Source organism: Astatotilapia calliptera, chromosome 9 (genome assembly GCF_900246225.1).
Source record: "Astatotilapia calliptera chromosome 9, fAstCal1.2, whole genome shotgun sequence".
NCBI classification, from domain to species: Eukaryota; Metazoa; Chordata; class Actinopteri; order Cichliformes; family Cichlidae; genus Astatotilapia; species Astatotilapia calliptera.
Genome location: NC_039310.1, coordinates 13,060,865 through 13,205,043, shown reverse-complemented (window position 1 = coordinate 13,205,043; position 144,179 = coordinate 13,060,865). Strand labels below are relative to the sequence as shown.

Sequence of the window (144,179 nt, the reverse complement as noted above, 5' to 3'; positions counted from 1 at the left end):
AAATGAAATCCTGATTTTTTAAGAGTCCACTTAAAAAACTTAAACACTTGGCTTAACTATGAGTTTGGACCAAAAAATAGGTCATGGATATGTATCTGGCAGGTCCCCACCGGACAAAAGAAGCAATATATTTTAATGAGCCCCAGACCCATGATAAAAGATTAAGTTACTCATTTGTGTTCTGAAAAAAAGTTCAGCAACCTCTCCTCAGACTTGGGTCAAGTAGGATTGAGTTTTAGAGCACTGTTTTATTCTACTTGGCACGCTGAACTAAAAAGACCAAAGGTCCTGGCTCTAGCCAGAGAGAAAGAATCCAGATCCCTTTCCATTTGAGCTAAAACGAGCCATAAAATGATGTGAAAAATCAAATTTAGAAGAAAAATAGAGACGTACGATGCATATTTGTGAGGTGGAAAAGGTGCGCATAGATCGGGAAAGAGGAAATGCCCTCACAGCGAAGAGGAGGGCATGTTAATTCATTAAAATAATCTCAGTTTGGCTTGATTTCGGTTTGAGCCGTGACACACATCAAGGCATTGTTCAGGGAGGCCCAATAAAAGCAACACTGACTTAACAGGCAATTGTGTCTGTCTTGCTGCGAGCGCACTCTTAGTCACGGACAGTGAGTTTATTGGGCGGATCAGTGTCAGGAGCACATGCGCACACACTCACACACACACACACAAGCTTTAATAAGCCCACACTTTAATTTAGGCCCTGTCACTACAATGAGGCTTCCAACATCAGACAGCAAATTGTTCTTGTTCAATGAAAAGAAAAAAAGAAAAAAGAAAAAAAAAAACACATCCTGTCTTCTTGTCTGGACAGAAAGACTGGCGGACAAAACAAAAGGAGGAGGAAGAGGAGGGGGGAGGACAGTGAGTGTGCAGCCATGTGTGTGTATGCACGGGGGCATGGATTTGTGCATCTGTGTGTACAGGCCTGTCTTCAGTATCAGCGAAGGTGTCCTGTGTGTACATCCACCACCCCTGCACACCTGGTGCTTCTGCATAAAACCGTGTGGGGGGGTTTCTATGTGCATATCACATATGTGCATCAGGTGGTGCGATAGCATAAGTGTGGGTGTGTGGGGGGGTGGGGGGGTGTCTCTACAGCGTCTTGAATATGTTCAGTTAAATAAGCTGATTGTTCTTTAAAAGCTTAATCAAACCCTAATTAGCATAACTGTAATTGCACTTGCCTCATGGCTGTGGCCCATTGACATGGATTCCCATGTTAATTATTGTAATTGCCTCACTAATGCTATGAATACTTCAAAGTTATGCAAATTGTGATGATGAGTAATCCACCAAGTGTTTGAAATGGCTGTCATTATATACACAGGCACACACACACACCAAGGACACACAGACACGTACACACACACAGACTGTGGATAAACTGATTGTGAGTTGTTGTGAGTTGCCATTCGGCTGAGAGCGCGCACAGTGACACACAGGTTGGAGATGTAACACAGATATGCATTTATTCATAGAGGTTATTGTACACAAGCCTAATAGCACATGAGGCAAGCGAACACAAAGAGACTCGCACATCAACATTAACTAAGTTGGCTCCCACCCACACGCAATCAAACTCTGAGATCAAAGTGTTAAATCATAAAGATGAGAAGCTCTCTAAGAGTCTAACACTTCAAGCAGGGTGGTAGTTGTATTAGTACAAAGAATTAATGAGGGCACACAAATGCACTCACCCTCTGTCTCGCTCGCACAGCCACACACACGCACGGAAAACACAGTCTCCACGGCAAAGGCGCAGCATGTCGGACTATTCTGTGCGCTAATTACTCTTGGTTCATCTCTCTCATCTCTCTTACTCATTCACTCTCTCAAACACATGTGCACACACACACACACACACACACATTGATGAAGGCCTGTTGACTGCTGTAATCCCATGCTAATACTCCAGGGAGTCAAATCAATGTGACCCCACAGTCTTTGTGCATAAAGCGGTGCTATAATGAGGCTGGTATTGGAACGCCTGTGCGCACACACACACACACACACACACACACACACACACACACACACACACACGCAGACACTAATTTTAGTAAAAAAAAAATTTGTATAAAGGTTGATCTCTCTCAAAGTGAAGATTAATGAGTCAGTAAGTGAAGAGGCTATGAAAGTGTGTTGCAACAGTCGACATGAGTCTATTTGTTAAAAAATAACAATAGTTGTGAAGCAGCGCTCTTCGCACACAGATATTATCATGCATATTTAAGGACTGCTTCATCATCTGAAATCTTTTCTTAGGATCAAATGGTCACATTTTGAAGTAAAATTTCAAACTCGCTCTCACTCTTGCGACTGGTTGTAAAGTTACTAAATTAGCTCATTTTATCCGCACGTGCCGAGTGGAAACAAGATCGTACGGGAAATGGAAAGTTCACATATATATTGCTTTCATACCTGCAAATTTCAAGAGGAATGCATTCAACTGAGTATAAAGAAGTGTATTTGTATAATGTGGGCAGCTCGGTGCTGTAGTGTGTGCATTGGTTGGTGCAACAACCAGAGACGATTCAAGATAAATGCTTGTGTCAAAATGCAGTGTTTGATTATATTTGCATGAATGTAAATCTGAGTAGTGCTCGAGTCTATGATGACCAGATTCTGTAAGGGTCTCCCAGACAATGCATCAACTGTCTGACTATGACTATTCAGTAACTTTGAAGCTGATTTTAAGTCTTTTTTCTGACATTACAAAAAGGTTTATTTATATATTTATATAAGTTTTAAAAAATATTTTGTCATATGTGTAGGTAAATATATATGGATTATACCACGCTGCAATGATCACCGTAGAGCTGTTGTTTCTGGTGTGTAATAAATATAATAAATAGTGTGCTTCTGGCAGCTGATTTATTGTCTTTTCCATTTATAAAACTTATTTCTGTAATACTATAAAAGGAAAAAAACACAGTACACAATACTTGATTACACTTACTGCTACATACTGCTCTTATTTTAAGTTGCTGTTAATCTGAGCGAAAGCACTAGCAAATAATCAAAAATGTGCAAATGTGGTTCAGGGCGGATGGTCACTCTGGTGTCCACGGAGCCAGCAAGGCAAGAGGGCACACACATATATTGTATATCCACTGCCCACACAATCATACGCATACACAGACACATGCCTCACACCCACAAACACAGCGACACAGTCCTCGCGGACAGCTCCCAGGAGAGTGCCACTACAACTTCCACCACTTTATTATTGGTCAATTTGGAGGCTTCTTTCACAGGGGTGACATGGCTTAGGAGATGTCACAGCCCAACCAATCAATACCACTCTGAAAGCTCGGGATCCACAGCCACTGCATGTGTGGTTGTGCGTGCATGAGTGCATGCACTTGCGTGTATATGTGTGTGAGTTGCTGAAAGCTGCAGCAGCTGTGGCTGGACTCTACCCTTCTGACCTGTTTACCGGACAGTAATTACATGGGAAGAGACGTCCATCCAGATCCTGCTGACCAGCTCGACTAATGAAGTACAGCACAGACAGATAGGGGAAAGATGAGGGCAGATGGGAAGCAAAGATAGACGAATATACAGGCAAATATAGATGGTAACACAAATATCTGCGTGGGTATATCTGCGCCTTTGTGAAATTGATACTACGCATCGTATCGTTTGCATACGCGCATGCGGGCCTGCGTATTTTTCTATATGAATGTGGTGATTGGGTACATCTTGAATATACCGATGCGCTTGTTGTTGGCTTCTTCTTTTCTTTTTTTTTTTCCTTTTTTCGTTGCCTGTGGCAGGATAGGCCTGACTAGTAGATGAACAAGCCTCACAGCATGTAAGCAATCCCAGGCGTGAGTTTCCCTGACAAACCTATTGATTCTATGGATTTCCACCCAAAGTTGCGATAATGATACATCATGGGCGGATTTGGCAGGACAGACTGCTGGGGGAAGAGGTGGCAAAGCAATTTGCAGCTGTAAAGAACATGAGAGGGGAGCGGGGGGGGTGGGGGCTCTGATTGCTAATACTCCCAACGAAACCAAAAAAAAAAAAAAGGAGAAATATATCCCTCCATCTCTCTGTCCATAACTTTATCCCTCTCTCCTCAGGTGTCTTGTTTCCCGGTGCGTCGATATAGATGTATGAATTCGTTACAGAAGGATCGAGCGCAATGCATTGGCTTTGCTGCTTTGTTAAGGATAAGGGGTGTGCAGGCATCATAGACTTTGCCGTGTTTAGCGCGTGAGCAGCAAGAATGGAGCTCATAGATAAACCGATTGTACTTATGTGTGCCATTTTTCTGTTCAAGGCTCAGAGCATCTTATCTTAGTAGCTGAATCCTGAGGTGTTTTGTAATATTAAAACTATCTTTCACTTTCTGGCTGAGAGGTATTTTAAATAAATGTATGACTTCTTCGTTTTGACACTACACTGCTGTACAGTACCGAAACATCGGCGCTAAGATTTAACAGCACATACTTTTATGAGTTGTAGATTTCAGCGTGATGCAATAGGTTCAGCGTAGCAAAGTGCGCTCCTGCAGGATATTAAGATGAAGGTTTCCAGGTATTACACAATGTGAGCTTTGAGTTAAAGGTCCATGTCATGTATTTTATGTTTGTATCTCAGTTGGCTGGCATGTATGAAACAAGCAGTTGTGCTGAAGCAAGGGCAGGTTATTTCAAGTTTATAATGTAATTCGGGCAAAAACCTTACAGTATGGAACATAATCCCCACGAGTGAAAGTATACTCGAACGATTTTTAATTCAGAGCTCCTGCACAAAAATAACTATCTTTTAAGCCTCTTAAAAATGCTGAAAAATTAGATTTGTGATGCGCCGGTGCATAAACACAAGTTTGCATGAAAGGCAATAATTTATGGCCCATATTTCACTCTGATTAAAAACCTAAGCAGCGATTATAGTGACTACTCAGCAATCTTCTCTGACATCAAGGCATGTTTTTTTTCCACATTCTAATCCACTACATTATAATTATTCAGTCATTTCAACTTTCATAGGGGAAAATAATAATCTTTTGGTTATGCAAATGATTGGGAGGCTGAAAAGGCCCTCCTTGGCAGATGGCTGGTATTTAAAGGGAGGAATGTGGTCATTTGGGTATTTCTGTCAGGAGATCGATCTTTGATTTAATGAAATGGGGGCTTAGGCTCATTCTGAAAAATAGACAATGCAATTATTTTATAACCAGCATCTCTTATTAAGTTTGTCGCTGGATTGTATATGTATGCGCATGCCTGCTCGTGTCTTCGTGCGCATGGCTTTGTAGGCGTAAACTCTGCGTTTCAGTTTACACTCGGTGACCGACATTAATCACATTAATCCCAAATTGCTCAGTATCTGATTGCAGCTATTGATGTGTTTTGTTATTTATTAGTCAAAGTTTGTTCTGCAGTGTCAGCTGCAATTTATCATTAAACAGATCATGTAGAAAAAATGTAAACTGCAATATGTTTGAGCAGGGTGTCCAGAAAACTAAACTCTCATTTTTAAGCTGAGATTCTTTCAAATTCAGAAACGAAACAGTCAAAACAGATATTATTTTGGGATTAACTTAAATTCGAGCACTTGCTCTGTAACTCTCTGATACTCCTGTGTTTAGCTGGCTTTCTGCTCATTTATTTATCTCTCACCTCATAAAAGGACACAGTCTCCAGCCCCTTTGTCTTTAAAAGTGTCTAGCTGCCAGTCAGGTATCCAATCCCCTGCCGTTACGGCCAAATCAGGATAATAACACCTCCCTTTAAACCAAATGACCGCAGCGTGGGACTGCCAGCTAAAATTAATTCCACCTCTGACCAGAGGCAAGAATACCCCTCTGCTTAACCCCCTCTGCACACTCACACACCCATAAACACACACTTAAGCTCTTACATGCTCAAGCACATGCGCACACAAACACACGCAAACTCAAGTGGCTACATGGACACGCAGGCTGATGCTGAATTTGGAGTAGTCCTCATTCGGTCTCAGTGCGCACTACTCAGTCTTGATCAAAAGTCTAAGCAAACAGCAAAGCTGAAACATTCGGCAAAACTACTGCGCATTTAAGCAACGCATTTTCTTTTTCCTCGTTTGGTGCTCCAACCTGGCAGAGAGCACACGCATGAATTATATAACCTAAAAGCTACAAAGTAACAAAACACCATTCTGTGATGGCATGCTGTTTCTTTTTAGCACAAAGCTTGTTAAAATGTGGTTAAAAAATAAATAAATAAATAAATAAATAAAAGTTTTGAATGGAACACTTGATACCACAACATTAGTTCCCTCTATCCAGCAATATTGATTTACAACATCAATAAAGGCTGGCTCCCTCTTAATACATTTAACGTCTAAAAACAGCAATATGTCACAGCTACTTGACTGCGATGCCTCAAAATAAACACTTTGTTCCCAGAGCGCCGCACGACGCACGTCCGCTAAGATGCCTGAGTTTTGTTTTATTCGGGGCTTGTTGTTAAGTGACCTTTTGTTAACTCATATTTAAGTGACATTCATTCTCTTGTCTTGAGGCGCACTTTGTCTTTGTTACCGAGGTCTGTGCAGCTGTTCAACTTTCTGTGTTCTTCATGCTCGGCGCAATCATCAAACCGATAGAGGCTCTGGCGTTTTTTTGAGGCCTTTAGAATGTTTACGCGCAGACAGGTGTGGCAAATGATCAAGATTCATTGCTGTTCATTTGTCTTAGCAAAACCAGAGGAGGGGAAATCCAGCTGCTGCCAAATTCGATTCAAGGTTCAGTGATTTTCTGATGAAGATATAGAGGATGTGAGTGGAAGCAAGGGGATTTTTTTTAATGCAGACTTGCTCATAAATGAGTGCATATTTATATCTCTACACAGAAAACCACTAGCAGAATGAGTGCACATGTAAAGAAAACACTTAAATATGCGCTATTATCTCAGTCAGGTTGTGAAAATGAGTGCGCGTGTTTGTGTGTACACGTGTTGTTTCTAGGGCAAGTCTAAACTCTGTCATGTTGATTAGCTGTAGGTGTTAACACACTACATACTGCCTCATCTCATTCTCCTCCAGAGTGATCAATGTCACTCTCTGCCTCACTTCCTTTTCCTCTTCATCACTCCCTCTGTTCTCTCTTTGCCTCTAAAGCTTTCATTTTATACAATCTTTTTTTACAAGTCTAAGCCACGCTCGTGTGTAAACATTTTACAGCACCGATTTCAGCTTGTTGCTAATTGTTCCTGCTCTGCTGCCAGTGGGTTGTAACCATGCAGGCATCAACAGATTGGAGGCTCTCAGCTGCCAGCCTCCCACCAACTGCCTTTGTGCCTCTGCCACTTGACATCTCCATTCGCCGTGTGTGATGATGTAAATAATTACACTCAATTAGCACTTAATTAATGATGCTGAAACAAAAGGACAAGTCCCTGGGCGCAGCTCGTCTCCTCTCTCTGTCTCTCTGTACACAGGTCTCTCTCTCTCTCTCTCTCCACACACACACACACACACACACACACACACACACACACACACACACACACACATCAGGGAAAACAAAACATGTCAGCTTTTGACAATGTGCCATCTGTCCTCGAGCCAACAGATAGGCTTAGACACACGCACACACAGATACAGCCCCTCAGCGCCCATAAGACATGCAGAAACACTAATCGGGTCCTTAGGCGAACATAATTACAGCTTGCCATGTTAATTACCTAACAATTAGCAGCCATCTTTTCCAAGGGGCAATCAATGAATTAGCTTGCGATTCCCGTGTTGAGTTGCCAGCCGAGCCCTCCCGTTCACACTCCTCCTCACTCCTTCCCACTTGCTCTTCAGACACTTTTTCTGTTCCTGCCTAGCACATATAGAGCAAGTGCCTACATGGCACAGAAAACAGGAATTAATTCACACTTTGCCCAATTAGCTTATTTTATAACCCAAGGCAGACTGTAAAACCATTTTGCACCTTTAGTAAGCAAAGTGGTCAAGAATTTCATTTCTCCTCCGCTATGCACACCTAACGCCTGAGGGCAACAGTTTAAAATTCAATGTAAAACAGGCTGAGGAAAAAAAAACGTTAAAAAATAATCACAATGGAGGAAATTGGACAAATTGGGCGTCTTGTATTGCTCTTTGTCTTCGTAATTCCTGCTCGTTATTGAATGAATAATGAGAAAATTTTGCTGCTGTGATGCCAAATATGAATCTTAATGCCAATTCTGATTGGAAACAAATTGGTGAAGCAGGTGCAGACTCGAGACTAATGATCAATAAAAAAAACCCTCATATTTCATCTTTTTTTTTTCCCTTTTTGAGTACCCAAAAACCTATCAGTATGAAAAATGTGCAGCCCTTACCAGAGAAACCATCCATCACTGCTCCTATTGAATTTCCCATATTAAAACTCCAATATGGAAGTCATATAGGCTGATAACACAATCAGATTGAAAATTGAGAAAAATTCACCTCCTACCGATAAATGTATATCACGGATTAGTGCACTTGGATGGTTTGAATCTGTTGACCTCTCGGAAGGTGAACAAACCTTGGGCTTTCTCGTGTTGGGATCAAGCCCAGCAAGAAAGTAGCAACGAAAACACTGACAAAGCATCGCCACGTGCCTATATATATAGCATGTCCAAACCAGCAGCCCACTTATAGGAACGTGCACTATTTGATGTTTATAATTGAATTGCACCTCTTTCTCTCACCCTTATAGAAATTTTTATTCCTCTCATCACTCTTCATGTGGCAGTGGATATTACTGTGGATATTAGAGCGGTACAGATTGGCCTTTAGCTTCTTTTATTACTGAAATCCTGAGGCTGGCCACATGCGTGGGTAATTCATTCATCCTGATTGCCTTGTGTTATATTTACACATCTATGCGGCAGCCAGCCCGCTGTGGCAGCTGTTCATAACACATTATATAGCATGAAATCAAAAGATGAGTGGCATGTGCTTATTTATGTACATCCTGCTAAGAGGTGTAAAAAACATAATTAGACAGGCGCCCCCCAAGACGGGTACACATTCTTTCTTTCCCCTTCTTTTAGCATCGCCATCACAGACCACAACGGCCCTGCTAGGCCCTGCCACAGACAGATCTCTAATAGGCTTGGCTGTCTCCTTCTTAATTTGCTGAAATTGCAAAATCAATAGGTGTAGTCATAGCCGCCCGCTCCCTGTTTTAGTGGGAAAAGATAAAGTCTATGGGAAGGCAATCTTCACTTTCAATTTGCTCCCTGTTCAGTATTGAGGCCGAAGTGCTTATCACTCTACTTAAAGAGACCGTATGCCTGTCTCATAGTGCTGGTGGACATGTAAGGGTTTCATTCTGGAAACCTTAAAAGACACCTTCACTAGCATAAACGTAGTTTTTTAAAGCGCAAACCAAGTGATGTTAATAAAAAGTCTGCCTTTTTTTAACAGAACTGCTGGGAAAGTGAAAAAAATAGGTGTGCATTTTGTGTTTTTTTAAATCTGTTTTGTCTTAAAGTTGATGATTCTGCACTGCCCCACCTACAACTACTGCTCTCTGGATGTGAAAAGTTTCATGCCTAGTATCTTGAGTCTCTTCTCAGTGAGGGGGTCTTCTAATTCCAAGCTCACATGGATTATGTGACAACATCTTGGCTTAATCTTTCACTGTGGTATCTGTATGCCACAATGTGTCACTGGAAATGTAGTTTTCCATAAGACAGCAATCCTCGAATTCAGAGGCGCTCTCAACTTTGTATATATATTAGAGGACGCTTTGATGAATGCATTTGTAGATATGAGTTCCTGGATGCAAAAGTGTAAAAGTGTTCATTTATGTTTCTTGTTTTTTTGAAAAGAAGTGTGCGCTCCAAACAGCTCTTGTCGGCAGGATATTTTGTCTCAGCAAGCCTGTTCGTCCTTTCCTAATCTCCCCTTGATGCTGCCTTTACCCATAATCCTTTCTTTCATTAACTGCCCTCCTATATAGCGCCACCTTTATTGCAGTCTTTTACTTTCTAATTGCAAAGAGACAAGAGCAGGGGGAGGTGAGTGTCCGTGCTGCTGCGGGAGGCTGAGTGGGTGGTGGGTGCTTTCAGAGCATCTGCATAAGAAGTTGTGTTTTGTGGAGGACAGGCCACAATTGAGATCAAAGGGTACGGGTGGGGTTGGCTTTTGTGGTTGATTGCAGAAATAATTTCACATGTAGAAAAGAGCTTAAAGAAAAAATTTTAATCTGGATATTAAGAACATTATATGTTCAAGTTAAGGGGGTCAGCTCTTGGCATGGCTGCTCCTGGCAGGAAATCCATAGAAATTAGAAACAGGATTTTGATTATGAAGATGAGAGGGGACGAGAGAGGGAGGGCGAGCGAGAGGGGCAGTCAATGTATGTACTTGTAGTACACCACCGTTTTAAGCGCAATCGTACCAATTCATGGAATTTCCTAATTACTTTGTGACTTCCAAACATTTTTAAATCATCCCACATTATAATACAATAAGCAGATTTACCGGAAGAGAGGAGGAGGAGGTGGAGGAGGAGAGGGGGGCGAGGGGAGGGAAGAGGAAATGTTTCCAAAACATCCACTGGTGGGTTGCATTTTAAAAATGTTGTTTTCCTGTTGTTAGCACGAAAAAAGGGATGGAGGGAGGGATGGAAAAGAGAAAGGAGGAGGGAGGTTCAATTTTGAAAACACTCGTCCAGATGCATATTTATGACTGTGCGTCATAAATGCACTTTATGATAAGGCAAATAATTCACACGGCGCATCACAGACATCACTTTAACATATTCTATAAGCAGAGTTAAAGACCGCCTTGTTTGCCGTTTCCTATTTCACAATAACCCCCTCCAACAATACCCCCCCACCCGCCGCCCCCATCCTCCCCACCTGCTCCCCCTAGCCCGTCTCTCTCTCTCTCTCTCTCTCTCCCTCTCTCTCTTTCTCGTCCACCAATGAATCCGAGCCTCAGCAAAGCCCCATACTTGGTTACACACTGGCCCCTATTGGCAGTCTTACCACTTGAACAAATCTAAGTGATGCATGCAAATGAGGGGGTAAAAAAACTGCATTTTTTCCAAATGGTTCAGCGATTTATTTGTTTATTTTTTAATTATTTGTTTCAAAATTTTTGAAATGAGTCAACTTGTAGAGGCAGGATCGTGTGATCTGTTTTTATTATACACCACGGTCATGATATTGTCTTATATTTCCAAATAATTCATGCAAAGAATCGAAATATCACACTTAAATCACTGACTACGGATTATATGTGTGCACTTATTTCATTTGCAGGCATTTTTAAATATATTTAAAAAATACTAAATCATTTCATATTGATTCTTGTGTGTGTGTGTGTGTGTTTGTGTGTGTGTGTGTGTGTGTGTGTCATTTCCCTTATTTTGCACCCAGACATAAATATTTGCTCAGGTCTGAGGGAATGAGTATCTCTGTCAAAAAACGTGGAAATTGATCCCAACAGTAATATCCCTCAATTAATGTTGGGAGTTTTCTTTTTCCAGGGAGGAACAGTGTGTCAGTACATTTCTGCAGCTAAATACATGATTATACTTAAGCCTCTGCAGTTAGGTGTGCCCAATTTCCACACACTAACACAGAAGGAACACAAGGTCACACACTGAGAGAGTCAGGGAGAAACGGGCAGAAATGGAGGACAGTGTGGGATGAAGAAATGAAGACACAAGGAAGAGCACGTTTCTGTTACATTTGGGAAACTACAGACAGGGCGAAAGCTATTTTACAAGCTGCATGAAGCCTGTGTCAGTTATGCGTTCAACATGAATCGTGAACATGGTCATTTTTCTTCTAGGAAATGGACTTATGTGGCATGGCCCACGAGATGTGGGGCAAACATATTTTGTCACACACGTGTATTAAATTGAGAGATTTTCTGAAATATATAAGTATACGCGCAACTTAAACAGAATAAACACCAATATATGATTTTTATCTCAATTTAAGGAAATAAAATCAGAGGTTTCTGCTTCCTGTTTCAAAATGAAAAAGATTTTTGGCTTTTCTTTGACTATTTAAAAAAAATTCATCTGGATTTTTTGACTTTTGTTTGAACAAAGCGAAACAATTGAAGGCGTCACTTATTTCTTTGCCTAATTAATAGGTAAAGAATTAATAAAGAAATGACTATTAAATGAAGCAGTTGTAGATATAATAATACTTATAATAAAAAATCCAAGCGTTATTTATGTTTTATGGTCCATGCTTTTAAATCGTGATTCTCATCAGATGTTTCTCACATGATTTCCTAATTATATCCTCAAAAAAAAATCAACTACACCACATATGTTAAGAGATTATGTTGTGTCCCATTTAACTCACATTTTCCATTCATTCTTAAGTGTAAATTTTTGCCCCAAAAAAGGCAAAAAGCACCAAAAACATAGGCGTTTTTTTGCTGTTTTTCCTCGGCTTATCAAAAGAATATAAGGGGTCCTCATAACAATTACGTAGCATTAAACAGATCCCCCACTGATCCCACATAATATTTTGTTCTGTTTTTAGACTATATTCACGTTACTTTGTGGCATTTTAATTGTTTTTTTATTCTTTCTTTTCAAATTTCATTTATATGAAATCTAAAAAAGATCAGAAAACAATACAGTTCAGATTTTTCATTTTAGACTTTGGACCGTCTTTAAATTGCAATTTCAAAAATTCACGCTGTGGCGTCACAGAGCAGGTGTGTGGCAACCTAATGCAACAAAAGCCACTGGAGTTGTCAAAAAGACTTTTTTTAATGGATGGTAGTGGGTTTGCATCTGTCACCACATACACACGTATTCATTCCAAGCTTCTCACACTGAACAAAAACACCAAACGTGTACATCAACATAGACACACATTTTGTTGATCCCACAGCTTTGGAACAGTTACGCTTGCCTATGCAAATGAGCCGACTCTCTCCCACTCCCGATCGTGGTAAAGTGATATGAACTGCTGAATATAAATGATTGGGAATGATTGATAGACCCTCCCACTGACCACCCTCCACAGACAGATAGAAATCCAGACAGATATATGCATCTCTCTTTCTCCTTTCTCGCCTTTCCCTGTGTCTCACCCACTCACTCAAACAAGTAAAAACATATATATATGCTAGTTCATCAACAAGTTATAAACTATTAATAGTGCTTCAATTCAACACTAACACCCAAGAAACACTCCCTGAGCTTAGGTCTCATGCACAGCAGGCCTCAACTGGCCCTGGAAATATCCAAATATGTGCAATCTTCCCAATAATTAGTACATTATTAGAATACAGTCCCCATCCTAATTCATGACAGAAGTGCCAGAGCGGCCAAAGATATTTTGAAGACTAGCTTCCAGAGAAGTTGAACGTCAACTCCGTAGACTACAGGACATGGCCAGTATACATGAATAAATCAACTCAATGGACCATGAGAGTTTTCAATAAGTCACTGCAGCCAGTTTAAATCCCTCAAGGTGTCAACTTTCCTCCACTTCAAGCCTTAACGTGTGACAAGTAAGTGCTGAAAAATCCATCTAACTGCTTCTGCAACATCCCGATTGACAGCACAACTCACCTCACTGTTCAGTGCATTAAATTTAACTGCATCTCCGCCGTACCTCTGCATGTACTTACTGGGCTCTGTCCTGACAAAGCAGCACGCTATGAAGAAACAAGACCTGTGCTCAGGAGGGCCAAGCTCGCACAATGGCCTCTTTAAACACGCACAAGAATGAGAGCGAGTTTACAATGAGAAACTAACAAAAGCACACAGCTAAGACTGGAAATATATAATACTGTGTACAATGTAGAATGACGAGAAAAATAATAAGAAGCCTATGCGGTATAACGGCATGCCGGCGCAGACAAACACCAAATATCTACAAAAGAATGTATTTACCCGACTGTTTCCATCCGTTCCCTTTCCCCAATGCCCGACTGGCCAGGTGTGTGTATGTCAGTGTGTGAGCTACTGTTGGAGGGTCTGTGTGTGATTTCTTTCAGACAGGAGACTGGAAATGGGGTAGAAGCCATTACGCTGGGAGAATCACCCAGAGCACCCCGAAATGAGGGGCAGGGGCCTGTCAACACGCATGGTTATGTGTGTGCTTGTGTGTGTGTGTGCTGGCAGGGTCCAGCCGGTGACCTTCTTCAAATGAGCCCCCCATGATTTATTTACTGTGCCCTTATCCAACCTCTCCCAGCACACATGGACACATGATTTCTAGTATTTCAGTGATAAGGTAGAATCTGCAAATGTGGCTCTTTTTTTTTTCCTCGTTCAGGACAGGACAGGCAGGAGAAAATGGTGTTTGGTGCGAAGAGAACAGATCGGTCACCCTATCTCACACCGCAGTAGCATCTTATTTTCCTCTCCATTTCTCCGCTCTCCCTGTCCTCTTCTCATTTTAGCTCCTTCTCTAGAGCCAGCGTCTGCCTCTCACCCTTATTCTCCCATCCTCGCCCTCCCTGCGCCTTCCCCTCTCACATTTTGCACCGCCAAGACTAGCAAGTCTAGATGCCATCTCGTGCTTTCGCTCTCTCTGTTTCGCTCTTTCCTTCTTCTTTTTTTTTTCTCTCTTTCTCCTCCATTCATCCGTTTTCCCGTCGCCCTCGCTTTCTCCCTCTCTTGGTCTTTCTCACTCTCCCCCGCTCCCTGCGAGGGGGGTGGGGTTTCACTGTCGTGGAGCGAGATGAATTTCTGATTGCTGTCGGGCAGCGCGGAGCACTCTTATTGGTCAGAGTAAGCCAGGGAGGAGAGGCAAAGGCACGGAAAGGAAGAAAAGGGAAAAAAAAAAAAACTGAAAAAGGATAATTTTTTTTCATTGGGTGCATATGACCATAATTGCACCCCTTCCTTTTCCTCCCCCTCTCTTCCCCTCTCTCAGCAGAAGCAGCAACACGCTATAATTTGAACCACCGGAGCCAATTATGCAGATTAGCTTGCCCCAGGTTGACCAATGACCTCCCACGCCAACCCCCCACCCGTTTACATTTGTTTACAATATGCAAATTACCGCTGGGTTCCAAAACGTGCTGGAGGGTGTCAAAACACCTTTTGCGGCATTACAGTGTTAGTCTAAACTGCCCCCCCCCCCCCTCTCCACAAGCCCCCGCAATGCTCCCACATGTGAGTGAACATGTGCAAATGAAAGAGAAACAACTTAGCATGAGATTTTGTTTGATGAAGTGTTTGATGAAGTGTTTTGGAGGTTTTTGTGCGACAAAAACTTATTAATACTGCAGCGTTTTGCCCTTAACTTCTGACATGGAGTTAATGCTCTATAAAGTAATTTTTTTTCACTCTTTCTTCCCAGCATTTGTCCTTTTCTCCATCACTCTAGATTAACTCACCCGTCTTTCCCAAATCATCTAACCATCCCTCGGTACCCCTCCTTTTCCCTCTGTTCTTTCTCCCAGCCTTCTCTTTCCAAGTCCTTCCACCTATGTCTTCCTCTCTCGATTCACACTCCTGCTTCCCACCACCCCCTGCCTCCCCCACTGCTACAGAGATGGAAGCTAGTCTGTCTAATTAGCTGTATGGTTTACCTTGGCTCAGTGGGGCCTGGCTTCCTTAGCTGGGTTTAAACAGGGAGATGGACGGGCTGGAACGCTGAAACCCTAGACTGTAATTAGAGACAGGCTCACTGAGGGCACACCACTGCTGACACAGAGCCTCTGTTCCACTGTGCACACACACACACACACACACACACACACACACACACACACACACACACACACACACACACACACACACACACAGACGCTGTGGCAAACATAAAATGCATGAAAACAAAAGGTGTGGGCATTAAGTGCACCCAGCCATCCAAGCACGGTCACTGGCATGAAAACACACATACATGCAGAGTTGGCATTCGCTCCTGCCAACAAACACATGAGTCTCTAACACTGCTGTAGTCCGAAATATACACGAGTGCTCTCAATTTGGTTTTAGCCCGGCTTATTCCAACTCATATTTCTGTGGTTTATTTTACTGTATTGCAGCAAGATGTCCCCAAAACACAGTACCAATTATGTCTTTTCCCCTCACCTCATCTATTCTAGCCTCCTCACCGCCACTCGTTGCTGTTTTTAAAACACTGTCTCTCGCTATACCCCCCCCCCCGTCTCGTCCCATGATTTATTACTTCTTTCTTTCTGATTTGAATTCTCCCTCTCTCCGTTACAATTTTATGCTTTGTGGTGGGGCCCGTTTCTATTTTCTCCACTTGGACAGATTAAAAAGACACGCCAAAGACAACACACACAGCCAGTGCCACACACACACGTGCACGCAAACACACACACACACAGACATGAGCGCACGAGCACGTCCGCAGCTGGTCTGATTGCGCTGGAAGTGTTGTGTTTATTCCCCTCAAAGTTAACTTCATCAAAACAAGGAACAAAAGAGACAGAGCCAATCAATGAAATTCATTAATGAAAACTGAAATGCATTTTATTCTTTTCTAATTACACGCATTGTAGCTCATAATTGAGCGGGGTGTATCAGACTGGAGATTACTTCACACTTGTGCATGGGTCACCCTCCGTGTGTGCATGTATATTTATTGCATTGCTGCACGGTGTGCGCGCGCGCGTGCACAGCGAGAGGAAGACAGACATACAAAGAGAAGGAGATGAAACTGAATGCTGAGAAAAAAAACTGATATCAAGTGAGGAGCACTGAGGAAGGGGGCAAAATGAGAGACAGACAGAAATATGAAGCAACGGATTGTATAAATCAATTTTTCACCAGTATTATACTGCCCTCTGTTGTTCATGCAGAGAACAGCATTTGCTGACAGTCAGTCATACCTCTGTGTGGTGAGACCTTCTTTCCCACATCTTTGCAACGAATGCCACTCACACGAGCTAAACAAGGACCACGCATCTCATCAACTTGTATAACTTTGATAAAAGTTCATAGCTTGACAATATAAATCACATTTGGTTGAGTTTATTGACTTCCCAAAGGAAAGATCTTGGCAGCGAGCTGAACAGTGAAGGCAAGACATCGCCGAGGAAGAATGTGTGAAGCCAAAGCAAATTTGGTTTGATTTGATTTTTTCCTCTATGTTTCGATCCTTTTTATCTGTCTCAAAATGTGCTGTTTTGTCAGGAAGTCGTGTCACCGCCACATCCCCCCTTTTATATTTCATTGCTAAATGCTGATTGCTGTTCCTGAGATTAAAGTGGACCGTTACAAAGAGAACATGTACTCGCAGGTGTCATAGTATTTTAATGTGTTATGACAACAGCGAGACACTGTCAGGAACACTGTGTATACTAAAAGTACAGACACCTGGTATTCTTTTAGGCATTGTTCACCTCCAATCAAACAAAAATGATTAAAGAAAGGTGGATACTGTGCAAGTGTGTGTGTGTGTGTGTGTGTGTGTGTGTATGGTTTGTCATCTGGCCCTAACTGCCCTACAATAACAAATGTTCCAGCCTTCTGATTGGGCAATTAAAGGCAGCAGGGGCGCTGTGTTGACGGGTGAAAGTGTGACATCCATCATCTGAAACAATCAGCGCCTACCAAGCAGCATGTGCTAGTGTGTGTATGTTTGTAAGCTATAGGCTCCTCAAACTACATCAAGCCCCCTGTGTCTCTATAATAACTCCATGAAATCAAACACACACCTCCTTAATCCCAGGTGATGCACAGTAGCCAGTGGCATAAAAAAGAAGACCAAAAAAAAAAAAAAAATCAATAATGACCATGTGACCAAACCAGGAAATGCTTGAACAAAGGCCCAGGTAGGGAAACACTATAACAGCGTCTGCTAAAAAGCAAATTCAGCATAGCAAGGATATCTTTCCTTTCATTATGTAGTTTGCTTACCCTAATGCCAGCAAGAAAGATCACATGAAGGCGGTTTAAATTAACACAGGGTTTAACAATCTAGCTACAAGCGTGTTCATATGAAAGGGGAAGCGTTAGCATCATCACAAACCATCACATGGATCAGCCTACTGGCAGCAACTGATTTTACAAAGAAGAAAACAATATAATACCAGATTGGAAGCCCTTCTTTAAGACTGGAAAAGACCTACTATGTTAATAAAATTTTGCCTATTTCAAGGCAGGAAAGGTCTGCAAAAATGCTGAAGGTGTAAATTAACAACAATTTAAGAGAGATGAAGAACACCTTACAGTCTCTAAATGTACAAACAGATGGGAATAACATGCTATCAAATGAGCATAGTGCACAAATGTAAAGTTGGATTGGACTCAGCTTGTAGCCAACCCTTGTAGTAATGGTTTTCTATAAAAAGCCCGGCCTTCACCCTGTATAATCAAGAATGCACTCTAGTTTGAGGTGAGCTGCCATCATGTCTGACACCGGGCACCAAGAGGAACATCTGGGAAGAAAGGCTATGGTTGGGTATCTTTAGCTGAAATTTGCTCATTGATGAGGTTTAAAGGTAGTCTGATTTTTAAAGAGTAACACAAACAGTGTTTTATTGTCCTTTTTTATTTCAGATTTTCAAGTCTGTTTTTGATCTGATCATCCCCATCCTTATTAAAATGCCTGAATTTTTTTGGTTAGAAATGTTCTTTGTTGTACATGTAACCCAACCCAGCAGTGATGTCACAGAGCCTGGAGGCCACTTGTATATCACTGCAAGATAAGAATTTCACCAGCTGTAGGTTTTTTGGGGGGGGGATGTTTAATTAATAACTTATATTAAAGAAATTACAGATTCAGCTGGACTAAACTAAACATGGGTGATTGAAATAAAAATAATAACAAGTTTTGCTATGGCAGATATTTGTATCATTTTTAATTTCTTTTGTTTTGTAATCTCCATAATTATGACATATTTACTCCTTTTTCTCAGGCTGAGGTTACAGTTACAGTATAATTTGTAAGCTTGTTGCTTGACCTCCCCTTTTGCTTTTCTCCTGTCGAGTTTTATACAACTCTATAAAACTAGTTCAACCAGAAACACTGATGTCACAGTCTGGAGAAAAAAAAATAATGCCAACATGTTAAACATGTTTTTTGTTATAGTACCTTCTAAAGGTTGAGGGATTTGTAAAAATAAAGTCACATACCATTAGGTCCATTTGATTACTGCTGAAAGCTGATGTGTGCCTGAACAGTGGGTGTGGGGGGAAGTTCTTCCAGAAAAATAAAAATAAGTCACACAAGCTAATATTACTAATTTGACAAGTTTTATGTGTCTCTTTGGTATGCAAAAGAAGTACTATATTTAAAAACGCTGGTGTTTCAGCGCATATCCAAGAAGGACTTATACTTCCTGCAATGTAGAAATGAAGCTCAGTATCAAAGCAGAGCCTTAGTCTTAGCTGTTGATTGTCTAAGAGCATAATTAATGCAGCAACTAATCCAACATGCCATCTAGCCAACCCAGAAATGTCCAATCACATTTACCGTTTCAGCTCGGGTTTGAAGCTGCTCAAGAGTCCACAGCCACGGAGCTTTCAGACCACTGAGTGAGGCACTAATCATGACACTATTAACTGAGAAAACATTGGGAATTAGTCAGATGAGGAAAAGTTGCTTTTCCACTGAGGTTTTGTTTAGTTAATTCCCTGTTGACAGCCAAGTGTGCCACTTGCCTTGAGAAAACTTACTTGAGAGGGAAAGATTACTTTTTATCCCTAATTAATGCAGCTTATTTGCATAGCCAAGTCATAATATATGCTAATGTGCATTTACAGTGGCGAGTGCTGCATAGACAGTTAATGTGGCCTAAATACGTCATTAAAATTATTATGGTGCATCTACTACGTATATTTCTATTTCTGCACATGGGTTTCTCGGTCCCATACATTGACATATATACTTACAGCAATTAGAAACGTAAAACATGACTGAAATAATTTATGTTTTGGGGATGTGGTGGATGTGGTTGCGGAGAATGTAAATGCGGCTGACTGCCTGGGTGTGTGTTTGTGTGCGTGGTATTCAAGCCAATGATTTGCATTCGTGTGTGTGTGTGTGTGTGTGTGTGTGTGTGTGTGTGTGTGTGTGTGTGTGTGTGTGTGTGTGTGTGTATGTATCTTAGCTGGACATCCTGCAAAAACAATCAAGAACTGAATGAAAAAAAATTTAAATGACACCCGGGCATCAGCGAAAGAACAACATCTGTGCGTTTATTTCTGCATGAACTGCCAAAGACAAGGAAGGAATATTTGTTCTAATCAAATGCAACATATGAGTCATGAGCAGGATGACACATCTCACATCAGCAGTTATCCGCACTACCATGTGGTCTTAGGACAGATCAAAATCCCTAGCAGCTATCTACAGTAAAAGTTAATAATGTATTAACTGGACTTAATTTATTAATGATAAATAATTTAGCATAATATTAACTGTTAAAGGTGATGAAATACTAAACTTTAAATAAATGCTACTGGAAACTATCTATACATCAATACAAATGCAATCAACCCAAAGATAACACCAACGCTAACAGCAGCTACAGCTAACAAGCAACCATGTCCCGTTCCAGACAATTCTGGCGAATAAGCGGTATGAATGTTGTCACATGGTTTGTAATAATGCATTTTTGGTTTGCTTGGAGTTCACTTGGAGTCTTCTCTGTGTGAAAAGAAACCAAAGCATGAGTATAAGCTACAGATTGATAAACTCATTAGCTGATTTGGAGCAGAGTAAACGAACTGTAGGTGTAAAACGCCCTTAGGGAAAATGACACCAGTTGTTCAGTTTTTGTGGTTCAGTTGAGCCTCTAATTGCGCATTAAAATAAACATAGCCTCATTAGTGTCCACAGCAAGCTGTTATATGTAGGCTATCACTGTGGAACGGCTTGTCACAACTGAAAATGAGAGGACAATTGAGGAGTCCAGGAACACTGAGTGTAATTCTACTACTTGGATTCCCAAGTTTAAGCCTATCACAAAGTTCATGCATGACTGTCCTAAGAATTATGTAAACTGTGCAACCAAACTTGTGGAAAAGACTGAAAATTCATAAAAACAGACATAAAAGAAAAAGATGGAACACAGAATTGCGAGTTGTTGATACCAAATTACTCGCCCTATTCATTCGTGTGTCTCGAATCTGACTGAAATGAATCGGATGCAAGGACTATGATCTCTCCCTTTTCTCTGGTCATTTGCAAGCTTCACTTATCTTCCCCTGAGTGATTTCATTTGGCTTTGAGTGGCTTTGAGAGGAGAATAGCACCAGATGAGGCCGACTTAAAAACCAGGTTTCTCAAAATTTCCTTTCCCTCTTATGGATATTAAGTGCCGTGATCTCAAACAAGCGAGGCTCTCCCAAGTCACTGCAAATGGTGAAAAGCCGGAGCTTATATTTCTGTTTTACGCAAAGAAAGAAGAAAAGAAAGCGCTAGAGACAGGGAGAGCAGGAGATCCAGTATAAAAAACAATAAGCTCTTTCCTTTCAATCTGAGCTTTTCTGGTAATTAGGTTTGCCTAAAAGATGGGGAAACTGAATGGAAGATGATGGAGAGAGGAAAAGAACAGGCCTTTATTTTTAAGGGAGGGCGGTACAGCAGCTCAAGAATAACAGCCCGCCGTTTTCTCCTTAAGTGCTCTCTTGTTTGATTACCCCCTCCTCCACTTCTCTTCCTGGCTACAAGCAGGGTGTGCATTCCTGTAGCTTTTTGGTTTCGACAGAGGGTCTGAGCCACGGGGGGCAACGTGCATGCATCTGCGTACCTACAACCCAGAGTATATGCACACACTCATGCCTGTGCATGCTTACCCAAAAACGTGACCGTACGTCCATAAAGTTTTCTGTTTTCACCCATGCGGCCAAGTTACAGACTATATTCCATCTTCAAAACACACAGTGGCACCATCAAATGAGTCACCCCTTTCATCTGCTTCTACTGCTCTCAGTTACTGCAGCTTCCGCCTTGCCTAATGGATTTTCAAATGCAGGTACACGATTTCTTTCAAGACTTGACAGGCATTTTCCTTTGTGTTTAGAGATGAGGATCAGGCCCTGAGTGGTTCGCTGTGACGGTGTTGTTGAAAGATTCCGCATACAGAGTAGAAGCATTTTCCCTGAACTTGTTTGAAAAGGCCAAATGTGAGACTTGTACATGTATTTTTCAACATGTGGCCAAACAAAATGAGCTAAAAGCAACTGAAATACTATCATTCTGCTGTGTTCGGGGCTTTGTATTTGTTCGTTCTGGGGTGCGTTCTCACATTGAGCGTATACTACTTTGTGAGTCAGAATGGGTTACTGCAATGGACTGTTTTAGATCTCAGGACAGAGCTGAGAGCCCATCCCAAAAATTCGGCATAAAAAAAAAAAAAAATGAAAATGCACAAAACATATTAAGAAACCCCAACAAAGGCCTCTCTATAAAAATTGAAAATCGGCTAGTGCAGCTTATTTTTCTGCTTTTAAACAGGACCGCTGCCATTTTTGAAAATAAATAGAGCTGCAGCTCATTAATTAGATCCAAAAAGTAACGACTGTTTAGAATTTTCCACTTAGCTTAACTACAGTGAAAACCAGTATGTCCAATTTGTACACGCATTAGACTTAAGAGTGCAGACATGCCGCCGCCATCATTGACTGTGAATGTATAGGATGAAGCCATTATGGTCAGCATCAGATAAGCTGTGACAAGCTGACTCGAGGTGCCAAACTAGTGTTCTAACCTGGATGTAATTAACTCTGATTTCCAACTGCCCTCTCTGAGCCAGAAAGGCAATGTCTTCTAATTAACTAGAGAACACTGACAGCCTGGTGCCACCTCCATTTGGTCCCCACTTGAAACAAGTGCCATGTCCTGAGGGTTCCTGTCAGACCTAGTGCTCTGTGAACGGTGTGACATGTCCCTTCATGTCTCCATTCATCCCGCTCGCTAGCTCTCTCTTCCTCTCTCTCTCTTTCCTGACAACTATTTTCTTCTAATCATGCTCAGGAAACCAGAATGTGTTTGGCTGAAGGGGGAAACAGTCTGCGCCTATTGTACATGCGTGTGTGTGTGTGTAATGAAGTGATGGAGACAGAGGAAGAGGTAGAGTGAGAGAGAGAGAGGAGGAATGACCAAGTGAGCAAATGAGCGTCAGAGAAAAGGAGGGAGAGATGTTCATAAGTCATCTTTTCTGTGTCGCCATACACTGTGCTTCATTATCTGCCTGGCCTGGAGAGTGATGTCTTCCTAAACCGGCACCGGAGCCAGAGCCAGCGGCCTGCCTCCACCGCATCCACACTTACTGCAGCGTGCACCATGAAACCACACAGACGCACACATATAGGTGGAGGCAATTCGAATCCTTAGAGCTTCATAATGAACGCAAACCAAGAAAGTTGCCATACAATATACATTTGATGATACACGATGAAACAAGGACAAAAAGCAGGGGGCTGTCACCTTTGAACTGGAGCTTACAAAAAGAAAATGCCAAGCATGTAGATGTCCATGAAACATAAACACAAAACTAATGAAATAAACAATTTCAAAATTCCATTAATTATAAAAAGGGTAATATGAGTTAATCCAGGACAAAGCTCAAAGAAAGATTGTTCAAGGTTTTTATGAAGCTAGAAGGGGAAAGAGATTACAGTGAGACTGACAGTGGTGTTTTGGGGCTCGTTTAAAGGGAAGTCTGGTATTAAAACAGCATTTACATAAAGTTCAGCCGCTGAGTGAATGCCTGTAAAGCTTTCAGAGCCTTTTTAGATTCCTGATCTGCTCCAGTTTAATAAATTCAGCTTGGAGAGAACTGACTCTTACTGAAGTAAGAGTTTTTAGCTGCATGTGCTCCACTGCTACGCTTCTAAAACGTGCACATTTCATAGATTTTACAACTTATCAGCCATCACAAAACAATCAGAGTATTTCACTGACAAACTGTATATAAAGGATAGACTTCGCTATTGTTCTGTCACACTTATTTTGATGCCTAAAGCTGAGCATTTTGGCCATCGCCATCTTTGTTCTTTGAAACCTTGTGATAACTGAGGGATGGATCTGACTGAGAAACCGTGAGACTCTGCCAACTCATGCACTTGCAACCTGTGAAGTACAAGATCTAAAGCATACACTGATTTTTCTTTTTTTTGACTCGAAAGAGATCCATAATTTACAAAATAAAAATCACGTGATATCAAATAATACATTAAATGGATATTGTATTATATTAAGGTTGTTTTCCTAAAGACTTCTATACAGTCAGATTTCTTTTTGCATCCAGAAGCATCACCTACCAGCTACCTGCAACCACTAAACAGCTTTTATTGCTAAATGATATCTCTAATCAGAAAATCTCACAATAGAAAGTCAAAGCATTTAGGTATGTAGACATGGTCAAGCTGATCTGTTGCCGGTTCGAGCCCCGGCTTGGACAGTCTCGGTCGTTGTGTCCTTGGGCAAGACACTTCACCCGTTGCCTACTGGTGGTGGTCAGAGGGCCCGGTGGCGCCAGTGTCCGGCAGCCTCGCCTCTGTCAGTGAGCCCCAGGGTGGCTGTGGCTACAATGTAGCTTGCCATCACCAGTGTGTGAATGTGTGTGTGAATGGGTGGATGACTGGATATGTAAAGCGCTTTGGGGTCCTTAGGGACTAGTAAAGCGCTATATAAATACAGGCCATTTACCATTTACCATCTGCTGAAATTCACATTAAGCATTGGGAAATAAAGGCAAAAGCCAGCATAGCCCACAAAGCTGAGCAGGTCAGCCATAAGCCACAAAGCTGTCGTAGGGCCCTGGACAGCAACTGACAAGATTATCAGTGCCAGACTAGCCTGTGATCTACTGGTGTTTTCATGAACTCTCTAGGGTTTACACAAAGTAATCATTTGGCTGTCCAGACAAAAACGACTAGCTGATAGCAGAGGTAAACAAGACAGGGAACAACACTGTCCAGAGCAAACAACGGGGGTGGTGGGGGGGTGTCACCAAACTGAACAATGAAAGTTCTGATGAGTTTCAGTCTCTGCTGTAGCGTTCGGATGATAGAGTCAGAATTTGGACGCATGGATTCATTTGGTCTTGTATCAACAATTCAGGCTGCGGGTGGTGGGGTTATGTTGTGGAATTTCTTGGCACACTTCATACCCCTCTGGTAGGTTTGCATTTCCAGTAGGAATGCTGATGATGAGTTAATAGCTGAAAACAATTCATAACTGCAAGATCAGTAAAGCCCAAACTTTGCTGTTGGTTTGTTTTTTCTGTACTTTATTCCACTTTTAAGAAGTATTTTTGACCTGACGTTGGCCCATGTTTGCACAGGCTTTTTAAAAAGGATGCTTGCCATTGTTTGACCAATCAGCACTTAATATCAGGACCAATTGCCATTTCTTTGAAGGAGGAATTAAAAAACAATCTTAAAACTAAAGTCTAAGAACTTTTATACACATATAAGGGATGTACTTCCTCCAGTAGTTGTCAGAAGTTTGAATCCCCTTCAGCCTCAAAGCACCTGAGGTGCAAGTGGAACGTGAGCGAAGATCCAATATGGATACAAAGTATAAAATCTGACATTGAGCAGTAGTGCAGTCTGGTATCTCCTAGCTGCTTTTCAAATAAAACAAAAATCTTTAAGCCACTTAACCACAGTTTAGATGCTTTTGAATCCAACATGCTTTTTAAAAACCCTCCCATAAACCTTGGGCAGCCTGTAATTTTCTCCACTTTTGTAACGCAGAGCAAACTGACATTGCATTTTAAATTTAGCGGAAAGACTTTTGTCCTTCTCTGACAGCTGACTCCTGAAGTCCCCTCAATTACCCTTCACTAAACCTGGATTTACAGAAAGACATTTGTCACAAAACTGCAAAAACATCTTTCCAGAGCAAAAAGTATTTAGTGCGTTATGCTAAATCTCCGTGCCACGCCACAGGATCCATCTAGTAGTTTGAGGTGCATCATAACCAGCCTAATTGGACAGGTGTTTGCAAGCCATTATGATACTAAACCGTTGTGTCAGTAGAAGAGCCCAAAAACAGCACGATACCCCCAAAGACCTGCTGAAGGATTAATGCAGTGGTTTAGATGGGAGGGAAGGCTTTTACGTGTCAGAGTTGAGAGAAATTAAGATCGGGGAGAGAGAAACACAGAAAGAAAGAGATTAAAGAAGAGCAGCACTCACAGTGTGAGGTAAGCCACAGTCATCTCTTGTCAACCACCCCTGGTGGGAGTATGTACCCCACACAGAGAAACAGAGACAGACATTAGCACTCCACTCAACCTCAAATGCCTCTTATTTATGGAAAAAACACGCAATAAACAGCAGCAAACTAACACTTGCTCCTTTCTGTAATTGTACCCCATCAAATGTGTGATGCAAAATAACTCCTTTAAAGTAATTGCACATACACTAATATATTAACTCTAAAATTATATTAGAGTTGCAGTTGTGCAGGTTTCATCTGACAGCATAAAGTTTTTAATAACAATATAAAGCCTCAGTTGAGCAATAGACACATTGCCCTGTGTTTCATTAGAGCCTACAAGTCAGGCCTAAAATAATACCAGAGTCAACCTGAAAGGGTGAAAGGTCAACTAGAAGATCAATGTTCTTCCCAAGGGTTATAAGCTTATCAGAGTACACAAATACACACTGGCAAACACACACACACACACACACACAAAAGGCTTTCTTCACCTGTTATTGGATGAGGCGCACAAGCCTGGGGTGAGGCACTCAATGAATAGATCCTTATTGATTCCAGCTAAACGGTATGTACTGCAGGGCCAATTCAACCTCTCGACAACTCACTCATGCTACATCTACCCTACGAGCAACTAACCCCTACCGTGAACACACAAACACCAGAGCTGTGATCTTTAGTGCACCGCGCGCACGTACACACGGTGCAAACTCTCTCCCCACCACTCCAAGCTCTCTCCTAAATGACCTCGTGAAGTAGGGTGAGGCTCTTCACACATCTACCAACAGTGGTGGAAACTGAGCAAAATATCCCCTCATTGATCGCTTGACAGCACCCAAAGGTCAACAAGGCAGCGTTCGCAGCAGGCTGAATGGCCCCCCCATCAGATCCTGTTTGCAACCGATGAGATGGTGAGAAACTCTGTGTATTTGAATGAGATTAGCTAAAAGCTGGTGAGCAGTTTTCAAGCATTGGAGAGAGGTTTTTCCCTTTTGTTCCATTTTTTCCTGACTCGTGCCTGGTTTGTTTGTAAAAGTGTTTGTGTTTTTCGCCACAAACGAGTTCTAGTAACTGACAGATTTTCCTGTAACAGGATGATTTCGACTAAATTATAGCATAATATGTATTCACAACTAATTCGATTTATGTGCTAAGCCATGACCCTGTTTTTTTTATTATCATTCAAAATTTGTTTTATCTAGATGATATATTACCAGCTATGAAATAAACTATTTAACTAAATATATTATTGAATATTATTATTACTGTTTGAATTAAGGATATTAGAAAACCAGAGCAGCTTGATTTGCTAAAAATGAGAGCGCTAGGTCTTGGGTGCATGAACCCCAAGTTCCTGCTACTGTTTGGGTTCCTAAAACAACAGCAACACAGCATGCAAGAAAATTTATTTATTATAATTAATTTCATTCTTACCTAAATACATCTGCAATCTCGTGATGCTGCCATCACAATGACACTTGGACAACAAAGGGGAGGCAGAGCAACGCGACGTAATCTCACAGCACCCCGAATCTGCAGTCAGACAAAAAGTGTGTCACAAAATAATGCATTTCGAGATCAAAAAACGAAATGTTACTTCTATTAACACGAAGGTTGGAAGAAGGGGAAGACTAATGAGCTTCTATAATCCAAAATACAATAAATAAACATCAGAAGAGAGAAAAGAGAGCAGTGTTAGTAGTGTTACACCTACTTCAAATCAATTGACTGAAAAGGAAGATTCAAAGTACTATTTTTCCAGTTTTGAGATGTCTGTTCTCAGCATAAGACAATGTTTTCCACCAGAACACCACTAACTCATTTTGTATTGCCTCGTCTGAATGAACCTTCCCCCTGATTGTTTCAATCTTCTCACTAGTGCACATTTGACTTTCCGCTTGGCTCGAAAACAATAAAACACATGCTGGTTAAAGCAAATTTCAAGGTCAGTAAATTACCAAAATGTCAGAGTGCAGTCTACGCTGCCACCAACAAAATAGACCCCTTAAATATTCTGACGTATTGCTAAATTTCTTCCTTGTACTTCTTGATGCCTTCTGCCATGTCAAACCTGGTCTGTCTGCACGCATTTTGGAGGTGCGCTCATCCATCACTGATAACAAATGTTTAAAAAAATAATCATCTGAATCCCAGGGAGGGATTAAAGACTCTTCTATTCACACACTAACTTATTTTGTGTGTTTGCATGTAAATGAAGGCAAATATGAGCCATAACTGGTTTTTAGAGCATTATCTTATCATAAGTTTTTGCATTAATATCCTCTTAATTTCATAATAAGTAATGTTTATATCTGTACATGCCATGCACGTTGCTTTTATTCAGGTTTTGGCGTTTAAATATTTTACAACTGATTCACATTTTTTTAAGTATTTAGAATTCATGATGTTTTTAAATTCTTTGTGTGCGTGTCTATGTGTGGTTGTGTGTGCGACTATATGCTGGGATATCAGGGCATTCTGTGTTTTCATGTTATGTGTGCCACTAGGGTAATTAGGAATAGGAAGGAAAGAGTGATCAAAGTGAGCACTTTCCACCCTCCGTTTCAGTTCTGATAGGAGTGTGTGCCTGCATGCATGTGTGTCTACATATGTGTGCATGCTTGTGTGATGTACACTATGAGGCTTTGATGCTGTAAGCTCTGCCGGTTAATGTACTACGGATAAAAATACTACACCATGTAATCTGGCATTTATCCCTAGAGAGCAGAAGCCCAAAATATGACACATGTCAAGAGGAAGGAAAGGGGAGAAGAACGAGTGCAAGCAGGGGGAGAAGTGGAGGAATAAAGGAGGTAAGAGACCAAGAGCCTGTGTTTCGTCTTCTACCCTGAGATGATTTAAAGGCTGACATTTATAAGACATGCACAAACTCTTCTCAGTAATTATTTGAAATTAATTCAGGACTATGAGAGAATAGAGACAACAAAGATGTACAGATTCCTCAAATACAGATGTGCATACTTGGTGCACTATAGGACAGCACTAAGGGGTTTAAACATTTCTTTGTCTTTGGGCCAAACTAGGAACAAATTTGGGTATAATGCTTCATCCAAAACCTCAATTTACTTTAACACTTAGTTTTGGGGAACATAGCGCGCGTGCGCAATTGCACACAATAGTCTCTGCGCACAAAAAATCTGTGTTGCGCACAAAAAAATATATATATATACGAAATTTGTATATACTGAGCTAATCAACGTCGTTGACAGGCTATGACAAATTCAAATTTATGTGTTCAGGGCCCGAATAGCCTGGGGGAAGAAGTTCCTCCTCATTGCCTCTGTTTTGGCCTTAAGGGAGCGGAAGCACTTCCCAGACCTCAACAGTGAGAAGAGTCCATTGTTGGGATGGGAGAGGTCCATCATAATCTTCCTAGCTTTGGTCTTACACCGCTTGGTGTAGATGGACAGCAGGTCAGGGAGCTCTAATTGAATGATGCGTTCGGCTGAGCGCACCACTCTTTGCAGATCTCGTCTGTCCTGCTTGGTGCTGTTCCCAAACCAGGTGCAGATGTTTCCCGTCAGGACGCTCTCGATGGTGCAGGAGTAAAAGTTCTTGAGCACCCTCAGTGGCAGATGGAAGTCTAAGTCTTCTGAGAAAGAAGAGACGCTGACGGGCTTTCTTGACCAGGGTGTTGATGTGACAGCGATGTGGACACCCAGGTATCGGAAACTGTCCACTCTCTCCACTGGCGTGCCACTGATGATGAGGGGCTTGTAATTCCTTGTCTGCTTTAGTGAAGTCCACGATCAGCTCTTTGGTCTTGCTGATGTTTAGGAGGAGGTTATTCTCCTGGCAGTTCTCCAGCGTCCTTATGTGCCAACACCGGTGTTTTAGCTAGCAAAGCGGCGTGGCTGATGTGGAGTAAAGCCACGTTAATGACAACGTGAACAACCATTGGAGATGTGAGCAGGACAGATGGAACAATTGACGGAAAACGTGTGGACTTTATACCAGTTTTTAAATTGTGTTGATAGGCCGCGTAAAACCAGAGTTATGATAAAAATAATTTGTAATGTTTGGTTTTCTTCCTGGATACTATCGTTGTTTATATTTACTGCGGGAAGAAACGGTAAAAACTGCGTTTTATAAGAAAAACGATCGAAACACTCTCCGCTTTTGAGCAAAAACAAAACCAAAAAAACCCCACCCTTTCCTATTGGTCGAAAAATGTACCATGTCGACCAATCAAAACATGGCACTTAGTTGTTAAGAAACGGGAGGAAGTTTTAGGAGTGATGGCAGTGTTTTGAGATGTGAGAGATTTGAGACATTTAGCGCAAGTCTTGTGTAGTTAGTGTAGTCAATAGTTTTGTTGTGTGTGTCAGAACAATGAGGCGACTGCTGAATGTTACAGGTGTTACAGGAGTGATACATCTCCTGTTGTCAGGCCTGCAGGTATCAGGCTGTTGTTCTCCTTTATCTCATAGTGGACAGAAATAATTTTTTGGAGTGGCACAAATTATTTGTGTGGCATCAGATTTGATGCAGAACAGCTGATTGTTCTGTAAATAGTTTGAAATGTTTGTTTAAAAAAAAACGCCATGGCTGCATTTTTAGGTTAAACAGCTGCAAAAAAACTTTGTTGTTTGCAAAACTCAGTAACTTTTTTGGAGAACTATATAATTAATTGCCCAACATCGGTCATTATTTACTATATTTTGTAGACAGAGAGTTGCAGGACTCTCTCCCAGACCACAGACTCATAGTCATAATACAAGTCAGAGCTTTATAATAAATAAATAAATAAATAAATAAATAAAGTTGTGTTTTCAAAATTGGAGTTCAAGTTATTTTTACTTCCAATAGTGTTAACATACTACACAGGTCATGAATAAGATTTTTTTTTAAATTTTCATTGTAAGTGGGCTAAAGCAGTTAATTAAAAGTAGTCTAACATAAATGTAAATGCTGTAATTTGATTATTTTAATAAACCATGTGACTTGGATGGACTTGAGCAGTCCGCACTGACAGTGAAGAATCCACTAAACACCAGGAAACCTTTCACAGCGAGCCATGCTGCAGGGTTTTCTCACACACAAAAAAGCGGCTATTAGCCCGTTCGTTTAAGGCACAGCCCAGCTATTCTGCTAGAAATATATTCAAGACTAAACCCTCTGGAAAATTCATCATTATATTTGTACTTAATAGCAAATACAAGACACGTAAGAGTAGCTTATATATAAGTCAAAAATAGCAAGGCAACAATCTAGCTAACCATGAGTCGCATGGAGTTTACATAGAGCACAGCAAAAAGCAGGCACAGGTCCTTCCTTACCTTACATGTAATTTACTTTGGTTTTTCATTGCAGCAGGATGTTCTTTTTAGCCAATCAAGTCTAAAGGTAAAAAGTAGCTAATGACACTACCTAACATAACATCACTGGAACCTTTTATTTTCCAAAACATGTCATTCATAATGAAAGCAGCTAGCAACGTGAAGCAATGACCTCTTGAAAGCCTTTAACCTTGCAGGAAGTAAAAGAAGGGGGGGCATACAAAACGCAAAAAGTTTCAAAATTAATACAAAACTAATCACAGACACTCACTTTTCCGATATTAGAATATCCTGTGATCAATAAAGTAGTCTGATTCTGATTTTGATTAAATGTCCAGGTCAATCTCCAGAGTTAAGAAGAAAGAGTGGATTGACATATTTTGGGAAAATATTATTGGCAGTTTCAAGGATTAGAAGGAGAATAAAGTCGATATCATTTCTGATAACAAGCTAAAATACAAACCATTGGATTACTATATATCTCTAAGTTAACGTATGCCCTGTTTGTGCCTGTTTGAAACTCATCAGCATTTAGGGTGGTGTCTTCTTCTTCTTCTATCTGTTCACTTTAGGGATCACCCATCCTAGCATCCTCCTCTGTCACACCAATCATCCTTCACTACATCCACAAGCCTTCTCTGTGGTTTTCATCTTTTCCTCCTTCTTGTTTTTGTCCAGAGCATCTACTATCTCTTCTCTGCACATCTTCAAATCATATTGTCTCTCTTGTGCCCCAGAATTATTTTTGGTTGAAGGAGGTTGTATGAAAAGTTGCCTGGTTTTCATACAAATGTAACAGTAGTTCTCTTAACAAGAAAGAAAATTAGCACATTTAAATAAACCATTTTATTTATTTCATACAAAAATAGACTTATTTTTAAAAAGAATTTTAGCAATCTTATTTGTTACTGCTTTTTTCTTTTCCTTTTATAAAGGCTGCTGCAACCATTCAATTTCCATCACACTCATTGAGATTCTCATTGAGCAGGGCAGAATAGGCAGGACTATGTTTCCAAATGGTGGCAGGCAAATAAATGAGTTTGGAGGTCTATCTTACCTAAGATGGAGGGGACAAGCCTTAATGAAGAGGGAAATGAGCGAACAAGTGTGTCAGCGAGTGAGACAGCTGTTTGAGGCAGCAAGTGTGTGCCTGAGCAAACAAGGGAGGGAGCGAGAGAGCCTCCACAGCGCTACCAATCAGGGATGGGAGAAGCAGATAGTTACAGGTAGGTGTGAAAACCATACGTCAATGGGCCCTAATTGAGCGCTTCTCCTTCATTCTGCACTTGCTACTGACACATCGCCCCTGGGCCTATTGGGAGAACACCAGCTTTCTGTCACATAGAAAACGGGAGCGACGGATGATACGAGGAGTAGAGGATGGTGCTTGTCATTTTTCCTTCTCTAGATCCTCACACCCGGCCCCCGTGACTCACTGTAAGGCAGATGTTTCTCTAACTTTTAAAGAAAAGAAGTTCCCAACTCAGCTTTCTCTTAAACACTGCAAATGGCTGTAATATAAATGTTCGTGGTAGAGTGGCACACTTGTGACAAAGAGCGACTGGTCAGAAGTATGCCACCTGAAAACCCAAGTCCCAGAGCGCACTGGGCAGTACTGCATTAAAAGATCATTTTCAGATAGAGAGCATTTTTTGTACAAGCCACATGTTCATAATAGAGCCCTAAATATCGAACTCAGGGACATCCCTTACTAATCTGAATGAAAATGAAAGTATTGTAGTAATAGCTGTCACCTTATTTATGCACTAATTCACCTTTGCCAAGCATTTGTCAAGGATTTCTTTGTCGTCACAGGTTAGACCACTAGTGGAGAAAAAATCCTCTTTGAACTGTAATTTGGTTACACAACCATAGCATAAGAGTTCACAGTTTTTGGGGTGATCACAGGTTTGCAGGGGCAATCTGTTCAATAAATTTATCAATATTTGGTGCAACTGTATTGATATTTAATTCGATAGTAAAGATTTCTGCATTTTACCCACCAAAAATTCATTGGTGCTGTGAGTCCTGTTGCATCTAGTTAGCAAAATAAAAATTAAAATGAAATGTGACTGTCTTCTTTGAATTCTTTAATCTAGTGGAAGCCTAGTCAGTAAAATTTTTGACAAAAATTGAAACATTTCCTAATCAGTCATGCCGGGATCTAGTTTCCTAAAATTCTTTCAAACCTAGGTTGCCTAAAACAAGCAGCTAGTAACAATATAAAAAGAAAATGAGTGAATAAAGCGTGATTTGTTCACATTGTGTTAAAAAACTATTACATTACAATTTATTTACATAAAATAATATAATTTTGACAAAGGTACATAATTTCACAGTAAAAATAAAGGCTTGGTTTTCGAAATTTTTCTTGTTGATTGGTTATTGCTCTACGGCAGCACCATTTATATGCTTTATGGCCAATTACAGATTACTGTGATACAAATAAATAAATAAGCTTGACAGCTTGAGCCATTTCTTTTCTGCTTCCCATCACAACTTCAGAGGAAATGCCCTTTTTCCCTGCCTCTCCTGCAGGGGTCGCTGTTAACCCATGTTAAATGCAAATTAACTGATAGTTTGTTTTTTTTTAAAGCAAAAAACATTAAAAGCATTATCCATTAAAAAAACAAGCAATCCAAACTAAATTATTGTTACTTTTAGTGTTTTTTTTTCTTTGTTTTTTTTAATTTTGCCTCTCAAAATGTAGAATTGACAACCTTCTCTGCCTCCATGGACCACCCCACATTGATGCTTATATAGTATTTTTAATTGAGATTTAAACTAGACGAATTATATATATTTAAGAACATGAAAATTCAAATTAAGGGGAAAAAGTACTGTGTGGTGTGTTCCCAATTTTCTGTAGTTGTAGATTGTAAGTAGAAATGAAGTGGAAGGAGGTTCAAACTTTGGTTTGGCTGGGAGGTAAGGTTGATTTAAACCACAGAATTCAGCAGATTATTATCAGGAAAATGTTAAGGGGAAATGGGGAAATTAAAATTGGTAGCTGGCAAGTCTAAACTGTGTTTTAGACACGATAATGAGCTTTGATAAGTACCTGGGATTATTTTTTTAAATTATAGCATATTAATGGATTGCTTTCATTTCAAATTCAAATAATTTCTATACGTTTCCATAAATTTTCAACTCTGGAGTAAAGGCTGTGGAATGCAAATGCTGAAAACATCCAAAAAACTGATTTTTATCAGGCCATTTTGGCAATCAGAAGCAGGTGGAGTGCAGAGTAAGGTTGAAGAGGTGTGTTCAGATACACACTCACGCACCCACACACCCACACACACACACACACATAAAGCGCTTTGTTCCCTCGGGTAGACCATGGAGCCGTCAAAACCACTCTGATTTTGAATTAGCTCTGATTGGCTGTCATTGCAGTATGCCCCACACAGCTGAGACCACTCAAAACCACACACACACAAACACACACTTTTGTGGTTTGGGCATCATGTTTCACTAAACTGCTGAGTTCTCTAGGCTGTAACTAGGGCTGTTTTAAGAGCTGTGGTTGAGTATAAATGTGCGTGTGTGTGTGTGTGTGTGTGTGTGTGTGTGTGTGTGTGTGTGTGTGTGTGTGTGTGTGTGACTGCAGAGAATCTGTGTATGCAGTGTATTCAAATTTTCTGATAGTGGGGGTGTACGTGGACATGTTGTTATGCCTCTTGAGCTCTGGATATTCTGTGAGGTGCTACACTAGGACATTTCAGGCTGCAACATTTATAAAAAAAAGTTATATATGTATCTGTATATTTGCTAATATGCCACAGCATACATATTTTTATTCTGTTCTCAGAAACATTTGGCTCAGTCCTGTCCATGTTGCAAGCATTTTAGCATCCAATTGGTTTGGTTTGACCTGTATGAAAATTTAGTGAGAAAGTCCCTGTAGTGTTGCAAATGAACAATGGATGAATGTGTTATTTTACTTATATGGTGCTAAAGAACAATTGTTTGGCACCACCTTAACATTCAAACCAAAAAATTCCAGAGTATTTCTCTTAAAAAATATAACCAAATATTTAATTAAGAGATTATGCAGGTTTGCATAAATGCCTCTCTGACACCACAAGTATGCATGCTAAGTAAAATTCGGGTCCAAAACAAGCAGGTCCTCCCACTTCCAAAGGGATGCCTCGGTGCCAGAAAAAAGACTTGTGTGGTTAAATTCACAGGGGTTCACTAGTTTGCTAGCTCAGTGTGAGTTGGCTGTAAATCCAACATGCCCACTTGTCTGAATATAAAATCAAAATGTGTCTCAGTAAGCATCGTTCTTATTCTGAAACTGGAGTCGGTGGGAGCAGCAAAAATGACCAGCCAGTGGGAAGTATTCGAAAAAAAAAAGAAGATATTAAGACCAAAGCGGGGTTCCATCTATAAATGCCTCAGGATCAGGTTTCTCTGTGAACAACAGCCCATTTATCCAAAAGTGTGGTTAAAAACAGAGCTGCACAAGAAAAAGAAAAATGCAGTAGCATGCACACATTTCTGTTTGGTTGTATGTACTTGTATTTACTTTGTAGTTTCAATTCATTTATATTTTTCTATTAATGAAAAGAAACTGATATCATTGAAATTAGGTCTGAAGAATGGTTTAAGGCTGGAGTGTGTCAATTTATCACTATCTGAAATGAAACATGACTGGCACAGGATAATGTTCCTAATGGGCTTATTCCTTATTGGTGGTACATTAGTACCATCTAGTGGTAATATACATAACTGCACATACTTTTTGCACTATTGTTTTCATACACACAAAAAGAAAAAAAAATGAATAGTTGAACTCTGAAGTCTGAGCCTGCTTCAATATTCATCTGTAGTGCAAGGAAACTGTCTGCACCAGTGATATCACAACCTCATAAAACTTAACACTTGCAGTTTTTCAAAGAGATAAGAAAGATTAAATCCACAGCTAGGTAAATATACACTTATAGGACACTGGGAATTTTTTTTTAAGTGAGTCCTTTGTTTAATTCCCTGCTGTTTAGGTGAGTCTCCTCATTCTCACTGTCTAACAAAAGGCATTTAAAGCGACTTTGACTGAATATGACAGCTCAAGTTCAGCTGAAGCTTCAACAAAACGTTTTTTTTTTATGACTGGAATCATTGTAAATATATAATATAGAGTATAAAGACACATCCACTAAGTCCTGGGAAAATTGAATAGTGAGGGAACATCAGTTACCAGTAAGCACCAATAAGAGTTGGTAGTTAAATATCTGCTATTCACATTTAAAGTACTTTTGAAAAAAACAAAACAAAACAAAACTATGTTACAAGCAGTTTAAGCCTGCAATAAAAAAGAAGCAAATAAATCAAAAAAGCATATAAATAAGTGAATCAGTTTTGTGGTGTGTGCAAAGGAGTATGAATTCCTTGCAGTGGGCAAGAGAGGGAGACTACCAAAATAAAAGAGTCCTCTTTTAAGAGTTAGCATTAGAATTGTTGTTGGTTGAATCCATAGACAATAACACTTAACACTAATAACAACAACAATAACACTACTAATTTGTACTGTAAAATTGGAAATTTTAGATGCGGTTCTATAGAGACTGACTCCCTTTTGGAGCTCCATCAACTGCTACCATAGAGGAACATCAGTGTTCTTTTTTTTTTTTTTTAAACAGTTCTTGAGGTTGCCCCTGGAGACACATGGAGAAGGGTGATCACACCAAGCAGTGCCTCATTTTGCATTAGAAAAAGACAGATATTTCCATGGGGCAACACTTGCATTTAAATGAACGTGGTTAAACCCTTGTTGCGCTGTGTGGCCCAGCACACCATGCTAAATATATGATTTCTAGCCAGAAATCATAAGCCAGCAGAGCATTAACAATTTAGATGAGCCTGAGGCATGCATTCAATTCACAACTAAGGACTTTATTAAAACAAAAAATAATATGTCAATGAAAACACAAGTAAAATATTAAAAACAACAATAATAGCCACATAGTTTATGGTTTGAAAGTCTTATAGAATGGCATCTGTACATGAGAGCCACTAGAGGTCACTGTTTACAACGTTTTTAATCGAGTTTAGTTGAACTTGGTTTAACTGAAATGAAAGCAGTCATTAAAGCAAATGCTTGCTCTTGCCCCGGAAAAAAAAATTATCAGGAACAGTTGACAATAAATCATCCGAACCACTGTTGCTTCATTGATGGTTGTGTGTTGTGTTAGCTGCCACAAACATATTAAACTCTGATCTCTGTGCTGTTAACCTCTGAGCACTGCAGAGTGCAGCACAGTGTAGGGTGAAAAAATTGAAAAGAACAAAAAGGAAAGAAAAAATGTCATTGTGCTTTGTTTAGATTTTTTCAGTCTTACTCAATTTCATAGCTGCAAGTTAATGATAATAAGCTATCTACTATAGTCAAAAGGTCTTGGGAACACAGACCATTAGTGCTGTCGAGAATACACTTTTGGCAATTGGGTAATTAAATTCAGCACAATATGGTTAGCTATTCTGAGACATTTAAATTTTCCACCCTTATTTCTGAAGTTCCTGACAAGATTTTATTTCCCTGCCAAGACAAAAGCTGAGTCAGAGGCATGTGATTACTGCCAGGATATTGAGTTGAAGTAAGATGACCAGTACTGGATATGATCTACACTCCTCTCTGTTGCTGTCTTTGTAATTACTGTATGTCATTACCTTTTCATCTTCTCTCCCTCTCAATTTTTGCTTTGTTTGTGGTTTTTCTATGCTCTTACTTTCTCCCTTTCATTCAGCATAACTGGTGGAGGCAGTTGGCTGGCCGCCCTGACTGTGGTTCTGCTGGAGGTTTCTTATTGTTCAAAGGGAGGTTCCCCCCCCACCCCCCTCTTCCCACAGAAGCAAAATGCTTGCTATATCATCAGGTTTCAATCTATGACATTTAAAGTTCTTTTACTTATGATGATAAAGTGCCCTGATATGTTGTTGTGAATTGGCACTATATAAATAAAATGTAACTGAACTGAACTGGGGGGGGGGGGAAATGAAAATACAGTTTAGTTGGATGATCATTTATTGTAGCTATTTAATTTGTCCACAAAATAATCTGCATTGTCAATTAAAATTGGTGTTTGCCTTTAAAAAATAGGAAAATCCACAGTGGAACACTTCAGTTCTAAGTCAATGCAGAAAGTCAGCAAGGAAATGCATTTAGGCATTTGGAAATGGTTATGATCAAGATAAAGATAAAATCAAGAATCAAAGAAACAAATCAAAGGGGAAGAAAGTGACGTAAGTGACTTAGGTGACAGAGAATGTCCAGACTGCTTCACGCTGATAGTGCAACAGTAACTCAAATAGCAACCAAGATATGCAGAAGAGCGTCTCTGAATGCACAACACATCAAACCTTGAAATCAGATGGACAACAGCAGAAGAAGACCGCATCTGGTGCCACTCCTGTTGGGCAAAATTAGGAAGATGAGGCCACAATTCACAAAGGCTCACCAATTTTTACTTATTTATTTTTTGTGATTTCTTTGACTACTCGGTTAGGTTCAGGATAACTTTTCACACCTCATATAGTAGGAAATGAAATACATAAATTACGTGTACTGTTTACGTTTATTGCATAAAGGTTTGTCAAAAATCACAAACAACAAAACTGGGCGAAAATATTGGAGGTTTTTGCCCATATCTGTCCATATCTGAAAATGTTGTTTAGTTGTATTAAAACAATCAACTGATTAAAAAAGAACCCTGCAAATACATTGTTTGCAACTGACCAATTAAATCGACCAGTAGGCCTACATGTTGGTGTTAAAGTATTAATTTGTTCATGGTGTTGACAAACTGATATTTTCTTTTTCGTCTTTTGGATCATTTTTGTGGAGCCCTCTGGTTGCCTTGCAGCTCCTATTTGTTTTTGCCACTGCCCTTTCGGTACTTGAATGCCTTTGTCGTGCAAACATTCGCTTTTGTCAAACAAAATCAGCCCATCTACGTTGTCTTCTCACTATTCACGGTTAAAATTGAAACAAAATGCTTTAGACAAGCGATCATCAAGAATCAGAGTTCAAAGCCATTTTTTCAAGAAGCACAAGATATGAAAAACAACGACTTTTAATTAAAGAAAATCTTTTTATATTGAAGCTGCAACAGGAACAAAAACGAAGTTTAAAAAGTCAAAATAAGGAGGTTAGCAGTCTATGCCCCGCCCTCCTGCAGCGTTCCTACAGTAAAGTAACGGTAATCTAATTACCGTTTTTGCGATAGTAATCCCTTACTTTACTCGATACTTTAAAAAAGTAATCAGATTACAGTAACGCGTTACTGCCCATCTCTGTTCACAGGATTGGAAAAAGTCACTTTAACAGGTTAAAGATGTGCCACCACATCTGCATTGATAGTTTTTATACTACTTTTGTCACGATCTGGTTGTAGGGACTCAAGCGCAGAGCGGTTAGATGTCTCCAAAATACAGTTTATTTACGGCTCCAGTGCACAATATATATACAGTGAAGGGAATCCAAAACTCCAGGGAATCACAGGGTAGCTCTCTCACACTCGCTCACGTCTTCTTGCCCACGCTCACACACGTTCACACGGCAGGGAGGTCGCAGGTCCGGGGGGGGAAGGTCTGAAGCAGAAGAGAAGGGAAGTCACAAACGAATCACAAATCACGAAGCACAAGTCCACAGGAGCTGTGAGAACACTAACATCAGTAATACAATCATCCAGCGACGAGAGGATCTGTGTTCCAGCCTCAAATAGTGCTCCTGGTGATGACAGGTGATTGTTGTCAGGTGTGTGGGCCAAGGGCGGGAGCCCACAGTGAGCTCCGCCCAGGGAGAGAGGGAGAGAACTGAAACAGCAAATGTAGCCTTGTGGGGCCGACCGGGCAGGCACGGAGACCATGACAACTTTACACTGTTTATCAGTTTTGTTTTTGTTTTTTTAAAGATGTGGCTGCTCAACGTTTTCACTCACAGACTAGATCTTCTAAGAACTAAAAACTGACCCCAGATGAGGTGCAGCTGTCTACTTCCCTCTCAGACCACTTCAATAACAATATGCTTGAAGGTTATGGTAGATTCTTTGATGATGCCAGCTCTAGCTTCATCTGCTGAACCAGAACTGATTGCTAATCATGCTGTTATTGTGAATCAAGTATCTGATTTCACTCTGTGAAGCAAAAATTTTTCCCAAAGGTCTGTGGGCTTGTTTAAGACGTGGCAGTTTCAAATCAGCTGACCAGAGAATATGTACTGCAACTGAGGCCTGCTCAGATTACAAAACAGTGCCTGTCTTTCCATTCAGCTGTTTTTGAACAGGATTGAGAAGTATTCTTCCAGTCTTTCAATGTTACCCTTCAATATACTGCCAGTGAGTGGGGTCACGGGGAGAGCATTCAGTTCATTTAACAAGTCACGGCTCTGTGTTTATTCCATAACCTAGGAGGTTAACTCTGTGAACAAGCTCTGTGAGACAAACAGAAACATATAACATATGTCCTGTGTGTAACAGTAATGCATTAAACTTAAAATGTAGAAGGAATACTTCCAAAAGCTTACATTAAAGATGCGAAAGTTTGGCCATTTCTGTTCTGCATTTGGTAAAAGGAATGCAGAAAAAGAAAGCAACCAAATATCTTTAAAGATATTTGGGGGTTAGGGGGGTGGTGGGTTGGTTTGTTTTATTTATTTATTTATTTGTTTTTTTGGTGGTACAACTTGAGATTGAGCAACAATCACAGATCCTGATTCATTCTGATAGTAAGAAAGGGCAGTAAAACTCTCAGGCTTTTATCTTTAATAGTTTTTGACATGTTCATGTTCGATTATGGCGGTAGATTTCACTGTGCCAAAAAGCTGCCTGGAAGTGGGTGGATGGACCATTTCACACACACACAAAAACCATCTTTGAAATTATTTGATATATGAAAATGGTCGAGTAGAAGTCGAGTAGAATGCTTGTGGTGATTTGAGATGGAAGGACGGAGCTGTGTTCTTGAGACAATCATCGGATCAGTTCAACACCGTGGCATTTCATCCGTTTGTGTTTTAATATTAGTCAGTTGGAATATTTTTATGCTTTCAGATGAGCATGGCCTCTGTTCACTATTTAAGTTGGTCCCATGACTTAAACACTGACTTCTTCTTTTTTGGGCAAGCTTTATTTACTGATGTCAGTAAGTCTAAGTGTAATTATACAGTAGCTGGACTTTGTTCATGTTATCATTCAGAAAACAGGGAGCTGTGTGTACTAACAACGTCATTAAACGCTGGTTTATGCTTTGCTGATAAAATCACAATCCTAAACATACATAACCTGCCAACAGTTCCAATATTACTTTGCTAAAGAGGACCCATCATTCATCTGTAAAGAGTTCCTGCTGCAAACAATATGAGACAGTGTTCCATGACTATTGTCACCAATTACATGGAAACAGTTTCTTAATTTCTGATGATAGTCATCTAGAGCATTGGATACTTATCAGCGACAATCCAGAGGATTACAGAAATTACCACATGTAGACAGATCTCAAACTTAAACACTATTATTCAAACCAGGAGAGGGCACACTTTAACAACTTTTCAGAGATTTCTTTTCCCCCAATATCACTATATCCGTATTTTCAAACAGAACTTACTTTTTTAATTAAACCTTTCCCATAATAATCACTAATTCTTGTCACTACATTACTTTGTTGGCCATCTGAAATTGCTTGGAGGTAAGATATACATTAAAGAAAGTGATGTTAGGAAAATGTACTAGTGCTCTCTTACTGAATTACTCAGAAAGCCAGGAAGTAATCTACTTTCACATTACAAACAAATTAGGTATGAAACAGTCAACAGAGTCTTGTACACTGGAGAAATTAGTCAAAAGATGTCATGTTTAATTAATAACCACAGGTGTGAGGCCTATCCTGATAAGGTGACGTGAACAAGGAAGTCGTACAGCAAAAATAAAAACCGGTTGGGTTGCTCTTTGTTTGAAATACCTTTGACTTGCAAACATACAGATATGCTGGCAACTGAGCTGTAACAAGGGAAATTAGAGCCGCTGAGTATACTCAAGATAAAAGATGGCAGGAAACTTCAAAAGATTATTTAATTTTCTAGTACTTTTTTCTTTTGTTAGTGTCGCATGTTTTGTGCTGGTTTTATTCTACTCCAGAAGAAGCTTTGTGGTTATTGTTCCTGAAAAACATATTTTGACACTGGGAAACAAAACATTTTCAGGGATGGTAAAGGAGCAAGTCGCGAAGCTGTTGGAGAGGAGGATCAAAGCCTCAAACAAAAGCAGTGAGATGGCACCGACACCATCTGCTGTCAGCTTAACTTTGGGCCCCTGCCCTGAAAACCCCCCAGATCTCATAGGTCCACTCCTCGTTGAGTTTGATTTCGGAAGGACTTGGGAACATGTGAGAAAGGAAGTCAGTCCTTTGCTTCAAAAAGGAGGAAGGTTCAAGCCAAAAGACTGTGTTGCAAAGCAGAAGGTAGGTGAATGACTTGAGAAGAAGAGAGGAAAGAAAGAAACCAGCAACTGATAGCAACTTGCATTTAAGGGGACAAGTTTCCTTAAATTTACTATTTATGTAAGGATTTATTTATTTGTTTGTGTATTTATTTTTACATGTTTTTGGCACTCTTTTTTCATAGTTTATTTTCAATACTTAAACAGGTGTAAATGATCAAATAAAACCTGATTTTACCCAACCAAAAGAGAAATTAGAGGTAATATATAGAGATAAAATGGTATCATATATATCATATAATGATTAACTCACTCACATATTTCTTTATTTGGCTTCATTCGATTCAGTATCATTTGAAATAAACTCGGAAAAAACGTCATGCTTTTTTAAGCTTTTAAAGATAACACGTGACATACATGCTAATATTAAACATCGTCACATTTAAATAATGAGGTCTGTCATTGTATGAGCACAATTATCATGAGCTAAAAGCACAAGCTTCAGAAAGCTACAAACATTCCAATTCAGACAATTCTTTCTACAGTTGGATCCCAGTGACACTAATATGGTCATTTCAAGCAAACACACCTGTGGTTTGCTCCCAGCCAAAAGAAAGCAGTCTTGAAGGGAAGGCAAACAGAGCTAGAGAGAGGATGAACTGTCACCTGGTATGAGATAATACTGAATCATGCAAAGCTACCCTAGAATCAATCAAATAAAATTATTGGTGAATCACGGGCTAATTTTTCAAATGTTAAAGTAAAAGTTATTGTCATGTCTTTAGGTGGCAATCATCATCCCATTCCGGAATCGGCACGAGCATTTGAAGCACTGGCTTTATTACTTGCATCCTATACTGAAGCGACAGCTTGTGGACTACGGAGTCTATGTCATCAACCAAGATGGAGAGGGAGTCTTCAATCGGGCTAAACTGATGAATGCAGGATATGTCGAAGCGCTCAAGGAATATGATTATGACTGCTTCCTCTTCTCTGACGTAGATCTGGTTCCCCTAAATGACCGTAACCTCTACAGATGTTTTGACAATCCACGACACTTGGCTATAGGCATGGACAAATTTAATTTCGACTTACCCTATAAGACCTTCTTTGGTGGGGTCGCTTCATTGTACAAACATCAGTACTTGAAAATTAATGGGTTCCCAAACACCTACTGGGGTTGGGGTGGTGAGGACGATGATATCTACAAACGAATAGTCTTACGTGGAATGCAGGTTTCTCGACCTGACTTACTGACGGGCAGGTACAGGATGATCAAACATCAAAGAGACGCGCACAATGACCCAAATCCAAAGAATCCTGATAAACTGTTTCAAACACATTGGACCATGAATGCGGATGGCATCAATTCCCTCAAATACACAGTAAAGAACATTGAGAAGGATATCTTGTACACTTTTATCACTGTAGATATCGGCTCTCCTGAATGATCTGCCTGAATGCAATTTAACTCTCTTGCGTGGCCAGTGATTCATTGGTGTTTTGATCTCAGAACTGAACGAGTGACTTATGCTCTTAAAATCTCTGTGAATCCAATTTGCCCTAAAATAAATAAATAAATAATTAATTTAGGTATCCACTCCAACAAAAGGAAAATGTTGAAATTCTGAATATTCAAGCAACTCATTTTTTTCATTTTTTTTTTTTTGCTGCACTGGGACAAACAGGGAAATTCCAGTGCTTGTTTCTACTTTATTTTTTTTGAACTCTGCAAAGTATAAGCAATTATAAGTGATGATTTCATCTGTTTTGCAAACAGCAAATAACAAGAAGTATAATGTCTTCTGGCTGGGTTTGATCAGCTGTTAAGTAACCTACCAGTTTAGATTAGATTAGATGAAACTTTATTAATCCCTCGGGTGGGATCCTCTGGGAAATTTAGTTACCAGTAGCACAGCACCAACAGAAGTTGCATGTTACAGATACAATAAGGGGAATGAGAGTAAGGATATAAGCATAAATATACCATATATATACATATACATATATTTTAAAAAGTGTGTTATAACTGTGCGCTATATCTAAGAGGTAGAAAGTAAAGTAACTAAAGGAAGGTGAAAAAAAGGTTTAAATTTAATGCTTAAGAACCTACCAACGAGCATGATAAATGGGACACTATTGTATATTAGATATTCTTAGAGAAGATAAGAACATTAAAACTGCTGTCTCAGATGAATGAATGAATGGCTTCATTTTTAAGCCTCAGGAGTTGCCATTTGGCTCGCTGTCTGAGGAGGGTGCACAGTATCCTGCGGGACCAACATCACCCTTTTCCATCTGCTGCCCTCAGGGAGAAGGTACAGGTCTATACAGGCCAGAACATCCAGACTGGCCAACAGCCTGTATCCACAGGCTGTGAGGCTCCTGAACTCTCTGCCCCCCTCTCACAGACAATAACCATATCCAACTTCTTAATAGCAATGAACTGGTCTGCATTGGTGCATCATAACTTTATCCTCTTCCCCCTCCTGCCCCCCCCCCCCCTCTTTCTTAAATAGATAACTATCATATCTGATATCATATCTCACAGTACAATAATATTGAATGGGTTGCATTGTTGTATTTTGTCATGTTTCTCAGGTCTTTGTCTGAATTTCTACGAACATTATTGCTAAGGATTGTCTTATTGCATTGGAGTCACACTGGGTTAAATATGTACACTTGGGTTTTAAGGGGTATTTATTATTTTCTTCTTTTTTTTGGGTTGTATGGAAGCCCCAAACGCAATTTCATTGTTCTTGACAATGACAATAAATAAATAAATACTAAATACAACAGAGGCAGCCACGGCCACTGTGTCTGCTCAATGTTTGTGCTAATAGTGTCTATTTAGAGCATTTGGATTTCAATTACTTCACAAGTGAGACTGTATACTATGGAGTTTATTTTCATCATAAAATGAAATGACAGATGGTAAAGTCAGAATTTCAATTCATAAACAACATAAAAGCATGGATCCATTTGACCTTGTGTCAACTTTTCAGGCAGCTAGTGGTGGTGCAATGGTGTGGGATATTTTCTTAGCACACTTAGAGACAAGAAAAACTTCGGCAATATTTTTTACATATTTTTTCTCTAATATTTTTATCGGGGAAAACAATTATCATTTAATCACAATAGCCTACCTGAGTGTTATAGCTGAGCACGTTCCTCCCATTTCCCAGAAAGATAGCACACCATGTCACACAGTTCAGATTCTGTCTAACCAGTTTTTTGAGCATGATAATGCATTTTCTGTACTCACATTCCTCGACAAGCACTAATTCAACAGAGCACCTTTGGCATGTGGTTGAACAGAAGATCTCCATCATTACTGTACAGCTGACAAATTTACTGCAACAATGTGTTGGCAAAGGTCATTATGGATCAAATCCTCTGAATGTTGCCAACTCTTTATTGAATTTATCCAACCAGTATTAAGGAACTTCTGAACGCAAAAGGGAAACCAACCTGGTTCTACAGCGAACAAATGGGCTGCTGCCAGTGCTTGCAGTGCAGCGGACCTTCAATTGACCCATCAGCCCAAAAGTGCACCAGCCTGGTATGTCAGATTACCAGTCCACTCCTGTTCACATGGACTTGAACTTCACATATTCACATAAACTTGAGTGACATCCCATTCGTCTTACAGCTATAACAGCTTCAATTCTTCTGGGAAGGTTTTCCACAGGTTTAGACATGTGCTTATGGGAATTTTTGACCATTCTTCCAGAAGCACATTTGTGAGGTCAGACACTGATGTTGGATGAGAAGGTCAGGCTAAGGGTCACTGATTCATCCCAAAGGTGTTCTACGTGGCTGAAGTCAGGACTTTGTGCAGGCCAGTCAAGTTCTTCCACAAAAAACTCATCCATGTCTTTATGCACCTTGCTTTGTGCACTGGTGCAGTGATGCTGGAACAGGAAGGGGCCATCCCCAAACTGTTATTACAAATTTGGGAGCATGAAATTGTCCAAAATGTCTTGGTATACTGAAGCATCAAGTGTTCCTTTCACTGGAATAAAGGAACCGAAACCCACACTATTACCATCCCTCCACCAAACTTGACTCTTGGCCGACAAGTACCAGTGTCCTGGCAACTGCAACACCCAGACTCATCCTTAAGATTGCCAGGTGGAGAAGCATGATTCGTCACTCCAGAGAACACGTCTTCACTGCTCTAGAGTCCAGTGACGACATGCTTTACATCATTGCTAAGGCTCAGATGCGGCTGCTTTCTATGCACTGTTGTTGAGCTAATCTGAAGGCCACATGAAGTTTGGTCAGTAGTGACTGACTCTGCAGAAAGTTGGCGACCTCTGCACACTTTGTGCCTCAGCATCTGCTAACCCCACTATTTTACATGCCCTACTACTTCATGGCTGAGTTGCTGTCGTTCCCAATCACTTCAGTTTTGTTATATTATCACTAACTGTTGACTGTCGAATATTTATTAGTGGGGAAATTTCACGACTAGACTTGTTGTACAGTCTAGTCGTGAAGCCTATCACAGAACTACACTGGAATTCACTGAACTTTTGAGAGCGACCCATCCTCTTAGAGATGTTTGTAGAAGCAGTCTATGTGTCTAGGTGATTTTATACACCTGCTCTTCACAAAATACCAATAATGCTTAAGTACAGCTATACATGTCTAGGTGTCTGTGAAGGTTCTCAGTCATCCAGGTCATCGTAGTCAAAGGAGCTTGCAAAGAAAAGCGTCTGGACTTAACTTAAAGAAGTCCAGACGCTTTTCTTTGCAAGCTCCTTTAACTATACATGTCTAGATACATCTATGGATTCACTACGTTAGACTGATTATTTTAATGTGGTCATCATATTGTATATTATATTATATATTATATTAATGCTTTTAGGGAAATTTATTTTGAGAATTGAGTTAGTATAAGATGGTAATCTCAGGAAAGTTTTAGCACAAACTCAGTTTAGTATAATTTTTAATTCAATATTGAGTAAAAATTTCAAATCTTTGTACTTTGTATTGCTGTGTCTGACCTTACATTTTAATATTCTCAATATTTATCTTGTGATTGATAATTAAATTTTGAATCATTTTGCTTCATGCCTGACACGGTCATATTCAGTTTGCAAGTTAATCACATTTTCCGTTTTATCATTTCAAAGCAGAATTTATCACTCTAGACGAGCACATGCTGTTTTTAGAAAGAACTTACTGGTGTCATAACCATGTGATGCTTAACATTGTTTGGTATCCAGGACTGTCTGGCGTCCTGAGGAATAAACTAGACTTACACATTCTGAAGGTTACAGCTGTACTAGCGTCATACTGTACTGGATCTTCTCGTCTTTACGGTGTACCAAACAGATGTGCCCATTTCAAGGGTCAAAATCTTTGCGCTTCATGAATTCTTAATAAAAGGAAGATTGCACAATTTTTCCCTGAGATGAACTGTAGTGTCACTCAAAAGGCAGACTGAAAAGTGAAGAGGGACAGAGGACAAAATGACACTAACACCTGTGAAGAGGCGAAAAATAGTAGTGAGAGGAGGCTTCACATGGGATGCAAAGTTGAAATCCAGTGATGCAAAGATGTGTTGTGTGCTGAAGGTCACACACATTCAAATGTATTGCATTTCCATTTTTCTAAAGGCTTCACTTGGTGTTTTATTGTCTTTGTATGCATTTTTTACTGCAGCACTTCAACTCCAATCACATCTTTCACACACTGTGTCAGCACCCACCCCCCAAACAGACTCCCATCCTCCTTCCTGCCCAGCCCCCTCTTTTTATTGGTTGACCTAGTGGAGTTACTATGGGAACAACTGTGGAGAGGCTGCCATGCAGAATGTGGGGTACAGCTTTTGAATGGTGCTCTGTCGTACACACATGCACTCACACACATTTATCAAGGCCAGGAAAGCCTACCTACCATCAAGATGTTGTGTTTTTGTAAATACTAGTGGCCTTCATTTTTCTCTGTCTGTGCTAGAATTTCTTTTCTTTACCACCAGATAGGTAGTGTAGTCTTTCTTTTTCATTTTTTTTGTTATATTCAACTGGTAGTACTTTTACTTACAGTACTATGACAGCAGTAAATGCTTATTTGTTATTTACTACAGCCCGTGCTAGAATATTTTGCCTACAATCAAACTGTAGGTCTAAATCTATTAGAGCAAAACTACTGGTCATCCACTACCAGACCTTAAAGCAGATGGGCTACGAAAGACCAAAGCCACACCGGGTGCCACTCATATATGGAAAGAATTTTAGAGCTCATCAAAACTGGACAGTAGAAAATTAGGGGAAAAATTGCTGAATCATGATTTCTGCTGCAACATTTGGATGGTAGGGTCAGAATCTAGTGTAAACAAACTGAAAGCAGGGATCCATCCTACCTTGTATCAACAGTTCAGGGTGCTGGTGGTGTTGTCTGAGATATTTTTATTGCACATTTTTATTGCATATTGGCTCCTAAGAACCAGCTGATTGTCGTTTGAATGGCACAGCTTGTTGCTGACCATGTCTACTTTTTGTGATCACAGTGTACCCGTCATGTGATGGCTTCTTCCAGTTGGATAAGACACCATATCACGAAGCTCAAATCATCTCAAACTGGCTTCTTGAACAAGACAATGAGTTCATTGTACTCAAATGTCCGCCACAGTTACCAGAGCTCAATCCAATAGAGCACCTTTGGGATGTGGTGGAACAGGAGACTGGCATGGACTACTAGCAAGCTGTACCTAATGAAGTGGCCAGTGACAAGTGGATACTTGTGGCTGGTGATCATCAGAAGTTATACCAGCTAAATAAAAGCTTCATTTAAGAGCACTGAAGCTCTTCAAACCCATTCACATACTCACAATAAATCTTATTCTGCCACTTATTCTTTGCTTTTCACCATGAGTCCTTCCCTTGTTCTCTTCCTCACTGGTTTGAATAAGAACCCCATTGTTCATCAGAAACTCAGTGCTCTCTGTTGCACTCTTTAACCAGATTTATGGCCGAAAACAAATAAGCACAAACATGGCTCACACTGAGAACAACTGTCCACATCGAGCAGCCAAACAGCAGATTACTGATGAGATCAGCTGACACAGATATATACAAACACACACACACACACAGATGCAACATTACGCACCATTCTTACTGTCAGCATCCGTGGCTTTGATGTGGTGGGCTGGTACAAGTGAGTGTTATGGTCTTACGTAAGGTTTTTACATAAACCTCGGAGTGTAGAGAGCTGGATAAAGAGGGAGGGGGAATTGCTGCACCATTACAAAGGGGATTCGCACTGCACCAAATCCTCCTCCTACTTCACATGGATAAACCACAACATATAAGCTTTTTCTAGCAACATGAGCCATTCTTGAAAAAATGCGACTATACTTTTCATCTATTCAGGACACACACGGGTCTCATATCCACATGCATCAGTTGTCTCTCTTTGTCATCACCGTGCCTGTCTGTCTCCTTTCTTTCCCCAACAGAGACCAACAGTAGCTAGGGACGCATCTGTCGGGCTTTCATGTCAGCAATCAATAGGATTTATTGATAACCTGTAATCCCCGACCCAGAATGACCTCTCCCTAAGTGCCGGACCACAACAATATCCAAAAACTAAAGCTACATTCTACTCAATGCATCACCTTTTCTCACTCAGGCTGATCCTTAGGGATTTAAGACAGCAGGACATGAGGGGTGGGATGAGAGAAGTGGAATTCAACCTCCATTTTATTTTTTCTCCAAACACAAAAAGGACATAACTCCTATGATGGTGTAAACGTGCTTACAAAGAGTCAGGGGCTCATCTATCAGCGCAAATACAGTTTTCTTTATTAAAAATGTAATGAGGTTTTCACAATATAAACAGATAGAAACATAAAGGAGGGGGGGAAATCTGCTTTTCATCAGAGCAAATGATCACATAAAGGCCCAGAAAAAAAAGAGAAGTGTGTGCCTGCAAAAAATACATTGAGCTGAGTCTGGTGTTGGTGAGCCCATGATGGAAACATGGTGACCTCAGGAGTAAGAGTGTGTCCCAGTGGAACAGTTGTATCATGCCATGTCATACCTGGATGAAGCTAAGAAACAGTGACATGTTGGATAGAGTGATGTCCTGTATTTAAACAAAACCTGGTGGACATTGATTGCATAATGACCTGTCATCTTTCAGTTCTACAGAATCTGACTGTTAAAGGAATCCAAGTAAAATCTTGCCAACCAATAACATCAACCAAAAAAATACTTTACTTAAAAAACAAATCTTTTTCTCAATGAGCAATGAATAAAGGAAGCTAAAGGTCTAAAGCTAAAGAAAGGGAAAATGTGAACCGACATGATCACTTGCTGCTTCCCAGGTGACCTCTAGGGCGCCCTTTTATTTGGCTAGGAGAGTTCCTACTGCAGTCTCAGAATCAGGTTACTCCATGGTTGCCTACACTACACCATAGGGAGGCTGAAAAGATATCTGAACCCGGAGCAGTGTCATGGATCAATCATTAGACTCTAAATGAGATGAGATGGCTTAAAGAACGAGAATGACACTCAAGTGTCACTGATAGCTTCTGTGGGAATGATTACATTAAACTTGGCATATCCTATGAAAATTCTATGGAAATCCCTATAAGGGACCAACCTGCTCCCTTTTAACTGATTGCACTGAATCACTAACAAAGGCCTTCTAGGACTGCAACACACCTTCTTATTTCTAAAACAAGCGGCGTTTTGCAATGTAAGCCACAGGGGACTTAGAAAAGAGTCAAATCCAGTTTGTCTTGCCCCCACAAAAGAGGGACAAAGAGGATAGTAGAACACAGAAAACTATGTCCTCACAAATATCCATTACAATGTCAAGCTACATTCACATTCACTCGCAGCTGTGGTGGCTCGTGAAATTAGGCTATACATTGTTTTTTGTTTTGTTTTGTTTTGTTTTATTCATAGCCAGGAGAAGAAGGGGCGAGGTCGATCATTTAGCATTAGTTCCCAAATTTTGCTATGTATAATATCCTAGTTCTCTAAACTGGCACTTGTCATCCATCCACATTAGCCTATACAGTATGCTAACAGAGAGTAACAGAAAGAAGACAAGGCAGAGTGTTAGAAAGCTGGTGCTGTCACAGTTAAGGATCCGTGCAGTATGATTGCGGAAAGGGAAAGTCTATAAAAACAGTACGAAATCCAGTGAAGAACAAAGTACTAGCTAGAAAAAATGTGTTTGTGCATGTGTTCGTAGAGAAGAAAGTTATCCAGTGTAGCTACAAATACAGTGCCAAAGGTTGAGCAGTGCACATGTGTCAGATCCTTCAGCATTAGATGACGTTCCCTGACCTTTGTGCCTTGATATGTGGCACTACATGCAGAGAGCGAGAAGAAATGTGTATGTGTGTGTGTGTATGATTCTGCATGTGCGTGTGTTCGCAGACAACGAAGCCTTAGTGCAAGGGATCCCTCCAGGTTGATGTATTGCGATAGTTTTGCAGGTTTCCATTGGTATTTAAACATTTGTAAATCCCAGAGATTAAAATTCTGTGAATGTACTTCCAGTGAAGCAGCCGGGTGTGAGTGAGATCCAAGTACAAAGGCTGAAGCCAAAGTTAGTCCAAATGGATTTTAAAAAAAGAAATCCGCTAATCGATCTTAAAAAGTATGAGATGCAGTGTGACCTTCTGCAGGATAGCTTTGTAGCTGCAAAGTAGATAATAAAAGCAGTTCAGAGTTCATGTATAGTTTTAAAACCAGTGTGCGATCAGCAAAAGACCATGTTAAAAAAAAACCATTTACAGCAACCAAAGGAAAAATGGAGGAAAACTGTTGGGACTTTTCCAAACTATGACAAAATCAAAAAACTTTGGCTCTAAAATCAGAGAATTAGGAGGTACGTATTACAGATTAGATAATAATAATAATAACAATAATAATAATAATAATAATAATAATAATGTTGATTAGATTAGGTCCTTACTATCAGATTGAGTTAAACAAATTGTGGAAATCTAAAAGAAAAACATAAAAGAAAAAAAGGTGCTCTGCTTTTGTTTTCTGTCAAAGTGGTGGTTGTATAGTTAACAGATTGTCAACAGTCAACCCCCAAAGGTTTAAGGAGGGTTGCAAAATGTTAACCTAGCTTTTTCAAGTTTCCTAGTGACTTTCTCAGGTGAACAAAGCACTTACTCTAATGTAGCTGTTCGTGAGCCAACACGCCTAAGGAATGAGAGATTTAAAGATTTGAGAGGAATTCCTAGGCCATTGACTGTACAGCTCAACATTTTTCTTTGTCTGGGGAAACATTTGGCTCTACGTAAGCTGCAGTGTAGCAATGTGCACTCCAGTCCAGCGGAAAATCACCCATGTGACAGAAGCTACTTCTTGTGGGCAGTCCCTCTGGCTGTGCCGCCAGATTTGTTTCCAGAACGACGAACTGGCACCTTGGATACTGGGATTCTGGTGCGAGCCGGAGGAGGCGGTTGCGTCTTTGGTGGAGTTGATTCAGCCTCTAGGACGGACGACAGGGCTGACTGGCTTGCAGAGTGAGGGGGTGTGGTTGGTTTGGTGCTTACCGGGATCTTGGATTCTCGAGGAAGGCTGGCGCTGCCTTTCATTGATCGGAAGGAGCAAGAGGAGGAGGAGGAAGGCAGAGTTGCTTGGGAGATGGGGCTTGTTTTGTGTTCAGTGGACGGAGAGGGCGAGCTGTTTGGATCTTCATCTCCCTCCTGATCCTCTGCTTCTTCTTCAGGATCATTGTAGAGGTCATACAGGTGGTCTCCAGAGCAACTGTCACGTGATAGGGCCATATTCTGGTTATGCTGCAGCCCACTTTCGTCAGGTGTTGCTGTAGGTGTTGCTGACGGTGTGTCCCAGTAGCCCTCGTCACTAAGCGGCTCTTTTTCACCTGGCGATGTAGGGTGACGACCATGTGCGTGAGGGAGAGGGGGTTTAGCTGCCCGGCTTCCCGCTCCACCAACTACTGGAATCTTACTGAGTCCCAGCGCCTTCACCTGTGGTACCTTTCTATCTGAACTCCTGGAAGCTGAGGGAAGGTAGCTGCTAGCAGGGTTGGTGCGAGGGGGATAAGTAGAAGTAGGGGTAGAGGAGGAAGGTTGATGCGATCGGGGCAATGCAGGGGAGTTGTCTCCTGTGGAAGGCAACATGTGCCAGAGTCCCTGCATGTCTGCATCGTCCACTCCTTCTGGACTTGCCATTTCTTCCCCTCCACCCATGTAGGCCACCACACCACTCCCGGGTGGGTGCTGTTGTGGTTGAGGTCGTGCCCTGGTCCGGGCAGGGAGGGAGGCAGGTGCAGAGTTTGGGGAGACAGAGAACATGGGCTGGGGCATCTGAGAAGATAAAGGGGGTTTAGATGGGGAGATGCTACTGGTGATACCAACAACTCTCCCAATACCCACTCCCACGCTACCTCCTCCTCCCCCACTGCTACTGCTGCTGGTACCACTGCCCCCATTACCCACTGGGCCCTCTTCATCGGCATCAGCAATAATGTCACCACAGCCTGTGAGAGAATCAAAGCTCTTGAGGGACGTGACGTCAGTGAAGAGGAGGGAGCAGAGTCGGTCCACAGAGGGCTCTGATGGTGGGTCACCAGTGCTGCAGCGATCCAAAGGGGGTGTAGCAAGGGAGGGGGTGAGACTGGAAATTGAGGCTTTGGCTTTTTGGATGGGTGGTCGCAGTGGTGAGTCAGTGGGCGTGTAGGGAAAGGGAGAGTCTGGCTCACCAGATGGCCCTGGCATGGCAACACAGTGTGGAGGTGTCATGGTAACGCTCGTGGTGGGAGTCTCTAGTGCTTGGAGGTTAGGTCCTGCTTCTGCATCCTCACAGTCTGCTTGGTGGTTATGGGGAGGTGGTTCAAGGGTTAGAGTAATGTCCTTTACCTTTTCAGCATCAGCAGCATCTCCATCCTTGTCCTTCTTCGCCTCCGCCTCTTCTCCATCGCCCTCATTTGTTTTGTCTTTACGTCTCCATCGCATGCTGCTGAAAAACCCTTTCAGGCCCCTTCCTCTTCTGACAAGTCCTGCTCCTCCGTTTTCACTCGACCTAAAACTCCCGCGTCGGAGAAGAGAGAAGAAACTTAGCGATTTGCTCAGAGACCTCACCGGCCCCACCTCCAGGCCTGCAAGTCCCTCCCCTCTCTGTCCATCAGCGTCGTTATTAGAGCTTATTAGTCCATCGTGGGTTTTGCTCCTCACAAGTTCCGCCGATGCCCCTGAGCTGTTTCCATTCAAAGAATTTCCATTGTCAGAATTCCCGTTGTTTCCGCTGTTTGTAGCCCCTTTGTTCCTGAAGGAAAAGAAGCTGGCCATTCCAGATCCAGTGCGCCGCTTCCCAAAGAGTTTGAAGGCAGCTTTGTTGATCTTCCCTGTAGGCTGAGGGTCACATTGAGGGGCCACAGGAGGCTCCACACACTCTGAGTGCACCTCCATTATCTAGTACTCTATTGCTCCCACTCTATCGTCTCCCTCGAGCTCTTTAGCTACCTTTTTATCCTCTCTCTTTCTGGCGCACATACATTCACCCTCTCTCTCTCTCTCTCTCCCTCCACCCTGCTGTCTGGTGCTCTTTCACTCCCACTCTGACTTGCTTTAACGCCTGCCTGCTGGTTTTCTCTGTCTGCCTCCCTCCCTCTTTCTCTTTCTCTCTCTCTCTAGCTCTCTCTCACACAGCCGCACACACAAACACACATGCTGCTCCTCACTGTATCCATGGCAACTGGGTGGGCTAAGCAGCTTTCGTCAACGTTGGCGGGGCGCCAGCGTCTCTCCTCCACTCCCTCCCCCAACCCCCTTTCCTCTTCTCTGCTTCCACCTTGCCTGTCACCGATGCACTGGTTGGTCTTTCCTTTTAATTATTGAGTATTTCCGAAGCCCAAAATTCACCCCATCCATCAGTGTGTGTGTGCACCGTGTGTGCGTGTGTCCACGTCTCTGTGTTTGTACAAACCCATTCCAGGGTAGCAATGAAGCAATACGCACCCACTGATCTGCTGATGCATTATAAAGGATTAGACATGAGTTCAATATGTTTATGAGGGTTTCCTTAATGGCAGCTCGGTTGAATAGCCAATTATTAGGACAGATCACAGGCTAATCTTTATACAGACTGTTTGTAGGACATGGACCACAGATGTGGGAAAACTGACAATGATGCTGCCCACTAAAAACAGAACTTTTGCATGTGTGGACATTAATTTCTGGGTATATCTTTCCTGTTAGGTAAGTCAGAGCTTTGGGTAAACAGTAGCTTTACATTGTAAATTGATCAGAATTAGCCTTCTCCCTTCACCCAGGCTTATTAGACTGGCTAAATTGGAGTGTGAGGGTGAAAAAGTTCAAAGTAAACGAAACTAAGCATATCACAAGTGCGATTTAGTGGACTCAAAAACAAGACCTGCTGATCAACAGTATGAGCGGGCTTAGACCAGGATATGGATTTAGAAATGTCAGTGCAGTCAGGCTTTTGTTATTTCAAGGGACACGGAGGTCTTAACCTCCCAGTCACAACCAATTTCTCATCCACAACTTAAATGACTTACAAGTGACTCTGCAAAAAGATTTAGGCCCCTCACAACTTACAAGTAGACAAACATACAAACACAAATAGCACAGCCTTCAATAGAGTTTGAGACACACACATATAAGCCATATGGCCTTGAGGCCTCTTCCATATGGACACACAGGGCCAGGTGTCTGAGCCCTGTGATGCCACATATAACTGTCATCACGTCATCCTCAGTTTCCTTGTGTTTGTGGTTTTGTGTCACCAATTATGCAGCCCACAGTACACTCTTTCTTTTCACATTAGTTATAGTTTTAGAGCATACCTTGGCAACCAGCAGAGTTTCTGCAGGCATGTAGAACAATTAACTGTTCACCAACTAGAAGGAAACCTTGTGGCAGCGGATCAACTTGCTGACTTTTGTTCATTGTTGTCGTGTCTTTACAAAGTGCACAAGTGTTCCAGTTTTATTATCAAAATGCATTTGTGCTAATAAGTAAAATTGTGAATGAATTAGGGTATTATACATTAAAATTAAAAAAAAAATTATAATAATAAAGAGTGAAATCATTTTTATTCCACATCTCAGTTTGTTTGTTTGATTTTGGAGAATGGCAACCAGTTTGTATATCTGAACAAATTACATAATCACCATTTACCGTAGATCCACCCAGTTCTCCTTTTTTCTGAGTGCAATCCACTGGGGGTGCTCCCAACCCCCCATGAATCTCCCTGTTATCCCGACCCACTTACAAACCTTCCTTCCCTTCCCTCCCCTTCTCCTTTTCTCTCCTCCTCCTCCACAGTGACTGTGAGCACAGGCTCTCCTCTTCCATCCCACTGCTATCAAACAATGTCTGCATTCATGAGCCCAATACACACAACCACAAATCTAGAGACATGCTCCCACCCACACAAACACTTTTTGAGGGCTTCCCCAGAGTGAAGCGTCGAAGCATATCATCCCTATGCTCCCCCCCCCCCACCAATAAGAAAGATAATATGTCCCCAAGAGTCAGTCAGCCAGCCTGTCTACTTGCCAGTCAGTCACCCACTATGCATGCTTTCAGGTACATCAGATGTTCAAGCAGAATGCCCTACAGCAGTGCTAGCAGGTCAGCTGGCTGCTGCGTGGACTTGAAGCTGAGTCTAAGCAGCAGATGGCAGGTGGATTGATGAGTGGAGACTGATGAGGGAGCTCAGTTATCGCATGATGAGACAAAGGATTTTGCTTAGCTCTTAGAGTGGCAGTGTACATTATTACAGTGCTTTAAACATCAGTAAATTATTGAAGCAAATGCACACATTACGACAATGCTACTATATTCCACAATGGAGACCATTAGACCATATCGGGCTTATCGAGCAGTTTGTATAACTGCATTTAAATGGAGGACATAGGAAAGCAATACACACCCTCACACTCACATATATATATATATGAGGCCATTTGTAAAAGCATGGGGCTTGTATGTAAGTGTAAAAGAACTTTTGTCCAGAGGCTTTTGTGGATATTGAACTGGTTTGGTTAGTTTGGTGCTTGGATAATGCAACATGTGCTCTCCTTGCAACCTAATTATTCTTTTCAGTCCACTTGTACTGGCTAAGGCAGATTCACACATGCAATACAAGAAGCCCACACCCTATTATCCCTCCTACTCCGTGCCCCCACCCTCTCTAAAAAGGGCTCCCATTTCAGCCCCCTGAGCGAAGCTCAGCATTAAGTGGGACAGTTGGAGGACATTTTCTCTCTCTCATGTCTCTCACTGTTTTGTCTGTTAATATGGTTCCTCTTTTACGTCAGTGTGCTTCCACTGCACAGTGCCCACAAGTAGCAGCTGAATGTCTTTTTTTTCATTCCTCTGTGAGGAAAGAGCCTCAGGACTCAAATACTTTTTTTTTAAAAGGCCTAATTTGTCTTGCTAAGAAAAGAAAAACAGACTGTGTGTTGTTATGTGAAACTTGCATTGTGTGTACACCCTTTACCAGGCAGAAGTTGTGAAAAAGATGTAAATCATTTCAAGAAAATGCATATCTGTCAACAAAGTAAAAGGGTGCTTTAAATTTTGTAAAGAGTTTCGGTGTCTTCACATCAGGGTATAAATAACCTAATTAATTAGAGCGTGTATCCTTATTATCCATCTTGAACTGTCTGATAGTGTCACAGTCATGTGTCACAGTCATGACATCATCTTCATTCAGTCCACGTCAGTCTTTTTAAATCGGTCACATATTAAGACTTTTAATCTTGGTATGTGACCAATATAAAAAGAATGCAAAAGGTCATTACATTAAAACACATTATGCTATTTTAGGCTCCTGCTTTAACACCTTTATTATTTTAGAAAGTCATCTATGGGATTCCTGCTTCAGTTTCACATATAGGAGAAAAAGAAACCAGAATATCCCCACAGAGTGTCTGAACTTTGCCTCACTTGAATAATAATAATAAGTCACGTATCTTATCAGTAATCTCACAAGAGTTTTATTATCTGCGGATCATAGAGGACACCAACAAAGAAGTAGCTCTGATGTGGTCATGACTGTAGGTTCACATAACAAACCACAATAGTTTTAGCTGTCAGTCAGACGTAGTACATATCAGTAACTACGGGAATCTTTTCAAATGTGAGAACAATACAATCAGCAATCTACCCATTTTCCTTTCAAGTACCACATCTGTGAAAACAGCACAACAGGATCCAAGCAAGAGGTTTAACAAAGACTAGTAACACACACAAGACACAGGTGTGGCTGATCATACATCAGTGGTTAGCTCCTGGCACAGGCACACATACACACCACATGGTCTTTATCATCATTATTAGGGGTTCTATCGGTTAGATTGTGTCAGCACAGGGGGTCTTCCAGCTCTGGATTAAACTAAGCTGTGTGTCTGTGCATACACACATGTTCCTGTTTATGTGTTAATGAAAATTAAACCCCCAAGGATTACTGCTTGTGCTCTTTTGTTACTTTGGTAATCAACAGGGAGCAGTACTAAATGTTATTAAGCTGCCTAAACCCAGAGTGCTCAGACACTTTTACACTCAAAACACTGCAAAACCAAAGTGTTTCTGAAAACTTGTCTTTATCACACAGAAAAAGCAACCCAAAGTATATAAAAGTTATACATGTTCCCTGCAATGCAGTAATTATCAATTTTTCTGAATATGTCAGGGTCAAAATGTTTGTACATTAATTACTTTTTTGAGGCAAGTTATTCGACTGTTTGGAGTAAAAATGTTCCTTTTTTTCATTTAGACTCATTTATTCTGGACTTCTAGTTGCCGTGGCTTGCTGAGATGACAGATCTGGAGGGGATTTTCATTACCGTTATAATTTATGCTCCTACTTTCAGAGGCTGAGGCTAAAGCCTGGTTATACCTCTGGCCACCACATACAACCAGTAGCAACTTTGCACAAACTCATAGAAATGGAGTTGCATCATATAAATGCTAAATGAATTGATTCTTATGCTCCTAGGACCTGGTGTCCACATCACATTTTGGGTTGTCTGGACCAAAATACTAATTTTTGCTCTACAAGGGCCTGATTACCACTTATGAGGACATTATACTGCCTGTTCTATCGAAATTTAAAATGAATGCCCTCTTATGAGGACCTCATTTTTCTCATAAACAAAAATCAGATAAAAGAAAAAAATCTGTTAATTCTTTGTTTTTACATTCATCAGGTCCCAATCAGCCCAATTAGCAAAGAGAAATTAAAAATGCATGCCATGAAGGAGTTTGGGTCTTAGGAGGTTAAATACTACATACCACTATCCAACTTTATCTTAACACTCAAATACCACATTCCCTTATTTCATTCAGTTTGACCTGAAATAAAACTTACCAGAAACGACTGTCTAGAGCAGGGATGTCAAACTCTTTTTACATCGCAGGCTACATACAGCTTATTTTGATCTTTTGTTGGCTGCACCAGTGAAACTGCCCTTCCTGCCAGTGTGCAAATGTAATCCCAGAGATATCTTACGTATAAAAAAATAACCTCTATTTCACCAGAAAGCAATCTATCAGTGCAAAAGAAAACTACAGAAATCTATAACTTAATTACTTCAGTGTAGCCATGTGGGAAATCTTTATCAATCAGAAAAGCTTTAAAAATTGTGAAAATACAATTAAAAGTCCAAAATTTCTGTTCCCTTTCACATTTTCCAAAGTCATCTAGGCCAGATTGAAGTCTTTGCTGGGCCGATTCTGTCCCCCGGGGCCTTATGTTTGACACCCCTGGTCTGGAGTGTACTTCTACACTCTACAAATTATGACAAAAACATGATAAACATGATAAAAATGATTAAAAATGAAATGTAAAAGCTTTCTGGGAGACATCAGTATCTGTCCAACCCCCATGTAAATAACACTGTCCGGCTAAGAGCTGTGTGGCACCACCACAGCCCACTGTAAAACATGCCTATTTCAAATGCATTCATCAAAATAATTATACAGAAATGTACAGTGGCTATATTGGAAAACTGAAAAAGGCCATAGAAGCTGTGTCATATGACAGAGAATGGCTGTAACAAATTACACAAGGGCATAAATAGCCAAGTGCTGTAGTCGATTTACAAATGCCGTTGATATATTCTGGGCTGCCACTGCCTTGTTCGAAACACTGCACTTGTGTGTCAGCCTGATACATAAAAATAGATTCATGTCCTAACAGTAATACAATCATCAGAGATTTTAGTCACATGTTATATACAGGGCAATGGCGCAAACCAATTTTCCACACAGACCAAAAAAAAAAAAATGCACATACAACATGCATACACGTGCGCTCATGTGTATAGCATATGCTCTGCCGATATGTAGACTATTTGGCCCTGATTGTAAGTACAGCATTTCCTCCTTGTCCAGTAAAGTGTTCTACCAGAATGGCGTGCAATAAGCTACTCATCTGAATGATTCAGAGCCCTGGGAGAGCCCTCGGCAGCTTGTCTCTGGAAGACACTTCTCAATGTTTAATTTAAGGTAATATGCACAAGTAGGCTACAGGAAGACCATTCTAACACGAGAGAGAGAAAACTTAGAGCTGATTGTGGATTAACATGATTTACTGTTTATCCACATTCAAAAAAGGGACTGAGTCATATAAAAGCTCTGACGCTCTAATGCAGTGGAGGTTTTTTTGTTGTTGTTGCACTTTTTTACTTGTTTAAACCATAAACAAGGTCCTTCTTTTACACATTCAAGTCATCAGTGGCGATTCATGGAAAACACCTTTAAGGTCTTTTTGAATAATCAGTTAGAAAATGTGAGCAAAAATTATGAACACAAGAAAAGAGAGAATTAAAGTAGAAGATTAAGTCCCCTTTGTTTTTAGCTATCTTCATATAGAGGCACTTTACACATCAGTTATTGTGCCCTTTCTTCTTTCAGTTCATATATTATGGAGCTTTAGAGTAAAGTGGCACAGTGGGTTTACACATCACATCACGTTGCACTGCCAGCCTCTCTCTATTCCAAGTTGTTACAGCTGAATAATGACTTTATTTGCTCATAGACACTGATTTGTCTAAGGGCCAGTGCTCACTTTGTCTAATTGGCTTCTGAAAGTAAACACAGAGCTCAATTTATTGCTACATTTAGTCCCATGGCATCGGAGGGCTGTGGACTGAGTGGCCTTTAAGAAGGAACAAGTTCACTGCAAAAGCTACTAGTCTGAATTCCATAAAGAATTTAGACTAGTAGCTTTTGCTGGATGTAACACAGCAGGATGAAAAGAGCTTGCAGGGCAGACAAATACACACATGAACTCTGTGTAACTTCATTTAAACCAAGTTTTACATCTTGCTCTTGTGCAGCAAACTGATTGGGTTGGGCATTTGCTTGTATGCTAAATCTAATCCAAGATCAAATCCTTTCTGAGCTCCAATAATGATTATTCAGGAACTAATATAGAATATGTTCTTGAAAAAAAAAAAATTGTAATGACTCATGGCAAAACAAGCTGAGCCTAAAAAAATTGTGCTGAATTGCCACAACTCCAGTGAATCTAACCCAAAACAAATCAAAGTCGAACAACATCCAGCCTCAAGGACATTTTTTCTGATGAATAAATAAATAATTCCACATCATTTTATTTAGATTCATCACAGAAACTAAACTTGCCAGATGCAGGAAGTTCTTTTTACTTATGAGAACTGCTATGTCATGGTTTTTGTTGAGCTTCAAAACCTCTCAAGTAGAAAGATCACAGTTAGGGGAATCAGTTTTATGGTTATTGTTGAATTTAACAGTATTTAGCTATCCAAACCCACAGAACTTAACCTTGCATGCACGCGGTGTTTTTTATGTGCCGGTGAACTTTAATCGAGGTCAGCTGTCATAAATAATAAGTCACTGACATGGCAGATACAACCAGTAGGATTTGGGTATCAGCATCAGTAAGCATTAGTAAGAAAGATCACCTGATCGAAGAGAAATAGGATTAAAGAGGCTTCATTGTCCTAGAGTTCTTCCTGTATTTATGTAAACATACTCCAATTCAAGTTTGGTATTTGCCCCACACATGATTCATCATCTGTTTCCCAACCAAAGTGCAGAAGCACCAAGAAGAGCAACAAATTATAGCAGTCTAGTTAAGGCGGAAATGCACAGGTGACATATACGTCCGTGTTAAATTTACTCTGTAGGTAGGTCATAATGAAAAATCCCTCTGAAACCTTCTGGTGTTGCCAACGACATAACCTGATGTGCGTTTTCTTGGAAATGACGTCAACAAACTGTCTATTCTGTCAGCAAACAGTTTCAAACAAATGTTTTTTTCTCTACACTGATTTTATTTATTTTTTAAATCACTCAGACCAGAGGAATGTCAGCTCACCAACATGATCAGATTAGGCTGGATTTCAGCCTTTGGATGAAATGAAACATTTCATGAGCCAAAACTGGGATTTTCTGCATTTTCGTGTGAAGAATATCAAGGCCATGTATTTCAAAAATGCACAACGTGACTGTACAAATTACAAGACACGACATTTTTTTCTTTGTTTTTTGATTCATTTATTTTTCTTACCCGATTCATTAATTTTTTATAGTGCTTTTTCAACATTCATTAATAAAAAAAAAAGAAAACAAGCTTTTTTTTTTCCCACTGTAAGTGCAGTATATGACATAATAATGAGGCTTTCCATAGAGATTTTAGACTATACAGACACACAACTTCATCCATTCAGCCCATTCAGGACCAATGCGTAAATCGGCACATAATCCACACAGAGCAACAGCTTCCCACTCTCTCTCACACACACACACACACACACACACACACACACACACACAGTTTCAGTATGCTCTCTTACTTAGTTGCTCATGTCCCTCAGTCTCTCACAATCCCTGTTTTTTTGGTTTTAGCAGGTCATACGTGCTACACCAAACTCCAGGCTGACAACAGCTGGCTCTTCTTTGACCAGATCACTGTTATACGTCCCTTCCAGTTCTCCATAACTCTGCTTCCTGCTCTCGGTGCCACTGCTGCCCTCTACTGTCCGCTCTGTATCTGTGCTCTCAGTGGCCTCCTCACCCACCTCCTCCTGCTCATCCTCTTCCTCGTGACGCTGCACTTCTTTGTGGTTGATGGGCGCTCCCAGAATGAGGGAGTCGGGACGTGGCGGGAGGCTGTGGGAGTTGGAGAGCTGATCTCTTGTGGGAGGAGGTGCGGGGGGGTCGGATGTTGCAACCGGGACTACACCAAGCTGCTGCAGCCTCTGAATGATACGACAGTTAAGTATATAAAACAACATATTCCAAATATAAAGTGCATCTAAATACTCAAATACAAATACTATACTGTAAATACTATATATTAAAAATACTCATGCAGTCATTTAAATACTCAAAATTAAGATCAAGCTTAAAACTTAGGAATATGACAATATGCAATAATGTGCTCACAGATTCCAGTGCTTGCAGCGTGCTCTCTGCCTTACGACTGTTCTCCTTCAGAGTCAAAATGGTTTTCAGGATAGACTGACGAGGGTGCATGGATCGGTCAAACTGATGGTACATACTCCTCCAGAACCTGGTGATCACAATGTTACACATGTAGATAAGATCCTTTAGGGTTTACTTCTAGATATAAGCAGCAACCAAAAGGGGAGCAAGCTGTACTGACTTGAAATGATAAGGCAGGGTGGAGGGCTCGAGCACAGGATGTGCTTCGGAGTACGCAGGGCTGTAGAACGGATTCAGGTGGTTTCGTTTTTCGCTCATTAGAAATGCCCACAGGGAGTGAGTCCGCTCTCTTAGTCTGCAACCCAGAACAGCAGTTAGACACATGGGAGCATATCGACATAGTCCAATGGTTGGTTCACACACACGCATACAGAAGCTCACAATATAGTAATTAATCTATTTGTCTTCTACTAAAAAGAAGGATTACACATTATATGTCTTTTATCACTTCTGGTTATCTGCAAACTCAGTGACAACAAATCCAGGTGTGGCTTTCTTGACGCACAGATCTTTTAAAGAGATTGTCTTGACAGACTGATAGATTTCACAGTTGACATTAGAAAGTATTTCAACCGTCAACAGTTACATAAATCTGTGTTTTTGACTTACTGCAACTCTTCTCTCTGCCTCTGATTGTTACCAAGGAAGTTTCCATATTGACAGGAGTGAACATGTTCGTGGATCTGCAGCAGGAACCACTCGCTGAACTCAAACGCCTAAACGGAGAGTTGTGGATAAATAAAAGCAAAAAAACCATAGGAAATAAATATAAATCTCACGTAGCTTGCACTCTCCCACTCACCTGTGGGAACTGCTCAGTCAGCTGCCAGACGCACTCGAGGAATTGAGTGAAAATAGGAGACACTTCTTTTGGATCCCCGTCCAGTTGGTCACACCTGAGAGCATACAATCCACGTATAGAATAATATGAACTTGCGACTGTGAACTGGAGCAAATGCAGTGCTTCACATTTTCCAGTTGAAACCTCACCTGTCTGCAAACTTGTGACCGAAAGAGATCCAGTCTTTCTCTATCAGTACCTAGAAGAAAAACAAAGAGTGAAGAGTAGAGAACATGGAGCATCTGAGTATCTGCATGTTCAACATCACGCGTCTGTGGCTGGTACCATAAAGCCTTTAATTGTACGATAGTAAGGGTCCATGAGCAGCGCCCCTAGGGCGCAGACCTGGGCGGTTCTGTCCCATCCATCTGAGCAGTGAACCAAAACACTGGCTCCTTCAACTGTCACCGCCTGGGATTAAGAGAACAGACAGATGGCACAGAAATATGGTTTTTAAAACAACAATGATTTTTTTATCAGCTTCCACCAGAATACAGTTAAAGAAGTATAACCAGAAAACATTTACCCTGGTGAGAAAGACAGCAGCATCTACTATCGCCTTGATATGCCGAAGCCAGCCACTACTCTCCAGTCCCACCAGGTAGTCACTCATGGAAAGTGACCGAGTCCCAGTCACTAAAGGATCAAAGGAATTTAAGATTAACTGTGCACTGACTGACATTCATTAAAAAAAAGCCTTTTTGTAAACATCTTTTCTTTCTTTTTTAAAATCCTCTGTCTGTAGCAGATGTTTAACCTTCTAGCAACTTCTGCAGGCTGCTCCGCATCACGTGGATGTTTTCAATGCCAACAAACTGGAAGCGGATGTTGGAGTAGTTGTCCTCATTCTCGTAGCCTTTACCTGCTGCTCTGTTAGCGAGCGCGTTCAGCTGCAGGACAGGAAAAAAACAACAAAAAAAACAACAACAACACATTTGAGCTCTGAACTCTGTTTTCAAAAGTACATTCATTTAGTGCTGAACCCATTTACACATACAAGAAATTTTTAAAAGTTAATGAACAACGCTTGCTATTCTGAGAAACTGCCTGGCCGTCACCACCTTACCTTCGGCCTGGTATCCATGACATAAAGAAATCGGCTGTTGTGATTGGCTTTGCTGATGGCCTGCAGCATGCTCTCATCCTCGAGGCATCGTGCACTGAACCCAGAGAGAGGCTGACTACAACGACACACTGCTGCCTGTCAGGGTAAAGAGAGTACATTGGTAAAAACGAGAAGTTATTAAAAAAAATCTAAATATAACCTTAAAACCAGGACACCTGAGCCTGTGTTACTTCCTTCTAATGGTTGCCTATAATGGAACAACTACATGAGTCTCATAAACTTTTTTGGTTAACCTAACACCATAAATGTAACTACTTAGATGTTAATGCCATTGAGTAGTTACATTGTTTCCCTAAAAGTCAGGTGTTTCTAGTTGACACAATAAGATTCCCCAGAATGTTAGGTCATTAACTGCTCATCCCACCTAAATGTTGTTTAACCTGAAAATCACAATTCAAAATATGCTGCACATTTCGGATGTGGGAGTTCTTTCCCTCGCTTGCTTTGGAAGCAAGGTTTGTTCATCAGCGATGCTGACGTTTTGTTCGAGAAAATTAAAGAAAGAAAAAAAAAAGTGCAGCTATTCCATCAAATTTCACAGACCCTTGGTTACTAATCGTTTCTGTAATGTGGTGATGTTTCTTCTAATGCCAGCAAAAGGTCAAAATTTCCATCCATACACAAACACACCAAAAAAAAAAAAAAAAAATCGAATGAGCAGATGTCATGCAAATTTGTTAAGCGGAGTACAAATCCTTTCCGTGTTAGACATTTTATGAGCTTTGCTGTAAATCCACCTTTGGCCAAGCAACTCAACTTTGCACGTGTTAATATATAATCCCACTGGTTCATTCCCATGATATTTGCACTTCGATATAACCGAGAGAGTTGACCCTATTTTCAATTTAAGCAATCCCATTTCCATTTTGCTTGTACTGCCTTAGGAATATTAAGATTTGGACTTTGATCTTGCTCAGTAACTACTCAACAACTTGCCAAGGAGAGCTAAATAAAGAAACTGGACCAAAGACAAATATTGGCGTATGTAAATGGTCACAGTTTTAATGTACCTTCTTCTCTTGGTAGAAATAAGTGAGGACAGGAAAGCGTCCTTTGCTTCTGAACTTGGAGCTCCCCACAATGATAGGCTTACTGGCGGTGACAGGAACATAGAGGTCTCGTGGATATGTCTCACACACCTGAAAAAAGTCACAAACAAAATCCATTAACTAAAATAAGAATTAAAAATGTACTAATGTCCATGTTCAGACAGCAGTACCTTGTGAATGCCTCGTGCTACTATGTTACAATCTATAAAGGCACATGATATACAGTCTGCCTGTGAGCAGGGATCTGCTCTTCTTCTTTACAGACAAATTCTTACTTTTGACTCAAAGACTCTGTAGTCCATCACACTAAGGCTGGAGCTAACTAACAGTGAAGCTCCAGCACCCTCTTCTGGACCACAGCGCACAGTGTTTAAGATGTGGTAACGTCGAACTGGTTTCTGTGATATAATCAGGGGTGCACATAAGTGGTCCGCAGGTGCGCATTTGCTGTCAAAATAAAAGACGAGCACCAGATAAGAAGCTGCAACGAGAGTTCGCGTACATATAAAAGCACTGTTTTTGTCCGCTAGAGTGGGATTTTCACGGCATATTCTGCACCACATCTCTGTGCGTTCATCATTTGTTTGAATCCAGCTCACCTCCTGCAACCACTTTTCCGAGAACACGCGCTTCTTTTGCGGTTCGGACTCCTTCTGACATTTCTTTGGAGGTGGAGGAACACCAAAGTAATTGCTTAAAGGAGCTTGCTTTTTTGACAGCTTTTAGAGTTCTAAACCTATGTCTGTCCTCCTCCAGAAAATCTTATGTACGCAAACGCGCGTTGCAACTTCTTATCTGGTGCGCGTCTTTTATTTTGACAGCTAATGCGCACCTGCGGACCCCTTATGTGCACCCCTGGATATAATGTTAACAGGCTGTCATTAAACCCAAATAATGACAGCCTGTGTGATATCACTTGGATGCCAGCTGAATCTAGACTAGGGCTATGCGATATGACCAAAATCTCATATTCCGATATAAGAATTCTATCGTCCTGATAACGACATAAATCACAAAAATGTAACATTTTCTGTAAATTCTGTGAATCTCGGGCAGCTCGTCTTGCGGGAAGTGTTTCCAGCTGCGCATCATGTAGCTGGAGTCGAGTGTTTTAACCGATGCATGAAACTGTACATTTTTAGACATAAGTTGTATCAGCCGCCGTATTCTTTGTGAATATTTATTACACAGCGTGCTGGGGGGAAAAGCCTGTTCTAACGTTTAAGTCTAAGGTTTATTTTTTAGCACCTGGCAGCTCTTTTTTAATTCTCATCCGTAAATAATCTGCTCTTTCACGTGATTCAGTTTATTTTGAAAAGTCTCAACAGGATCTTGAGCTTTATTGTGAAAGGTTTATGAGGAACATAAACAAGCGGACACCGATGCTGTTACCGTCGTTGTTGCTAACGACAACGCATAAAAACAGGCGCTTGTCCGTCTGTAGTGTGGTTATATAAAATATAAGAGAAAGAGAACTTTAAGAAATTAATATAGCCACTACAGTGACCATCAAAACGATGAAAAAATATTGCCGTAAACAGTTTATTTTGCGACACCACGAAACAAACGATAGCGTAAAATGATACGATAGACGTTTTTATATCGTCATCCGATATATATGTTATATCAACAGCCCTAATCCAGACTGTACCACTGTGACGGTGCTGTCCACAACCACACAACTGAAATACTCTGGTAATATTCATCTGTTTAAATCAGATACAGAGTAAGCTTTCATACGCCCACCTCATTTTCACATTAACTTCGTTTGCAATTAAGTTATTTGACAATCAATTAGTTTAATTATTCGGATTAATTTGTTTTAATACATTATGACACTAAGCTAAAGACTAAACAATGTTGCACATTTTAGGTTTACATGATTTTGTCAGTGACTTGTACAAGCTGCAGTAATTCTTTTTTTCTGTTTTCATCTGCTGCTCCAGCCTATCCCTGTTTAAGCAACAGAGGAAGCTGAAGGTGGAGCTGGTTTAAGTGCAGAGGCCAGCCTAATGGACTTTGCCATCTGCTGTGACCACATGGCGGGAATGTTTTTTATCCATTTAAATAAATCCAGTTATTGTCACAGTCGTTTCCTCTTTTGTGTTTACTCAGTCGCTACAGAGGTCGTTTGGAGTTACATCCCTTTCTGAGTATGTTCTTCTGGCACTTTTAAAGCCATAATGCAGACATGCAATGACCAATACACAGAAATACTATAAGTCAACTTATAGTAAATAATATATCAATACTATCACAAATACTACTACTATCACAGTGATGGTACCAATGTTTAGAATCTGTAAATAAATACAGTTTATAGTGGGCAGAGGACTTTGTTGGATTTTACTACCTACCTTGTAGTCCCTGTTCACATCAGTGAGCTGCCATTGGTCACAGGGGACGCCCATCCTCTCAAACTCCGCCCCCAAGTCGATGAGCTGCCATCCTTCCTCTCGCTGCTGGTCATTTTGTTTGGGGTTGTAGGAGAAAGCATAAAGCTCTTCATAGCATACTGCGCAGAGAAGAAAAACAGAGAGAAACCCATTAAACACAGACAGATGAGAAAGCACTATTTAATATGTCAATGTATCTCTGTTTAGGCATTAAGTGGATAGGAGAAATGCCCAAAGCGAATAGAACGCGAAGCTGACCTGGCCGTAGAAGACGAAGCAGTGAGCTGTAGACGTCGTGGCAGTCTCTTTCTCTCTGTATAACAAAATGAACCACCCTGAAGTTGCGACACTGAATTACCAGTGGACAGCCGGAGGTGGTCAGGGACAGCTTCTCCACAGAGGCTATATGATGGTGCAAAATCTGCAGACAAGGAAAGAGGAGGCAAAAAGAAGACGTGAAAAGAGAGGCTGGTGATTTACAGTGGCTGGGTCGATATACACTAATTTAAACAAAGTACACTATCCAACAATGACATTAGCGTATTGTTAATAAAGCCTGGTGCTGTTTTTATATTTTACAAAACATACACACATACTAATATATTTTGTGTGTGTTATACAAATGTTTTTCTTCAACTCTAGGACTCATTGTATATGCACACTTTAAAAAACACGTATGTCAAAATTAAAGCCTTACTCTTTAGGAACCTCAGTTTAGAGAATAGTTTCATATTTAAAGAGGCTCAATGAACTACTAAAGACTTGCAAAGTTTAAATGAAGATCAGTTGGTATTAAAGGGACCAAAGTGCCAAGAAATATCCCTTACAATATTACACCACCAGCCTAAGTACTGATAAAAGGCAGGATGGATTCATGCTTTCATGTCATTTCCATCAAATTCTGACTCTACCCTCTGAATGCTGCAGACTCATCAGATCTGCCAACATTTTTCAGTCTTCTGTTGTACAATTTTGTTGGCCTTGTGTGAATTGTAGCTTCAGTTATTTGTTCTTAGATGACAGGAGTAGTACCCAGTGTGGTCTTCTGCTGCTGTGGCTTTAAAGTCGCATGTTGTGCATTCAGAGATGCACGGCTTGGTTGTAACAAGCGGTTATTTGAGCTACTGTTGCCTTCCTATCAGCTCAAAGCAGCCTGGCCATTCCTCTGGGATCTCTGGCATCAACAAAGCATTTTCTCCCAGAAAACTGCTACTCACTGGATATTTTCTCTTTTTCTGACCATTTTCTGTAAACCCTAGAGATGGCTTTGAGGAGAAATCCCAGTAGATCAGCAGTTTCTGAAATACTCAGACCGGTCCATCTGGCAACATCAACCACATTCATTGTCAGTTAAATCACTTTTCTTCCTCATTCTGAACTTCAGCAGCCCACCTTGACAATCCTACATGCCAAAATGCACTGAGCTGCTGCCTTGTGATTAGCTGGCTAGACATTTGCATCAATGAGAGTGTTATCTGCAATATGAATACAATGAAGAACAGATAAGATTTGGAATATTAAAGGGATCTAGTTGGGGGGGGTTCAAGAGCATGCATTTAAACAGAAGAGTGCTATAAAAAGCTCAGCTCAGTCATGAATTATTTTAATATCACCCAGAAGTATAGAGGGCAAGAGAGTCAGATGCCACACATCACCATATTCATGAGTGCATTTTGAGTATCACAACCAAGAGAAATCATAAAGATGCACATGGATCAGCATTGATAATGACTAGTGGGACACACACGCATGTGCACATACACACACAGGCTAATTGCTGATCTCACCAGTTGTTGAGAAAGGCAGTAACTCACATGCTGTTTAATATTTTATGATACACACAAACACCACAAACGGTTACTTTGAAATTACTCTACAGCACACACAGCACTGAGCCAGACACACATAGGGAAGTAATGCACATAAAACAGGAAGGATGGTGGGAAAGAGGTCACGGCCCAGGTTCTGCTGCACAAGGCATGTAGGCCAGTCACTAAATACTTAGTGCTTAAAAAAACAAAAAAAAAAAAACAGGATTCATACAGCGCAACACTATTGTGCACACTCAGAAGTAATACCATTCCAGCAAGTATGTATATGCCAATTGTACAATGTAAAACCAACTAAACCGGGCTAGTTGATGCTATGAAGTCATTCTGACAAATCACAACTCAATATAGGAAATAAAATCTTGCAAGTCATGTGTTGAAATCCTGAGCTCTAAACGGTTGCAGCTAATTTCTCAATATTAAATAGCCTCTTGTCTTCAGTGCCTGCTCTAGGCTCATTGCAACACGCGCCCATAATTCTCGCATAACCCAACACCACCACTTTGCCGCTACTGCAGCACAAATAAGTCCATCAGCAAACCAGAATGCTGCTGCTAGATGTTACTAACCTAGTTCTTACAGTGCACTGACAGCGATCCTCTTTCAGGGGCAGGAAGAAAAACACACACAGACAAATACTACGTGTGCACATTTTGAAACTCTATCTCTTCCTCTTACCACACATTAACTTTCATAATCTTTCTCTCCTTCCCAAATCGCATGCAAACAAACTGTCTGGTTGCAGGCTTCCCTGTAGTGGTCACATTAATGGTTCTTTATGTGGCAGAACTTCCAGTTTCTGTATGTTTTGCCCTTCATTTGCATATATTCCTCTGGTTTTGATTTGAGAGCTCAAAACATATGCCACCCAGGTCTTGGCATCTACAGGAATCGCTTTGCCACCAGCCAATGGCAATATTGCACTGCAACGGTTCCTTCAGTGATGGAGTTGTTATGGCCCCAGGCCTTCATGCGGGTTTGCTCTGCATATGTGTGGTTTTTGGGTTCCATGAGTTGCCTGGGTGGAGATTCAGGAGATGCTATTTAAGACCCTACCTCTCTAGGTCTTGCCGGTCTCCACTCCTGTTGGTGCTTTACTCCAGTCCTGTGATGGTGCCTGTGCTGTCTTCATGCCTCTGCATCCTCGTTTGGTTCTTTCGTTGGGTTATCTTAACTTGCTTTTTCCTTGCACACCAGGTCTCATACACTTGCCAGCTTATCCATGCACCACTTTACACTGCTGATACTGACTTCGACTCACCTAATTTATTATTATGTCACACACATACAGGTTATAACAATTGGGGCCTCGTTCAGGATTTGAACCCCAGCAAGAATCATACACCTAAACACAAAGCCTAGAAAAAGGGGTTTTTAAACCACACACACAGAACAAACCTGCATGAAGGCTAGGAGCTAAAACAGGAGTGTATTAAAAACATTTGCAGGGTAATAAATATTCATTATTAGACTAAAAACAGGCCCAAATTGTCTAAAGAGCACACTTGGTTTGTGTGAAACTGCACCATCAATTTATAGAAAACTGGCAACAGGAGGTAAAAGTTCTGTGAGCACTTGCTATCCTCCAGTTATGCCTCTGCACAACAGTGTATTCGCAGAGGTGACATCCATATGCAAGCACTCTGAAACCTGCATTAATGGGCAGCATAGTTGGCACAAAACTACTCACCCAGACCTCATGTCCAGCAGAGGCCGAGTTGTTAGAGTTGCTCTCCACAAAGATGAGATGCGTGGCTGTGAGGTACAGAGTGCCATGAACGGATTTGTTGCTGAAGCGATCCAACAGCCGCACCTGCTCCACCTGCAAAAACAGATGCACATAATGGTAATATCTAAATAATCAGGAGCACCCTTTGCTTCTCTTGCTGGATACACTGAGACTACAAGAGATGGCATCTTGCGAGCAGGGTTGACACCTGACAGAAAAATTACTGGCACCAGTTCTGGCTAGCACACCAATTAATCCTGGCCACCTGGTCCTCACTATCAGCTGCCAGTTTAATTTTAATAAGTGCAGTCACAAGTGACATTTGCTGCCACTGCCTTAATAAACAAACCACCTGCCTCTTAATTAAACAATCTTATCTAGCTTAAAGTCAAACACAGTTCATTTTGTTTTGACTTCCTTCTCAAAAATTTATATTCAGTAGCTGCAACGGTGAAAGTGTAGCAACTGATTGCACTAATACCACAAACGCCCAAACAGAATAGCAGATATAATGAGTAATATATTTACTCAAGTCACGAGTTTTCACACAGGCTTGGGTCTAATAGCTATAACAGGTTTTAAAAAAAACCTTTAATGTGCTTCTGGTTTACATCCTAGAAAAAATAAATAAATGAATAAAACCAGTTTTATACAGCACAATCTTTTTAAAGATCTTTATGAGACTGATGTTACAACAATATAAAACAAACAAATAATATCACCATTGGACTTTGCTCTGCACTGTTGCATCTACGGTATTTTATTGCCTTCTGCATCACAGATGCAAGACATATCAAAATAAAAGCTCCTGTCACCTTCACTCTATAGCCAAAGTGCATTTGGAAAGTCACTGATTTTTGGACTGTGCAGTGCTGTTAGCACTAGCTGTCCGAATCCATGATTCATCACATTAGCTGTTTCCGGTTGACTCAGACATCCTCCACTTTGTTTCCGTTTGCTGAGATATGATGATCAAATCTCTCTCGGTCGCTCAGCAACCTGCGGGTCGCGGCTCTGTCATAAGTCAGCTTCTTGGAACATATGGGAAGTCAGTTGTTTTTGTGTGTGTGCCCACATGCGTGTGCTTGAGAGCAGGTTAGAGAGAAAGGGAAGAGAGAAGGAGGACAGAGACCTCATACCATCTTATAGGGAAGTTAATGTTAGGATTTGTGTTTCATCCTGTTACATGCCTATGCAACTTAAACTACCCTGATTGCTACAACAAGCAGCTTGTTTTCGTTGTTTGTTTTAAACACTATAACAGCAAATAATAATCTCCTCCGACTTTTAAACCAGACAAACCACTGAGAGGTGTGGAGAAAAATGGGGAACACCCATTCTGCATGGGTGTTCCCCGTCTGTCTACATGCCAGATCTCAGCATTTTTTTTTTTTTCCCACTGACAAATAGCACAATTGTCATTGAACCTCAAGAATCGTGTGATACTGCTTCCTAATATGATCAAAAATAGAGACGTTAGATAAAATTAAGCACACTGAGCCACCTTATGGCAGACTAAAAGGAATTATGAAGTATGTACTAGGACTGTTGGCGGTTGTTGGTTGTTTTTGAGTGGCTGCAGATCAGATTTGAAAGGATCAATGATTTAAGGGTTAAAAGGATCCGCTCTTGCATATACTGCTGTGCACACACATAGCAGTATATTTTCTAGCAGTACAGGCCTGGCAGGGCTAAACTCGTACTGCAGCACTCCTCGAGTCTTGCCTTTTTCAGCTGGTTGCTTTCCTTTAAATCTGGTCTATTGGGAGTGATTTAGCCCAGGCAGTGAGCTCACTGTTTTGGCGTTTTATGCTTACGATAAAACTGCGATCGCCCAATTTGACGTACAGCCCAAGTCAGCCCTGCGAGTCTGTGCTGGATATGGCCCGGCTTTTCCTTGCTTCTTCAATCATACTGAATTCAATGACTGTACTGACGGTGGATATCTGTCGCAATAAATAGCAGAGCGTGCAAGTAGTAAAATTAGATAGAGGAAGCCGATCTTCCTGATGAACGGGAAAAACAAACGGCTCATTGATGCTCGCCACGTCTGCTGACATTTGGAGTCGTTGGCGACACCTGCTAGCCGTTACGCTATAACGTTGATTCACGCAAATTCACTCTGAACACTGATGGCCAGAAAACGGAGCCTGACTCGAGCCTTCCAACAAAATCGCAAACAGACAAGGCCCAGCTGCCGACTGTATCCCATCCATTTGCAATTAGCAAGAAACGTTAGCTACCTTTGGCGTTCGGATATGCTCCATTTTCCCCCCGGGTCGAAACAGCTGTCAGCGCCTACAAAGCTTCAAACGACACCTTCCGGATTGAAATGAATCATTGATGATGTGAAAGCTTCGACTCCTGCACAAGACTCCTTCACTTTTTCGGGGGCATACGATATGTGTTTATTGTCAATTATTTTCACTCCATCCGCGTAAAGCTTGCGCAAAGTACGTCGGCACTTGAGGTGGGGGTTTTCAAAATAAAAGCGGGATCAAATTCAACTTTTAACTCCTTTACTGTTTTGGTGGTTGGGGTTGTAGGACAGAGTTTGTAAGCAATTTGAAGTTATCAGAATTATCCATCCATCCATTCGCTTCCGCTTATCCTTTTCAGGGTCGCGGGGGGCACTGGAGCCTATCCAAGCTGTCATAGGGCGAGAGGCAGGGTACAGGTCGCCAGTCTGTCGCAGGGCCAACACTTCGCACTCACATTCATACCTAGTGACAATTTGGATTATCCAATTAACCTATCCCCACAAGCTGCATGTCTTTGGACGGTGGGAGGAAGCCGGAGGGAACCCACGCAGGGAGAACATGCAAACTCCACACAGAAAGACCCCGGCCTGATGTTGGAATTGAACTCAGGACCTTCTTGCTGTGCGGCAACAGTGCTAACCACCGTGCTGCCTGTAATCAGAATTAAAACAACCTAAATACTTAAACTATATGTGAAAAACGCTTTAGTTAATTAAAAAAACAATAATAGATTTAGATTAGTGTATATTTTCTAAAAACAATAATACTTCAAAAGATTAAAACTAAACATTTTCCAAACAATAAAAACTGAACTGAAACCATCAAACCTACTTTGGGAACTAGCTGAAGCTAACTGAATGAAAAGCAAAGTTAAAATGAAATCAAGATAAAAGATAACAAAAAACTTACAACCTATAATAATTATTGGCATGATTACTTGTCAAAGTAAAGCAAATATAGTGTGCTCTTCTCTGGAGAGATTGGGTCGCCATTTGACTACCTAAATGCTTAGGGATCACCACAGCGGATCATCTCCCCTGCATGCCCCGCTCACTATATCTACAAACCCCCTCTGAAGTTTTTCTCTTTCCTTGTCCCTCTCAGCTCTATGGTAAATGGCCTGCATTTGTATAGCGCTTTACTCAGTCCCTAAGGACCCAAAGCGCTTTACACTACATTCAGTCATTCACAATGGCAAGCTATTGTAGCCACAGCCTGGGGCGCACTGACAGAGGCGAGGCTGCCGGACACTGGCCCTCTGACCACCACCAGTAAGCAAACATGGGGTTAGTATCTTGCCCAAGGATATTTGGTAGCATGGGATTGAACCACTAACCTTCTGATTAGTGGCTGACCTGCTCTGCCACCTGAGCTACAGCCACCTCTATAGTCAACATCGTTTCACCAGTAGATACAGCATCCCTCCTCTGCACATGTTCAGACTATCTCATCTCTAAATCTGTCCATTGTTTCGGATGGGTGACCTCAGGTAAACTCATCCAACTTCATTATCATTCCTCTGTTCCTTGCAGCTTTATGGTTCCAAATGTCTCCCTCTGACTCTCACAGTTTCTGTCTTGTTTCTTCTGATTTCCATTCCTCTTCTCTCCAGATCACATCTTCTCTCCATGTCGCTAGGTTCCATCTTGCCTACCACACACCTCACCACTGTCTTGCTGTCCTAACAAATGTACGGCACCAGCCTCACATACTTCCCTGCCACTGCTGACTTCCTCATGCAGTGCCACAGTTCCTCTTGGCACCCTCTAAAAAAGGATGAAATTCAGGACTGTACACAGGTTACATCTAGCAAATATCAAAGTGAGAGCAAAACAAACAAAAAAGAACCCAAACATAATGTCAAAAGATCTGAATAAATCTCTGCTGAAACATGTATTAATATTTTTATATGCTGTTTTATAATAAGAAATGTAGAATGTAGAATAGTTAATTTGTTAATTGATATTAATATTGATAAAATATACTTTTCAGAGTTTGCAAAAGATGGTCTGCAACATTTCTGGGTCAAAAAAGGTGGAACAATGCAATAAATGTTGGAAAAACTCAGATAACACATTTGCAACATATTTATTTTCATAATTTTTTAGGTTTATTAGGTTACCAAAAACTATTAATGATACAAACCTGTGAACCATTCATCCGCCCTGGGTTCAGAATAATGGAACTGTTGCTCGTTTATCAGGTAAGTAACAGATTATTTAAACTCACAGAGACAATGACAATTTTGAAACAGCATTGTGCAACCAGTTATACTCAGCTTTGCAAATACACTAATGTACTCTGAGCCGTTCTTCGTTGTTGTTATTATAGTCTGTAGCTGCTTCTTTTATTTTGAAAGAAACACCGGATTCAACATACATCCGCTGCTCAGGACTGCCAGACTTAATCCCATGCGCATGCGTGACACATCACGAGACGCAAAATCTGCGGGGATGACGGTTAATGTAGTTGAAAGAAAGGAAATCCACTACCCAAAATGCACTAGCATTTAGGATATACCAGGCGGGGAATAAGAAAAGTGACACCATGCGTGAATGCACCCTGCGATAATTGTCAGGTTTAAGAAATAGAAGCAGAGGAACAGGTTGTGTAAACATAACAGGTGGCAACTGAATATTTTGGGATTTAGTGAGAGAGCTGATGAGTTCAAGTATGTTTTGGTGAAGACGGGACCGCGGATTCGGCCCTCACGCGGGCGTCTAAGCTAACTGTCGTATTAGCTGTGATGTTTTCAGAAGTGAGCTAAGCCCACAGCCGATTGGTGTTGACACCGTGCCTTTTAAAAGAAAATGTCTAGCTTTAACTTTGGTTCGGGAACTCTTGGGTCCACCAACACAGGTGGAGGATTCGCATTTGGGGCCGCAACCAGGTAACGACAAATTTTAGATAGCCCACTTAGCTAACGCTAGCATAACCAGAGGTATCTTGGCGTTAGCAGATACGGCTTGCGAGTTTCAAAGTCAGTGCTGGGTACGTTGTTTTCCCGAGCTACTCAGCAATGTCGGGTTATAGATGAGCATTTTAATTAGATACATTTGTAAACTCTGTTATTTGAAACTTTGCACATGCACGCACTGCAGAGTGAACTCTTGCAAATTGCGGGCTGCCAAGAGAAGTCTTTGAAGTGACAATTAAGCTATAGTAATTGTAGTTACTTTTTATTTTTTAAGAGGGAAATTAGTTCATTACTGGTAATAATGTGATTGGGATTACCATACATCTGTAAAGCACTTATCACCATTTAGGTTTTCTATATAGAAATTTAAGACCCTGTGTATTTTCTTCGACAAAATCCTAGTTGTTAATCTGTGTGTACTGTAACCATAACACAATGTCAATCTTTTATTAGTTTGAAACTTGGCAGATATTGTAGAAGAATGTATGGGCCTAAACATATTACTTTTTTTTTTTCTTCGAAAGTGCTCCTGCGGCCAATACCGGTGGCTTTTCTTTTGGTACACCTTTGGGTACAGCAAGTGCAACCCCCAGTACCAGCACCAGCACCCCGTCTCTTGGCCTAGGAGGCAGTCTTTTTGCTCAGAAACCTGCTGGAGGATTCTCCTTCAATACACCTGCCTCAAGTAAGAATGCAAAATAATAAAGAAATAAAAGTATTTGTGATATTTCTGCCAGCTGCCCATCTTATGTTGGGACCTTGTGTTATTTCAGGTGCTGCTGCGCCCACTACAGGCCTCACATTAGGTATGTTTGGGGTTCTCTGGGGTATTTTTAAGTTGAAGAGCTTCTGAACAACAGGTAATGATTGTGAATTTTTATTTTTATTTTTTTATTTAATAAACAATTACTTTCTCTCAGGTGCCCCAGCCAATACAGCTGCCACCACTGGCTTTAGCTTGGCTTTCAACAAGCCCACAGCCTCAGCTACGCCGTTCTCCCTCACAGCTACTAGCACCTCTTCGACAGCCGCTGCTGGGACAGGCTTGACGTTTGGCTCTGTCCTGACCTCCACTGCTCCACAGCAGCCTACAGCCACTGGCTTTGCCCTCGGTCTCGGCGGAGCTACGACCACCACCACGGCAGCCTTAACAGGTCCATCACTAGGCAGCAGTCTCTTCTCCAGCACTGTGCCTACAGGTGAGAGGCAAACTGTCAGCTTTACAGAGCTGATGTGTTAAATACATGGCCAAGTGGGAGTACAGTGAATGCTTTGAATTACAGAGTGTTCGTTTTAATTAGTTGTCACAGTTCTATAAACTGTATGACTATTTCTTGCCGCAGGTCTGAGTCAGACTACTCTTGGTGCAGGAGGCGGGTTATCGTTCGGTTCTCTGCTGGCAACCTCGACAGCGTCATCAGCAGCTCCTGCTCAGAGTATCGGCCTGGGTGGAGTCGACTTCAGCACTTCCTCTGAGAATAAGAGCGACACATCATCTGGAGCCAATGCGCAGTACGTCCTGCTGACCAACACGGTCCTTTACTGTCTTATGGAATATGTCTAATGTCTCACTCTGCTGTTAATGTTTAGCACCGACTATCCTTTCTGTTCTAATGATGAAAAACACTTTTTCTCACCCTCAGGGACAGCAAAGCTCTAAAAGATGAGAACCTGCCCCCAGTTATTTGTCAGGATGTTGAAAATTTTCAGTAAGTATCGTTGTGTGATTTATTTATTTTTTAATTTTTTTTTTTTAATCGGGTGTTTAATAGGTTGAATGCAGCAGTATGACCCAACCCAAATTTTATCTGGTGAGGTCTCTAGGAGTCCCCATTCTGTGTAAAATCCCAGATGCATACATATAGTTTGAGTAGTAGCACTTTGAAAGCATATTTTGATAGTTTGCCATATCTATCAGAGAGCTTTTATGTCATCTACAAGTGATTTCCTTCTTTTCTTAATTCTTTTGCAGAAAATTTGTGAAAGAGCAAAAACAAGTTCAGGAGGATATAAGCAGAATGTCATCAAAAGCCATTTCTAAAGTCCAAGATGACATCAAGAGCCTCAAACAGCTTCTGTCCGTCAGCGCCAGCGGTCTGCAGCGCCAAGCTTTGGCCATCGACAAACTGAAACTGGAGACGGCACAGGTAAAAACGGTGTACTTATGTTGACACAGGTGTCTATTTCTGATGCACATTATTTGTCATTAGAAAGTCAGTAAATCAGAAACTTGCATTCCAAACTTCTAGTGGATACACAATATATAGTGTATGCAGTGTTGCAAAATATATAAGTCAGGAAGTCCAGTATCAGTGTTCATTTCCCAAAACATCTGTAGCTGTACCTAAGATAAACAGAATTATTTTAAATTGGACTTCAGATGAACTTAATATGTGGGTTAACCTTTCCTGTTCCTTATACCTCACAAACTAAAAATATGAAAAAGTTTCCCTTGGAAATCTCACAGATTTTTTTTTTCTAGATGTTTGACTTTCCTCTTTCCTTTGTTGCTAAGGAGTTGAAAAATGCTGACATAGCACTTCGTACACAAAAGACCCCCCCTGGACTTCAGCACGAGAATACGGCTCCATCAGAGTAAGTAAGCTATTGGATGAAAGTCAGAAAGTAAATCCAAGGTCAATGTGTGCTATTGCAGTCCTTTAGTTCTCATAGACTCTGTTTCAAACGACTCTATTTCATTTTAATATCATAGGACAGCAATAAAAAAATACACTTGGCCAGTGGATGTTTTTGTCAAAAAGCTTCTCTTAATAGTTGATTCAAAAGGTTAATAATGAACATTGCTTAATGTACTGAGATTTAAAATATGTGTCCCTTTTGTGTGTAGTTATTTCCATAGCCTGGTAGAGCAATTTGAGGTGCAGCTTCAGCAGTACCGGCAGCAGATAGAGGAGCTGGAGAACCACCTGACAACCCAAAGCAGCGGCTCTCACATCACTCCTCAGGGTGAGAACACATTTGTCTGGCTGTTAACGTAATTCTGTTCATGTTAAAGTTCGGTTTGATCACAGTGTTACATGTTTCATTAACAAACAGGCTACAGATGTGTTTGCATTCAAGATGAAGAGAAAAAAGACAGTTTCTGGTTCTTTTCTTTTCTGTAACCCACCCTGTTTTATTAAAATACATCAAATATTTATGCAGACATTTTTTTATGCTTTTGTTTACAGATCTGACCTTGGCCATGCAGAAGTTGTATCAAACATTTGTCGCACAGGCCGCCCAGCTCCAGTCTGTCCATGAGAATGTCAAGGTCAGTTTATTCCCTCCTGCTTTTACATATGTTAATAATAATAATAATAAAAAGATCCTCATTCGCATTGCTTGAAATGTAATGTGTAATAATGTATAGGACTGGGTGACGAGGCAGTTGTAGCGTTTTCATTTAACGTGTCTTTCTCTCTGGTGTCTTGTTGTATAGATTTTGAAGCATCAGTACCTCTCCTACCGCAGAGCCTTCCTGGAAGACTCCACGGATGTGTTTGAGTCCAAACGGGTGTCTAACAGGAAATGGCAGAGCACGCCGCGAGTCACTACTGGGCCTGCTCCGTTCTCCAGTGTGCCCAATGCTGCAGCTGTGGCCATGGCAGCCACATTGACCCAGCAACAGCAGCCAACTCCAGGTCTGACTGCCTACAAGTTCTAGCAAGTTTCTCCTTTGTTAGGAGACTGAAGGAGAGGAAGGAGAATCAATAATAAAAGCAAGTTGTGGAGAAGACAGGATCAGTGTGCTTTTAACATATTTTGGTAGCAAATAACTCAAAAGGTGAGAGAGGATGATTAAAAGTACAAAAGTAACAGCAGCCTTATCTGGTGTTAAGGTATCTGTGCTTTCTGTAGTGAATGAAAAGAGGCTAGAAAGGAAGAAATGAGAGAAATCTGTTGCTTAACTTTAACAGGAGACATTTGTGCTGCCTTACCGTCTTGTCTCTGACTCTCAGTACAAGGGTTGGGAACATTTATTTTATGCACCTTACAATTCAAGAGTGAGGACATTAAATAGATGGCCCCAGAGCAAAATGAAGACCAAATCCCTTCTGTTAATTTCTCTCCTCCTCCGTGTGCCCTCTCTAATGGGATACCAGAGCAGCTTTATGGCTGACATCACTGGGGAAAATGCACAGTGGTGGAAAAAGTCGAGCAATCTCATTTTGAATCTGGAAACTTCTAAACCTCAGTTTTGGGTTTTGTTTTGTTTTAGCAATGCTAAAAGTGAGCCTAGTACTCAGTTGAGGTTGTTGTGTAATGAAGTTAGGATAATTAATGCACTTGCTGCGAATTTTGTGGTTTCTGAATGATTAGTCCAGGTAGTGGTGCATCTTTAGATTTTTGTCACGTCAGTCTGGGCGTTGAGTTGGTGTACGTCTATGGCAATGTAGCCCCAGCTATCTTAAATCCGAATGATATCTCAGACGTGTGGGAAACACCAGTTAATCTGACACCGAATCAACATGCTCCTCTCTGAATATACAGGGTAGTAAAATAAGAAGAGAATATATTAAAGTTGTCATCCCCACCGTTCCTTCAAGCACACAGCTTCTGTTGCCCAAGGTCTTACAAGTAAAAAGTCTAGTTTAGACACAGATATTCACTTTAGAGAAACCATTCTCTAAATAACCTTAACCTAATGACATTTACAGTTTGACTGTCATGCTGTTTGTCAAATTCTTTCTACTCTTTGACAGTAACAAAAAAATACTATTAAGTACGTTGTATTAGGCATAAATACACGGATTAAACATTGTGTTTAATTGGAAATTGATTTGGCATTTTGTAGGAGCTTATATCCTAAAATATCTAAATGAGACTCTTATACTGAGCAGTCAAGGACTCAAATTCAGTTTTGTTAAACTACAGCCAACATAACCTTAAGAATATTTACTGCAACATCTGGTTTGAGTTGTAAGCCATTTTTACTGGCACATCAGGGTACCTGCATACAACTAACACACTAAGCTATATATTACGGTAGCATGCTTTTGCAGTCTCTTTATTGACGTAACTTCAAAGGTTGATGGGATGTAAAGGCAGGTTGGTTTAAAAATGTTAGTCTGATCTCTACTCATTTGACAAAGCTCATGAGATGTGCTTTGACTGTTATCAGATCTGCTGCCCACCAGATGTTTGCTAATTTTTCCATTTTTAATGAATATTTCACATACTTTTGAACACTTATTTGGGTATGCAGATGGAGTTGTACGTTAACACCTAAACTAATTAACTATGTGCCAAGTAGGTATGGGACTATTTAACTAATCCATTCCTTAGCCACTGTTTACTGAAAAAGAAAAAATAACAACAACTTAACACACAAGCCACAATAGTTATTATTGTGTGGTAGAAGTGCACACCACCTCGGTGCCTGCTTAAGATTTTTTTTTAAATTTCATTAAAAATCAAATAATTTTTTTTGATCACTTGTTCATTTTATCCATTTGTGCTCTGGGTATGCTAGCTATCCAACAAGGCTGTAGTATATGAGGTTAACATGAGTCGGGTTTGTAAATTATTTTTGGCTAGGGTAATTGATTGCTTTATTTAGCAAATCTCCCACCTTTTCTGCTAAGCCTAATTGCAGGCTAGTATATTTATTTATATATTTATTTTTTCTGCTTAAAGGTGACCTGTTTAGATTCATTTAGTTGTTGCATATTAAACATGTTGAAAGTTTCAAAATGAGTTTAGTGTACAAGTAATCCCAGCAAACCAAACACTCAGCCTTCAGAACTCTAAATGCAAGTTTTCTAATATTTTTTTCTTAACTCATGACACTGTTTGGATTGCATTTATATAGCGCTTTTCTAGGCACCCAAAGCGCTTTACAATTCCTCTATTCATTCACTCTCACATTCACACACTGAATAACAAAGGATTATCATTAATATGGTTATAGTAGCCCCACCCACCTGCTTTTCACAGCTTTTTTTTTTTTGCAAGGGGCAGCCAATCAGAAGAAAGTTGACTGAAGAGAGAGGAGCTAAAACAGGTTTGTTTCAGTCAGTGGATGAACTGAGGGGACGTGAGTCATGCAAATCTAAGTAGAGCTCGAAATATAATAGGTCAACCTTAAACTTGGGTCATTATTGAAATGTCATGTTGGAGGGTGATCAGTATCACAGCATTTAAAGATGCAGTGGGCTGGAGTGGTTTTTTTTTTTGGTTTTTTTTTGTTTGTTTTTTGGTAGATTCACATCCGACCTGTACACATGCCAGATGAGAATGGGCCTACACTGTTCAGATTTCTGTCTCCATGGACATTGGGTTAAGGTACCAAAAGACTCAGGACTGAAAATAACTCTGAAATGTACTTTTTTCTAGTGGAACTAAGGCTGAGAACGGTGAAAAGCCCCGGTCACTTACTGGCCTAAATGAAGCAGTGTTCTCAGTGTGTTTGTGTTGTGAACAAGGAGCTGAGGTTGGTCTTTTATGTGGACAGATCATTTGGATAATGAATTGTCAGCAGTGACAGTAAGTGTGTGCATTATCTCACTGTTCAATACCTTGATATATTTGGCTGGTTTGGTTTTAATAAAGGCCATACCACTGTAACTTGATGAAAGTGATTTCACTTAAGGGCTACTGTCAGTGCAACAGGGCTGGATCATTTCACATAGAGTTCATTTCAGAGAAAATGTGGAGCTAAAGAGCTGTTCACAAGTTGTGATTTCAGGTATTTTATCCAAGGCGATGGTATGTTGTACAGACATTTGCTTCTCAATTCTGTAAAAAGTCTACTTTTCTTGTTGGTTTAACTGTTTGGTAGTTCAGAAGAGAACAATTTGTTGCTGCTCACACTGGTCCATAAGTACCAGTGAGATACATTAGTGCCAAAAGAAACTGGTCTGTATGGCCACATTGTGTGTCTTGATTGTACAGGGGAGTTTATTTTCCCACCATTTTTCTCATCTGAGGATACAGCGTTGCTTGTTGTAGATAGCGCTGCGAGCTCAGCAGTATTGGCACTCAGAGGAATAAAGATTGGAAAACTGCCGTTGAACATGTCGCGATACAAACAGGAATTCATTGAACCCACTTCCAGTAATCATCGGCATACTGCTGCTGATTACGGTGGTGTATGGGTAAAAAAACAACCTAAATGATTAATTGCTAATGAAAACACTGCTGCTTTTGGACAGTCAGTCCTCTTATCAAACGCTAGGTTTTTGTTTGTTTTTGTAGGATTTAATGGAAGTCCACACTCATCCAGAATTTGACATTCTGTGCAGTTTTGCTCACACTTTAAAATATCGTCTTCCACACCTCTACAGTCTCACTTGGCACAATAATGACTATTAAATAATGTAATAATTATTGGTCTGTCAAAGTTGTTTTGACTTTGAAGGTAATTGTGGATATTAAGCCACATTAATACTCTCTAGTTGGTATCTTCTCACTGTCAGTAACGTGTATGCAAATGCTGTATTTTCATGAGTGCTAATATAACAGCTGTTCCCATTTACCTCTTTTTTCCTTTTATAAAAGAAGTGAAGGAATTAATGTGACTTTTTATTTATTTATTTTTTAAATGGTAGGTAGATTACCAGTGTCACAATTTGCCTACATGAACCTGAGATGCTCAGTAATGAATCTGAATTATACCTTTTGGTATCTTTGTTTTTCTGTGTGTTAAGCTTGAGCACAACAGTTCACAATAATGGGCCTGATTAGTTGACTGTTTGAATGTTGCTATTATCTCCAAAACATTTCCATATTCTTTGTCATTTATAGTGTTTAGTATTTTGTTTGTTTGTTTTTTCCCCTGCTAGTGGCGTTCAGGAGGCATGACTATTACAGGGTGTTTTGGAACCAGTAGAATTTACTGTTAGTTATCTGAAATTAGACTAAAAAAATCAATCTCTTGCAGGTTTTAGCTTGTCATCTCTCTCTAAAGTCAGACTCGATCCAACAAAGACGGATTTGTAGCTTATAGTAATTTACAATGGAGCTTTTGTTTTCATAATCGGTGTAAAATTATTTAAACGAACGTAACAAAGGTCCTTCAGTTTATGTTGGACGCATGACTCAAAACTTGACCACACTGTCTTTCACAGGCAAACTGTACCAAATCACTGATTTTCTTTGTTTTGACCAGTTTACACTGAAAGGCAGCCATGAATGCCGTTTTCACATTTCTTATCTAATTCTCCAGTGCTTTTACCTGTAACCTTGTGTTTTAATCTTATATATCCAATGCCTGTTGATACAGTATATTTAATCTATAAATATGTTGTGCCTTTTAAAGCTATATTCAGTAATTGTGTGATGCATTTTTAAAAAGTTTTTTTTAAATTAAATTTTAGGTATGCTAGTTCATTCACTCTCAGAAATCTTGAATTTGGAAACTTGTCAAATGCAGTAGCACTTAGCAATTAACAGCCAATTTTTGTTCCAAACTGTTTGTTTGTGTTTTATGTAAGTGGAATTGCATATTTAATTGAAAATAAATTGGTTTTTAAACAAAGAAACGCTTGTCCTTGTTTCTTTTTCACTGAACTTGTTTTAAGAATGTAGACTAATTGAAAAGCTCCCAAATTTGATAAGATAAAAGAGAATGCTTAAAGAAAACAAGACAAGTTTCTGAGTGAAAGAACTAGCAGTGCTTCCTTTTTCCCTCCCAGCTTGCCAGCAGTGATAAATGCGCTGCTGATTAGCTGGAATATTATAGTTGAAAGCCTTTATAGCAGGATAGTACATATTCATATGTACTTTGTGAAAGCCTGATCCGTTGCCTAATTATTGTCATATTTCAGCTCATGTGAGGTTGCAGTTAATTAGATGCTGTAGTCTTTTGATGCCTCTGTCGGCGCAGTCATTAGATCAGATTATCATATTTTATTTGAATCAACTGCAGGACTTGTTTCTAAAGCTAAAATAAAGCTGTCAGCGTGACAGCAGTGCAGTTTACTTTGTGTTTTTTGTCTCACATAAAAGAAGAGTAAAAGCCTGTGCTCTCTCTTTGTGCCTTAGGGACCCAGGCGCCTCTGGGGGCAGGGTTTGGAAACCCCTTTGCCTCAGCATTGGGCACTAGCTTGGGCTCTTCTACCCTGGGAGGTATTACCTCTGCTTTTTTTTTTTTTTTTTTTTTTTTTTTAAATGAATATTCCCTGTTTTCTCGTGTGTTTTATTTTTTGCTAGACCCCTGCATACTTTGCCATTTCCCCTAATGTTACCTGGTGGTTAAATCAAAGTGGGTTTTTAAAGAAAATGTATTTGAGTTTGGTTGTATGACAGACTAAGCAGCTGGTGTGTATGTGTCTGACAGAGTGGTGCAGTCAGAGCTTAGCTGTTTCTCTTTTCTGCTCTGCCTTTTGCGAGGAGTCAAGTGCGTTCACACCACACACAAAAACTGCAATCCTATCGTACAGTTGTTACCTGGTAAACAGTTTCACTCAGCTGTCACGGCGAAACGCTGTGGTGTTAAAATACGGGCATGTCAAATTGCAAATCCACTTGAGAGTGTGGAAGCAAGTGGTCTGAGCGCACTCAAAAGTATTGTCTGTTTTCTCGTAGTTTGGGTATTCGGTGAAATCTGCCGTTTTTCTTCCTTTGGCCTTTGCTTTGCGGTGTAGTGCACTGTGAGTCCTGTTTGATTCTGCATTATTCGGTCAGAAGTTAAGCCAAGTGTGGTGCTCTGTGGATTAGTTTATGACTTTTTTTTTTTCTTTTTTGCTTGCTTTTGTCTGCTAATGCCTGCCAGTGTGTAACTCCTGAGGCGCTTCTTGTTTTTGTATCTAGTCTAGGCTGTGTGCTTAGACCAGTCTGACTTCCATGTCACTCTCTCCCACAGGTTTTGGTGGTGGGCCAGGATTTGGTGGGGTGGGGACTGGGGGGTCTTCTTTTGCCTTCTCTTCCACCAATAAGCCCACAGGAGGCAGTCTGAGTGCAGGTACAATACATGCTGTATATAGCACCTTAACACCTGGGCCACCAAACATGATGGCAACAAAGAATAAAGGCTCAGCTCGCTAAGTGTATAAAGTTTGGAAAGGGTCTAAGCTGTAACTGTGTCTCATTAGTGTAATGTAAATGGAACTGCAACAAGTTTAGTATATCCATATTTTAAAGTTATAATGAACGTCCCAGCAGTGGGTAAATACAGTTATGTGTATATATGTTTGTTTGTGTGTGTTGGCACTTTAGAATCTTGGGGGTTTTAAGCTAGGATGGCAAAATCCTTATAAAAAACCTCTGAATTTCATTTGAACTTCCTTTTTCTGACACCAGATTTTCTAAATCCTCATGTTATTCATGTTTTATCTTTTTGTTTTTCTCGTATTTGACTGTTTTTTGTTTTTTGTTCCTTGTCTTGCTTTACTAGGTTTTGGTAGCACCAACAGCTCAGGCTTCAACTTCAGCAACCCTGGCATCAACCCCTCTGCCGGCCTGACATTTGGCGTGTCTAACCCACCTCCTGGAGGCTTTGCCACAGCAGCACCCTTACTCCAGTTGAAGAAGCCCCCAGCTGGTAACAAAAGGGGCAAGAGATAGAAACGGGAAATGATAGACGCATGTTACTGAGCAGCTGACCAGCTATGGGTTTGTAGCAAGTACAGCTTGATCTCCCAAAAGCATAGAAGACGATGCTAAAATGACCATTACCCAACCAAAACGGAGGAAATATGCTATTCTGAATTGTCCAGTCTTCTACATGCATTTCTTTTTAATTTACCCACATTCACGTTTTCCTGTTGGATCCAACTCTGCAGAGGGATTAGACTACAGAAATTAGAGCAGAAGTACACGAGTGACTCTGTTTTTAGCAGTGATTACTTTTGCCTTTGGTAAAGAAGGGAGGACCCAAATCAATACAGTAGGCAGCCGCATGTAAAGATAGGATAAAATAGCATTTATATCATTTTAAGCATGGATTTAGCTCATTTGCATTGCTTCAGAATGTTTTTCTTTCTGCACACTTTGGTCTGTGGTGCTACAATGCTTTTGGGATTGTTGGCTCACTTGCAAATTGCTCAGTTACTGGTGAGAAATTGCTTAAGCCAGAACATTTTATAAGACAACGTTTTTTCCGTTTGTTTTTTTTTAATGCTTTGAAATGGTTCTGCTGTGCTCCACAAACTGTCAATCACAGAAATGCACTCGAGCGCTTCCCAAATGATCACGTGGCCCAAGGATCGTCCAGGAAACGATCAGATAAGATTTATGGAGCAATGTTTGTGGCAGAGTTTCCGTCTGAAGTATCAAAGGAGTGTAATATTACATCCTAGATAGTTTTATAGGCTCCGGAGCGTCCAGGGTTGTTGTTTTGTTTTTTTTGTTTTTTTGAGAAGCACAGTTTTATTTTTATATCAAGTAGAGAAAGACATGAGATTTGAGAGGTAAAAGTGGACTAGAACCTTGAGCTGGCCCATTATCTAGCTCATGTAACCTGTGTTTTGTTTTTTTTTCTTTTGCTACTCCATCCTCATTAATTACTTTTAGACACATTATGGTTTTTGGTGTTTTGCCCCTGTGTACTGTTGCAAGAACTTGAGATTCGAAACTTTGTGCTCTTCGTATTACATGAGTTCATTAGATGTTAAGTTGGTTGAATTTGAAAGGGATTTCATATGCATATTGTACCTGCTCAGTTTCTACATGTGCTAGAACAAATCTGCACTTTCCAGTGTATGTGACCTGACGGTGATTGTGTGAATGTGCATGTGTTTCTGTCACACAAGTATGAAATTGTCTCTCTGGTCTGATCATATTTCCTTTGAGTACTGGGGCTGGTCGGGGGTCAGATATTCTGCTTTTTTTTTTTGTTTGTTTTTTAAATTGTCCATGTTGTTGTTATTATTTTCTAATCACAGTCTGTGGAATCCTGAATTTTCTAAAAGCTGTTTAATAATAAAATCTCCAATATGATGTTTTGCCTGTTTGTGGCATCACTTCAATAAATGTGTGTTGACACAGGAAAAACTCTGTCATCAATATGTTGTATGTCACATGCTTTGCAGCAGCTCTTCCCGCATCTGATATATTTTCAAGTCATCACACGAAGCAAAGTTAACCCAGACTGTTTGTGACAACATAATTGTACTATGAAGCTTTCAAGGCTGTAAGCCATATAATGCCAAAGTTTGGGAAGTTGCCCTAAAATTAACGCTTTCACACTAACTTCTACTGTTCCTTTAAAAAAAAAAAAGGCACAGTCTAGGTTACAGATTCCTTATAATGTAGTCAGGACCTAAGAGGCCTTCTGAGGGTACATCAGTCTCTCTAAACTTGAAACTAATGTGTTTGTCCTTTTGCAGTGTTACTTTGGTCTTCCACTTTTCTATCTAAAGTTAAATTTTATCTTAATAAAAATATTAAAGCCAGTGACCAGTTTCAAAAGAAAGTTTATGTTTAAAGTTTTGAGACTGTAATAAAACCCATAAAGATTCCTCTAAACACATATCTGATTAAATGTATCATTTATTCAATTTGACCGACAGGTTTTAGCGTAACTAACATGAGGGAAAAGGTATTTTCCCAATGATCAGTTAGTCTTACTACAATAAACTTAGGTGAGGGAGCACAGTATGCTGTTTGAACACTGATCTCTGCTGAAAATGTCCTTTTGTATATCTGTGTAAATATTCCATTAATAGTTCTAAATTATGATGAATGATTCATTTGTTCCTTACAGCAGGGGGGTGTCTAGAAGGGGAGCAAAGGGGCCTGCATCCTGAAATATGATAGGCTGCCATCAAAGTGACTGTATTAGAAATATTACTACAGTACTGTCTTATAGTGCCCCAAACCATTATACAGCATAGAACGGGCCACTGGTGCTACTGATTCTAGCTCTTATTTAAGTAAAAAGTTTTGAAAGTGGTGTTTTGTGCACCAGTTTGTTTTCACTGGAGGAATATTTCTGACTGAGTATTGAGATTTATGTCAGTGTTCTCCATGGGTGTCATGTTATTTTCGTCAGACAGATAACGCTGCCTCCACATGAACAGAATCAACTTTCTGGGATTTCCTTAGCTGGATGATTGAGCATGTACCAGGAACAGTGTTTTCAGCAGAGGGGGCGGTAGTGCTCTTCCCGTGGGGTTTCTAATACCACAGGGAGAAGAAGAAGAAGACGCCGTTGCTATGCGACGACGCTACAACACTCCCATGAACTGCTAGGCATAAATAATCATTACTTAGGCTAGCAACTCATATTTCAGGGGCGTCTTCCGGTGACTTTCTGTTCATCAGTCCAGGTAACAGGCTACAGTTTTTAAAGCAAGTACCATACAGTGGATTAATGTCGGTGAACATACTATAATTATGTTTGGTGGACTAGAAATTAGTATTAATTTATTAAGTTGAATCGGTAAAAAAAACGGCACCAGATGAGAGTGTATATGCAAATTTTAAACTTACTTCTTTGAAACACACTGTATTCATAATCATATGTCTATATTCCTGTCAAACTCCCATGGCTAGCACAGACAAATTTGAAGCACCAGAATGCAGTCTTTATATTAATTATGTTTTTTTTGTCAGTGCGGGTGATTTTTATTGTAGTTTTTAATTTTCTATTGGATTCTATTTCTTTTCAACTAATTGGACATTATTGCATTGTTTATATTACAGCCATGCCTCTTCCAGACACATTCTACTGTGCCCAGCAAATCAACATCCCTCCCGAGCTGCCAGACATCCTTAAAGACTTTACTAAGGCAGCCATCCGAACACAGCCCAAGGATTTGTTGCAGTGGTCTACAGCGTAAGTCTTAATGTCTGTCAATGAAGGTTCAGGTTAAGAGTAGAGATGTGTGTGATTGTGTTTTATTCCAGTTTAATTCTCACAAACAGGAGCATAAACCATGTCTCCAGGCTACATCACTGTAGGGAAAGGCAGGCCCCTTTCACCTGTGCGTGTCTTATCGTTGCATTGACTAGCTGTAATTAGATCCCAAGGGCTTTCATGTTAGTGCAGCAGTTAAACTATCTTACTGTCTCGAATAAAGAAAAACCATGCTAAAAGCACTCGATGATATGGAAATATTCAATTTATTTTCTTTTACCTTTTATTTCCTACCTCTAAGGACTCTCAGCATCCTCTTCTTTTTTATTGACCAATGTAGCTTGGCTTTGTTTATAGCAATAGACAATAAAGTGAGTCATACAGTGAAGCGAAAAAACAAATCGAGCGCCTCCTGGGTGATGAGATGTTTATGTTATTAAAGTAATACTTGGCTCTGTTCCCTTTCAGAGATCCTGAAAGTCAGTAAATGCATGGAAAGTTATATTTTTTCTTTTCTAATAATGAAGTGAAATATGCCACAGCATGCCTTTAAAACCTCTCACAAAGAAAAGCAAATGGTATATTTGAATGGTATACTTAGGAAGCTTGGGGGCAGATGAATTTCTGAGAATGGTGATGCTAAACACAGTGTTTAAGAATTCTTTGCTAATTATTATGACTGTGTCCTCTTCCAGATACTTCAGTGCTCTGTCTAAAGGAGAGTGTCTGCCTGTTAAGGACAGGCTGGAATTAAATGTTGCCACCCAGAAGACGGACACTGGGCTGACTCCAGGTCTTCTGAAGATCCTCCACAAACAGGTAGTTTCTCAACAGCAGGCTCATAACCTGTAGAAGTTGTCGCACAAATAAAATTTTTATTCTCACTGTTGCTTTTGAAAGAAATAAATGCATTTACTTTATCACATATTTGCGTTTCGTCATTTACTGTTTTGCTTTTATGGGTATAATTATAACTTCCATTGAGTTTAATGTCCAACTTTGATTACTCTTCTATTCTTTTATGCGTGTTTTTATGTGTGTGTCTCCATATAGCAGTGATGTTTCCCGTGTGGGTCATTAAAGTTTCTTATTGTCTTAAATCCATTTTATCTCACCTGGGCTGTTTACTGGCATCTCGGTGTGGCGGATTCATTAAAAGAAATGAATAATTAATATTTCCTTAAAAGCTAGCACTTAAGCGGCAGCATAAATCTTGTGAGAGTGCTGCTCTTTTGTTGTCTCGAGTTATTCATTTTGTAACATTTTAAACTGCATTGATAGTAGAAAGTCTGAAAGAAATCCAGAAAATCTGAATGCAAAACAAATGCAGATCTGTGCCATTATTTGAGAGATTATTATTAGTGTTTATATCCTGCTCAAATCTACTTTTTATTTGGATTACTGTGCATCAGTATTTGCGGTTATTTATGCCCTGGCTGTCCACATATAAAAGTCTAGAGAAAAAAGAGATTGTAAGTAAATAGAGCCACCAGATTCTCCATATCCAACCTTGTTGTTTATTTGTGGAAATAGGACTCATTTCAGATTTTATCTAGAAAGTGAATAACTAGATTTCCCCCCCTAAAGTCTCCTAACCCCCCATTTTTTTTTATCATCAAATCATAGCTGTCGCCCAAGACAACCTGTAGCAAAGAGGAACTGCAGGCGAAGTGGAAGGGCTTGTGTCTACCTGTGGCTCAGCTGGAGACCCTGCTGTCGCTGGGCAGCTTTGGCTCAGATATTGACTGGATGGAGTTTTTTGCCCTGGGCTGCAGCGCTCTTGGAGGGGTGAGGTGTTCACAATCCTGGCTATAAATGCAAATACAACTTTATGTACTTCTTCCTTTGAGCCTTAAAAACCTGGTGCGAGGCCAAGCACAGCTGGAGATCCTCCAGCAGCACACTCTAGTCTCCAGGTGTTAATGTTAGATCCAGGAATTTGCAATGCAGTCTCCATCATCGGGGTCCCCTGGCTCCAAAAAAGAGTGACTGGATAAATCCTTCAGCAACTACTTGAATCTTTGCTTCGCTGTTAAGCCAATGATATTTTTTTTGGCTTCACAGATTCAGATAGAGCAGTAGTGACAGATCAAAGAGAATTTATTTAAGCATGAAGAACTTTACAGAAGATAAGTTGGTGTCTAGGAAAGCAAATGCAGCTAAGCATTAACAGCATTATGTGCTCAGTGTTAGTAATTTGGGTAGAATTCTACTCCTGTTTTCAAGGCTCTTGAACACTTTAACCACACGAGGGCACTCTTATGCTACTTAGATTTAGCTGTCTGAGTTACAGTGTGTGCATGCAAGTATATTTGCAGTGTGTCTTGCTTAAATGCGATGCAACAGCAAACTAATTCTTTGTTTTTGTGGCAACACAAATCCTCAGACTCTTATCAGTTCGCTTAAGTTTGCCTGCGAGATCCTAACAGAGGATGAGACGGGTGGTGCCGCAAAGATCCCGTTCGACACCTTTGTCAGGCTCTACACTTACCTGGCTCAGCTAGACGGGGACGTGCCACAGGAACGCATTGACAACTTCCTCGGCACTCTGCAGCCACAAGTGTAGGTGTCATTTTCTCCTCAGCTGTCAGTCACACCACAAGCAGAATGGGTGTAGTAGTGGAAAATTGAGCTATTTTGTATGCATAACTATTTTTTTTTCACACAGCGTAATTAGTTTCCCAGTTTGAATTATTTCTTCAGTCCGAGCTAAAAAAAAAAAAAAAAGGTTTTTGTTTGTTTAAAAAAAACATTTTCCTCTTTTGTAATTCAGTCATAACTCTGGATGTGCTAAGCAGTATTTTAACTCTGTTGGCCCAACATTTCTGCCAGTCAGTGTCAGTTGGCTCAGAAGCACAGACAGTTTAAGCGCTAAGCCATTTCCCACTATAGCCTCAGATAATGTTGTGAGATTGTGATGTTCAGTGTTGTGAAAATCCCTATGCTGCTGAGTGGAGCTGTTGCACTGATTCGCTGGTTTCTCTGCCCGACAGCAACAAGCAGAACGGCATGATTCAGGTTTCCAACTTCTACCCCAGCAGGAAGGGAGGGAAGCAGAGGCAGAAAGCAGTGGAAGAAAGAAGTTAGAAATAGGAATAAGGAAATGATGGCGCCCAATTAATAAATGGAGCAGCTAACGCTTCGTCAAGCACAGCTGTTTTTCCAAAAAGAAATTGGTCCCATTAATTGTTGGCATCAGCCACTGTGGCCGATTATTCATCAGTGTCCGGCTGAATCAAGCCGCTATTATGAGTCTGGTTGGATTTAATGAGCAGCAATAGAAGCACAAAGCTGCCGTGCTCAAACTGTCAGGTAGGGCGTGTGTGGATGCTTTTTATTTCCCATTCCCGTATGACTCGGCTAGTGAAGTTCATTTATCATGCACGCTGCCTCACCACATTTGGCCTCTCTGCTCGCGTCTGCATTTCACCCAGCAGACCAAAAAAAAAAAGGAAGTCAAATAGATAAGCGCCTACGCCACAAGAGTGTGAGTTTCAGCTTGCATTAGAGACTTGTGTTATATTCACTCCTCTGTGCAGTACTGTAAACAAACACAGGCACATTTCAACACCAGTGACAGTGACAGTGTGAAAGGTCCAGAGGTCCAGAGATACAGTATGACTGTTATTAACATATTTGCCTCTCATACAAACACACACAAAACTGCTACGCTGGAGGTATTTCAACAGACAGCACAACAAACGGGATCAGAGAAAATTCCGTCTTCAGACACTTTTGGCATTTGGTCGCAGGGGTGGAGGATACACGGACACACAGATACTGTAGCTTACCCCTTCCAGGATTGCAACTGTGGTCAAGTCAAAGAAGACTTGAAGACAGATAGAGCCCCCGCTAACTCGATAACTGCAGGCTCTCCGCCCATATGACACAGCAGAGAAAGAATTTTGTCAGGGCTTCCAGCAGTGATCTTTTTGTGCAACGCCCACGTTAGAACTGAGTAAATGAGCGCGCTGAAAATAACTCAATATTAACTGTAATCTGCTCATAATGCTTTTATATTTGGAAAGATTCCTATTTGTATTGATAGCTTTTATGTCTGGCTGAAGTCTGAAGCAGAGATAACTCTGGTATCAAAGATTTAGCGCACGATGCAGACAGCGCATAATTTGTCTTCATCAAATAACACAACATTCAGAAGCCATGCGTGAGGATGTGGATCGCCCAGCTGGAATTACAAGGTTAAACAGGACGAGATTTTTAGCTGTACTTATATTGTATTAAAAGAGGTATATAAATTGACAAGTAGAAAACATAAACACTGATTTGAACTTGGTTTCCTGTGGATCTTTTTTTTTTTCCAGGAACCGATGAACCTCTTTTGATAAGGAAATCAGGAAGTTTTTGATTCTGTGCAGGGTTTTCTCATATACAGGAATTTGCGGCAACCCCACACGTTTTATGCATAGCCAGAGGAAATATAACAGTTCCTTTTTTAACTACTTATTAGGGATTCATTCACCATTACATAGTGGGCATTACTGTGTATCAGTTGCACAGAAATAATAAAAAAACCCATTGATTTTTCAAAATACAGACTAGCCTTGACTGATCATTTTTTATAAGGATTATAAAAACGGCCCATTTTGAAACCGGAAAAACCCTGCGGGGTTATAGTTTTTTTCTTTTCTCAAAAAAGTACATGTTTGTGAGCTGGTACTTTCCAGTGATCTAGGAATTACCCTTAATGCTGTTACTGCTTACAATAAAACACTATGTTGAAAGCTCAGTTGTGTATTTATTCAGTCTGCAAGCACTATTGCTTGCATGAGTGTTAGGGGCTTCTATTTGAAAGCTTTTTGATCTAGTGAATTATTATGTCGTTGTTAATTGGATTTAGATACTCTGGTAATGTTGCTACAGTAAAACAGCAAAGTAGTAAAAACATGTCTTTCACCCTGTGCACATAATTCTTTGAGATTTACAAAATCCAAGCCTCATGACAGCAAATTACAAAGAGCAGCCTCCTGTTGACTTAAATCAAACTAAACCTGGCAAAGCTGGCAAACTGCACGTGTTTTGAGACACAACATGTTCTTGTTCTTTAGAAAAATGTCTGTCTTGTCAGTCACACCTGTCTTGGTTGACAGTTCTAGTAAAGTAAAAGTACAATCCACCAAGAATGCTGTGGCCTCAACACAGAGAAGCATTACTATCCTCCTCCTCCTTATCATCATTAGTTTATTTATTTAAAACATGTTGAGGGAGAGCCATAGAGGTGCCGAGGCACACAGTAAGGTGCAGAAGTAAATTTATGAAGCAGCAAAAGAAGAATAGATTGTAAATCACTGTATATGTAAATACCTACTGTTTGATTGCGACACATTATATGCTCCTCACAAAGCATTCCTTGGATATCCTCAAATTTCTCTCCAATAAATTTCTTTTTAGGGGCATCTTGCACTATAATAGTCAGGCTTACAGTTACAGATGCTGTGTGCCCCCTTTGTTTTAGGATGTTAGAACATGGAAAAACATGATGTAATTGCAAAGATGTCAGTGGTTTAGGAATCTCAGCTTTAGGGTGGACCTTGTTGCGCAGCCTTTACTGTTTCTCCAACTTTTGCTCACAACATCACATCTCCAGGGACGTGACAAATGTTGCAGGGCAGTGCGAAGGGAAAAAAAGGCAGTAGAAGAGAGAGCAGACACAAAGGCTTCATTCTACAGTGACTCTGTTGTGTAAGAGATTTCGGGGTAAGGATAAGGGAAAACATATTTCTAGCTGTTTTCTGAAGTTGCAGAATTTATCGTTCTGTGAGCTGTATTGTTGAACTGGGTTGAGCTAGACTCCACTTTGGGAGCATGAGAGCATTGTTGGTTTGAAAGATTTATGGGTCGGTTTTTATCAGTCGGTTAGTTTCAGTTTACTTCAAAAAGAAAATCTAGATAAGTAATCTGTGATGACTGGAGATGTTTGTATGAATTGTTTTGCTGTATATATATGAACGAAATGAATTTAATTGACATGTAACATATTTAATGCGTGTATATTACAGGGACCTGCAACATGGGATGATAAAGCCACTGGACTTTATCTACTGGGACGATGTGGCTTCAGCTCCATAACAAACGTTGCACACCGAAGCTGGAGGTTTAACAGTGGAGGTGGATTCGAATCCTAAAAGGATTGTGCATCATGTGCTGATATGTCAAAAATAAGGAAATGATCTAGAAATACTGTCTACATTGTAAATGCTAAAAACAGAAATATGGCTGAACTGTCTGTGATATCACCCTCACTTCTCTCATACGTCTGGGGTATACGCTCACCGCCATCTTTAAGATGGGATTGACAGGCACCTGTCAATCAAGCAAAGACCCGCAAAGCATTTTCTCTTTGAGCCTCATTATCTTCCTAATGGAACAGTGATCTTAAAATCCCCACTGTGACACATATCAGCAGGTGTGAATTTAATTATTGAGACTTAAACTCGTTCAAAAAAATACTGTAATTACTTTTTGCATTTTGAGAGAGGACCTCGGGGTGAGGGGTGGGGGTGCTTCATTAGATTCTGGGATTTATTGCAGCCATTATCATGCTGCCGTTGAAGGACCAGCATTTTATACAGCTTGATAAGTCCCTTGTACAGTAGCATTACCTACATGATTATGCACAACAGTCATTAGTTGCTCTGCAAGACGGCCAAAAAGAAAGTATCCCCTCTTTCACTTTGAAGATTTTATATATCAGGACTTCTTAAAAATTATCTGGTCCTTACCAGGTTCTAAAATGATTTAATGAGACAAAGGATGAGCAACATCACGTGAAATATTACACAGTTTCATTATTTGATTAATGAAAATCAATGTGTGTGAAAAACTAAGTATGATTCTGTAGCTGCTTGAAGTGATAGTTTTTTGTGTGACTTTATCAGTCTCTCACATCACTGTGAAGGGATTTTGCTGTTGTACTCCTTCCATTAATTGTGGTTTTCTTGCATTTATTTATGCACAGCTCTATTAAAGTCCCACCACAGTGTTTCAGTCAGGTTGAGGTCTGTTAATTGTATGCAGTTCACGTATCTCGTCCTGTCTATGTAGACAGGAAAAGATAGAAATTTACATTTAACTATTACAACCTTCCTGGTCTTTGGGATATAACCTCGAGTTGTGTTCACTGACAAAGACGCATTCAGACTGATGGAAACATGCTGGCAATCTGTCTGCATTTATTAATTAGACAGCATAATCTCAGAGTGGTTGCAGTCTTTCAGGGTCAGACTGGGACTGTTTGCAGAAAGGTTGCCTCCTATCAGGTGAAATGAGTCCTCTGGGGTGAGTTGCCTGCTCTTGGAAAGATTACATCTATCTTGTTTTCCACTTGTGAATCATTTTCTTACTGCAGAATGATGGACCAGATTATTTGGAGATCACCCCACAACCAATCCCAGATGGCCATCAAGAATTGGTAATCTAAGGTCTTTGCTGATGTCTTTCCTCCTTAACACACACTTAAATGCTACAGACTAGTACTAACAGCTGCTGATGATCAGTTGATCAAGTGCATTGGATTAACAGCACCTTGCAGCTACTTACTGTCTTAATTCCAATATTATGTAAGGTTGCACTTGTTTGTAGTTTTTACACACACTGTTTTTGCCATACTGTTTATTAAATAAATAATAACCCAGTGTAATGCTTCATGTGTTGTTGCCTAGTGGAGGATGTATACTTGAATCCTTAAAACTGAAAGACGATTTTTAAAGATTTTTTTTAAATTAATCTATTTACAAGCCTGATTTTGTCTTTGGTCTGACATCATGCTACCAATACGTAACATTGATTGGTACAGCCTGTATTTGGGAGGGTTTTTTTTAAACACATGAATACACAGCACTTAATTAAGGGCCTCTAGTGATTGATTAAAATTAGCTAATTACCACTTGTAGACTATTGAATTTTTTTCCCCCTACTTAACATTCTACAAAAGCTTTTTCTCACCATGGATTTAAGTGTCGCCCTCAGCTTCTGAGTGCTGGTAGTGTTTTCTGCCCTAGCTTCATTAACTTATTAGGCAAGAATATCAAGGTTCTAATCAATAATCACCACGTTAGGGTCAGTGCTATAAAGAGAAAAATATTTTTCCAACCTATTCTCAGACAGAAACAATCCTTTAAAAGCCTGTCATAAACACTTAATTTAAGTCACATTTTCAGTTCATTACACACATGCATGCACCTAACAGTTCAGTGCTTGTGCACATACAGGGCTCATAGTAGATCATTGTGAGGGACTCCTGCTATGTGCCAAAGAGGGGAGCATCGTGGGTGTTTTGGCTGCTTGAGGTTTTCAGGGGAAAAATGAATGACTGAAAGAGGAAAAGCATACAGGAGCCTGTCTAAACATACAAGCAACAGCAAGGTCATTTTATTTTCTTGCAGAAAAATTCAAGAAAACTCATCTTTCTTTCCTGGAAAGAAGAGTTTTCACATACAGTGGGATGCAAAGGTTTGGGCAACCTTGTTAATAGTCATTATTTTCCTGTATAAATCGTTGGTTGTTACAATAAAAAATGTCAGTTAAATATATCATATAGGAGACACACACACAGTGATATTTGAGAAGTGAAATGAAGTTTATTGGATTTACAGAAAGTGTGCAATAATGTTTAAACAAAATCAGGCAGGTGCATAAATTTGGGCACCACAAAAAAGAAATGAAATCAATATTTAGTAGATCCGCCTTTTGCAGAAATTGCAGCCTCTAAACACTTCCTGTAGGTTGTAGGAGATGGCCATTCCAGAACGTTGTACTCTGCATGAATGCCTTAGTGGATTTTGAGCAGTGTTTCAGGTCGTTGTCTTGTTGAAAGATCCAGCCCCGGCGCAGCTTCAGCTTTGTCACTGATTCCTGGACATTGGTCTCCAGAATCTGCTGATACTGAGTGGAATCCATGTGTCCCTCAACTTTGACAAGATTCCCAGTCCCTGCACTGGCCACACAGCCCCACAGCATGATGGAACCACCACCATATTTTACTGTAGGTAGCAGATGTTTTTCTTGGAATGCTGTGTTCTTTTTCCTCCATGCATAACGCCCCTTGTTATGCCCAAATAACTCAATCGTAGTTTCGTCAGTCCACAGCACCTTATTCCAGAATGAAGCTGGCTTGTCCAAATGTGCTTTAGCATACCTCAAGCGGCTCTGTTTGTGCTGTGGGCGGAGAAAGGGCTTCCTCTGCATCACTCTTGCATACAGCATCTCCTTGTGTAAAGCGTGCCGATTGGTTGAATAATGCACAGTGACTCCATCTGCTGCAAGTTGATGTTGTAGGTCTTTGGTGCTGGTCTGTGGGTTGACTCTGACTGTTCTCACCATTCGTCGCTTCTGTCTATCCGAGATTTTTCTTGGTCTGCCACTTCGAGCCTTAACTTGAACTGAGCCTGTGGTCTTCCATTTTTTTCAATATGTTCCTAAATGTGAAAACAGACAGCTTAAGTCTCTGAGACAGCTTTCTGTATCCTTCCCCTAAACCATGCTGGTGAACAATCGCTGTCTTCAGGTCATTTGAGAGTTGTTTTGAGACCCCCATGTTGCTACTCTTCAGAGAAAATTAAAAGAGGAGGGAAACTTACAATCGACCCCCTTAAATGCTCTTTCTCATTATTGGATTCACCTGTGTATGTAGGTCAGGGGTCAATTTGAGTTCCAATAATTAGTTCTAAAGGTTTTGGAATCAATAAAATGGCAACAGTGACCAAATTTATGCACCTGCCTGATTTTGTTTAAACAATTATTGCACACTTTCTGTAAATCCAACAAACTTTATTTCACTTCTCAAATATCACAGTGTATTGAATCGCTACCTTATCGTGGTGGAGGGGTTTGTGTGTCCCAGGGATCCCAGGGGCTATGTTGTCTGGGGGCTTTTGCCCCCTGGTAGGGTCTCCCATGGCAAACTGGTCCTGGGTGAGGGACCAGACAAAGAGCGATTCAGAAGACCCCCATGAAAAGAATATCGAGGGAACAGTTTACCCTGCCCGGGATAGGGTTACCGGGGCCCCGCCCTGGAGCCAGGCCCGGGGAGGGTGCCCGAGGGCGAGCGTCTGGTGGCCGGGCCTTAGTCCATGGGGCACAGCCCGAAGAGGAGACATGGGCCCATCCTCCCGCAGGCCCACCACCCGCAGGAGGCGCCATAGGGGTCGGGTGCATTGTGAGCCGGGTGGCGGCCAGGAGCGGAGGCCCTGGCGGACCGACCCCCGGCTGCCAAGACTGGCAATAGGGACATGGAATGTCACCTCTCTGGTGGGGAAGGAGCCTGAGTTGGTGCGTGAGGTTGAGAGGTACCGGCTAGATATAGTTGGGCTCACCTCTACGCATTGTCTGGGCTCTGGAACCAGTCTCCTGGAGAGGGGCTGGACTCTGTCTCAGTCTGGAGTTGCCCCTGGTGAGAGGCGGCGGGCTGGGGTGGGTATTCTTATATCCCCTCGGCTTGCTGCCGGTACGTTGGGGTTTTTCCCGGTGGACGAGAGGGTTTGTTCCCTGCGCCTTAGGGTCGGGGAACGGGTCCTGACTGTCATCTGCGCTTATGCGCCGAGTGGCAGTTCGGAGTACCCAGCCTTCTTAGAGTCCCTGGGGGGGGGTGCTGGAAGGTGCTCCACCTGGAGACTCTGTTGTCCTGCTGGGAGACTTCAATGCTCACGTGGGTAACGACAGCGAGACCTGGAGGGGCGTGATTGGGAGGAACGGCCTCCCTGATCTGAACCCGAGCGGTGCTTTGTTATTGGACTTCTGTGCTAATCACAGTTTGGCCATAACGAACACCCTGTTCGAACATAAGAGTGTCCATAAGTGCACGTGGCACCAGGATGCTCTAGGCCGTAGGTCGATGATCGATTTTGTAATCGTATCACCAGACCTGCGACCATATGTTCTGGACACTCGGGTAAAGAGAGGGGCTGAGCTGTCAACTGATCACCACCTGGTGGTGAGTTGGATCAGGTGGCGGGGGAGGACGCTGGACAGACCTGGTGCACCTAAACGCGTAGTGAGGGTGTGCTGGGAACGTCTAGCAGAGGCCCCAGTCCGCGAGATCTTCAACGCACACCTCCGGCAGAGCTTCAACAGCATTCCGAGGGAGACTGGGGACATTGAGTCCGAATGGACCATGTTCAGCGTCTCCATTGCCGAAGCTGCTGCATTGAGCTGCGGCCGCAAGGTGGTTGGTGCCTGCCGTGGTGGTAATCCCCGAACCAAATGGTGGACACCAGAGGTGAAGGGAGCCACCAGGCTGAAGAAGGAGGCCTATCGGGCTTGGTTAGCCTGTGGGACTCCGGAGGCAGCCGACAGGTATCGACAGGCCAAGCGGAATGCGGCTCGGGCAGTGGCTGAAGCAAAAACTCGGGTGTGGGAGGAGTTCGGAGAGGCCATGGAAAAAGACTTTCGGACTGCCTCGAAGAGATTCTGGCAAACCGTCAGGCGTCTCAGGAGGGGAAAGCGGTGCTCTACCTGCACTGTGTATAGTGCTGGCGGAGCGCTGTTGACGTCGACTGAGAAAATTGTCGGGCGGTGGAAGGAATACTTCGAGGACCTCCTTAATCCCACTGACACGTCTTCCGGGGAGGAAGCAGAGTCTGGGGATGAGGGGTGTGACCCACCAATTTCCGGGGGCGAGGTCACTGAGGCAGTTAAACAACTCCTTGGTGGCAGAGCCCCTGGTGTCGATGAGGTCTGCCCCGAGTTCCTGAAGGCTCTGGACGTTGTAGGACTGTCTTGGTTGACACGTCTCTGCAATGTTGCGTGGAGATCAGGGGCAGTACCTGTGGACTGGCAGACCGGGGTGGTGGTCCCCATCTTCAAGAAGGGGGACCGGAGGGTGTGTTCCAACTACAGGGGGATCACACTCCTCAGCCTCCCCGGGAAAGTCTATGCCAGGGTGCTGGAGAGGAGGGTTCGTCCGCTAGTCGAACCTCGGATACAGGAGGAACAATGCGGTTTTCGTCCTGGTCGCGGAACACTGGACCAGCTCTTTGTCCTCTCGAGGATACTTGAGGGTGCATGGGAGTTTGCCCAACCAGTCTACATGTGTTTTGTGGACCTGGAGAAGGCATTCGACCGTGTCCCTCGGGGCGTCCTGTGGGAGGTGTTGCGCGAGTATGGGGTGTCTGGCCCATTGCTACGGGCCATTCAATCCCTATACAACCGTTGCAAGAGCTTGGTTCGCATTGCCGGCAATAAGTCGGACTCGTTCCCGGTGGGTGATGGGCTCCGCCAGGGCTGCCCTTTGTCTCCGGTTCTGTTCATAATTTTTATGGACAGGATTTCTAGGCGCAGCCAAGTGGCGGAGGGCTTTCGCTTTGGTGGCCTCAGAATCTCATCTCTGATTTTTGCGGATGATGTGGTTCTGTTGGCTTCATCGGGTGAGGGCCTCCAGCTCGCACTGGAACGGTTCGCAGCCGAGTGTAACGCAGCGGGAATGAGGATCAGCACCTCCAAATCTGAGGCCATGGTTCTCAGCCGGAAAAGGGTGGAGTGCCCACTCCGGGTCGGGGATGAGTTCCTGCCCCAAGTGGAGGAGTTCAAGTATCTCGGGGTCTTGTTCGCGAGTGATGGGAGAAGGGAGCTGGAGATCGACAGACGGATTGGGGCTGCGGCTGCAGTAATGCGGACGCTGCACCGGTCAGTCGTGGTGAAGAGGGAGCTGAGTGTAAAAGCGAAGCTCTCAATTTACCGGTCGATCTACGTCCCTACCCTCACCTATGGCCACGAGCTGTGGGTAGTGACCGAAAGAACGAGATCGCGGATACAAGCGGCGGAAATGAGCTTCCTCCGAAGGGTGGCTGGCCTCTCCCTTAGAGATAGGGAGAGAAGTTCGGCCATCCGGGAGGGGCTTAGAGTAGAGCAGCTGCTGCTCCACATCGAAAGGAGCCAGCTGAGGTGGTTCGGGCATCTGGCAAGGATGCCCCCTGGGCGCCTCCTGGGCGAGGTGTTCCAGGCATGTCCCACCGGGAGGAGGCCCCGGGGCAGACCCAGGACACGCTGGAGAGATTATATCTCTCGGCTGGCCTGGGAACGCCTTGGTATTCCCCCGGACAAGCTGGAGGAGGTGGCTGGGGAGAGGGAGGTCTGGACCTCTTTGCTTAGGCTGCTACCCCCGCGACCCGACCTCGGATAAGCGGATGAAGATGGATGGATGGATGGATGGAAATATCACTGTGTGTGTGTAAATATGATATATTTAACTGACACTTTTTAATCTAACAACCAACAATTTATACAGGAAAATAATGACTATTAACTATTAACAAGGTTGCATCCCACTGTACACGCGTCTTATCGGAAAATGCCTTTTTACATGAAGAATATTCCATGGTAATGTTTTTTTTTTAAGTAATATTACTCTGCTTATAGGTTAAGACATATTTCAAACACATGCCGTGAGGACATTCTGGTTTTATTTTAGAGTTACAGCTATTTGTATACACAACTCCCCATTATCAGAGGCTCAAAAGTGACTGTTTGACTGCTTGAAGTCTAGAACCCACACATACAACCAAATGCTGTGTTTCCTTGCTTGAGATGCTCTGTCAGCAACTGCCTGCTTGTGGATCACACTGCCTTCAGTAAGTAAAAAGCCAGCTCTGCAAACCACAAGTATTTCCACTCATGAAAGCATCTTTTGACTGAAGACTCTGACAGTGATAGTCTTACCTCCTCAACAGTGTTCTCGACTAGATGTGAAAGAAACCAACAAAGTAATTCAGAGTTCGTCCACTTTAATAGTTTTCTGTCTTTCAGGCCACTAAAGAGTTTGCTATCTCTCTCTGATATGTTTATTTAAGTTTTGCAGCCTAATGATGGCCACCCTCACTTGCATCAGCATCTCACCATACCACAAAACTACTTGTCAGTGAACTGTTCAATTGCTTATGAGCCTCTGAAAATGATGACTGCATAAAAAACGGCTTCATGAATTTGAGCTGAAAGTCAGCACTTCAGTCACATCTTGATTTTTTGATTTAGAAATTGGTTGAGGAGGTGTAAGCAGACAAAACGACAAACATTGTGTCATGCCAAAAACGTATGGACCCAAATGTATTCAGTGGATCGAGGACTCAGTAAGACACTCACACTTTCATGAAATCCACACATTATCAGAAGTCCTTAGGTCAGCTGATCTGTTAGAGAAAATATGGTTTGTCTTCTGAGCCAAGGTTGAGCCAAAGCTGTGCATGTGAAGCATGTGATGTGCAATAAACACGATGTGATATAAATATGACTACAAGCAGTGATGAGCCATTGACCTGATTCATACTTAATACTGTGCTATTTTTAATAAAAGTCGCTTAAATTACACTTGCCACCTTACTGGTGGTGGTTCAACATACATATTTTCATGGTGATTTAATAAGTTCAATCACTTTGTCAACTTTCCATTCGTGCAATAATGAACAAAGTCTGATTTGCAACGAGGCTGTTCTCAGTTATCAGGCAGAATCCTGCACCGTGGGATGCTGTAGGACATATACAGTACAGAGTGTATGTCTGCAAATGTAAAGTGTCCTTATCTGAAACATAAATTTCCCAACAGCTGTGTTTCTGTCCTAGGCCTTGATGATAAAATGTCCCTTTGAAAGAGATAAAGAGTTCCTATCCTAAATTATCACCCTTGTTAATGTACCCTTCCATTTTGAATGAGAAGAATGAGAAGAGTGACACTGTGGGGATTTGCATGTTGTAGCAGGTTATTTGATTTTATAATACAGTTGTCTAACCATCATTTATATATCATGATAGAAAACAAACACAGGAAATAAAGCTGAATAATGACAACAACAACAATAATAATAATATAAGGCAAACTGTTTCGCATAAGAACTTGTAATATCATGCCATCTTTGAATCCCTGCACTTTAATGGGCTCTAGTTATTGAGTTTAATCCCCTGAAAGACCAGTTTAGTGCCAAGCAATACTAGCCAATTTCTTTTTTACTAAAGGAAAATTGTTGCTTTCACGGGAGCTTTATTCTGCTGAACATTGCACTGAATAGCACTACTACAGCTGAGGGATGGATCAAAATGTAAGACTGGAACAGAATCCAACTTGAAGTATTAACACTCAATTGCCTGTTGGTTTGCTCTGCTTAGCTAAAAGGATTGTGGTCCGACACCACAGGCCTGTGATAAAGCCTCCTTTGTGACAGTTATAACTGTTCAGCTGTGGTTATTTCAGCTGTGTCTGGACTTCCCTTTATAGTTAGTTTCTCTCTTTGCATTACACTGCAGCTGCATTACAATAAGAGGTAGTTCCAATATTTTGTTCACACCCTTTTTTATAAATGAGAGTAGACTAGATATTTGGGAATATTGCAGGAGAAGCAGGGGAAAAGAGAAGTAAAAGAGTCTGTTCCTACTATCTGCCCCCCCCCCCCCCCCCCCCCCCGCTGGCTGCATAAGCTGGTAGAGGTACCTGGAGGGCAGAAGGTCTGGGCTTGCTTGCTTAGGCTGCTGCCTCCAAGACATGGATGGATGGAAGCTTACATTTGTTCTTTTTTTTCTTTTTTTTTTAATTCTTTATTTCTAAACTATTACTTCACGAAAGTGATTACAGGCATTAATCAACACAGTTTACAAGAGAAAAACAAAACAAAACGAAAAAAAAAAAAAAAAGGAACACTGAACAGTCGGGAGTGACCAGTTAGCTAGGTTGGTAATTTCAAGCTTTGAAAAGAAGATTCGGCTTATGGGTATTGGCATATAAGACCCACTTATCCCAACACGAACGGAACCAACACACCCTGTCATTGACATAAGCTGTTACCTCCTCCATCCTATAAATCTCTAGCGTAATTTCCCACCATATTGACAAAGTCAGTATATCTTGCAAGGACCATTTCTTAGTTATACCTTTCTTACTTGCAACAAGTAAAGCTCTTAACAGACATGTATCATTTTTAGACCAATTCTGCAAAATCTCCAGTGTTAAATTAACACTGGAGAGTGTCTATATGGGTCCACACCTCTGAGTGTTAAATACAACACTGTTGAGTGTTAAATTAACACTTTTGACAGTGTTATATGTTTAAAAGTAACCTAGTCAGTTTTGAAGATTAACAAAGACTAACACTGAGCAGTGCTGATTTTCTAACACTGGAAAATAAGGCAAGGCAAGGCAAGGCAAGGCAAGGCAAGGCAAATTTATTTGTATAGCACAATTCAACAACAAGGTGATTCAAAGTGCTTTACAGAGACATTAGAAACAAAAACAAATAAAAAGCATGATTTAAAATTGATTAAAACAAGCAAACAAACAAACTAACTAAACACACACATTTCACACCTGTTCGCGCGATCTGAACCCTTATCGTAAGGGGAGCTACCAGTCCTTCTGTGGACGAGCTACTTTCTATTTTAAATTCCCTGAATTTAAAATACTCTCTAGACCCAGTCTAGACCCAGCTGGGGAGCTACCCAGAGCTCTAAACCCACTTAACAAACAAACAAACAAACAAACAAACAAACAAACAAACAAACAAAACAGTATATAAAATCAAAACAGATAAAATCAGAACAGTAGATAAAATCAGTAGTTAATGTAAGTTTTGAAATTTAAGCTTAACAAACAAACAAAACAGTATATAAAAGCAAAACAGATAAAATCAGAAATAGATAAGATCAGTAGTTAGTGTAAGTTTTGAAATTTAAGCTTAAAAGTTATACTCAAAATGTTAGAAATATTCCAGTGTTAGAAAATCAGCACTGCTCAGTGTTAGTCTTTGTTAATCTTCAAAACTGACTAGGTTACTTTTAAACATATAACACTGTCAAAAGTGTTAATTTAACACTCAACAGTGTTGTATTTAACACTCAGAGGTGTGGACCCATATAGACACTCTCCAGTGTTAAATTAACACTGGAGAGTGTCTATTTGCTGTGATACATCCAAAAAAGATTGTCTTCATGTCCAAAGGGAATGTACAGTCAAAAATGCCTTGTAGTGTACCATGAATGTCTTTCCAGTAGGTCCGTAGCAAAGAACAATCCCACATAATATGGGTGTGATGTGCTCGTTGGTGTCCACAGTTTCTCCGGCACACAGGAGGATTTGCATCATAATGAGCCTTTTGACACGGAGTAATAAAGAACCTTATCATAGACTTCCATCCAAATTCCCTCCAGCTGCTGGAGGAAGTACTCCTCCATTGCCGTTCCCACATCTGAGACCATTCCTCCCTTGAAACACACACCCCTCCCTCCTTTTCCCATAACATCTTCACATAGTCAGTTGAGTGGGGAAGCTTATTTATAAGAAAATTATACAAAAAGGAAATGAGTCTTGTATCGACATCCCCACTATATGCCTGTCTAAACAGAGTTACCAATTCCACATTAGTGTTTGACATCACACCGATTGCTGTCTTTATATAATGTCTTATTTGCAAGTATCGATAAAAATCCTGTTTTTCTAGATTGTATTTCTGTTTCAGTGTGTCAAAACTAATTAAGTTCCCATCCTTAATCAAACTATTGAATGTAGATAACCCTTTAGCAGACCAACTTTTAAAATGTGAGTCCAATTTATTCGGGACAAAGTCAGAGTCATATGCATACCATTTAAATAAAGCCAAATCCCGTTCCAATTTAAATTCTTTCACGACTTTTCTCCATACAGTAAGTGTACATGACACCCAGGGGTTGCAAACCTTGTCAATACATTCTCGAATGTTCGAATCCATCAAGACAGCTTGTATTGGAGAAGAAAACATGCTCTCCTCAATAGTCTTCCATTGTGCTTGGTAGCTTGTATCACACTAATTGACCACAGTCTTCAGCTGAGCACCCGAAAAGAATTTTTTGGTGACGGCAACACCCATCCTCCCGCCTTCTTATGTAGTTGTAAAGTTTTAAAACAAACCCATATAAACCGCGATATTATTTTATCCCATTCGTTGAGCTTACATTTGTTCTAATGTCTTCATAGGTGCTGCTTTGTTGCACAGAGTGTGGCTCTTTCCTAACCTGTCATCTTTAGAGATCCAGTTTTGTCTTTGTTGGCCAGTCTCTATGAACTGATACTTATATAAACAAACTGGTACATATATATTGGATTTCTTCTCTATTTCAGCATTCAAAGTGTTTTCTTATGCCAAGCCTCATTCACACACGCACACAAGCATTTCTTTCTATGCTGAAGCACTTTTAATGTAAGTTGCACTCCAATGGACGCATCAGGGGAAGCGCAGGGTTCAGTATCTTGCCTTGAAGAGCCGGGGATTAAACCTCTGACCTTCTTACTGGTAGAATATCTGCTCTGTGTTTTATGTGTGTTTTGGTCTAGTCAGTCACTGTGCTCAGATAGTCAGATTCCCACCATGCACTGACTGTTTTGAGCCAAAAACCAGTGGGGTTTGTTTTTGTCCAGCAGGTAATGGAATTTTTCTTGTTCTTTTTACATAAGTTTCAGGGAAATTGTGTGAAATTGTTGTTTTTTCCCTTTCTCTCAATATAGCAAGTTTTTGTAATTATAATGTTGCAATGTCACTTTTAGGCCTCTCCCAATAAGTTTCCACAATTGTGAGCTGACTTGGTTTGAAATCTATGAAAATTAGTTGGTGAATCTGTGAAATGACATCAAATAAAAACGGGAAATAAAAAAGGCTGCAGCTTCACCACAGATCTAAACTAACTCAAAGCTGGAGGTGAGGCATTCGAGTCTGTGATCTATTGCTCTGGTGTCTTTGAGTCCTCTGCTGCCTGAGCAGAAAGTGAAATTTCACAGATATATATCTCTGAAAGTGCTAACAGTGACTGATACCCACACAGCAGCAGAGTGATACGACAGAGATGGATGAGCCATGGGAGAGCAGAGCTCTCAGCTGGGCGTAGATGAAGGTATAATAATAATAGGGACACACTGGGACTGTTATGCACTTGATTCTTTTCCAAAGCAGATGATGTCAGCAAATTGATGTTATTGTTACTGAGAGAAAAAAGGATACTACACTACACTACATCTTAGAATTTGAGTTTAAGACAAAATTCCCAGAAATCCTGCCTTTCAGTGTAAAGTCGAATGAAACAGTCATCAGAATCAAGCAGAGGTCAGATGTAGAGAACTAGCGCAGACAGTGTGAGCTGATATTGCTTCTGCAACATCATCTATGTGAGGTTTTCAGAACTTCTAAATCTTTTTACCCAACCACAATGGTGACACCACATATGTAATGACAGATGGGATTAGTGTTACACTAAGTGATTTTTTTGGTAAGGTTTTGCTTATTTTTACACAAAAGGTTTCAGTGTTGAGCCCACACAGTCAGTCGTTTTGCTTTGCCCAGAGCTGAACGATATGTATTTTCCTTCCAAATTAGTGTGAAGTTTCCATGAGATGAAAGCGGTTACTCAAAAGCGTAGACACAAGCCCGTAGTTTAGTACCGAGTAATGAAGGCCAATCTAAGTCTGTATTATCTGGACTGACTCATGGAAATAAGAAAGAGTGACATATATATATATATAGAGAGAGAGAGGTGGCTGAGGATTAAAAAAAAGAAAAGAAAAGAAAGAAAGACATTATCTCTGACCTGTAGAAAATATGATCATTAAAATTGTAGCCCTTCTTTTAACATCAGGGGCTTCTTCAGTGTTTGCTGGATTAACTAGATGCATGTCAGATACAATCTCATATTTACTTCAATCTTTTTAGTATTGCACTTAAAAGTCCAGAATTGAATACTAACTATGCTAATTCCCAAACATAGTCAAAAATCCATATATTATCCATATTATTATACTATTCTCGGAATATTGTTTCCTATAGGGCTACAACCAGCAGTATAATCCAACACACACACACACACACACACACACACACACACACACACACACACACACACACAGAGTGAGAGAGAGAGAGAGGTCCCAGTCACCTCTAATCGGATTAGGCGACTGTAGGTTAACATGCAGCTGCCTCTCTCCGCCCTAGGTGGGACGTCCCTGTGTGCCTGCACTTGTAGTCCGTTTTTCCCTTTTTTTCGCTGTAGCAACACTTTTTGAAAGTACCCAAATTGTATCTGTCTCCGGGTACCCTCGAGCCGGATAACTCATAACGAAAACACAACGTGGTTTCGTTTTGAGGACGCACTCCGTACTTGCTTACTTCGCAGGACTTTTTATGGCTCACAAATCTCCAAACTGAGAAGTGGGGTAATTTTTTTAATTAGAATGAGGAAACGAATCAAGTGTTTTATGTGATTTGGGCTCTCGCAGGCGATTTCACGGACTTTCCCCGCGCGTTAGTTTAGTTGTCGTGGAGAGACAGCCAGTCTGGATGCTCGCGCGCCCTTTGCCAAGCTGCGCTCCACCCTAGGTACCCTAGGCTCGGGGCTTAGATGGTGCTGATCACGGACGACAGGGATGGAGGAGGCGCCTCGTCGGTCCGAGTCAGACAGCTCCAGCAGCAGCAGCAGCAAAAAGTCGGGGGAGACATCCGCCAAGTTCACCCGACCATAACTGAGGAGCCTCTGTCCCACTATGTGGACGAGGACTCCCTGGGCTCGTGTGAGGAGGACACTGAGGATGGAAGCGAGGACGACCATGACGAGTTCGAAGAAGTTGACTTTGAGGACCTGGATGATTGTCGGAGCATCGCGTCGGACGACTCCTTCTATCCACCGGATGATGTGTTCGCGGACTCGGAGCGCTCCCCGTCTCCGGACAGCCCGGAGCCGCTGTCTTTTTTCCAGGCGTGCTGCACCAACAACGCGGCCATAGTCCGGATAATGATCCGGCATGGTGTGAAGGAGGAGGAGGTCAAGGAGACTGACAGGAATAACAGGGTATGAAGCACACAACAGAAACTCCGAGTAACTTCACACACGTGGCTTTAGATCACCTCCACAGTGACACCAAGAGTTGTTGTAAAACGTGCATCTCGAAACAGTTTCACAAGGTTTATGTTTGGAGTTCCCAGTTATATCTAACAGTATCTTAGGCCCATTCTTTGTGCAACAAATGCAGTCAAAGATTTTCAGACTGAAATAATTAAATCCGAGCTTTCTGGCTTACTCAGCTATTTTCAATTTTCGGGAAGGTTTGACCTCTACAACTTGTAATGCATGTCATATGGAAGTCAGTGTAGCTTACATTAGTGTCTCTGTAGTTCTGTGACTTAGGCCTACATGCAGTTTACTTCTGACAGCTGTTTTTGCACTTTTCCTCTGCTTTGTTTATTTTCATAATGAGCTCACACCTTTATCTGATAGGCCTTTCTGAAAGGCCTCTATGTGTGAGTTTCTGTGCGTGTGCCTGTGTGTGATGACAGATCTCAGTTTATGAGGAGCTAGAATGCTCAGGCGCTTTAAAAAACACTGAAGGCTCTTGTGATTTTTGAGGAAACACACCACTCCTTTCTGCGCGTGTGGTCATGCAGGCGTATTTATGTGTGAAACAGAAAGTGCTTCTAAGGTTTTATGTATCAGGCCTTCATAACAAAAGTCATCTGGTCTTTAGCAGGCATTAAGAAAATATAGCGTCAGAAGAACATGTTATAGATTGTCTATATTTATTTATTAAAAACCTGTGAAAAACTAAGTACAGCCCAAGAATATCTGGTAATATCAAATTTCCAGCTATGGCTTGAAGAAATTGTTTTTTCTGTGTGACCTTATCAGTCTCTCAAATCACTGTAAAGGAGTTTTGCTCCACTCTTCTTTACAACGTTGCTTTGGTTCATTGAGGTTTGCAGGCATTCATTTGTGTGCAGCTTTTATAAGTTACACTAGTGTCTCTAGGTCTGGACTGGGCCATTGCAACACCTTGATTCTTTTCTTTTCAGCTGTGCTGTTGCAGATTTGCTGCTGTGCTTGGGATCGTTGCCTTTTGCATGACCCAGTTTCCGCCAAGCTTTAGCTGTCGGACGCTCGGCCTCAGATTTGAATCTAGAGAACTTTGGTGTACAGAGTTAGCACTGACTGCTAGATGTCGAGGACCTGGGGCTGCAAAACAAACCCAAATTATCACACCTCCCCCTATGTGGTTGACAGTTGACATGTGGCGTTTGTGCTGACACACTATGTTTGGTCCTCAAATGTAGCACTCTTCATTATGGTCAAACATCTCCACTTTGGTCTTATCTGTCCGAAGTCTTAAATAAGTCCCAAACCTAAGCTGTGCTGCCATTTCTTTTTAGAGTAAAAAGGGTCTTTCTCCTGGCAACCTTTCCAAACAAGTTGTAATTGTTCAGTCTTTTCCTAATTGCATTGCTATTTAACATGCTAATTGTAGCTGTGCTTTTATAGAGGTGTTCACACGTGCTAATGATCAGTTAATCAAGTGGATTTGATAAGCAGGACCGAGTGTCGACCTATGCTCTGAATTCACATAACGATGCACTTTGTTTTTCATGAACTGCGTTTGTATTTTGGCTGACACAGTGTAATATGTCATATTTTGATGTACTATGGAGGTTATATTTACCTGATTTTACGACCTGCTAAGGACCAGATGATTTTTTTTTATTGTGTCCTGAAGGAGGGTGCACTTTCTTTTTCACATGACAGTGAACGACTATTACTTCAAATGCATTAACTTATATGTGGATTCATTTTGTATGAGTCTGTGAGTAAACGTATTATATATATCAATGAGATGAGAGTCTGAACCAGGATGCATTTTAAAACCATAAAGTTCAGAATAGGATTGGATCCATTTCCGTTACAGCTGGCTGCATTTCAAATATGTCTTATAGAATTAAGCGCTAGCATAAACCAAATTATATGTCAGTTAATTATGTGAACCAGATTGTCCTCTTCAGTGGTTTTGATCAATGATCCTAATAAACTAAAATGAATGTTAGTTTTCATCTATTTGCAGTGGAATCAATCTGCATCGCTTCAGTCCTGCCAAACAGCTGCAGCCCAGGGCAAAGAGATAAATCCACAGTGATGGCATGCTATACTTGTATTTATTCATCAGGACATTTCAATAATTGTAATTGAGCTGGCCTTCAGTGTGGGGTAAGGCAGCACATGTCAGTCACCATTGTCTTTGTGGCTTTACTTAGTGAAAGTTGGAGAATCCCTTTAGCCCAGTGCCAAGCAGCACACATGCCTAGATCTTTACACAAGGAAAAAAGCCAAATATATAAGCATAGTTTTCGGCTGTTTGCAGCTAGTTTAAGCTGAGAGGATGAAGTTTCACAGCACTGTAGATTCAGATAAGGAGCGCTTTTGTGGTCTTATATCACAAATCTGCTTCTTTGACCTAGAGGCCGACCCCATCTGTCGCTTCTTACATTTCACCTCCCTTTTTTCTAAACATCTGTCTCTCATCATCTCCTACCCCTCCTTATTTCTCTGCATTTACATAGTGCATCCAGTCATGAGAACATGGAAAGGAGTCCTTGTGACCTGAACATATGTGTATGTTATAAAGTATATAACAGGGAAAAGGTCAAAGGTCCTCAAGGCACTTTGAAACGGAAGACACATGCTCGCATTTAGTGTGTGTTTGAGTGTAGCTGCAGTGAGAGATATCGGAAAAGAGACTTCCAGATGACTAGGATGTGTGGTTGTGCATGTACCATTAGCTTTGTCGTGCCCTGTGACCTTGGGGATATGCACATACTCAGAGACACAATACAGGTTAGGTAACACATCTACTGGAAACACATCCTGACACAGATGTCAGCGTCTTAATATAGCTTCATCAAGTGGCATGTAAAACAAAGGCGGTTGTTACATCCCTGGCCTAGTCTGAGTACAACATACACGCCACTTCCTCTGTCACTAATTATCAGTTTAAAAAGAAATTTATTATCGAAAGATTCTTAATCTAGACCATCAAAAGGACTGTGGTAAAGTTTTTGTCCAAATATGTTAAAAAGATGGTAGATTATAGTTATCTAGCGTCCATAAGTAGTTTAAGTACAGAGAGCTTAGAGCAGGGGTGGGCAATCTCAGTCCACGAGGGCCGGTGTCCCTGCAGGTTTTAGATGTGTCCTCGAACCAACACAGCGGATTTAAATGGCTAAATTAGCTCCTCAACAAGTCCTGAAGTTCTCCAGAGGCCTGGTAACGAACTAATCATGTGATTCAGGTGTGTTGACCCAAGGTGAGATCTAAAACCTGCAGGGACACCGGCCCTCGTGGACTGAGATTGCCCACCCCTGGCTTAGAATCACTGAAGCACAGACACATCAGGCCAATATGAAAAGACCAGGTTTTAGTAATAACCTGAATACTGTTTTTTCAAAACTTGATAAGCTCCGTAGACGCACGTATGAGTGTATGTTGCCTAGTTTAGTCACTATTTCAGGTCATTTCCTCTGGTCCCCTCCAAAAGGAAAGCTAAGCTAGAGCAGCGGTCCCCAACCTCCGGACCGGTCCGTGTGTCGTTTGGTTACTGGGCCTTGAGAGTTGAGGCTCGGGTGTGAAATTTATGGTTTTTGGGGGTTTTATCATTAACTCGGTTTCCTTGGGTCTTTTCCTGTGTTGTAGTTGTGTGTCTTATTTTGAAATAAATATTTGCTCGTTACAATAGCGACCAGAGAGTATGAAGGGGCAGAGAGGAGGATGTTACTCTCAATGTTGTTGCCGCATTTCAGGAGGACGCTTCTAAGTTACACAATTACACAATTAATTTGCGTTTATTATTGTCTTGGTCGTATCATTTTATTTTGTTGTATTTATCCACGACACCTTAAAGGGCGGTCTGTGAAAATAAGATTAAGATTAAGATAACCTTTACTAGTCCCACACGTGGGAAATTTGTTACGGGTAAAATATTGTCGGACATTAAACTGGTCCGTGGCGCAAAAAAAGTTGGGGACCACTGAGTACAAAGTCTGCTGCAGACTTGTAGCCCAGAAACTGTGAGAGATTCTGTGTTGTGCAAACAGGTACTTCTGCAGCATGGATGTTTTCCAGTAAAACGATTAAAAACCAGAGTGTAGTTAAAAGAGAAAGAGAACAAAAGTTTCATATGGCCCCTCAGGAATTCAAGGGGAATTTGACAACATTGATTCACTGAACACTTGAAGCCTCCACTTTTAGTCAAATGTTTTGTGGTGTTATGAGAATAACTTGTGAAGGTTATGAGAAGGCTTATCCTCTAAAGGATATTTTTCTTCAGAACCACTGCTGTCATAAAACAATTAACTTTTGATGCCCGTTTTTCATTTCCCAGCATGTTTAGGAGGCCTTCTTAGTTCTTGTGAAAACTCACATTTGGTGTCAACACAGGCTTTGAAAAGCAATAAAACTGCATTTTCTGCTGCCAAGTGCACATATTGAAACTTAATTAAATGTCTGCATTCTGAATTTAGGAATAAACATAATGACAAGTATGTGTGTTTAATGTGTATCCAATTTTCCAGTGATATGATTGCAGCACACTTTATCAAAATCTCCATGCTCTCATTGCGACATTGTGGCTGACGTGATGGATTAAATGTCAACAAATTATCGTCATTCTCATGTTAAAAGTAAAAGAATAATATGGTCATGGTACACATTAGTGGTAATTCTTCTAGCGTTCAGGTATCAGCTCTGTCCTCAAAGCCCATCTGACCCTGTTTACTACACTGTGTGTTCCCCTCGCAATCAATTGGGTAATTTGTCATGCTCATATGTGCACTCAGTAAACACGCACAGAATCCTATCAACCTGATTTATACACAGATCAAATATAATAATTCCAAATTTCCAAATAGATTGGGGTCAGTTGACAAACCAGGACAGATACGGTATGTTTCATCTGCTGAGAGAGCCAGCAAAGTCGCCCAACAGAAAGAACAGCTGACCAACACACGTATCGACCAACAAGCCGGCAGGCAGATAGACTAAATGAAGCATAGTCAGATAGAGACAGAAATGTGGCACTGCAGATGGTAGCGAGCTCGACGCTGCTAGCAAATACTGATGAGTGGAAAAATCAAAGCGACAGTCATACACATCTGATTTGATACAGTTGTGTGAACGCTCAGCTGCAGACAGAAAGACATTTAACAGGGGCGATATTGACAGAAACATGGCCTGGTATGTCTGTGCCCGTGGTGTGTCTGACGGATGTGAATGAGGGTGGTCTTTAGCATGTGGCTCATGTGTACTGAGGTTTCCTGTAAAGTTAAAAAGGAATTGAATGTTTTCATTTTGATTTATTCACATGTGGTTTGCACAGGCTGCAGACATGCAGGCTGTCTGCTACAGTTAGGCTTCCATAAGTGCAGAAAGTAGTCAGAATAGTTCGCTGAAGAAGGCGGCATGTGTTTGAACATACACCTTTAAGTCACTCCAGGGTAAAGAGCAATACAACCGGAAAGAGAGCTGTTTTTTAGCAAGTTTCTAATTGGAAACATGCTTTCCTATTTATATTGATATGTATTAAGTAAGGCTTTTATTTGAGTGCCAACTTTTCCACCACTGCAGAGTGATCGAAATCACAGGACACACCGGCCGTTCTTTGGATTATCAACACTTTTTCACTACGTACAAACTATGCAGCTCTAAAATTAATAACTGGCTGCTTAAAAAGATGCAGTTCCTCTTTTCTTTTAGGACCAGCATAAATCAAAAAACGTATCCACGGTGAAGATAACGTGGTACTACTGCAAACATGTTTATTGTGTATCAAGGAATTTTAAAGGTTACACTGGGTATTGCATCGTATTGTGTCATCTTCTTTGGAACCAGTCTTTGGAGTGTTGCCACATTAACTGCAGATACATGGTTATGTTTCTCCCTCCCCCCTGTCTCCGTGTCTTTCTGACTGATAAGGCTAAGCCTTTCTATTCCTAGCACTGGATATTCCTCAGATTACTTAGTGTGTTAGTGTGTGTGTGTGTGTGTGTGGTCATCTAAGTCCAGGCAGTCCAGTGTATGTGTGTATGCGTGCCCGCTCATCAGAATACACATTATAATCTTGATTGCAAGATGCAAGTTTTAAATCGAGTGATGCTAGAATTCTTCAGCCTAATCTTGTTAAGACCTGTGCACGCATTTGATCAACATGGTCTCTGCTGAAAATTCATTTATTTATGTTTTATTATATAAGAGCACCCTGTTTGACCTAATAATTTCAGCAGCTGATGATATTTTTGAAAGACCTTTTTAGCTAGCTTCCATTATTTTCCGAATGCAACATAAACCTGACACCATTCATGCTCCAACATGTTAATGCTATGAAGTGATGGATGACTTTTAAGTGCTTTCTACTAAACCTACTTTGGAACGTCTTTCAGTTTTGACTGTGCACAGAAGAACCTAACAGTAAATAGTAACATTTGGCATTAGTTAAGACATTTTCAATGTATTCAATGCAATTACTTTACTTGAAAAGAAAAGGTCAGTATGAGAATGAGTGATGTCACAGGGGACAGTGAGAACATGTGTTGATGTCCATCAGCAACTGGTCTGCAACTTCATTTGCCCTAAAGACAAAATACCCAATCCCCCTGAGAATTCTCGTTAATTCTCGTCCGTCACTGGAAGTGATTGATTGAATTATTGATTATAATGATGCAAACCTATGCTTTTGATCACATTCTTTTTTTTTCTCATGATGGAGATTTTCCCAGTTTCCTGTCATTATTTGCCCATTTATGACAATCGAGGAGGGGGAGGTTGGTCTGATGCTGGTATACAGCCTATATATCTGTACGTTGCTGCGCTCCATCATTGTCAGCAGCTACCATTAACGTGCATTAAATAACTGATTGCAGTAGTGTGTATGACAGGAACGTAACAAGTACGTCGGGCGGTTGGGATAAATAAAGAAGCTTGTATGTGTTTATACCTGTGTGTGACAAAGGTTCGCAAGCAAAACAAAAACAAAGTCAGAAGATTTAGATTGCTCGAGACATGCTGCAGGGCGTGCTGCTAAAGTACATCACATCACAACCGGAGGGCTGCCAAGAATGTGTGTTTGCGTATGTGAGAAAGCGTGAGAGACACAGACAAGGTCTACGTGAGAGTGTCTAAGCAGAGGGAACTATTTGAAGCTGTGCCAGTGTAAGTGAACTTCTCTGAGACAGTCCAGTAGTTACTCTGCAGGACCTTTGTCAGCTGTTTTTCTCAGATGTGCCAAAATTAGTGTGACTGTGTCTCCAACTGACTTGTTTTAGTTCACAGTTCAGTGTTTAATACGGCTAAGGTCCATGTCCTGTAAAATCCGAGGGATAATTGAACCTCTCTTCAACCTCAACCAAAAGCTTGTCTCCTATATTTTAATAGGAATCTCAGTGTTCAGTGTGATGTGTCTGATTAACATAAATAAAGCCGATGCTTAAGCAATCCTACCCGCACTGTGACAAAAAGCTATAATTAAATGATTTATCAAAACATTATATTTATTGGGTGCAAAGACATACGGTTGAAGCCTATTAAATTAGAGATAATTGAAACACTCCGCGACTTAAAAAATGAAACACTGTGATTTTTCTTGAAGTTTTTCTGTTTTGACTATAATTACCAGCCTATGAATATGCATAAATTTGAGAGGTTTATATAAATCTTCGGGCCTTATCCGTACCGATCTTCATTTGTTTTTATATTTAAGATTTCATACTGAGATTACTTTCGATTGCATTCATGCCAGAGCTGAAAAGATTAATTAGGGGAATAACACCGTGTGCTTGGAAACCAAGATTAAAAACGTATTGTGCCAAAAAGGTGCAAAGCATCAGGCTGGTCTGTCATAAAGAGAACACCACATTTTAAAAGAAATTGAGTGTGAAAGGTAATAGTATAGGGTTACCTTGATGATGTGTAGTATAAGTTGAGATATACGAGTCTTTGTGGTCAACTTGACCTCGTTTTATTTTAGCACAGTTGACATTTTGTGTTACTGCAAATGCAAGACAGAACAAAAAAGTACTACAGTATTACTCAGTGTATAAACCTGTAGCAGAATACATGTGCAACGTGCAGCTGAAACATGACAAGGAGTAGGTGTGACTTGTTCTTTTTAGCACTCCTGGCTTTAATACAGCATATTTAGATAGTTTATTTAGATTTAAAGTCCGGGTAGGGTCTGGTAGCTTGTTAAGTAATGAACATGTTGTTTGCCTGTCAGCTCCAAATTCAGAATTCAGAGAATGCCCCCTTTGTTTCTTCTCCTTGCTCATCTGGATTGCCTATAATCAGGCTACACGGATTTCTAGTTGCGCACAATTATTTTGTTTTTTTTCTTCTTCTTACTCAACAAACTTGTTGTTAGCTGACAGCTGTGGCACCCAGTGTGGTCTTGTGCTGCTATAGCCCAGCTCCTTCAAGGTTTCATCTGTTGTGCGTTCTGAGATGTGTTTATTTGTGTTACTGTTGCATTCTTATAATTATATTTGTAAGCTGGCTTATGAGAAGAAGTCTTGTCATTTTCCTCTGACCTCTGGCGTCAACAAGGCATTTTGGCCCTCAGAACTGGCTCTCGTGAGATATTTTCTTTTTTGGGATCATTCTTTGTAAGCGCTGAAGGTGGTTGTGCAGGAAAATCACAGTTTATCAGCAGTTTCTGAAACACTCAGACCAGCCCATCTGGCACCAACAACCATGCCATGTTCAAAGTCTCTTAAGTCACCTTTCTTCCCCATTCTGATGCTTGGTTTGAACTTCAGAATGTCGACTTCACCGTATTCGCTATTCCCTAAGTGTGCTGAGTTGCTGCTCAGTGATTGCCTGATTAGATATTTGTATTTATGAGAAGTTGAATAAATGTAACTAATGAAGTGTCATATATGTTGTATATAATATTATTAGATTTATTTATTATTTTATATTCAGCATCTATCTGTCTGTCTGTCTGGCTACATATAAAGTATTGCCTGTATATCTGTGAAGATACATCACCTGAGAACGCTGAGTTCCTGAATTCTGCTCGCTCAGTCAACTTGTTTGTCTTGGCCAAGGAAGTGTGCACCTTCCAGAAAGTACACAACTTTTGCTGGAGTTTTCCAGTGTCAAACACTCACCAGGCCTCATAGAGTTTCACCCACAGACTAACCTTTACACATTTGTCCACACACATATAAAAGAGCAACTATTCTGGCAGAAAAACACATCCACGAAAAAGTACACAACAACATCAGACAGGAAGATAGCTTTTTTGAGTTTAAGGTTTCTCAGCGAAAACACAACAGATGTCATGTTTAATCACAGATATTAGTTTTGGGAACTGCACACAGGTTCACTGGTCTTGTGGATTTTTACCGGCGCTGCCTTGATGGCATTTTTCTGCAGACTGTTTCGTATATGTCAGCACTTTATTGCAGTTTTGCTTCACCTTCTTTTTCGTTCACCTTAGCGATTTTGCTGATTCTAACCTTATATATATATATCTCCCTTCTCTTTTTTTTTCAACTGTTCTATCTCTTTTTCCTGCCCTGTCACTTTTTCGTCTCAGATAGGACTACTGGTTGCGTGCTACCAAGGTTACGTGGATGTCGTCATAGCGCTGTCTCAGTGTCCGTACCTAGATGTCAACTGGCAGGACAGCGAGGGAAACACGGCTCTGATCACTGCTGCGCAAGCAGGTAACACATAACCATATAATCACAGCTCGCAGTAGTCAAATACACACACTGACAGGCTGATTCACAGTCTTGCTAGACTCTTACATGTACAGAAACAAATACTGTACACACGCACAAACACACACACACACACACACACACAATATGCTGATACAGATGAACGCACATATGAGCACCAGAAAAACACAAGTTTGAACTGGCTCTATGTTCAAACTTGTGTTTGAACATAGAGCCACTGACTATGTTGTTTGACCAGTCGTATGATATCAATGATTTCCTTCAAAAATATTGTTAGCAAGTGTGAATGCATGATGGGAAACTGATTTTCAAGGCATTTTCTTATAGTGTTGTAGCAGGGCTGCTCATTTTACTCATTTACTTTAAATATAGACTGTAAATAGAAGATGGATGTAGCCACCATGACACCCAGTGGTTTTTAAACTATGATTCTGAAGCCTCTAAAGTTTGGCATTTTTGTCAACGCCTATCCTAATTTTTTGGTGCCATGAGTAGCCATATTTGCATGAGAGGTTGTAGAGTTTTCAGCACATTAGTTTCAGTTAATGCTAGCCATCTAGGTAGGAAAGCGGCATCCCTGCACCAAGGCAAGAGGTCAGCAAACTGCGGCTCAGCTCGCAAGCCACGGGTTAGAATTAGGGTTAACCATAACCCTATTAATACATATACAGTATGTATTAATTTGTCCTCTTTCAGTTATATCTGTAATCTGCCCCCCTGTCCCCGTCACCTTCGTTTCCTGCTCTTTTCCTCCCATTGTTGGGTAGGTGGAGCTAAAATGGCTCTTTTGATATTGAAGGCTACCGACCTACTTAGACTGTACCAGATGCAGATACCTGCATAACTAGTAACATATATATTAATACTTGAATTTCACTTACAAAAACTTAAGAACATATATATTGGATGGTCTGTTACTATAATGAACTGCTCAGCAAGCTGTGTTATTTGTTAGGGAATTATATCAACAACCTCTAAATAAAAGTTGAGGACTAGTGACTCTGATCAGCTGAGCTGGCTGTCAAAACATGGCGGTCAATCAGAACTTTAGAAGCTACTTTCGACTTGCTACAAGGGGGTAACTCTGCATGTTTACACATTTAGCAGTTTTACATCAAATGCCCTTCATAATGCAAAAGGGAGCTGTGTCTCTGGCTGAATCGAACCAGTAAACTTTTACTTGCAGACTGAAATGCCTAGCTAGAGACCAGGTTGTAATTCTGTATCTGCTGTAAAGACATTTTAATGCAGAAGTCTTTAGGAATTGCCTCGGTTTTATAGCCAGCCTCGAGTGGCCATTGCAGGATCTGCAGTATTTAGCACCTCTGTCCGACCAACAGTAACTATTTTCCGTCTCTCTGTTACTCTAGGCCACATAACAATCACCAACTATCTGCTGAACTACTACTCTGGGTTGGATATAGAGAGAAGAAACTGTCACGGCTTCACCGCCCTAATGAAAGCCGCCATGCAGGGCAGGGTGGAGTGCGTGCGCTCGCTCATGTTGGCAGGTAAGGAAATGCGTTTAATTAAATTAAATGCACGAAACTCTGTAGCAGTGCAATACTTGGAATGGGTTAGATTATAACTGCAGAAAATGTTATTTTCAGAAATTTGGCGAACAGATGGACAATTTGAATACGTAGACAGTAATTTATTTATTTATTTTTTAGTCATAACTAGGATTTATGTTGAGGTTTGATGCCAAAGCATAACAGCAGGAGGTTTAAATGTCAGGATGGATTTAATTTCAACGTATTTTTTTTTTTTCCAAATAATGGACTTCTTACGCATTTACACAAATCTGCTAACTGACCCTGTGAGAGTGCTGAGTACACAAGTTGCAGTGAGCATAGCGAGACAGCTTTTAGCCACAAACTCACTCTGTCCCCACCTTGTTATCTTTGAGCTTACATGCTTGTGTATCCACAAATTAAACTTTTTCCTGTCTTCTTTGTGTCCATCAGGAGCTGCCCTGAATGCAAAAGACTTTGGCCGCCAACTGACTGCCAGGGACTGGGCCTTGTTTACAGGCCGTTATGAAACTGCATGGGTGATGACGCGCTTAATAGAACGGCCTTGTCCACACCAGTACTGTGATACATACAGGTACAATTCACAGCTAGCTGTCTAAGATGTGCAAGTCCTTGTTTATGATGGCATTTTCTAAACTGATTTCCAAGAGAAGAAAAAATCGCTGACCCTTTGTTGAATTTACTGCCCTGCTCACTTGTTATCTTTACATGGAGTTATGAAAAGCTGTGTGCAATTATGAGGTACCTGCTGTCCTCCTTTTCTTTGCATCCTCTCCACAAAAGCAGCTTTCTGAGCTTTCTGTTTACATCATCTCGCCCTGATAGCAGGCTGTGTAGCAAATAAATAATTGTGACTCTGCTTCAGATTATGTAGCCATCATTAGTGTTTCTAGACAAGCCTTGCTTGAGAAAGGTCAGTGCAAGTTACCACTGACTCATTAAAAAGAACAGAACATACAATATTACACATTCAACACAAAAAACACAACACAAATGCCTTTTCGTCTGTCGGTACATGAACTGATGTCAGTATTGCTCTCCCAGTCTAGAGTGGCGCCCGCTGGCATCACTGGTGGCCAAATCCCAGGAGCCACGCGGCTGTTTGAAACGCTTGTCGGACACCATGCGCAACATCTTCAACATCGCAAATGTCACCAACCCGGAGGATGAAGGCGCCATCGACCACATGGTTTCTATTACGACTGGCATTAGGAGCCCTTTCATCGCTGTGGCATGCCGCACAGTGAGTGACTAAGCTCTAGAATTTATTTATTCTATTTATTGATTTATTTATTAATCCTCTTCAGCCTTCCTCACAACAAGTATTTCTCAATCACAGCCTCAGCTGAGGTATTGAATGAGTATAAACACTCTGTGGTAAGGTTGCTCTCTGTGTTATTCAATGATGTGTGCTTATACTCGGCAAACTTTGAGATACCAAAACTGTTTTTCTTATCTTCAGATGAAGCCAAATGTTTTTGAACAGTATGAAAACAATCTTCCACAGACTTGGCTTTTGAAATCATAAAGTCAAATGGTAAAGTTATTTTGTCACCGTATAGTATAAAACTCGTGCTTATACGTTAATGATCATATTATGGTAATAACACTTAAAATGTGGCACTAATTTATCATTTATTATATCAACCAATTCTGTGATTTCCCTTAGGATTAGTTCATAATAATTAAAGGAAATGATTAACACCAGCCTTATCCGCTAAGAAGGTTATTCGTGTGAGATTAACTGTCTGCAATACCGAAAACAAAGGCATGATTGACATCCAGAGTCACCAGTATTGCTGCTGCAATGCTGCTGATATCAGTACCAATCAGACTCTGCTGGTTTTGTTTCAGGTGTGTCCTGACAGTCCTCCGGGTGTGGGCAAACGGCGCTATGCGGTCCCAGAGATCATTCGCCAGCAGCGCGCCAAGGAGCTTCGCTCCATCAACCCTGACAGGGTGGACAGCCATCTCAGACTCTTTGAGAACTCCCGCGTGACTCTGGTGACCAAGAACTCAGCAGATCGCCGGGCCAGCCTTCAGGCTCAGAGCCTGGTGCCTCGGCACAGGAGCTCCAGCTTGGGTTTGGTGTCTTATAACCAAGCGATGGAGCTACGGAGAACCAGCTTGTTGCCCATGCACATGGTGCTGAGGAGGAGCAGTGTGAGGCCAGGCTTCACCATACCCAAGGTGAGAGTGTCCAAGGCCCCATCGTCCACTTATGAGCCGGCACAGGTTCGGAGGAAGAGCAGCTCCAAAGATGGAGGGGGGAACTTTCTGCAGGTTCCAAAGTGGCGATACAAGGAGCTAAAGGAAGAAAGGAAAAAAGCCGAGGAAGCGGAGAGAAAGAGGCTGGAGGCTGCAACGAGGAGACATATTGCTACTGGGAAAAGGAAATAATATCATTACCTCAGAGGATATCGTGTACACTAAACCCCCCACCCCCCTCCAAACAACAAAAAAACATACGGGCCAAGGTGTCCGACAGATCTGGCGTTTATGGTTTTCAGCTTTACACAGTTAGGTGCACAGGGTGAGCTCAGAATTACCAGCAATGTTTGGATGCTGACCGACCTCTTTAAAAACGGCTGTCTCTATAGCGACAGCATTAGAAGTGCACGACGCTGACGTCAAACAGCGAATACCCAGGGGATTTGATACTTGAAATGTTTTTAAGCTAATTTATTTTTCATATTTATTGCTTTTTAACGGATGGCCGGGCCTATATTTTCTTATGCCTTGGGTGCTCATTACGCCGGTGTTTTTGTAGTACGTTGCACTGTGTTGAAGCAGAAGACAGTAACACACACTCTGAAACTGAAACCTACCGCAGAAAAAAATGTGTTAATTAAAAGCAGTTTATTAAAAAATATATCTTTTAAGTCATTCGGCGAGGAGTAATAATGATCTCGTCATTACTGGCTGAGAAAGCAAAGCAAGATTTGTAATGAATCTCGTGACGTCTGCCTGACAATATTTTAGATGCTTTCTTCTTTTGCTTTACAGTGACAAACCCTGAATGTATTTAACGTATATATTTTATATGTAGAGAGAGAAATTTAAATGCTTTTGATGACATTTTTCAATTAAGGGTGAAGACTGAAATGTATAGCTTTTGAATCTGACAGGTTGGGAAGAAATTTTTAGATTACTTCCTGCGCATTTACCCTTCATAACCCAATTAACCCTTTAAAGCCAAGTGTATCATGTTTATTATATCATGTTTATCAGTGCGATATCCATTTATTCGCTTCCGCTTATCCTTTCCAGGGTTGCTGGAGCCTATCCCAGCTGTCATAGGGCGAGAGGCGGGGTACACCCTGGACAGGTCGCCAGTCTAACACACAGGGACAGACGACCATTCGCACTCACATTCACACCGATGGGCAATTTAGATTTTTTATTTAACCTATCCCCACAAAGTGCATGTCTTTGGACTGGGGGAGGAAGCCACAATACCCGGGGAGAACCCACGCAAACTCCACACAGAAATACCCTGCTGGCCTGATGGTGGAATTGAACTCATGACCTTCTTGCTGTGAGGCAACAGTGCTAACCACTGTGCCACCGTGCTTCTCTCAGTGTGATATCCCCCCCCCCCAAAAAAAAACGTACATAAATTGCACATTTTTAAAGTAATGCAAATTGCAAAAAAACAAAAAACCAATGCCTGATGTAGCAATTATGTGCAAATTAATGTATACATGTATTTTTTATTCAATCAGAAACTAAACAGTCAGTTAAAAAAAAGAATTTTCTGGTAATTATTTCATGGCCCAGGCTTTAAAGGGTTAACACAGATCATAGCTTAACTTCACGTAGTGACTGGGAATGAGTCGTGTGCACAAGGTGTGGATGTTGCGAATGAAATAAAGTTTCTACTAACAGTGACCGTGGACTCAATTAACCTAGCCTTATTGATGATTTATAAATGCCTCAGCCATGTAGTGCTAGAAAAGTAATCTCAGTCTTCTTTTTGATCTCCATAGCATTTTTAGGGGCTCCGCTCAGGGGGAGAAAAACAACAAAACACTACATGCAAGTTTTGACATACAAAGGAGAGCCTGAAGTGATGACGTGTAACACGTGGCCACTCTGATCATAAAAACAGCCAACCCATTATAGAGCAGAGAGGTCAGTTTCCTGCTATGACATTAAAACAGTGAAAAATAATGGGGTGAAAAATAACCGTGATTTAAACCCACAGAGCCACGGGGAGCGCAGTGATATAACATTGTCTGGAATTTCAAGAGCACAATTTCACGCTCCTAACTCCTCATGGCGATTGGGGCTTAAGTGCTATCCAAGAGCGTGTGTCTAATATACATGGTGATGAGTTGCTAAGGGGTTACAAGGGCACTGCACAGCCAAATCGTTTCTTCAAATAAACTTCATTGACTTCAGAGTGGCAATCTGCTTAGATACTGCCCAGAGGAAATAATTTGAACATGACAAAAGAGGAGCGAGCTGCACATTTACTTGAACTCTACACTTCAGAAACTCTAAGTGGCTCCAGGATTAGCATATTTAACATTAACATGTTTTATATGAAAATGGATTTTTGCTGGCAGAGCCGTTTGCAGTTTGTCACGAGTCAACCGAGGTTAACTTGCCATGAATAAAAGCCAAATTCATTTACATTAGACTTTTGTGTTTGTCTTTTGTCAGTCAGTCAACTTTTTTAAAGGTTTCTGTGGAATAACAGAATGCAGTTTTTAGAGTCATTACAGGCTTATGTCTCTGTGCCGTTACAGCTTGTTCACAAATCCCATTTTCACACAAACAGAAAGCTCCATGTGAGTGTGTGGTGCAGGGAACGGACAAAACCTATTAGCCCTGAATGAATCAGATCATATTTAGGTCATCGTTGTAGTTCAAACAGCTGTTGGCTAAGATTGTAACCTGGGATTATGAAGAGCCACAGGCTTGGTCAGCACCACCCCTACCCCACGACCCAAATCTCTCACAGAAATTTTAGAAGTGTCAAAATAAGTAGCGCACCGTCCACTGGTAGTGTGACAGTTATTATGTCATGCTGGGATGCTACAGGCTGGGATTGAGACAGGGTGACCTGATTCCGCGTTGGCACTGAATGAGAGCTTCTTCCAATCCTGTGAAATTGATGGGGAATCCTCAGCAGGGGCCCTCTGCTGGTTGGTTCTAGTATAACACGTGAGGCTTTTAAGTTGAAAAGACTAAAAAAAAGACCCTTTCTAAAAGGTATACAAACATTTGAGCTGGTTGGATTTATTTTTTGTCTTTATTAAATCTCAGGAAGTGGTCCTGCTGTGGGCATCCTCCTTAAAATTGATACCAGCGCTTTTATTTTGAATGTGTGCTTGTATGCTTTGCCCACTGCAAGCGCTATGAGTGACTTCTGCCAAATAATACCACAAAAAATAAAGAAGAAAGAAAAACATGGTATGCAATAAAACATGTTAATGACATGGATTGTGAACAAGTTTGAAATTTTATTCAGATCTGAGGCCTTATTATAAACAAAAGTTCAAAAATATTATCATTATATTCACAATTCTTTCAAATTTAGCAAGAACCACATATAATCAGTGACACAACCGGTAGAGTTAGAGGAATATAGTCATTTCTTTGAAAAAAAACAAAGTATTCTGAAATGATAGCGTGATGCAGTCAGGGGTAAAGTAAGGTCTTCTCAAAGAACGGCATTCTGAAAAGCTGAAAACGATTAATAAATGATAAAGTCTCACAATCCAATCGGCATCAGAACTATTGACAATGTGAGATCCTAAAGCGGCCTCACTCTTAAAAGTAAGAAAAACTTTACAGGGAGCAACTTTCTTTCGTAAAAGACAGCCATTTTTCCCCAGGAGTTTTGATAAGACCAAACTTGACACAAAGCACTAAGCTACACTTTCTGTCAGACATTTCCAGCAGCAATACTTGGTTGGTTTAACAGAAAATTCCACTGATGTACAGCAGGATTCATGGTGTCCCACAAGGCTTAGAATGGAAAGGAAATGGGACAGAGGAGAGCTTGCAGTTTGTTTTTTTCTTAAAGTGGAGCCAAAATGTCACCGTAATTTGGCGATTTCAACCATTCTGCCTTATCATTACCAGTGACCGTGCACAAAGTCCAAAAAACGTTCTGACCTGGCTGATAAATATCTTTTGCTCTCTGTGCCACCTGTGGTCTGAGTAAACCATCGCACTAAAGCAAGGTTTTTAAGGCGGCTCCGTCGCAGTAATGACCGGCCTCATCCTGCTCAAGTCTCCTTTAATATTCCTGAGAGCCACATGGCCAGCAGTTGGTAGTGTATACTTTGGACTGATATAGTGATTCTAAATGAGAATGAGTTGGTGCTGAGGCCAAACAGCGACTTAACAACAACCTTGTAGCCTCCTGAAGGAGTCAGACAAGACAGGTGACCTATTTTACCTGCTGATACGCAACTACAAGAAGTCATTTTGGATATCTCTCCTAACAGGGAGGCCAGTGGCTTCTTACTGGGCAGCGACAGGAACCGACCTGAAGCAATTAACGAGTGAACGGCTCAACTCTTTCTCCTTAAAAATGGCATTTGACCACCTCCATCGAACCATAGAGATGTGGTTCAATGACTACTAGAATAGTTTCCATGTTTTTCCAACAGCAGCTGCATAGGCAAAGACTAACCCGTCTATTCTCTGATGCAAACCCAGACATGTTGTTCTATAAGCATGCCTGAAATATACAGAAACTACTCTTCAGGGGACCTTTCAACAGGGTAAAGAGTTAAGAAAGTATGTCAGACTCTCCACTACATCAGAAAAGGTGATACAGGAAAACCAATTTTTCTTAAAATCGAGACTTTTCCCCTGTGCGTATTTACTGCAGTATATCTCTCACACCAATCTTTAGCTCTAACCGTTGACCTATTGTTCACTGGATAGACTAGCAATCAACATTTTTATCCTGGCAAAAACAAGTATTTAAGAATAAATTACCATCTCAGTTTTATCCTCCCACAGACAAAAAATGCAGAGCCTGGTACTATAATACATTTTGAGCAGTGTCTCACTTACGTTCTGTTCTCCCAGTCAGTCTAATAAGGCATGGCAGGGAATGAGAGGCCTGCCACACCGAGAGAACTATATACAACCAAGGAGAGTGGGGGAGACTGTGTCTGCTTTAATGGGGAGTTTCAGCCTGCTGACTGAGACTCGTACCAAGTAAGCCTGCACTGGCTGGTTTATTGGGCTAACATAAGCTGACAGAACACCTGATTGCAGATGCTTGTGTAAAGATGGATTACATGCACTAACACCTGGTGCACAGTGTGTGTGTGTGCTTGTGTGATGAAGGGAAAACAGCAGATAGCTCTTGGAGAGATGCTTCGGTCTCATTTCAAAACACCACCTGAGCCCTAATCCCTCAGTGCATGGTGCTAATTCACCATGGGACGCCCAAATGCTCTAGGTGGGGTACAGCACGCAATCCACACAATCCATCAAGTGGGGCTAGTCTGAACTTTTTCAGAGTGCAAAATATTAGATCATTTCCCACAAAGGTTTATTTTTCCCCCTGTCCCCATCATTCACAAATATGTTTAAATAAAGACAAACTGAAAAGTTGTTTTTCAAGATAGTCTATATCTTTATTTACTATGACAACCATACCTAATGCCTAAGTCCACTCAATTACTTTTTACAATTTGAACAATTCAAGAAAAAATACTGAGAAGAAAAAAAAAAATTGAAATTGAATTAAATTAACAGAGGAAATCACTTCTTCTTCTTGGCAACATCATTTTCTTTGTTTCTTTCCTGGAAACCTGAACATTAGTGTTGCAACAAATAACACTAGAGCGCAAGTGGGTTTTAAGGAAAAGGGTGTTGTGTGTTTGTGTGTGTCTGTGTGTATTAAAGCATATCACTCTTGGGAAACCCAATCTGGAGTTTCGGGAGGTTGTACACATTTCTGACACGCGTTGAGCCATGTAATGACAAACGCGCTGCATCTTCGTCGTACGCCGATAAACAGTCGCGTGGTTGAAATGTCTTTGCTTCGACGCTTTTTGTATGGAATGTAGAAACTGCTCTTTTTTTGTTACACCTGTGCTGTTCTCCTTTAATGTTCCCATTTTCACCTTCATCTGACAGTTTAATGCCTCGCTCTTTGCTCGACTGCTTCTCTGTAATGCTTTGTTCCCCTTGTAATTAAGTCCCTTGTGATATCTGGGCTAATGTTAATGCAGTCACAGAGCATCCCGCAGCCGGTGCTACTCTTTAAGTTTCATTACATATTTCGCTTCACTTTCATTCTGCAACAAATAAACATGAGACCGATGAGCCTGCGCATCCTCAAAATCTCAGCGACGAGGCACCGATGGTAGAGTTTTACTGTGAACAGGTTACGTTTGTGGGAAACGATAAATACCGATACAGCTGAGGCTGATAACAACTGTGAGGGGCTCCTTTCTGTTAAATAAAGGTAAGAACGGTCACACTGGGAGGAAACGGTGATAAAAGCTCAACAGGTTCGACTGTGGCTCAGAAGCTTCGTCAGCATTTTGACTGATGACATCAAGCATAAGCAAAAAGCTTCTTGGGTAATGGCATCACTACAGCAAACATTTCTGTAATATTTAAATATATTCAAAAATTTCAAATGAAGGCCGATCAAACATTACATCGCTTATTCTTTTAGACATTTCTACCATTAATGTATAATATGTTGACAAGGTCAAATGGAATGCAATTAAGCACTAATGCGCTAACGATTGGTTATTGCTGTCATGTAATTTGCTAGTCGTACTTTCTCTTGTCAAAGCTGCTGAATTATACACTCAAAAGCTGCTTTCTGTGAGGTTTTTTTTTGGTTTGGAGGGTTGATAAACAGGGATCCACCTCCTGACTTGTTGATTGGTTCTTTTGTGAAGATCAAAGGATCCTATCGTGGGCTTGGTTGGGTTAAATAGGCTGATTGATAGGTTGCTGTGATTAACTGGATGCTGTCAAAGTTCCCCAAACAGACTCAGATCTGAGATCGGTTTCTCTGTTTATACTTGATTTTTTTTTTTTTTGAGAAGAGAGAAGAGAACAATTCAAGAAGACTTCACCGGTTTACATCACCTTAAGACTTATTCAAGTGGAAAATAATCCTTCAAAAGGAGAGTGCAAAGCTACTAGAGCGGCACCAATGCAGCAGTGGTATTAAAAGTGGGACTTGCACTGAAGCGTTACTGACTTCAGGTGTCTCGTTACTGACTAATTTCTCAAAATGTATGATTACTCTTTTTATTTAGAGGAGATCTGTGCCTGGTGGGGAACCGTCTTCATCCTATCTGTTCCATTTGGAAGGCCGGCTGGTGGAGTTAGTAGCTTGGTGGCTTGGTTGTAGATTGGTGCCTGGCTCACTTGCGGGGTTGGTGGATGTGCTGGTTGATGTGCTGGGCAGGGGGAAGCTTGGGGACACCAGGCAGGGGCTTGTTGTGGGCCACCTGGGCAGCAGCTGGGGTGAAGTCCTTATCACCCTAAACATAAAACGGTAAATAATAAACAGCAAATGAGGACAAAGTTGAACTAAAAAGAAAAGCTAAGCCACAAGGCTAGTAGTGTAAGGATAAAACAACATATACAATCTAAAGAAGACTGAAAAAATGTATGTGTGTGTATAGAACTCTGTTCATAACCAGGTTTGTGTACTTTATCCCTGCGTGAAATAATACAGTATGTGGACCCTTAAATCCTTTCCCACTGATCCCCCTGAAGATGCATGACAGGTACAGTATGGAGCACTCATCTGCTCTCCAGGTTTAATCTATTATTCCAAGAAAAATGCACATAAATAGCCTTGCTTCCTCTAAATCGGATCAAGTCACAGAATTTTAATCAGCAACTTAGGGGAGAATCACAGTTGGATTTCGTCCTCCTTTTGTTGTTATCCTCACTCCTTACTTCTCTATCTCTGCCAGCGTTTCGTTTCTCGCTCAGTTTGTCCCGTTTCTTCTACCTGCTCCATCTGCTGTTGCCTTCTCTTTGTGCTTTGCTCTCTGAGCAATAAAACTGCACTTGCACACAGGCATGAGTGTGAATAGGAGATTTTATATACTGTACAGTTATATAGGTTGATGGTGGCTGGTGAGCTCGATTAAAGCTGTAAAACTAAGCGCTCAAAGTAAGAATGAAAAGCACATACAGTCCACTGCTGTGTGCGTGACTGACTGGATTACTGGCCATTTGAATTCTTCCATCTGAAATCTTTGCGTTCATTTAAGCTGGCAATTTGCTGATGCCTTCTCGTTCATCCAGATGTTACCATATGTGAGTGTTACGCCATCATATAAATAACAGACATGGTTCCTTGACAGCCTCATTTCTTAGGATGTCCACATGGACGGACTTATATAACCCTTTTAATCAACCTTCTGCAAACAAACACAGCCTGTCTTTCTGAGCTTCTTGCTGAACTTTACTCACCCACCCCATCCTCGCCTGACCCTAATCCGTTCTGCTTAATGTGTTGGGCTTTTTTTTTTTCACTGCGCGTGTGGCTGTGCACTGGTTTTCCAGCAAGCTGGTGTTTGTGTGTAGGTGGGCGCACAAAGTGTGCATGTGTGTACTTCTTTTATTTAAAGAAAATTCCAGAGTTGACTCGAGGGGATGTGGATGATATTAACCTCCAATTACCCTTCACTCTCTTCTGAAGCTCAAAGCTTTTTCCACGAATACCTCTGTCCTACTGCAGAGGTATAGGAGGGAATATAACAAATTAACTGTCTTATTGCAACACGCTGTGAAAAGAAGTGAGGGCGACTGGCATCTCTTAAAATGACAATGCCAACAATCAACAAAAATGTAGCCTATTTTCAGATATTTAATCGAATTAAAGATTAAAATGTCTGTAATAAACATCATCAAGCCCAAAAGGCCTGTTCTCATGTTGGAGGAACAATGTCCTTTAGACTGAGAGATCAAAGTGGAGATGTTTGGCCATAATGCATGGCACCACATCTCATGATAACCAAACAAAGCATATCAGTGCGAACCCTTCATGCCAACTATCAAGCACAGTGATCATTTAGAGGGGTGATGATTTGGGCTTGTTTTGGAGCCATATGACGTGGTCACCTTGCAGTCACTGGGTCACCTATAAACATCTCTGTATACTGAAGTACACAGAGTATATTCTAGAGTCTGATGTGAGGCCATCTGTCCAAAAGCTGAAGGTCAAAACTGGGTCAATGCACAGGTGCAAATCTACAACAGAATGACTGAAAAAGAAAAAATCAAGGTGATGCAATGACCCAAGGAGGTCCAGGCCTCATCATGATCTTAAGAGAGCTGTGCACAACTGAATGCCTGCAGATGTCAAAGACCAGAAGCAAAGTTCTTCAACAATGATTTCAGAGACTGATGGTCAGTCAGAAAACCATTATTTCAAGGTTTTCTTGCTAAAGTTGGTTCTGGAAGCTACTAAATTATTGGAATTATTGGTGTAAACCTTATGTTTCAGGACTTTTGACAGTTCTCGGGGGGGGGGGGGGGGGGGGGGATGTGTGTACAGAAAAAGACTTTGTGGTGTGATCTGATTACAGGTAAGAAGAAGAAACAAAGTCTGAAAAAAAACTTACTCTGGGCGTTTAATAATTGCTCGACCTGTAATGGTATTTCTTCCTTTTTTTCTACTTTCTTCTTCAGCTAGTCATTCTTTAGATGCTTTACTTCCTGGTAATAGTTCTATTATAAAAAAAATGCATTTTAGAAACACATTCAGCTACTGAATGAAAAATTGAAGGTACATAGCCAGAAGGCATATTTTTTTGTAGGCTAAAAAAAAAGGGGGGGGGGGGGGGGAACTCCCTGGAGACCACACACACACTGAAGTGTTTCACTTAACTCTTAAAAGGCTTTTCTGAGGCTTTGTGCACTGCTAGCCTCTGGGCTTGATGGCAGTGATAGGGGCAAATGGGAAGGCTAGAGGAGGATCGGGGGATAAATGGGATGCCTGCCACCTTCTGATATCACTGCAATCTTCCGCAAACAATCTGCCTGGTCTGACACACACACACAAAGCGGGGAACGAAGCCATCCAGCCAGTCAAGGACACTTTTCACACAGACACACGCACACATACAGTCAAAAGAATTAAACACAAACAGCTATTCACAGCCTTCACCTGCTTTTCAAAGCAGCAGGTCAAGGCTGTAAAAGCCTAAACAGACTCTGGCACCGATGCAGTTAAAGCCATATGTGGTTAATACCCAGCATTTTGCAGTAAAGTGAACTACTAGTCAATGTGCAGCTTGCAATTTCCAGTTTTGATTGGGCGTGTGTCAGAGAAGCAGCTTCAACTCTGTGGTCTTTTTTGCAGAAGGTTTTGGTGCTGCACGGTGGCACCGCATTTTATTAAACCAGATTCATAAATTACAGATAAGCCACTTTTCCCTCATCTCATTTGGCACCAGTATTTTCTCGATTTTCTTTCCCTCCCCTGCTTTTTCTCCCATCTCTCTGTCTTGTTCTGCTGAGCCTCTATGGTCCCTGTAGAACCCCTGTCCCAGATATAAACCACATTATAATGCTTATTTCAACACCACTGGTGGTCTGTATTAATGTGTGTCTTACCTTTGTAACCACTCCAGACACAATCACAGGGGCCCTCGGTGGACTTTAAAGAAAAAAAACACAAAGGAGACAGAAAAGAGAAATTAGAAAGGATTTTTTTTAAAAACAGGTCAATAGCACAGCTGTCTGCATATAGTTTATGCCAACATTTACATAAGTTTGCCTACATCAAATAAATAAGGAACATCCCAAAGGTGCCAAAAACCACCCACTTACCTACCCACACACACACACACACACACACACACACATACTACACACCCCGGATGGACCTGCCAGCAGCTTAAATAGCTCCCATTCATTCTGGCCAAACACTGAGGCTCACAGCTTCTAATGGAAAGGGAGAGGGGAAGGGAGGAGGGAGTAAGAAAACTAAACCCCTGAAAGAGAAAGAGAGCTAAAGTGAAGCCTGGTGATGAAGATGAAGAAAAAAGATTTAGGGAGGAGGAGAAAAAGGAGAACAGAGAAAAGTGAGGACAGGGAGGAAAGAAAGGCGATGGGGGGTAAAGTACTGTAGAAGGAGGAGGAGAAAGAGGACAGAGAGACCCAGGGAGTGAAATACCTATATAATAACAAACTGTTAGAGGAGAGTAAAAGAGGATGAAGGAGAGAGGCAGGCGAGCGCTCACTCAGACATGGAGGGAAGGGATGGAGGCAGAGAAAAAGATGAGGAGGAGGAATGCGGAACCCGAGGTAAGTATCGACCTTGACATGACAAACGAGTGCCGTCTAATTTTACGGCATAGTCACCCCTCCGGCTAAAAGTGCAGTCAAGTTAGCCACCTTCAAAACTCCACTTAAGGACATTAACTATAGCAGCAAGCATGTCCAGCTTACAGCTTACCTCATTACCGGCCTAATTTAGATTGAAAAAAGATGAAAAGTTTTGGACACACACTTCAAACTGCAGCCTCAGCAGTCAAAATACAAACATTTTCAACCCATCTGCTCCTTTCTATTTAAATTTTTTTTTTTTTTTTTTATGATTCGCGCACAACTTTTCCAATTAACAGTTGCAGATTTCCAACACATCTGTGAAACATCGGATTTACTGATCTACATCTAGGCACTCATCTTAATGAGAAAATTCACACCTCGGTATTACATTAACGCCTAGATACGTCGAATATCATTGATTACGCCATGCTAGCCACTTGTCAAAAAGCGAGGTTGAGAGGTTCTCTATTAGCAATTCAATTAACTGAAAACGTAGCACATTAGCACCGCAAGTGTTCCTTATTCTAATCAACACCAAGTTAGTTAGGTTTTTTTTAAGGCTAGCTGGGGAGCAGGTGGAGGGTAAATCAGCAAGTGAAGATGAAAAAGTGCTTTTCAGAAGATCATCTCAAACAGTTTATCCTGGATGTTAACTCTATTTATAGACGTAGAAATAAAAACATGTAACATATGCACAGGAGTTGTTTTAGCCCTTCTGGCTCATCTGAAGCGACAGTCAGATGCAACACTTGGGTTGAAGTGAATAGCAATGCTCAGTTGGATATGTATTCATATAGTGACACAGTGTGGACTCATGCTGAGCTGTCTCTATTGTACTGAGTGTCCCTCTCCAATGTGCACTTTGAGGTGAAATCCTGAAATATTATACAACAGACAATAAAGTGAGAGCTATTTAAAAAATAGATTTAAGAGAAAGGTCAGTGCATAGAATTAAGGATATTGTTTCAAAGGGTGTCTCTTGCTCCTGGCATCAGGGCATCATAACAACAGAGAGCAGACAGATAAGACATGTCTAGACAAACTGGGAGTGGTGGTGGGGGGTTAAGCTGTAAAACAGTCAAGCATTTGGCTCCTTCAGGTCTTAAGAGTTTTGTTTTTGATCGGACTCAAAGAAAAATAAGCTTTTTGCTCAACTGGCTAAACACACAAAACTTTGTTTTTTTTCTCCTTGGGAGTACGCTCACGTCTGGAATGTGGCTTTTTTCCTAGATCCTTGGCCAATATGTTGCTACCAGAACAGTTTAAATCCACCTCGGCACTCGTTTTCTGGTGATGGGACATGTTTTACCAAACGATATTCTTTCATTTGATGACGGCGGAGGTCTTCTCCAGTCTGGTGACTGTTAAGGCAACACCGTACAAGTCAGATTACTTCAGCTTTTTTGTTTTGTTTTTTGGACCAACTCAAAGAGGCTTTAGCCAAATTCTAAGATAATTCATTAAAATTGTTAATATTGGTTTGATTTTCTCATGCACAACGTATATTTTAATCAAATGGTCATAAATAACAGGCAATGCAGACTCATCGCCTTTCCTGTAAGTGCGCCAACTGTGCTTACATCCGAAGTCATGCAACCCACCCAAATGTCAATTCCGAGTCGGGAAAAACCACGATCAAACCACGCGCTGACCCTTGGTGCCCTGTGAAAGGGAGTGTTGCCATTCTGGAAGAGACTACTCCCTTCCAGATAGACATGTTGCATCAGAGCATAAAGGTGATCACAGGCAACAGCTCTGTATTGATTTTAAGCAACTCTCCCCTCTAATGGAACAAGCAGACCTAAACCGTGCCAACAAATGCCTCTCCCAGCCTCGGATCTCCTCACTGCAGGGCCAAGGGTTCCGATTTTCCCTGTAATTTGCAAGCTGTCTGCAGCCACTGCATAATCACCAGCTGCAGACAAACACTAATGACAGGTTTTAGTCACACTTGATAAACAGATAACAGTCATTCAGTTTAAGACTTATTAATCAGAGATTAGTAAAACCACACCATGGCAAGCCCTGATACCTTGATCTAGATCCCGCACAAAAGCATTATCCTTCAGATTAGACTACTGACACCTTTGTAATCTACTCTATCTGTACGGGGAAGAGGAACGACAGGAGGGCAGAGAGAAGGAGAAATCAAAAGTGACAAAGACCTCTTTTTTGGTTTTCTGTGCGCAGGAGGAATGTGGCCGCGTTCACAGGCAGGATGAGTCTGCAGGGGGCAGTAGAGAGCTGCGTGGGATCTTGGGGAGGCTTAGTGCCAGGAGAGGGGAAGAGTTAGAGGAAATAGAGAGAGGAACAGGGGAGGAAAAGAGTGACGGAGAGTCAGAAATCTCAACTGTTAAGTCAAATGTGCAATAATCCATCTGCGTGATGTTTTTCTTTAACCTTTTTATTTTTTAAGCATTAAAGCCACTGCTACTTCTACCCCACCCATTTCTCTCTCTGCTTCAGCAGAGCAGGAAGTTTGTTGCCGTGGGCGAGGTGCTGGTTGCCATAGAAACTAATGCCTGTTGCCCATCTTCCCTCCTCTTCCCCCTTATCTCCCTCTCTCTCCTCTCAACTTTTCACCATGAGCTGTCAACCTACTGCACGTCTCACCACAGCTCCTGCATACAGTGTATGTGTGCAGCGACTGAGTCGATCTTTTTCCGAGTCTCTGGAACATATCCCCCTCTCACCACAACCCGTAGTGCAGCCGACGCAAAGCCGATCACCTGGCATGTAGTTTATAGACATTCAGCTGAGAGTCCCATCCAAAAGATGTGCAAGAAGTTCGTAACGCACCAAGTGGCACTTTTTCCACCCCTATTAAACTTCTCTGCTTCTCTTACTCTTGTAATATACATCACACTGTACCTGAATGTTTTACATAGTGGTTCCTGATGGCTTACGAGAACAACTTTCACACGATTATGGAGCAGGAAGCTCCAGCTCGGAGGCCAGCTTTTGCTTCCCCTTTCTGGCCTTTTTCCACTCGTTCCACCCCTTCTCCATCTCTTACCTGTCCTTTTTCCTATCTTCATACTGCCACAGCACCCCTTACCATACAATAATAATCCCCTCCTATCCTAATCCTCTCCTCTCCATAATCCCAGCCACCTATTTCTTTCCTTGCTTCATCTGTCCATCTCAGCTAGATTGGGAGAGGCAGGTGTTCCCCCGACTAAAACGCTCCACTGGCTGCAACTAATACAAAATTTACCCAGTAGCCACCTGCTAGACGTCCATCAGCGTGACACAAAGAGGGACTGACAGAAGTGCGTGTGACCGAGAGCTGCACTGATTGTATTTAGTGAGTGCACTTACTCTGCCTCTCTTTTTGTAGATGTGCTGACAGGTAATCTTTAGATCACAACGAAGAACGTGCACCTGCACTTAAAAAAGACGAGAGCAGGCAGGGCAGGGTGAAGAAAATGCTCCATTTTCCTAATTAGTGCAAAAAGATGTGATCTTTCTACACTGTAAGCTCTGCAGGCAAATTCCAGATATTTGCCTGCAGATTCCAGATATTGTTGTTTGTGTATTTCTAACTGTGCAAGTCCTAAAGTCATGATGCGATGCAAGGAGATGATGCAAATAGGACTGGATAAAGAATCGTAAAGGATCCTTTGTACTGCACCGGTGACAAGCAGTTTGTTTTTATATACTCTCAAACAACATGACAAACTAAGGAAGTACATAGTTGTTAGGCTGGAATAGCGCCGATCACCATCTACAACATGTATAAAGTGCAGTCCGCGTGCTTTTTTGTACTTGCGATAAATACTTGGCCTCAATTTTTAAACTTTAATGCCCTCTCTATTATTACCACCCGTCATCTTGGCAGAAAAGAGAAGACGGCAACAGGAAATGACTTACTGGTGCTGACAGGCTTGATGCTAGTCCTGCTTTGAATTACAGGAAAAGACTCAACCAACCAGCTTTGCAGATGAAGACCATGCAATATGTCATTTAGTGTGCGTACGTGTGGAAAGTTGTGCACAGAAAATTTCCTGACAGTTGGCAATGTTCTTGAACCCTGCTCACTGCTGTGCACTGCCTGTCACTTCCCATTTACCACCTCTTATTAACACACACACACGCACACACACAGATATGTGGTGAGAATATGCCACCTGTGCTGATACGCACACAGCTGACGTACCCTTGTGAATATTGAGGAGATGTAGGAGAGTGTACAAGCACAGATTCAAAGACAGACACACGCAGCTACCCGGAAAATAAGGAGCAACTTGCAACGACGCCGTTGCAGAGCGGAGAGACCTCAGCACAAGCAATGCAATTCAAGCAACAAAAGACGAACATGCTAATGCGGAGACGGAACAATTATTGTCTCTCGCAAACAGAGCCAGCGTGATGTAAAACATTAAAACCGTGCCTGTTTATGGCAAAACAATAGCGACTGCTGAATAGGCTGTTCGAGTTAATGCTGTAATTATGCAGTAATTATGTTGTTTACTGAATTAGCTGGCGACAACACATGAAAAGTCTGCCGCGGAACTGCCTACAGTACAGCCTTACGGAAAAGCGAAAGCCGCTAAATGCCTTGGTTGGCAATTTGCAGAGCGTGTTTGTGATTAGCAATTTACAAATCACCACAGTTAAAGGCTGCACACAGACTAACAGATATGTGTGTACTTAGGTTTTATTAAAAAAAACCCACAAAAAAACACATGATATGACAAAGCCTTTCACCACTGAAACACTGCACATTAGTTTCATCTTGAATCCCCGTGCAGCCCTTTAGTGTCTTATCATGCACTTTCATCTTTCATTTTGCCTGCACAATGCTTAGTTTTTGCATATCTGTGCAGTCATTTCATCTCTGTATTTGTTTTGCCTGCCGCTTTGATAGTTATGCGTCACTGTGGCTACGTCGCACATATCTTCTGCCATTTCCGTCTCTTTGTAGGTCTTTTGTGGTGGTTTCGATGGTCCTTTGATTGACTTTGTGGTTTACAGTCACCTCAAGAGATCCCTCTACCCGAGCGATGGCTTGACTGCTCGGGTCTTTCTCTAAAGCGAGCGCGTTACCTGCTGCTGATGTACTCCTCGCTGTCATCTTTCTGCGGTGGTTCTGGAGCAGGAGTTGGCTGGTGCTTCTGCACTATCCTCATACCGCCTGCCTTTACTGGAGCACACCCACACACAGAGAGACAGAACACGTATGCAGTGATTTGCCAGATCAGCTGAAAGAATTTGTCCAAGGTCTCACTATCAAAACAGGAAATTTAAATAGATTAAAAAAGCCACTTTAGTTGTGTTTGGAGAGTTAGGTGACTTGGGCCTTTTGACTTTATAGCCAGCGTTTGAAGAAGCAAAAATAAATGAATTTTAAGAATTTTGTTACATGCTGACATAATCATGTCTGTGACTTGCACAGAGGTCGGTTGTAGCAGTTGCTGGACGACTGTTCTGTGGTTGTCCTTGATCTCGGACAGCCTCACACACTACAAGTTAATGAGTGTGTTGTGAGCTTCCCGCTGATAACAGGTTGGGTGCGAGGTGCACTGGTTATCTTACTGTGTTATCAGTCCTGCAGCTGCTGTGGCCCACTGCCCTGCCTGCTACTGCTTATGTCCACGTACACCTTTTCCCGTTTCTGTGCAGCCTACATGGCTGAAGCCTCGAGCCCATGGCCTCCACGTCACCGCCCGCCATTGAGCAGCTATTAGCGGCAACAATGAAACTAAAACCTTTCTAAAGGGCCGGCGATCCTCACCAATCGCTACAATGTCAGCAATGTGATGTTGCAAGAGCCCACGCAAATCAGGAAGTAGGGGAATGTGCGAAAGACAATTACGGCAAATTATTCTAAACGCAATCTGGACACCACAGACGATTTATAGTCTAAGGCATCTGCCAGTGTAAGGGTTGCATAAGTATTAATCATCACCATCATGTGATCTTTTCTCTCCTTTTTTTGATCTGAGACATTGCACAAACAAAAGGCCTTCAGATTCATAACAGGCTTAAAAAAAAAACCACCCCCAGCACCACAGCACAGGGAGCTTTACCTGCAGGGAGATGACCGCCTTTGGTTTCGATTTTCTCCTTCGGCGGCGATGACATGCTGCCTGCTCAGATGTGGGGGTCTGCTGCGGAAACCGAGCTGAGCCTCAATTTTAAAGCCTTTCCCGCTTTATTCTGCCTGAAAATGTGGACTACACTCAAGTCTGGATCGTCAACGTGGCTTTTTCCTGAGCATTGTTTGGAAGAGATGCGTGGTGACGTCGTGCGGAGCCGTAAAAAGCGCGGTGACGTCAGTCGTAAAAATCTCAACTAAGGTATTCGGGTTGTTAAAAGATTTACCAGATTATTATTATTATTATTATTATTATTATTATTATTATTATTATTATTATTTCCGGTAATGTATGTCTGATTTATTTGAGCAAGAAATGCCAGTTACGAAAGCAAAGCTATCAGTAAAGCACCGCACATCATTAGGAAGGTCTTTGTGAGTAAACATGACATAGATCTAATTGAGCTCATGATTTAATCTCTGCCCTCATTACTGCGCAAATGTTGTAAAAGCAGTAAGCGTCCAGGCTACACAAATAAATGAAACAAAATGAGTATCTATAGTAGATCTCCACCTACACAGCCTCTAATGCAGTGTAAGCAGTCATC

General features: G+C 41.1%; 7 protein-coding genes across 12 annotated transcripts; 4 read left to right on the top strand and 3 right to left on the bottom strand.

Moving 5' to 3' along the window:
• The first annotated feature begins 42,364 nt into the window (after positions 1–42,364).
• LOC113028909 (beta-1,4-galactosyltransferase 1-like) lies at positions 42,365–44,802 on the top strand. Of its 2 annotated transcripts, none has more exons than XM_026179371.1 (2): positions 42,365–42,846; positions 43,610–44,802. In XM_026179371.1, the coding sequence occupies exons 1-2, from the start codon at positions 42,433–42,435 to the stop codon at positions 44,273–44,275; spliced, it is 1,080 nt and encodes a 359-aa protein (XP_026035156.1). In that variant the 5' UTR covers positions 42,365–42,432; the 3' UTR covers positions 44,276–44,802. The 2 variants fall into 2 exon arrangements, with proteins under 2 accessions (XP_026035156.1, XP_026035157.1); XM_026179372.1 differs by lacking the exon at positions 42,365–42,846 and adding an exon at positions 43,221–43,493.
• Positions 44,803–50,508: 5,706 nt separating this feature from the next.
• amer2 (APC membrane recruitment protein 2) lies at positions 50,509–55,439 on the bottom strand. The gene has a single exon (XM_026180817.1). It carries the CDS (start codon positions 55,246–55,248, stop codon positions 53,173–53,175), a length of 2,076 nt encoding a protein of 691 aa, XP_026036602.1. The 5' UTR covers positions 55,249–55,439; the 3' UTR covers positions 50,509–53,172.
• Positions 55,440–63,334: 7,895 nt separating this feature from the next.
• Positions 63,335–75,750, bottom strand: mtmr6 (myotubularin related protein 6). The gene is made up of 15 exons (XM_026180188.1): positions 75,516–75,750; positions 73,234–73,365; positions 69,973–70,135; positions 69,676–69,833; positions 67,280–67,408; positions 66,210–66,344; positions 65,901–66,033; positions 65,670–65,779; positions 65,429–65,554; positions 65,293–65,342; positions 65,105–65,198; positions 64,912–65,018; positions 64,463–64,597; positions 64,243–64,369; positions 63,335–64,055 (listed from the first exon to the last, which is right to left on the bottom strand). The coding sequence occupies exons 1-15, from the start codon at positions 75,537–75,539 to the stop codon at positions 63,699–63,701; spliced, it is 1,980 nt and encodes a 659-aa protein (XP_026035973.1). The 5' UTR covers positions 75,540–75,750; the 3' UTR covers positions 63,335–63,698.
• Positions 75,751–77,931: 2,181 nt separating this feature from the next.
• Positions 77,932–90,333, top strand: nup58 (nucleoporin 58). Of its 5 annotated transcripts, XM_026180012.1 has the most exons (14): positions 77,932–78,423; positions 78,975–79,135; positions 79,224–79,256; positions 79,371–79,649; positions 79,794–79,962; positions 80,094–80,159; positions 80,423–80,597; positions 80,966–81,045; positions 81,299–81,417; positions 81,642–81,724; positions 81,893–82,094; positions 87,439–87,522; positions 88,259–88,357; positions 88,790–90,333. In XM_026180012.1, exons 1-14 carry the CDS (start codon positions 78,344–78,346, stop codon positions 88,957–88,959), a joined length of 1,800 nt encoding a protein of 599 aa, XP_026035797.1. In that variant the 5' UTR covers positions 77,932–78,343; the 3' UTR covers positions 88,960–90,333. The 5 variants fall into 5 exon arrangements, with proteins under 5 accessions (XP_026035797.1, XP_026035798.1, XP_026035799.1 ...); XM_026180013.1 differs by lacking the exon at positions 87,439–87,522; XM_026180014.1 differs by lacking the exon at positions 88,259–88,357.
• A 1,206-nt stretch (positions 90,334–91,539) lies between these two features.
• ropn1l (rhophilin associated tail protein 1-like) lies at positions 91,540–95,367 on the top strand. Its single transcript, XM_026179884.1, has 6 exons — positions 91,540–91,664; positions 92,041–92,173; positions 92,890–93,013; positions 93,821–93,982; positions 94,581–94,756; positions 95,188–95,367. Exons 2-6 carry the CDS (start codon positions 92,043–92,045, stop codon positions 95,279–95,281), a joined length of 687 nt encoding a protein of 228 aa, XP_026035669.1. The 5' UTR covers positions 91,540–91,664; positions 92,041–92,042; the 3' UTR covers positions 95,282–95,367.
• Positions 95,368–112,087: 16,720 nt separating this feature from the next.
• ankrd33ba (ankyrin repeat domain 33ba) lies at positions 112,088–127,526 on the top strand. The gene is made up of 6 exons (XM_026180785.1): positions 112,088–112,990; positions 122,547–122,676; positions 124,065–124,205; positions 124,662–124,803; positions 125,274–125,472; positions 126,084–127,526. The coding sequence occupies exons 1-6, from the start codon at positions 112,544–112,546 to the stop codon at positions 126,627–126,629; spliced, it is 1,605 nt and encodes a 534-aa protein (XP_026036570.1). The 5' UTR covers positions 112,088–112,543; the 3' UTR covers positions 126,630–127,526.
• Positions 127,527–131,817: 4,291 nt separating this feature from the next.
• dap (death-associated protein) lies at positions 131,818–143,779 on the bottom strand. Its single transcript, XM_026179451.1, has 4 exons — positions 143,564–143,779; positions 142,581–142,677; positions 136,815–136,857; positions 131,818–133,720 (listed from the first exon to the last, which is right to left on the bottom strand). Exons 1-4 carry the CDS (start codon positions 143,616–143,618, stop codon positions 133,601–133,603), a joined length of 315 nt encoding a protein of 104 aa, XP_026035236.1. The 5' UTR covers positions 143,619–143,779; the 3' UTR covers positions 131,818–133,600.
• Positions 143,780–144,179: the final 400 nt, after the last annotated feature.

What these genes read in the sequence shown, in the direction of transcription:
- ropn1l (XM_026179884.1), top strand. Translation starts at nt 92,043, where the DNA reads ATGCCTCTTCCAGACACATTCTACTGTGCCCAGCAAATCAACATCCCT. An exon ending in TGAAGATCCTCCACAAACAG is followed by an intron (nt 93,014 to 93,820) that starts GTAGTTTCTCAA and finishes ATCAAATCATAG; the next exon opens with CTGTCGCCCAAGACAACCTG. An exon ending in GGCACTCTGCAGCCACAAGT is followed by an intron (nt 94,757 to 95,187) that starts GTAGGTGTCATT and finishes TCTGCCCGACAG; the next exon opens with CAACAAGCAGAACGGCATGA.
- ankrd33ba (XM_026180785.1), top strand. Translation starts at nt 112,544, where the DNA reads ATGGTGCTGATCACGGACGACAGGGATGGAGGAGGCGCCTCGTCGGTC. An exon ending in GATCACTGCTGCGCAAGCAG is followed by an intron (nt 122,677 to 124,064) that starts GTAACACATAAC and finishes CTGTTACTCTAG; the next exon opens with GCCACATAACAATCACCAAC. An exon ending in TCGCTGTGGCATGCCGCACA is followed by an intron (nt 125,473 to 126,083) that starts GTGAGTGACTAA and finishes GTTTTGTTTCAG; the next exon opens with GTGTGTCCTGACAGTCCTCC.
- LOC113028909 (XM_026179371.1), top strand. Translation starts at nt 42,433, where the DNA reads ATGGCAGGAAACTTCAAAAGATTATTTAATTTTCTAGTACTTTTTTCT. An exon ending in ACTGTGTTGCAAAGCAGAAG is followed by an intron (nt 42,847 to 43,609) that starts GTAGGTGAATGA and finishes TCATGTCTTTAG; the next exon opens with GTGGCAATCATCATCCCATT.
- amer2 (XM_026180817.1), bottom strand. Translation starts at nt 55,248, where the DNA reads ATGGAGGTGCACTCAGAGTGTGTGGAGCCTCCTGTGGCCCCTCAATGT.
- mtmr6 (XM_026180188.1), bottom strand. Translation starts at nt 75,539, where the DNA reads ATGGAGCATATCCGAACGCCAAAG. An exon ending in AGCATATCCGAACGCCAAAG is followed by an intron (nt 73,366 to 75,515) that starts GTAGCTAACGTT and finishes CTGTTTTTGCAG; the next exon opens with GTGGAGCAGGTGCGGCTGTT. An exon ending in ATTTCTACCAAGAGAAGAAG is followed by an intron (nt 66,345 to 67,279) that starts GTACATTAAAAC and finishes TTACCCTGACAG; the next exon opens with GCAGCAGTGTGTCGTTGTAG.
- nup58 (XM_026180012.1), top strand. Translation starts at nt 78,344, where the DNA reads ATGTCTAGCTTTAACTTTGGTTCGGGAACTCTTGGGTCCACCAACACA. An exon ending in CACTACAGGCCTCACATTAG is followed by an intron (nt 79,257 to 79,370) that starts GTATGTTTGGGG and finishes ACTTTCTCTCAG; the next exon opens with GTGCCCCAGCCAATACAGCT. An exon ending in AGGAGGCAGTCTGAGTGCAG is followed by an intron (nt 88,358 to 88,789) that starts GTACAATACATG and finishes TTGCTTTACTAG; the next exon opens with GTTTTGGTAGCACCAACAGC.
- dap (XM_026179451.1), bottom strand. Translation starts at nt 143,618, where the DNA reads ATGTCATCGCCGCCGAAGGAGAAAATCGAAACCAAAGGCGGTCATCTC. An exon ending in AGGCGGTCATCTCCCTGCAG is followed by an intron (nt 142,678 to 143,563) that starts GTAAAGCTCCCT and finishes GGTGTGCTCCAG; the next exon opens with TAAAGGCAGGCGGTATGAGG. An exon ending in TGTCTGGAGTGGTTACAAAG is followed by an intron (nt 133,721 to 136,814) that starts GTAAGACACACA and finishes TTTTATGTTTAG; the next exon opens with GGTGATAAGGACTTCACCCC.